The 144,179-nt window shown below is 29.3% G+C and overlaps 6 protein-coding genes and 2 pseudogenes across 7 annotated transcripts; 2 read left to right on the top strand and 6 right to left on the bottom strand.

The window, feature by feature from the left end:
• Nucleotides 1-35,497: 35,497 nt before the first annotated feature.
• On the bottom strand, nt 35,498-41,465 carry LOC114418576 (probable sulfate transporter 3.5). The gene is made up of 12 exons (XM_028383999.1): nt 40,695-41,465; nt 39,852-40,059; nt 39,160-39,331; nt 38,409-38,474; nt 37,942-38,055; nt 37,721-37,837; nt 37,508-37,634; nt 36,590-36,876; nt 36,306-36,493; nt 36,137-36,210; nt 35,927-36,003; nt 35,498-35,818 (listed from the first exon to the last, which is right to left on the bottom strand). The coding sequence occupies exons 1-12, from the start codon at nt 41,050-41,052 to the stop codon at nt 35,648-35,650; spliced, it is 1,959 nt and encodes a 652-aa protein (XP_028239800.1). The 5' UTR covers nt 41,053-41,465; the 3' UTR covers nt 35,498-35,647.
• Nucleotides 41,466-64,837: 23,372 nt separating this feature from the next.
• On the top strand, nt 64,838-66,176 carry LOC114417775. The gene is made up of 3 exons (XM_028382840.1): nt 64,838-65,251; nt 65,344-65,480; nt 65,639-66,176. Exons 1-3 carry the CDS (start codon nt 65,092-65,094, stop codon nt 65,642-65,644), a joined length of 303 nt encoding a protein of 100 aa, XP_028238641.1. The 5' UTR covers nt 64,838-65,091; the 3' UTR covers nt 65,645-66,176.
• A 6,336-nt stretch (nt 66,177-72,512) lies between these two features.
• On the bottom strand, nt 72,513-73,440 carry LOC114418998 (glycine-rich cell wall structural protein-like). The gene has a single exon (XM_028384572.1). The coding sequence runs from the start codon at nt 73,310-73,312 to the stop codon at nt 72,854-72,856; it is 459 nt and encodes a 152-aa protein (XP_028240373.1). The 5' UTR covers nt 73,313-73,440; the 3' UTR covers nt 72,513-72,853.
• A 6,038-nt stretch (nt 73,441-79,478) lies between these two features.
• LOC114418575 (trihelix transcription factor ASIL2-like) lies at nt 79,479-83,149 on the top strand. The gene is made up of 2 exons (XM_028383998.1): nt 79,479-80,715; nt 82,832-83,149. The coding sequence occupies exon 1, from the start codon at nt 79,628-79,630 to the stop codon at nt 80,708-80,710; it is 1,083 nt and encodes a 360-aa protein (XP_028239799.1). The 5' UTR covers nt 79,479-79,627; the 3' UTR covers nt 80,711-80,715; nt 82,832-83,149.
• Nucleotides 83,150-86,777: 3,628 nt separating this feature from the next.
• Nucleotides 86,778-96,082, bottom strand: LOC114419746 (annotated as a pseudogene).
• A 5,156-nt stretch (nt 96,083-101,238) lies between these two features.
• Nucleotides 101,239-109,745, bottom strand: LOC114418574 (DNA mismatch repair protein MSH7-like). Its single transcript, XM_028383997.1, has 17 exons — nt 109,407-109,745; nt 107,928-108,468; nt 107,711-107,806; nt 107,566-107,621; nt 107,316-107,382; nt 106,785-106,880; nt 106,571-106,702; nt 106,427-106,460; nt 106,075-106,122; nt 105,087-105,283; nt 104,855-104,981; nt 104,479-104,756; nt 103,798-103,992; nt 102,894-103,298; nt 102,479-102,575; nt 102,132-102,259; nt 101,239-101,885 (listed from the first exon to the last, which is right to left on the bottom strand). Exons 1-17 carry the CDS (start codon nt 109,670-109,672, stop codon nt 101,409-101,411), a joined length of 3,240 nt encoding a protein of 1,079 aa, XP_028239798.1. The 5' UTR covers nt 109,673-109,745; the 3' UTR covers nt 101,239-101,408.
• Nucleotides 109,746-117,609: 7,864 nt separating this feature from the next.
• LOC114419740 lies at nt 117,610-122,034 on the bottom strand (annotated as a pseudogene).
• Nucleotides 121,934-128,648, bottom strand: LOC114418573 (aldehyde dehydrogenase family 2 member C4-like). 2 transcript variants are annotated; one of them, XM_028383995.1, is made up of 9 exons: nt 128,377-128,646; nt 126,971-127,113; nt 123,862-124,245; nt 123,667-123,756; nt 123,123-123,296; nt 122,896-123,033; nt 122,628-122,765; nt 122,462-122,523; nt 121,934-122,346 (listed from the first exon to the last, which is right to left on the bottom strand). In XM_028383995.1, the coding sequence occupies exons 1-9, from the start codon at nt 128,477-128,479 to the stop codon at nt 122,073-122,075; spliced, it is 1,506 nt and encodes a 501-aa protein (XP_028239796.1). In that variant the 5' UTR covers nt 128,480-128,646; the 3' UTR covers nt 121,934-122,072. The 2 variants fall into 2 exon arrangements, with proteins under 2 accessions (XP_028239796.1, XP_028239797.1); XM_028383996.1 differs by lacking the exon at nt 126,971-127,113 and having other exon boundaries at nt 128,377-128,648.
• Nucleotides 128,649-144,179: the final 15,531 nt, after the last annotated feature.

The following is a 144,179-nucleotide window of genomic DNA, read 5'->3' as shown; positions in this document are numbered from 1 at the left end:
GCTCAAAGCCCACCAGATTCTCTATCTCTTCCTCCTTACTCGTTTTCTTTTTTCCTTTTAGTTATTTCATATTTTCCGAATTTATTTTATTTACCCTATTATTTTCTGATTAAAGGAAGACTATTTTGTATTTACACTATTTCTTTTCTTGCTCCTTAAACTTAGTTGGCACTCACTCCTTCAAGCTTTCAATAAAGTGGTTTACGCGGAGAGATGGATATCAGCATCAGAGAAGAGAATACACATTTCCCACCAAACATACACTTAATTAAGTTTTTTTTTAAGGAAAAAGCTTAAAGTGTAAAAACATTACTAGCGATACATACTTTATGGATATTCTTTTTTGTAATTTATGAAATTCATTAAAAAAAATAATTTAAATATATCAGTTGCACTTTATATTTAATGAATATTTTATACTTTTTAATTGAATTACTCAAAAAATAATAAATTAATACATAATTTAAGACTACTATTTTTAATTATTAACAATAAAATAAGTCAAAAAATGATTAAAATAAAAATATTACATAATTCGAGACTGTTATAGTCTCGGTCAATTTTCTACCCAACATATAATTTAATATTATCAACTAATTATTTGTAACATAAAAATTAGCTAGAAATCATGAACATGTGGGTTTAATATTATCATTATTTTTCAATTTGATAGATTAAAATTGGAGAACAATTTATTATGTTCTAGAAGTTAAGAAAAAAAGTATTGGTGCGAGTAAAAACTGATATGATAAAGATATTGTTTTGAAAACTAATGTGGTTTTCCTAATGATTGTTTCCGTTATTATATGGAGTAGTTGTATCCATCAAGTTATGACGCGCCTCAGTATTTGACAGAAGGTTTCTGTTGAAAAATAAAATTAGAAGCCATTAGCAGCATGATCATGGAATTTTGGAAGCAGCACAAATTTAAGAAAATTAATTTAATCTTCGAATTTCTGCTGATTGATAACCTGGGAAGTGCTTGTCTGTGTCGGTGACCCTTGTCAAATCAAAGACCTCTGCCAGTAAATTTTATTTGTAATAATTAAAATTTTTAATAATATGGTATTTTGTTCGTAATTTCGTATAAAGTCAATTCTTTGGCAATATTATTTATATAAACTTTACTTAATGATAGAAATATATATAATACGTATTAGAAAATGTATAAAATTATGTCACGCACTCACACCTCTTGGACTTTTTTCCATATCACACATTCCCGTGATGCCGATAACTTATGGACGGTTTTTTGCCTTTCTAATTTATGGCCTTTTCTTGTTAACAGAATCCACCGATTTTTATTTTTTTTTTTATTAAATTTTCTTTCAGGATAATAGTTAATCTTTCATCATATGATTAATTAATTAATTTTTGTATATATGTTATTAATATCTAATAAGATTTTAACCTCTGTAAAAAAAAGATAAGATTTTAACCATTTTATTTATTTATTTATGTAATGTGAAATAAATCATTTTTATTAAATATTTACATAAAATTATTGTATTCTAACTATAAAAGCAAAGATAAATTGTAATTTTTTTCTATAAATAGATTCAGAATTAATTATAGAAGCAAAAATTGAATTGACTTGTTGAAAGAGTAGAGATTCGTTGGACTGATTCAAGATAAGTAACTTTAGAATAGTTTGAGTAAATCGCTAAGCAATAAAGATATTATGAACGGGTTGAGTTTAGAGCTCAGTCTTTGTTAATGTAGCCAATTAATTAAATTTTCATTAGAGAAAATTATCATATTTAAACAAGATTGTTTTTTTAAAAAAAATGATAAAGCCATTTGCATAAAAAAATAATTATAATGTCGTTGATCACTTGAAAAATATTATTAGAAACTAACAGCCATAAATCATTAGACAATCACATAAAATAATCGAACAGAAAGTTCGATCGCCATTCCCAGTCAATAACTATATTATTAAATCATTCTGGCATTATAATTTTTTCTTTTTAATCTCATAATACTTTCGACTATTAACTAATAGAATTTGTAAGTTTAGACATTTATAAATCAAACTAAAAGGGACCCATTCTGAATGTGTATCTTGTTATCATACTCTCTGCCAAAATTGACTGTTTTTATTCCATAAAGCTTGAAGCTTTCTCTTTAACTTTTTATGTAATTTATTTTAATTCTTTTTGAAATTTAGGTATAGAATATAATATTAGAAAATATGTTATATAATATTACATAACCGTTCATATACAAATTGTCATATGTATAATAAATTTGCTAAAATTTAAAATAATTATAATTCTTTTTTAACTATAGATATCAAAGATAAATATTATACATCTAATCCAATCAATTGAGTTAGACTTACTTAATACATTCATACTTATAATAATTCTGAATTAATTAATAGTATAATTTTTTTTTTCCCTTGTATAATTTATTTTCAATCCATTCATTTTGAATACTTGGATACTTATTTCTTTTTTCCATAAATATTGGACGGACTAAGTTGTACGTAAGTATTTTTCAACTTTAATTATATTTGTTTTAAATGTATATTGTAAAATTAAAAATTAATAAATATTTTACCCGTAAGAGTATTATGAGCTTATAACAATATTGCATACTAGTATTTATTTTGTTTTATAAGAATACTGAACCTATAAATAACTTTCATTACACAATGACTTACTAACAACTTGACCACATAAAAGATTTTAACTGCTTACACCAGACTCCAGAGAGATACAAATGGTCAATATATTTTTTTGTTTTTGACAGAACCGGGTTCATCAATATTTTTTTTTATTCATTCAAAATTATCAATTTGTGACTGTGAGCATGTGATCAGTTATGAAACATAATTTGTAGGGGCAATATTCATACATGATTTATGGTTTCATTTTTTTTATTTACTGCAATTTATGATTTCCTAACATTAACAATGCTATTTAGTTGTAAAGATTATTTTAAGGAGGTAATCGAAAAGACGAAAATATTGTAACTGTACGTTTTATATGATATATATATATATATATATATATATATATATATATATATATATATATATATATATACCCTTTTTTAAATAAAAAAATATTATTCATTCACTTTGTCCAATTATCCTCTTTTGTAGACTATTCACTATTATTGGCTCATTTTTTACCCAAAACAAAAGAAGTAATTGAGTAAAGAGAAAATAACTATTTCAAGGGCCAAAGAATCGAAATGTTTAATGACACAAAAAACTTTTTCATATCTTTAACTAAAGCAGTTTCATATCTATCAAATTTTTCCTTAAGAATCCTTACAAAAAAAAATCCTTAAAAATGAAAACAAAAAATATTCCTCACTGTCTTATCCTTCTACGTTATGTCTTATTTTATTGCAACAAAATACGAAAGTAATACAATGCAATGTATCTTTCATTCTCTTATAAAGAATACATCGTTTTAATACAAATAATCATCACATATTTGAAGTGTTTGTAACACGAAAACGCGTTTTGATCATAAAAAGTTAGCAACAACGGGTGGAAATTACTTAATCGAAACGGCAATGTTTAATTGTAATAAATTTTGGACATATTTCTGATATATCCAAATTCATTACATCTATCTCAACGGTACCACCTAATTGACCTGTTTTTTTGGTATAATCTTTGTCTCCATGCATTTCCAACTATAATTGTATTTACCAAGTTTTTTTTAAGGCAAAAATGAAATTTATTAAGAGTGCACCAAATGTGACCCAGCAACAAAAAGAATTACAAAACTAAAGAGCACAAAACAGCAAGCTAAATGCTCCTAAGACACTCCAAAGGAGACATACACCAATTGGCAAAAGAAATATCACTTGGAACATGGACCTTTGTAACAAAACAAATTGTGTTTACGAGTTGGATTGGTGTTTTTTTCTTAAAAAAAAAGAGTTGATTGGTTGAAATTTAAGATAAAATTAAATTTAAATTGATTAAATTTATTTTAATTAGTTTACTTTAGATTATTTTTTATAAAAAAAGACAATTTAAACCGATTTAATTAAAATCAATTTGATATGGTTTAAATCATCAGGTTATAATAACAAAAAACATATAGATTCTCATGATAAAAAATATAATAAAAAAGATATAATTTCTTAAAAGTTGGCGATAAAATACAGTAAATTAATTTGTTGAAATAAAATTAATCAAAAATTAAAAATAAAAATGCAATTAATTTTTTTTCTTATTTTCATTCACTTTATTTCTTATATATTTATTTTCTTCCTATATATCAAGCACAATCTAAGGGTACAATACATATTAATTTATTCTCTTTATCATGAACGAACCAAGATTGCATGCATCGTCGCCCAGCCATGCATTAACACACACGCTGAGATCACCATTTTTGCACTCTTCCTCTCTCTCATGCGCATCAGTACTAGCTAGAAATTTCATCTTTTCACCTTGCCATCATTAGCACATATGCAACATCGATCACTATACTGTAGGTTGTCCCCTTTTCCCTGTTGTTCATTTAACTTTCTTTAATTTTTCCTGTTGCAGTAGTTTCACATGAAGAATTAATCGGTTGAAACTGTTGATTCATCAGTTTTCACTAGTTTAGCACCGGTTTTACTAGTTTTAGTCTAGTTCCTTAGATAGACAGATTGTGAAAACTATGATGCAAATTTTATCTATATAGATAACTGAAAGAATTATACGACAGGAATAAGAGAAACAACACTTAGACTTTATTTGTTTTTATTATTAGAAAATTACTTTGTTGCACTTTTGAATAAAACTAACATATTTTCAAATGGAAATACGTGATTTATATTAATTTATGCATGCATTTCAATCATCTTGAATAATTAAAAGTCGATTTGTTCAAAAATAATTGTAGTTAACTTTAAGTTGGAAGAACTCTTTAGTAATGGATGAGGTGACACAAGAACATTTTTAGTTTTCCCGTCTTCATTTGTACATTTTTAATTTCATATTTTTCTTTTATTTCTTCATTTTTTCTCATCACATAATTTATTATGCCATTGTTTTGAAAATTGAACCTCACAGGCTGGTTCGATTGAAAACCGATCATGTGTTCAATCCAACGCTTGCTAAAAACTTGCTAAAAAATCGTTAAACCGGTCGAAAACCAGTAAATCCGATGATTTATCCGGTTTTGCTTAAAACTTTTTTTAAAAAGAATCTTTCAAAATGATATTGTTTTGATTTTTTTATAAAAAAAATTATTATAACTTATAATACTTTTAAGTGAAGTTTACTTTTTATTATTATCAATTTATGTATATTATATTATTTTTTATTCAATATTACTGGGATATTATATTAAAATATTAAAATATATATATTTTATTAAAATTGGTTTGATTTTCATTCGAGTCTGATTGAACCATTAATCTTTAAATTAGTGTCTTTACTAGTCCGATAATCAATCTAATTTTAATAATATTATATTATACCGATCCTATATATAAAAAATAAAATGTAACATTTTTGTATCCTTATTATAACATACATATCATAATTATATTGTTAAAATTTTTTTATCTTTAATTAATTATAAGGTGTTTAGTAATTACATTCATTTTTTCATGAAGGTAAGTATATTTATTGAACTGTCAACATAAGAATTACATACTCATTAGCTGAAAATTATATTTTGAAAAGTAACTTCCTCTTTAGTCATTAATTCATTGAGTTGTGTTGTAATAAAATTAAAAATTATGATAAATTAAGTAATCTAACTACTAATAAAATTTAAATTTATCAAAGTTAACTAATCTGTAGTATTTATTATTTATTATTCCTTTTACCTCCTATTTCTCTCTCTATATATAGTTTGTTGCATCTCTTAAAATATAATATGCTCTCAGAGTTTTAAAAAGAACATTCTATTAGTTTATTTTAATAAAATAATTATTTAAATTGTTTTTGAATTATTTAAAAAATATTTTCCTTTTTGAAACATTATTATCATTATAAGATAGAATCTACTTCTATATTTGGTAGTGTGAAAATAAAATGAAGATAAAAACATCCCAACCGGGTCCATATATCTATGAAATAGGCCACCATATCTATGTCAAATGTCCAAAGTACAAAAGCTTAGTGGTAACCGCAGTTAGACTCTCCTATCAAAATATTGTTATTAAGTGGGTATTTATTTAGTTTTCAGATGTGTACATCATTTCCAATTTCAAATCAAAGATGCACAGAATAGTCATTTCTTTCTTCTTTTGCATTTATGTGTTTGAAGAAGAAGAAGGCTTCAGAGTTCTAATTCTAAGTTTAGCTTGCAACCACTGACATTTCCATGTTACGCGTCCGTATTAGCATTGATGCGGCTGAGGGAGTGGGTCCCGCAAAACACAAGAGCTGATGGAGAAAGCCACATCCTAATTGGGCCCTACGTGTCACGTCTTGCCCGCCTGGATCGTCGGCGCTCGTCGCATCTTTCCCTTTCCTCAAAATTTCACCATTTTATCCATTTTCAAATATTCAATAGCTGTTGATGCCATTTTTCATATTAAGGGTTAATCATTGTAATTCCTTTAACTATGCATTGTTCTTATAGTTTTTTTTTTTCATATACCTTTCTTCTCTTTTATCTATTCAAATTATTGTACGTTTAATATCTATAAATAACAATGGATGAATGGTAAAAAAATAGCAACTAGGCATATTTTTATTAATAAATAAATATTATTTATTAACAATATTCAAAATTTATATAAAAAAATCATGTATAATAAATTTATTGATTTTTATAATAATTATTTTTAAAATTAGTAATGATTAATTATTTCTAGTTAACGAGCTGTGTAAAAACTTTTCTACTAAGAATATATTAATTAAACTCGTAAAAAAATCATGTCATGCGTAAAATATATAATTTCAGCAAAATATCAGTTTTTATTCTTAAATTCAATTTTATTTGAATTGTTTCACTTGTATTTTGTAAAATCAATTAAATAAATCTGTCTAATCACAGATATCAAAAAGTAGGCATGACAACAAGACCTGAACCCGTGGAATCCACCCTGAATTTGTCCCGATTTTGATGAAAAAATTTGAGTTGATCAGGATTCGGGTTAAGCTTATCTCGAACCTGCTCCGCTAATAATTAATTTATAAAAATATCATTACATGTATATACAACACATTAAAACATGAAACTATTAGATTGAATTTTATGCTAGGGTTAGATTAAATTTTATGTTGTCATGCACGATATAAAAATATGTTATGGTTACTATTTATAATTATATTTTTCATTTTATGAATAATTATATTTTTTTTATAAAATTTGATAAACATGTTAGGACCAAGACAGGGAGAACCCAAGACACAGGATAAAGATAAATATATACTCTCGTTGGATTTGGAAAGCGGGGACAGGGTGAGGTAAGTAAAACCTAATCTCAACCCGTCCCTTTGTGATACCAACCAAAAAGAACCCTTAAATTGAGTTTGATGTTAAGTCATTCCAATTAACGACAATATTTTAAGTTGCGTATTAAATTTAATTATAATTTTTAAAGTAATATACAAATTGTAATTGCTTGATGGAAAAATATACACTAGACAACTACGAGTGATTTGAGTTCACTTGGGGAATCATAAACTGGACTAGTGCAGGTGCAATTTGGGAATGAACTCATTAGTGTTGGGTTTTTATTTTTTAATTGTTACACTCATGTAAAATTTTCTAATTGCCCATACATATATATTATATATACCGATATACGTATGAAACGATTTAAGCGGTAAAACAATTATTTACGTTCTACAACTTCTAACAAGCTAAATGTATATTTGTTTATAGCCACAAATTGTTCCAATACATGTCTTTCCTGATATTATCAATTAAAAAAATGGCATATGAATGCATTAAACAATATAAACCAAGGTGGAGATCATGCACGTCAGAGCCTTTCGACGTTCGTCCCAAGGGGAAAATGAAGAGTGGTACGTGCACTTTGCACCAGCGTTGTTTCGACCTGTACGGACATGTATTGTAGGCATGGGCTACATCTTTTTGTGTTTGGATTTTGTATATTGAGTGCGAGGCAAAGGATGATCGCTTGTTACTCTGTCCTAAGCAGTGCAATTCTCCTTTTCCCAAACCTCTATCTCCTTGCTCGTACTTTGATTTGTCCATGCCATCTATCCATGGTTGCATTTACCATTGAAAGTGTGTTTGGATTTTCGTTTGAAATCCTCCAAACGAAAATTTGTACATTCCAAAGCAATAAAAGTAAAAGTAACTCCCTTGTTATGTAGGTTATGTTCAACCTAATTTTTTCTTGAACACATCTTTAGTAGTTTTTGTGAAAAGAATAAGTTTGGAAGAGAAAGAACATTGTGCTTATGAATTCTCATTATTCAACTCTCACAAAAATACAAAGGAACTATATATATATATAAAGCTAACTGGTTAAGCTAACAAACTACTAAACCAGTATACAAAGTAACAGACAAAAAAAAAATAGAAAATTAATAAACTACTAAGCCAGTTGTACAAAAATAAAAAACTAACAGAAAACAGAAAATAGTTATGCTAGCTAATAGCTTGCTGTAAAAACAGAACTCAACACCCCCCCTCAAGCTGGAATGTGAATGTCAAGCATTTCTAGCTTGGAATGAATATGATTGAGGGACTAACATGTAAAGACTTGGTGAGTATGTCTACCAATTGCTCATGAGTTGAGATGGGAAGAAGGTGAATCATACCGGATTGAACTTTATCTCTCACCACATGACAATCCATTTCTATATGTTTTGTGCGTTCATGGAATACAGGGTTTGCTGCTATGTGCAAGGCAGCTTGATTATCACAATATAGAACAATTGGTTTAGGATGCTTAATATGAAGATCCTTTAATAAGAATTGTAACCATTATGCTTCACAAGATGCTTGAGCTAGAGCCCTATATTCAGCTTCCGAGGATGATCTGGGCACAATGGATTGTTTCTTACTCTTCCAAGATATTAAGGAGGTACCTAAGAAGAAGCATAAACTTGTTATGGATCTTCGGGTGTCAAGACAAGCTCTCCAATCCGAGTCACTGAAGCCAGTTAAAGAAGTGGAAGATGAAGAGTAGAAAAACAAGCCTTTTCCAGCATTTCCTTTGAGATATTTGAGAGTATGTTGTGCAGCTTGCATATGGATATCTGTTGGAGATTGTAAATATTGGCTCAATCTTCCAACAACATAGCAAATATCAAGCCTTGTGTGAGTAAGATACAATAATCGCCCCACAAGTCTTCTGTAAACAGTTGGATCAGAGAGAGGGACACTAGAGGATTTGTGAAGTTTCAGTGTGGGATCCATAGGTGTGGAACAGGGTTTGGCAGCAAGCAGACCAGTGTCTTGTAAGAGATCAAGGCAATATTTTCTTTGATACAAGGCAATACCTGAGTTGGATCGGGCTACTTCAAAACCAAGGATGTACTTGAGCATTCCAAGGTCTTTAATGCTGAATTTTGCATCCAAGGAGTGCTTCAATTGTTGGATTTCAACAAGATCAGAGCCAGTAAGCACCAAATAATCAACATAAACAAGGATAACAGTGAGGCCAGTGGGAGACCTTTTAGTGAAAAGAGAATAATCTGCCTTGGATTGTTGGAATCCTGAATCAAGTAAGGTAGAAGTCAGCTTGACATTCCATTGTCTGCTAGCTTGCTTTAAGCCATACAAAGATCTCTACAACTTGCAAACTAGAGCTGGATTGTCAACTGTCAAGCCTGGTGGAACCTTCATATATACCTCCTCATTCAAATCACCATGCAAAAAGGTAATGTTGACATCAAGTTGATGGAGATGCCAACCCTGAGAAGCAGCTAGTGATAACACAAGTCTTATTGTGGTCATTTTCACAACAGGACTAAAGGTTTCAATGTAGTCCAGACCAACAGTTTGTGTAAAACCCTTGGCTACTAATCTAGCCTTGTGCTTGTCAATGGATCCATCAGCTTTGAACTTGATTTTGAAACCCATTTGCAGCCAATTAGCTTTTTATTGGGAGGTAAAGGAGTAAGCTGCCAAGTGTTAGCCTTAATAAGAGAAGATAATTCAGATTGGATAGCCTGTTTCCAACTTTCATGACATATAACTTCCTTAAAACTAGTAGGTTCAGATTGTGAAGATACATTAAGTGTGAAATGTTTGTGATGGTGTGAAAGTCTGTGGTAAGAAAAGTGTTGATGAATGGTGTGCAATTGAACAAAACCTCATGTGGAGATTTCTGATTTAGAAATTTAGTTGGCAATTTATTTATTATACGAACACCCTGTAAGATAGCTTGTGTCCAAAAAAATTTAGGCAAATTGGCATGAAAAAGTAATGCTCTAGCCACAACAAGAAAGTGTTGGTGTTTTCTCTCTACAACCCCATTTTGTTGTGGTGTCTCCACACAAGAAGTTTGATGGAGAATACCTTGGGAATCATAGAAATTTTGCAAGGTAAATTCATGGCCATTGTCTTATCTAATGCCTTTAACTTTGATAGAAAATTGAGTTTCAACCATAAATATAAATTGTTTAATATGGTTTGAAACTTCTGATTTTAATTTCAGAAAAATAATCCATGTGTATCTGCTTTTGTCATCAACAATGGTAAGAAAATATTTATGACCAAGCAATGAAGGGTGAGCATAAGGACCCCATATATCCATGTGCAACAAATCAAAACATTGTGAGGAAATAGTGATGTTGTCAGGAAAAGGAAGCCTTTTTTGTTTTCCAGAATGATAAGTGTCATAAGGGTTACAAGAGTTTGTACAATCAATGGAAGAATACAATTTATTCATTTTGACAAGTTTATCTTGAGAGAGATGTCCTAACCTATTATGCCAAACATTGCATTTATTAGAAGGAATGGTATTGATGTTACAATTATAGGAGAACTGAGTTGTTGGTGAAGATAGGATGTATAAGTCAGCTCTCAATTCAGCTGCTCCAATCGTCCTCAAGGAAGGGTTGTCGTGTATGGAACAACCAGTATGGTGAAAGTTTAGACAACAATGAAGGTTGACAATTAGTTTTGAAACTGAAATCAAATTAAATGTGAAAGAGGGAATATACAAAAACATCAGTAATGTATCCAAGTTGGTTTGAATTTGAGATCCATTTGGTAGTTTAACAAGTATAGGTCTGATTGGTTTGAGACATTGAAAATTAGTTTTGGAAAAACACACATGATTAGTAGCTCCACTATCAAGAACCCAAGATTTATATTGGAACTATAAGCATGAAGAGTAGCACAGATTATACCTGAATTGCCATTCTTTTGAAAACTAACTAACTGATTAGTGGTGTGGGAGGGAGAGGCTTGAGAGGTTTACTGCAACAAGGAAAGAAGAGCCTTATGTTGCTCTGGTGTGAAAGCTACAGATGAAGCATCTGCAGATACCTCTTTTTATCCTAGAGATTGTAGATCATCTTGAATTTCTTGATCATCTATAGAATACTGGTTGATAGCACCTCCTCTATGTAAGTGAGGAGGATAACCATGTTTCTTGTAGCAAGTGTCTACCATATGACCTGATTTGTTACAATAATTGCACATTTTTGTGCTTTTGCCTTTACCTCTTCCACCAGATGTATGGCCTCCACAACCTCTGCCTCTGCCATAAGTACCATTGTTGGTATCCAATTGAGAGAAAACTCTAGAATCATCAAATTGAAAAACCAATTGCCTTTCTTGTTGAATAAGGATAGAAAAAACTTTGTCTAAATCAGGGAGGGGGTCCATCATCATTATATTGGACCTACTGTAGAGTATTATTCATTGAGGCCCCTTAAGAATCTAATCATGTAATCACCTTCTATGTAACTCTTAACAATAGGAATGAGTTCATAGGAACAAACAACAGCACAAGTGCGTGAAGGAATAAGGTGAAAGTTGTCCAATTCTTGGATTAAACCTTTCAATTTTGTAAAGTAAGTAGTAATATTAGCATCACCTTGTTTAAGTAGATAAATTTCTTCTTGTAAGTCATTGATTCGAAATACATCTTCTTGATAATAATGTTTCTTGAGAGTATTCTAGATATTCAATGCATTCTCCATCCACATGATGGTTTGCAAGATTTATGGATCAATAGAATGATGAAGCCATGAAACCACCAAGGTATTACAATGATCCTATAGAGTGAAATTAGGATCATTAAGAGTGGGACGAGGCAAAGAACCATCCACAAATTTGACCTTTTTCTTGGTTTTCAAAGCAAGGAGCATAGCACGCGACAATGAGTGGTAATTTTCACCATTGAGAACCTGAGCAACAGTCACCACACCGGGATTCTCATTTGGAGGAGTATAATAGGGATTCAACAAGTTTGTAAGAGCTGCATTATTGACAATAGCATTGTTCTCAATTGGGTCAGCATTTTGAGTCATGATTAACCGTGGAAGAAGCTTGAAGAATTGCAATTCAAGATCAAGAAAGTGCAACAACAACAATGGTTGCAAGAAGGATCACTCAAAGATCACATTGAAAGGGAAGATTTCAACTGATATCATGTGAAAAGAACAAGTTTGGAACAGAAAGAACATTGTGCTCATGAATTCTCATTATTCAACTCTAACAAAAACACAAAGAGATTAGATCTATAAAACTAACTATCTAAGCTAACAAACTACTAAACCAATTGTACAAGTAACAGAAAAAAAAAAACTAACAAACCACTGAGCTATCGGTACAGAAATAGAAAACAGAAAATGGCTATGCTAGCTAATAGTTTGTTGTAAAAACATAACTCAACAGTTTTGGTCTTGCGTTGACACATCTTATTACCCCTCTATTGCACACCGTAGCACTAATTTCCTGTTCAATTTGTCGAAGTCTTGCTAACAACAAAGCATTTTGCCTTGCAAAGTTATAATTGAATTTAGCCCTAGGTGCGAAAACAGAAATAGAGAGAAGAAACTGAGCATAAGGACACTTGATCAATAAAGAGAAATATTTTGAGAAAAAGGAGCAAAACATATGAAACTCAATGGGGGAACGGAAAGTATTTTTTATGATTTGATTGATTGAAGTTTGAGGGAAACTTAATTTGAAAAATGTTGTAACACATTTTAAAAAAAAATGCTTAAATATAAATTTTTTATTCGTGATATGTGTACAAACATGTTTTCCATCTAATATTTATTATATTTTTTAACTTTTCAATTAATATTTATTTTAAAAAATCAAGTTTATGATACATATTATATCCTATTATTCGTGCACAAAACTATTCGTACTGAATAGAGCTATTGTTCTTTTAAATACATTCTTTTTTAAATTTTTAAAAAAATTATAAAAATTATGAATTTCACATCTTATTTAATGTTTTTTTTATGATTTTGTAGTTTCCAATAAAATTAAATCTACAGTAAGTATTAGAAAAAATGTGTTAAGGTTTTGCTAATAGTCCTATCTTAATTTTGGGCTTCTATATATATACCAATATGATGATTCGTACAAATTAGCAACCCGTCTTGGATTCACTCATTTTGTACTGGTCATCCGCATCCATCTCATATATAGAACACTTATAATGTAAAATAACATTAAAAAAATTAATATAAAAATAATTTAATAATAAATATTAAAACAATTAGAAATATCAAAAAATTGTGTTATACCTTTTTATAATGTAAACAAGCGAAGTATAGAATATAAATGATATTATAGTTAATTTCATATATTTGTCTTACCAATGTGTACACATCAAATTAACACAACACAAAAAAACTGTATTTTGCATTGACATCAAACAATAAATAGAATAAAAGACTTGTAGTACGACTCACCTATCACATAATAAATGCACACAGAATTTTTCCAAGAAATTCAACCATATCATACAAAATACATATTTAGATCATTTTGTAAGAAAAGATACTACTAGATAATCTAAAGGAAAAAAAAAAAAAAAAGCTTCCAGAGCTCGTTGATGTTGCACTTAAATACATTATTGTTGCACGAACCAGATTCTTCACAATTAGGGTTGGTTTCTTTGAAGTTTGATAGCTCTATCGGTGCATACACTAAAAAAATGTAATGATAGTTCATCTTTAGAAAATTCTAATTATGATTTCTTATAGAGGGAGTTACTTGATTAGGCCAGACAACAAACAAGTGTATAATATACCAAAATAATAAACATTTTGTCAATAAAAGTTTGTCTATTTAATAAGGATCATATTCATTTTCACAAAATATAAATTTGAATCTCATTGCTCTTTGAGCCTTAAATCATATCCTGATCTTAATGAATCTTAAAGACCTAAATCACTTAAACTTTTGTGAATAAAAAAATAAATATTTTATTTAAAACCTAACACAATACATCTATACAATTTACAGAAAGTTGAATTGACATGCATCTCCGTGTAAAAAAAATATTATCAATCAATCATTTCTTTTTTATAATTTAAAATTAATTTCTAATATAACTCTTAAAATAGTTATTATATAAGTTAATAAAATTAATATATATATATATCATTTTATGTATATATACATGGTCAAAGTATATATTATTTATTTTTCTAAATATAGTTTTTGGTTGTTCGTAGGTATCTTCTTGAAGGCACTCTTATTTAAAATACAAATAAAGACATTAAACACAAAACAATTAAATCCAATTTTGTCGCTAATTAACTTATAGTTATATTTTTAAAAGTTTAATTTTAATGCTTTGTTATTTTATATAATATAAATATATATTTAAAATTTAAAATAATTTAATTATACAAATGAAATATAAAATATAAAATAATTGGACAATCAATAACGATGGCTAAATTATTATTTTTCATCAATAAAAATTTCAATTCAATGGGAAATTTTGAGATAAAAGTATTTAATAAAAAATTATTAAATAATATAATATAATTTGATCTTTTTCCATGTATAACTTCTCGATATTATTGAATAGGAGATTGGTCTAAATTTATACTTTTGTAGTTTTGAATGTAGGACTATTGTTATTTAACCGAAAAGTTTTGAATTGAAATCCTATCGTAAAGAGAACATAGGCAATAATCAAGGCTATTTCGTTAAGTCGTTCACTTTCTCAAATTAACTATGGCTAAATTATTTTCATCATATATACAGTCAGCCATGAAATAAATAGATTAATAACACATTGTATTAGCGGCAAGCAACTACCCCAATATTGTATACATAATTAATGTTTAATTGCTCATCACCAAACGATGTACTAAGTAAGAAAAATCATATTGGTTGAGAGATCTCAATTATCAATTATTATGCTTCGATTAGTTAGAAATTTTATTGTTATTTTATATATTAGGAGTATAGCCAGTATAGGCCAATGAACCAACTTTATATATATATATATATAATGTTTTTTTTTTAAGATTTGATATATTTTTTTCAAAAAAAATCCAATGTTAACTTCTTAACCCATATATACATTTTGTGTAGTATAAGATAGGAAAATCAATAATTTGTGATAAGGTATAACATTTCCCCCTTCATAACATGTGTTAAATTGTGTGGGTATGATTACTTTATTTAAATCTTTAAGAATGAAAATCAGTTAAATACTTTTACAAGTAAAAGAAAAACCATTTAAACTTTAGCTAGTTTTGTTAGTACTTAAGTTTAAAACCGAATTTAGACAATGATTAGTGTTTAGAATTATTGAATAAAACTTTTTTTTTATTAAATTTTACATAAAAATTTGCATTTAAAAAACATTAAAAAATGAATATGATTTAATAATAACAGAAAAATTAATTGGAGGGTACTAGTGGACTTAGTCTTTAGGAGCATTTGGCTAAAGATTCAAATAACCTAACTGAACTTCTATGGTTAATTTTGAATTAAAACATTCATCTAACAATAAATAATATTTTCATATAAATAGTAGTACATATTTAGTCAATATAACTTATGATTAAAATAATTTGTAAAATTAAGTTAGAAATGATTAATATGAAATAATTGATAAAAGAAAACTAATGAGATGGTATGGTGGAAAGAAAGCACTAGAGTAAGACAAAATTGCCAGCCGGCAGTGCCAGCTGCAAGACATTGTGTTTTGAGTCAACACGTGTCATGTTGTGGAAAATCCACGTAGGGACCCACGTGAGGCCAGAAATCTTATTCCATCTTCACTACGAAACATTCAATACCTGCCATCTTTATTTTCACGCAATCATTTCTTTAGTGTGTTTATATTTTTATTTTTATTTTTATCCTTAAGATTTCTAAAAGCAAGTTCCACCAAAATTTCAAATTGTATTTTTTCAATAAAATTATAAAACATTGGAACGTAAATTTTTAATGAAGTAATTGACGTGCAAACTTGAAGCTAATAAAGGGAATTTTTGCGTTAAAGTGAAAAAAGACGTGATTTTAAATGCAATCTATCAGATACAAACATATACGGTAACTACTTACATTCATTTTATTTTTATATCAAATCACATCTATTTTTTTTTAATTTTTATGAAAGATAATTTCATTCGAATATAATGGTAATAAAATATTTATTCCAAATATTTTTCTATGGAAATTTATTTCAAATATTCAACGTAATTATATATTTACAATTTGAACTCAAATTCATTAATGAAGTTGAAACCATCTCGTACAAACTGATTTAGTCGTTTAGTTATTGATGTTCTTGTTATTTAATCCATTGTTATTCGACACATTATTTTAAATTATAGAAAAAATTCTATAAGTATGCGCTTAATTATTTGCAAATTATGAATTTGCTGCGAATTGCAACCAATAACACTCAATAATGAAATGTCGAACCAAAGTTAAATAAAGTGAATATGATTAAATTTAAAGTTTTAAATTTATTCTTCAACCTTGAGTTAAAATATGTGTACGGGACCAAAATCACTTAAATAACATTAAAGTGGTATAATTTAATTAGTTAAAAAAAGTTATTATAAATTTTTTAGTTAGTATTTATATTTAATTTTTACGGATAAAAAAATTATAATAGATAAAAAATTACTTTAATAGCCCAATAAAAATTTAGTACCTTTTTCGGTGGGAAAGAATTGAACATGAAAGAAAGATGAAGAAGCTGTCCACGATTGATTAGCTGAGAATCACGGACACGATCATTTATGTAGGTTGTGTTGAACAAATTCATTAGAACTATATCACTATTTTATATTAAATTATAAAATAAATTATTGTACCTTATGTATCTGAACTGAACGGCAAATATATCCGAAGTTGACAATTTCGACTTAGGCTTTGGTGAACACTGAACATCGCGAAAAATAGTTGGGTACCTTAAAAAAAGCTCTTATGTTTATGATATATCGTAATGAAGGTCATTATTCCAAATGTTAATTTTGATCAATACTTATTGTTCTGATCATATCTCAGTTTAAAAAGTGGATAAGAGTTTGGGGCTCGAGTAGTTGGTGTGTTTGGAAACGCAGAAATAACCGCATTTTTCAAGGAGGAGCTTTGGATAGAGAAGCTTTGAATTTAATGCAGGACATGCATTATTTTCACGTAGGTTTTGGATAAAAGCAAAATTGAATACCTTTACTTGCTCTTTAATTTGTACAGTGGTATACAAATCCGGGTCTCTGTTTGATTGATAAATATCTAACATGGGATATTGTGGAGGTGAATTCGAAACTCTGTTGTTGAAGGCTTATTGCTTGTTACTTGCAGTTGTTGCAATAGCTTGCATTCGGTAGTGGTGGGATGTTGGAAAGGATTTGGAATATTATATTATATATATATTAAGAGCTGATGGATTTTACAGTAATAGTGCTTTAATTAAATAACATACAACATACAGTATTTCTAATGGTTTTGTTAGGCCTCATTGATGCAATAGGTAAGATGATAGTATTAGTGTTGCAGAACCAAGTCAGTTCATCATGTACCGGTTTAGTTGCCTAAGGGTTGGATGTTCCTTGTATTCTTATCATCTTTCTTAATGATTTTTTTTTATTTGCTGAAAAAAAAAAATCTTATCCGAGATCTTTGTGCTCAGCATGACTTGATATGCTTGTTGGTTATGCTCAATTCATTAATTCATTGATGATAGAATTCAGATTTTTTATGTAATTACTTTTTTTTTGTTTTGGTAGTTATGACCGATGTAAACTCTATGGCATTTTATTGCGGCTTTTAGTGGTTTTGGGGTTTTTTTTCCATCATTTCACCTTAAAAAAAACATAACTTGACCAATGAAAAGAGAATCACCAATTCACCTATAAATAACTAACTTTTTCACCTAAATTTGAGTATATAACTATAAAGCAACTACAAGGTTATAAGTATGGTACTTATCAAAATTTAGGGCTGGGACACGTCAGGATAGACGTGATCAAGGTAAGTTTTTGAACTTTACACGTTGGCTTTAAGAGTAGTCTTTGATAAGAGGACAAGAGGAGAGACCTGTAAAACAAAGGATTATGACGTTCAAGTAAATATATGAGTTAAGAGATAAAACATATATATGCGTAAATGTAAATTTGAGTAAGAGATTGAGAGAGATGTATACATGCGTGTTTGCTCGTGTGCTGGTGGGTGTGAGATGTGTTGAGAGTTAGATGGAACTTGGTATTTATAAGAGAGAAGTCGAGCCGTAGATCCTTGTTTATAAGGGCCATTATAGCCTATGCAGATATTTCTCAACTTATAGATAAGAACCGATAGCTTACAAATAAGGTTAGAGATAAAACGTAGCCTACAGATATAAACTAGTAAATAATTATACCTTATAGATAACATGTAGTTTGTAAATAATTGAATATATGTCAAGAGATAAAGAGATTCAAATATATTCAAATAATAAGAGATTAAAGATAACTTGTCTGTTAGAGAACTCGACTGCTAAGGATCAAATGTTATGTTTCATAGTTGACGTATTGACACATGTCTTGAAGTGTCATATAAAACACCATGTCATTGTCTGAATTCGAAAGATTTACATTAAATCTTTGACAAAAGTAAATATTTGATTCTTCAACCCACCACTAATAATTTTGAGCTAAGTTAGTACTTGAACCGGGGTAAATTTTATAAGGTTTTGGATAAATTAACAACAATATCAAATGGCTATTATATATTTTTGTGACTAAAAAAACATTTCTCTCAATTGAGTAAGTAGAGTAGTCATTTTAGGTTCTTTTAAAAAAAATCAATTTAAGTCGGATTTTTTTCTTTTCTTTTCTTTCATAATGCAAAGTTGCTAAATAAAAAAAAGTTGCAAAGTAATTATTTATTGTCGCTGAATTTGATTAATCTATATATATATATATATATAATATTTTTACGTATTTACTTAGAAACCTTATAAAGGGAGGGAATTTTTTTTCTTCCTTTATAATTATTTAAATATCTAATTTTTAATAAATAATAATTTTTAAAAAAATTACTATTTTTACACATAAAATTGAAACTAATTTTTATATTAAATAATGATAATTTTATCGTTATAAAAAAACATACAACTAGTTTTACATAATTTTATAGTAATTAAAATTATATATATATATATATATATATATATATATATATATATATATATATATATATATATATATATATATATATATACACTTGAAAGGGAGCTGGAGCCGGTGCTCACCCCGCCTAGATACATACCTGGGAAAGGGTTAATTGTAGGTCCTAACCTTCTCTTTTATTTTATATAACTATTCTTATTAATATAATTTTTATATAGCAATTATAATGTTTTATGCGTATACTATTTTTTTTTATTTTAATGTTTTAGCAGCAACCGCCTTTGCTTAATAGGAAAGCAAACACTTGTACAATTCAAGTGTTCATGTTTCGCAATAAAAACAAATATTCATAAAATAATGACAACAAATTAATACCCGACTGATAAATTAGTTATTAGCATAAATTATTTGTAACTTGACTCCAAACAATTCTTGCAATTAAATTCAAACATGTGAAGGTTGTTTAGGTGCGACTATTATCTTATCACCAAACTTTTAAGACACCACCATTTTTTTTTATCAATATTCCGCGTGGTTTATGGAATCATAAAACTTATAGATCTTTATGTTGTCGCTTTTTATTAATACTTTTTGCTTTCCTCCTTTATGAGAGTGGTGGAAATAAATGTTTAATATACTTGAAAGTTGAAAGACATGAAATGGGAATCCAACTAATCAAAGGATTAAAAAAACAATTTATTAGATAATATTTATTTATTTTAACAACTTTATATGGGAAATATATAACAACAGGAAAGTAATGGATATTTGGATTGAAATATTTTAACAAGTTTGAATTTTAGATATATAATTACGATATATAATCAGAAAAAAAATATTATTTTCCATAATAAATCTAACTCGAATTATGTTTCTTGCATAGAGGATACCTTGATTTGTATAAATTATAAAATAATCGTCTACAATACTAAAATCAAACATTCTTCGTAAACCTTTGATGGCTTGATCGCAAATTATCATATGCTGATGATAAGTAAAGTTTGAAAATGAATAAATAAAGGGTATTCAACTGAATTGAGTGTTAAGAAAAAGAAAAGAAAAAAAAAAAAGTGGCGGTGACGCAAATTACGGAGAATTTTAAGAAGTCAAGTTGACTCCTCCTACTTTTATTATTCTTTATCTCTTTCTCCGCAACCCCTTAATATTTACTACTTCGTTTACATTTATGGGTCATATTCTGTATTTAAAGAGGAGAAAATTGATTTCATAGACAACTAATTCAAACTCTTTGTGCTCTCCACTCTTTAGGGTTTTCTTTGATACCCCTTTAATATATATATATATATATATATATATATATATATATATATATATATATATATATATATATATATATGTATCCCTCAATTTCACTATTTTAACCTTTTATTAATTATTCTTTTCTTTTTCTGATATCAAATGATACCTTACTTGCCTCCCTTCCACGTACTAGGTCTTTTCAGCCTTTACTTTAAGTTGAACTTTCGAACAAAACATGTGCGTATACATGCTTATATAGCATACAGCATTTAATTTTACCCTTGACCTTTTGTTTGTATATTCTTTTCAATACAATTATTTTATGTCGAGAAAGTCAAGATTTCGCATGTCAGATGGAATTATAGTTCTTCAAAATTTTAAATGGACCAAAAAAAAGGACAACTATCATAGCAAAAATATTCAATATTTTCTATTTGTTGCACTTAACGACTTACTCACGACACATATGCTACCCGATTTGTTTAGGATCTAGCCCCCCTGTTTTATAAAAAGAAAACTCTCAATTAATCCTTTAAATTTATATGTGTAATTATTTTTAAAAATTTATCAAAAAACCTCTCAAATAATTAAATTGTCACTTTTTTAATCCTCTAAAACATTTAATAACAAATTAATTTAGGAAATATTTAATTTATCACTAGTTTTTTAAAATTTTAAAACGTCTTCCTATTATTATTATTATATAAGGGAGGATCAAATTATACCGTATAATTTTGATAATTATTATATAATTTTATAATTTTCATTTAAATAATCTTTTTTTAAAATTGACTGTTGGATTGAAAGTTACTTTTATATAAATTATATATGCAAAATTACTTATTAATTCAAAATTATTTATTATCTCGTTCATATAAATTAAAATCGACGTAATATAAAGATTTCGAAATATACTAAAATATAAATCATTTGATTACTTTTTTATTATTTAATTTTAAAAAAAATTGATACAAATGATCTTCACAATATATAGATATAATTCAATGTTTGAATCAATAAAAATGATATAATAATTATCAAAATTACACTTTTATATATATATATATATATATATATATATATATATATATATATTACAAATTTAAGATATCTCTTAATTAAAATGACAAATTTCTAGTAATATTTTCTAACACATATTTTAATACATATATACAAACTTGAAGATTAAACGGTTGATAGACAAAGTTATTCGTCAACTATTTCATACTAATTATATATCTTTATAAAAGTATAAAGTGGTGAAGAAAATTCCTTTGAGTGCTGATTTGATGAGAGATTAAATCTTAAAAAAAAAACATCTCAGCTTTTATCATATTGATTTTTGTTGAGGACTAGTGAAAGATTAATGTTTTTTATTTGTAAGAATTGAAGATAGATATTTGCAATTTGTAATAATATATGTATTTTACTTAATCAACTAAACTAGACTCTATTGATAAAGATTACATATTTGATTGTTAAGATTAAGAATTCAATAAGATTGAAAAAAAATGAGACCGCTTGATTGTTTACTAGGGTTGAGATGGGAGAGGGTTGAAAGGAGATAATAGAAGGTGAGGGGTGAGAGATGAGGAAAGTGATTACACAGTGACATTGTATGCTTATTTACGTCACTTGGCATGATAATTATGACATTACTTTATGTTAATCATGTCTACTACTTATGGGTCTTTAATGACATGGAATAGAAAGTTACATATTTTAATAAAATAGTGTTAACCAATTGGTTTCAGTAACTCAAACTAGTGGTGAATTGAGTTATTTAAAATCATGTTGTGTTCGATCTGTAATTAAATAATTATTGATTTCATTTTTCAAATTATTTTAAAATAAAATAAAAATATTTTTTTATATTCTCCTTGATTCTTTTTTAATTGTTGGATATTTTAAGAAATTTTATTCTTACTTATATCTCTTTTGCAAAATTTAAAATTACATTAATTACTCATTCATCATTTATACTCTTGCTTATTTTCTTATTTTTCATTAATTTATAAATGCATTTATTGTGAAATAAAAAGAGAAAGAGATGAAATAAAAAATTTGACAACTATTTTATTAAAATCAAGAAAAATTACTGTATTTCTTGATTTCTACAAAATAACAAAAACAAATAAAAAGGAACGGTGGTAGTATATGTTTAGGATAACACCTTTATTATAACACCAGACCCAACTATTTTTTTTTTATAAAGTTAAAGATGAGAAAAAAGTTAACAAAATTTATACGAACATCAGATTAAATACCTAGATACCAATATAAAACAATTTTAGAAGAGTTTAAAATTCAGTTGTTTTACAATAAAAAGGAAAATCCTCAATCCAATATATACAAATTGGACTAGCTATAATGAACGAGAACATGTTCAAGCGTTATTTTTTTTAATGAGAGTATTTTTAGAAAATTTTCTTTAATGAGTGTTTTTTTTTAGATTTTTCTTAAACTTTTGCGTCTTTCTCAATTTATCTTTTTCATATATATTTCCAAATTATATTTCAACGTTTTTAAAAAAAATACCAAATAATAAAAGTTAACTGTGTTTTAATATATAATTTGTTTATTGTAAACTTAAAATATAATTTATATATTCAAAGTATTTGCTTATAATATAATTTATATACTTAAGAATATTTATTTATTATAAATTATAATTATAATAAATAAATAGTTCTTTTTTTTTTGTGAAGAAAGTATTTTGTAGTTTGACAATATTAGATATCATAAGTTTGTTTAAAAAAATTCCCCGATTGTCGATGTAGAACAATACTTGATATTTTATAGTGTAGGAATAAAAAAATGTACAGAACAATATTTTGATATTTGATTTCACGGGTCAAAGTTAAACATATCGATCTATGAAAAGATAATTAAGTTAATATTTGTTGAAGGTCGTTATTTGCTTTATTCCAAAAAGATAAGGTTATTATTTTCTTTAAAATCTTCTTTAAAGATAACTAAGTAGTATACTAGTACGTGTGTATAATACTTTGCAGAGTTGATATATTGGTTATGTTAGATACACAGAAAAGTTGAGGATTCGGATTGGATTAGTTAAGTAACGACATCTTCTTAACCAATTAATTAGAAACTAATAAATAATAAAAAACAAGTTAAGTTTGTAATGAAGTAGTTTTTGGTGACGATTTCATTCGTAGTCTTGATATTGATAGCTTGAATGGCCTCATACGCAAACAGGTTTTCACAGGACCGGCTATAATCTGAACCTACAAAACAAAAGTAAGGGTTTTTAGGTCCCACATGTTCTTTTAGGTATACAATTTCACTGTTTTACTATGATATGATATAATTTGATTATATTTAAATTATTTTTTCTTTAATAAAACACCTACATACTCTCTTTTTTTTCTAATTAACCTAGAAACTTAATTTTATCAGAACTAAAATTTAAGTCTACGTCTAAGAAGTCTAGTAAATATTTTGCTCACGCGCCAAAACATAACTATGAATTAGCAAGGCAATCGGTAACCATATTACAAATGTGAGGATAAAAACCAAAATAAAACAAAGATAAGGATCTTGATCTATGTTTTTTTTTTTCCTTACACATATTACAGGACCGACTCTCACTTGAGGATAAAATAAGCAATGTCATTTGTTGATGAAAAAAAAAAAATCAACAATTGATATTTGACAAATTATGAATATATTAAAATATCAATTATTACTTTTTTTTTATCAATGATTTAAATTGTATCTAGTATTTTTTGCTCTCCTCATAGACTTTGTCTTCTTGCTTCTGTTTGTTTTGTCTGGTTTATATCTATACGACTTTGTACTGAATATATAGAAGAAAAGACAATAAGGAGGCTATGTAAGATAGTTCAGTTTGTTTCTCTTACACAATTATGATAAAGACGGGGGACAAACTAAATATATTACTTTTGTGATATGGAAGGAACTAAACATGTTATATATATATATATATATATATATATATATATATATATATATATATATATATATATATATATATTAAAAATAACTTTGTTTTTCAAGTAAGAAAGTATTTATCATTAACTAATTAATTAAATTAAGTTGTCTAATTATCCTATTTGTCCGCTTACAAAATTTCCCCCTTACTGACATCTTTATTCTTAGTACAATAATTGCTTAGCTTGGAACTTATTATCCTAAGCATGTTTACGGCCGTGTTATGAAATATTCAATAGCCTAAGAAGTGTCCAATGGTTTATCCTCATTAGTGATAATATAGGGTTATTAAAAAAAAAAACTCTCATAAAAAAGTACACATTAATTTACTCGCGCTCCCTACCTCTTGATTTTGATTCATACTAACTCGAATGTGGGATATTTTTTGCAAATATACTTTCTCTGATTTGAAAAATAGAAGAAGATCACTATTGAAGGTCCTACTCATATTCCATAGAAGATCCAACTCATTCTCTTGAAATTACAAAATAAGTGATTGTTCTTCTCCTTTTAAGGCCGATTGAAGTGTTAGATCGATGAAGAAACTAAATATTGATATTTTAATTCTTAGTGTTACATTTTGAGTTATCATAACTAATTCACCATAATAATACATGTGATATCTTAACTATTTTTTTAAAAAGAAAATCATATCATTTCATTTATAATAAAAAAATACAAGACGAGACACAATAAAAAAAAGACGTAATTGTTACCTTACAATCTTGATCCCTAACTAATTTATGAACAATATGATTAATTTGACTTCAAACAAAATTCACCACAAACTTTGAATAACTAAGACATGCTCTACATTTAGATAAGTTGAAGATCAGAATTAACCTTAGTGAAACTGAATAAACCAAACCAACTACAATTGTCTTGCAATCAAGCTCAAAAATTACATTTTGGACATCAGGATCAGCCAACCAAGTTAATGCTCGGAAAACTTCACCCATTTTATATTATTGAAAAAAAACTTTTCATATATTTCAAATTTGTTGATCAGTTTGAAACTATTATAAATTCCAAGTGTTTAAAGGGAATTTTCAATGTTCGGTAGTTAGTAGTGTTTGAAAGATTATTATTGCCATTCATTGAATTGAGAGTGTGTTGAGGCCTATTATTTGGCGCACCACCAGTAATAGAAAAATGAAACAATCACAATAATTATTTGTAATCAGCACTTGTCAATCTCAACCATCTAACCACTTCCTACAATCAAGTACGAAAAAACAAATCTTTTTAATTGAGTCAGTGATTTGCCGCCACTTTTTGTCTCTAATTATCAATGCTTACCTTTGGATTGGCTATCGAAGTCTTGAAGATGAATATGTGGCAGTGTGGCTCAAGGCCGGAATCAATCAACTATCAGAAAATTTCCCATATTTTGGTTTAAACTTGTTACCTCATGTAACATTTGATTGAGTTATGTACGATGTATTTGTCTAAAGATGAATATAAGAATTTCTAAAAAAATAAGTTAAATATGATAAAAATTCGATAAATTTGATTATGCAATTGAAAAGAACTTATTTCGATTGAGATTATTCATTTTTATAATTTCATTCATCCACGTGGAATTAAAAAATGGTGAAGAGTAAATCATTTTTTTAACAAATCAAAGTACCAGTTGATATGGTTGAAAAAATATGTGAAGATAGTTGTTAGTATCAAATCAATGTAATTAGCATCGTTTTTATACACATGTTGAAATCATGTAATTCGACTATTAGTATTAGATGTATATAAATAAAACGGTTGAATGTTAATTTCGAGGGTTGAAATACAATCACTCAATTCCTTAAAACATCAACACGCCTACCATCGAAATTAACAATGTTTAACAAATAATTATATATGTATTCAATTCCTAACTTTTTATGAATTTATGTCTATTTATTTTACCGCACATTTCTAAATCTTAACTTTTTTTAATTTTCATTTCTTCTAAAAACTTTACTTTTCTAATCCTTATTTCTTATTATTGTCAAAACCATTTACAAACTAATTATTAGATCGAAAATACTTTTATCAAAATTTCCTTATTATTAATCCCATGAACTATTATACTATTGCAACAAAAATGGATATATTTATATATCAATATTATACTAGTGATTTGTATTAAATATTAAATAATTCTCTATTAAGTTAAAAATTATAAAATTATTTATTTAACAAAAAAGAATTCATAATCGAAAATAGATTTTATGTCTCATTTTTAAATATTTATTTGTTAATAGAATCATTTAATGAAAATTCTTTATTATTTTAAAAATACTTTTCTTTCAAAAAATAAATACAATTTTCACCATGAAAGAAATTACAGATATCTTTTAAGAGAACAACTTTGCTCAAAAATCTTATAGAACAATAATAAAATGTAAAGTCTTATTTTAAACATTTAATAAAACGATATGTTTAAGACTCAAATTCAAAACAATTAATTAATTAACTAAAACAACCTCATACGAATTAGTTCACATAATCAGGTAATAAAATTCTCATGTTTTAACCATTATTATTTTCATTTTAATCGTTTATTAAGGGCCACGCAATAAAAGGCAAGAGACGAACAACAAATCAGAAGACAATAAAAGGAAATAAATATTGTGGCGGTCCCTAAATTCGCAGTGTTCGTGTGGGTGCCATGTGCTTGGCTCTCATCTTATCATAAGGAACATGGTACCTTGTTTTTGTGGCATTGGACTCACTCTTTTTTCTCACCATCAACACAACATTTACTAAATATCTACTTGCCTATGAAAATTGGACGCTGATTTGACATTCCACTCTAACCTTGAGCATCGGTGTCAAATCCTTACACACCCAATAACCGTTGGTACAACTTCCATTTTAAACTGTAAAGTTAAACTCTTCCTTTTTCCTAGGTATACAAAACTTGAACCTGCTTTCCATGCATAGGCATTTGTCACATACAAACCTTTGGACCACACTAGATAAAATTAACTAACACCCTGATCAAACATTTGAGGATTATAAAATCATTATAAGCTTAGAATTAGTTGGAAGTTAAATTAATATATGAGAGAATAAGAAAGTAGGCAATCTTGCAAAAATCCTAGGGAAGTTATATATTGAGAAGAACATGAGAACCACCAACTCATTTTTTTTATAATCCGTTCTTATCTCATTTGAATAATAGATAGAGAGTAAGAGGAGATATGGAAAGGAATAGAAACAAACGGCTAAGAACTCAAAACTAGTATGCTTTTCTTAACTTAACCCTAAGAACTTGTCGGCACGTTAGAACAAAAACAAACAACTTTGTATTGTTCAAACTAACCGTGACAAATTAGATTCGTTCGCAGACGCGTATTCAAGGAAACCCCACACCACCCAACATAAGAAATACGCAACATTTTCAAATGCCAGCTCAGTTCGAATGCCTGATATATAGAATGGGTCAGCTAAGATACTACACACACACATACAAAAGATGCTTATAATATTTATATATTTAAAACTTAATGAGTTTAGGAGAGCACAATTATCGCTAATTTTTCTGATCCTCAAGTCTCCGACCACTTTTTTATTTGCCTAAGTAATGCTTATCAAAAGGTAACCTAATGATTGGCCATGATTGGGACATTCTTTAATATGAGTGCGGGACTTTGGAGTAAGAATGACAAAAGGTATTTAGCTAATCACAATAGAGTGAAAGAGACCAACAAAATCAAGAAAGGCGTATGAAGATAAAATAAACAAGGAGAGAAACTAAAATTGGTGTTAATTGAACTATAATTATTCTACTTAATTAATACTCTTATATTATAGAGATTGATTACAACTACTAAAAACAAATGCCATTTGAAGCACCTGGTCCCTTTGATTACCTTCTTCTGGCCCACTGACAACCTGCTACGAGTTGTAGAGCATTTACTAGTCTAAACCAAATGTTTGTATAGGATCGATGTCCACAAGAGATTCCTTTTAATTGTTCCTTTTTTTTTTTTACTTCTTTTTCTCGTTCATTTATTTTCTCTACTTGGTTTGTATAAGCGTCACAAGAACAAGTATCCGTTCAATTGTAAGGGTCACTTGGGAATACGAACATGGAAATAACAAAGATCACCCAGATTATAATTTGTGTTTGGGTCCTTTTCCAAGAGTGTGGGAAAGTGGGTTACCAGACTTTTAACTCAAGTGACCTCTTATCCAAAACTAGCTATCTTGGCACTTTGAATTTACGGTATTCTTATTAATTTATGTCTTTTAACTTGTTTTCAACATACCAATGTAACACTTATTTTCCAACACTCCTCCTCATGCCCTTAAGGACAGTGCCAAATGTCATTTGTGATCAATTGAGTTTGGAAGTTGTGATTCGTGATCTGCCCATTTACAATAACAGTTTGGACCTTGTTTTAATTTTAAACTTGTTCTTACTCTTCAAGTTTGGACCTCAATGACAAGTTTAACCTTTTGTCCGGTGTGTGCCTATTTTCTTGAGTCCTAGAGGTCTCCAGCTTGTTTTCATTTTTTAGCCTTTTTTTTTATTCGGCTTAACTTTTTCTTTTGGGCCTTTGAAGATTTTCGGCCAATCTCCATTCCTTAAATATGTTTTTGGACTGGGTCTATAACTCCCTTGGACCAACTTTGAGTTTTTGTTTTTGGTAATGGGGACAGAGTTTGAGTTTGATAGTGGGTATCAATTTTTATTTTGACAGGAATAGTTGATATCAAATTAGACTTTAGACTTAAATAACTTTTTAATTGTTGTAATACAGGTTTGCTTTCATTTTGATTTTCTTTTATCTTCTGATCCTTGTTAAATATTTTTATTTGATTTTAGTCCGCATTACTACTATTTCAATTCCTATAAAATTGAAAACTTTTTACCATATAAATATCTTTTATATTAAAAGATTTTCATTTTGGTTCCCCTTATATAAAAAGATTTTCATTTTGGTTTCACTGATGTACAAAGATTTCCATTTTAGTCCTTATTATGTAAGAAACATTAAACTTGTTTTCCAATTTTATTAGTCATACCATCACTTAATAGAAATAATGGATCAACTACTAAAATTAAAAATAAAAACCAAAATGGACAAACTTTTAGAGGATAATAATGAAAATCCTATATTATAAAGACTAAAAAAAATATTAAAGTCTTAAATTTATATGTGGACCTTTATCCAAGTTAGGAGAATGGGTTAGTACTTAGTAGACTTTTTACCTTGAGTGACCTGTTTGTTTAAAAATGCTTTAATGATACTCTTTTATTTTTTACCTTGAGTGACCTGTTTGTCACTCACTCATATAATACTACCCTTTTACTTTTTTTATATAAAAAAAAAAGTTTAGTTAAGTTATATCGTTTAATAGTATCAAAACAGACCTCAAGACTTAAAAAGAGTGATTACATTTATAACTCATTAATGAGATTCTCACATCGGCAGTGTAAATTAAATCCACCTCTTTCTAAAATATGAATTCATTCCTTAGCAAATTAATTAACTTTAGTTGATTAATACCCTTTTACTTATTTCTAACCTACCAATACGATTCGCTAACAAAAGATAGATCCATCTATAGTATCCATAAAAATAGACAACGATGGGGTTGTAAAACTAGGAGACATATGCCAAGAAAAAAGATGAGATAGCAACGTATCCCCATGTACTGGAGTTTTCATGAGATAACAATATGACAGTATCCCACAGTGGGCTTTTACATCAGACAACTGTATTCCACACAGCCACATCAGATAACAATATCCCACTCTGCTTCCGTGGTTATATTCGTGCGTGACGCCACACTTGTAGCATCATAATGTCTTATGCACGGGATTTTCATTTAAATCCAAAAGTCTACCTAGCTAGCAATTGAATATTTAAATGGAACGCAATGCAGTAAGCCAGTAATTCAGAATTCCGTTTTGAGTGTTTTAAACTTAGTATAGAGAATAAATTCAGTTTCTCGACATGTTTTTGTTATATATCCTCAAAAGTACGTTGGCACAATATTAGCAAAAGCCAATAGGCAAAGGTTCTTGACTACTTGGTAGATTCCTTAATAGTTTGGGGTAAAAATCAGGAATAATAAGTCTAGGGACAAGGATTATTACATTTGGCAAAATGGCTGAAAAAGAAAAAATTAAACATTTAAAACTTTCAAGTAATAACACATGGTAAAATCATAAAATGTCACAATATTGCTTCCACTAATGGCCATAAGAAGACCAAATGTTGATAATAATATTAACGACATAAAGGACTAGCACAAATCACTAACCTGTACAAACAGCTCTTCGAATATAAAACTTTTAGGATGATGTTCCTTAGTCATCAGCATCCTGCTTTTCTTCATGTTCAATGTCATGTGATCACAACATCATTAGGCATTAGCTATGTTAGTGTCCTCTTCTATGCCGTTGTCTTGGTTCTCATACTCCCTAGTCCCTACTCTCATCTACTGAAAAAAAGCATACTAGACACTATTAGAATTCTAAACGGGAGACACATTTATCCAAATTAACATTAAGAAATCCTAATGATGAAGCTTACTTCTTTGGTTGGCTTCCTAAAGCACCACTGACATTGAAAATACATCAATGTTTTACCATTACAACATTAGGGGTCCAAGAACCATTAGAAAGGAACTTTTTTTCTGTGGCTGTCTTTCAGATATATACCTCAAGAATTTCTTGCACTCTTGGTATAACTTACAGCAACTATTTTACAAATTGGCTGTGGTCAGGATCAAGGCAGAGGCAGAAAATAATCATTTAAGAAACTAGCCAATTTTGAGAAGCAATTGGTTAATGCAAGTGGTAACTTCGAAGCACCAAAATTTTCTTCACTTAGATGACAACTATCCACAAAACTACAGATTTTTGTTGCTCCAGGCTCTGCAGTCAAATGGGGAAAAAGCGGAAAGAGGAACAACTTTAATATAACCATCAATATTCAGTAACAATTCCCAAATTCTGAGAAGAATCATGTGTATCATACAGGGAAGTCATATGAAATATACAGCACTACTTGTATTGATTTTCTAGAAAGATAATAAATAAATGCATGCGTAGCATTGCATCAGGAGGTAACTATGCTTTTCTTGATCTTAAGCACAAAAAACAAGTTTTGATTTTCCCTTCTCTTGGCATCTCCGATAGGAAGATGGAGCAGTAACCAACAATTTAAGAGCATTCCTTGGAGTAGACTTTCTCTGCCATTGGAAACTACAAAAGTTGATGAAGAATCAGAGGTAGAATTTGCACATTATTATAACACTTTCGTTTCACAAAATTTTAAACAAGCAACTTATTTGATGTGTAATAGATTTTGGCATCTAAAATTTTCAACATATTGGGCATTAAGTCTTATCAATTTCAGTAACAGAGCACAGTATCATTGCAATAAGAGTTAATTTCAAACATTGGTTATCTCAACAAAAGCGAAACTCCAAATTAATTAATTAAGTTAAATTGAGTTAAAAGTAGAAAACCAAGTAGTTACAGGATTCCAATATCTTTGTAATTAATGATTAATGATAAGCTACATTTTAACTATCCTTTTGTAGAACCTGTTATTATATTTGAATAGTTTATCAATAAAGCTAGTTTTCCTAGCTAGTTGTTTACTTCCAGTTTGTGTGACTTTGAGCACGCACAGCAATTTCCTGAGAGCAGAGAAAGATTATTTGACCAGTGCAAACAGGACACAATAACAAAATTAAGCAGCTTATTCTTACAAAGGGATGGGATTTCTACTTCTATGCTAAAATTTGTGACAGTCTCTTTTCTAACATAGGAGCAAACATCATTTACTTATGCAATGTCTAGTCTTTCCAACGTTTATAAGATCAATCAGGATCTTTGGCCATTTCCAGTACATCTTTCAACATTCCCTCGGATTCCAAAAACTGAGCCTCACTAGCGAGTGTAACAAAAAATGGCAATTTTTCTAGGTTACAAGAATATGCAAGTTCAATTTGACAATATAAAGTAACATGCCATTTTGAAATTTAAATGTTAAAAGAAAATATTTACATGCAGTGTTTCAGAAATAAAGGATTTACAAACAGTTAAAGACAGAAAAATCATTAATTTTTTTTTGGAATAATCTATTCATTTGATTTCCCTCGCACCCTCTTTTTAAATGCTTAATTTAAACCGTCAAAATACCCGAGTAAGATTAGAATGTGTTCAGAAGTCAGGACAAGATTAAGCCTAGGAACCCATAACCTGGCAAAAAAGTATTGTATTGTTTTAATTAGTCATAATGCCCACTCCCTATATTCCAGGTTCTAGCTAGCTTGTGAATTGTGACACTTATAATTTATTATTTTACATTTGAAGTTCGTGATACTTATAAATTCTTAGCAAATGAGGCATATTTAAAGAACGTTGATTCAAATTAAAAATATTTTAGGTATATCAAAACATTTTTAAATATATCATAGCACAAGAATGACAAAACCATACTCAAACATATATAGTATGGAAATGCAGAAATTCACAAAACCTAAGGGATGAGACTAATCTGCCCAACTTACATTTCTAAAGCTCGTTAGGTATGATCTAGTTTATTTCTAAGAAAGTATTTATTTTAATTTTTTTGAAGAACTAAAAATAAATGTACGTTGCCAACCTGTAACATGGGCTGATGTAATGCGTCCAGCAAGCGAGAGAGTTAGTTTTCTAACTAGGGAGGCCTTGCCTGAATGCTTAATTTGTGAGCCAAAAAATTGTATGTTGATTTGGATTATTTTTTTACAATTAAATGGGACAATTTTTGTTGTTTTCTTTATTTTATTTTTATAATTTTTTTTTGAAAATGCGTGTATATATGCAAAGATAAATAAGTGAAAAAAAATAAATAATTAAATATGATCTCATGTACTGTGCTAAATGCTAATTATTTGGACTCCAAGTAGTAACTTGTTATATATATATATATAAATCTCTAAAAAATTTGGCAAACTCATAGGTAAGCAAGATTGCAAACGTTTGAACCTATCTTAGAAACCTTATTGTGGCTAACAAAACAAAAAGAAATTTTGAACTTGACCTAAACTAACTTTATATAAATGAACTTAACGAAAAATCTGTCCAAGATATTCTAATTTCATTGAGTTGATATAAGTTTCAGCCACAACAAGAATCAAACTATGAAGAGGTGGGAAATTTAGGACCCATAAGGCACGACACTTCCATGTGTTTAGTTGGCAGTCGGCACTATTATTTAATATCATACGTATTATTATTTACAATTATTTTTATTATTTATATTTAATTTAATTTGTTATATATATATACATCTCAAAAATACATTCTAAAACTAATTAAAGAGATAATATTTAATTTAGTTGTCCTAAATTTATGTTAAAGAACATTATATTCTCTGTTGATATATATGACTGTATGAGTGAGAAACTTCTGTTATCAATTTTCGGTGAGTGTTGCTCTTTCTTTCTACTCATTCTTCTCTTGGCTATTCGTTAATTGGCTTGCTCAACTTGCAAATTATTAGGACTATTCGCATGTCTTTACCTAAAACCTTGATTTTGAATTATAAGCTTTTTGTTCGCCGGCGATATTATCTTTCAATTATGAATTTTACTTCGAGAAATTACTGCATAATAATTATATTCTCTTTTACAAAGATCATAAGTTTATCGAGATAACTGTTACTTGATGAAAATAATAATTTTAAAAAAAGTTAATATCCACTAATATAAAATAAGATCATCTTTTTGACACAAAAATGTTATCTCTAACCTTTAGACATCACAAATATAGAGAAAAACGGGAAAAATAATTAAGAAAATCTCTTTTTAATGTGTATTGAAAAGAAATTTTACTGTAAAAAAAGATACATATTATTTTATTATTTGTGAAAATTATAAATTTTAAAATCCTATTGTTTTCTATAATTGTTAATCTAAGAAATTCTTAAAATTTACAGTTAGTTACTATAATTATATATAATGAAGTTTTTTTCAATATTTAACTTAACTGCATAAAACTATTGATTAAAACAATCTTACGTCAATTAATAGTGTCCTGTGATAGCTAGTAGCTAATACGGGGTAAGCTACTGCATGGCTTAACACAAGATCACATCCCTTGCACGTTTTTTATCTGATGAAGAGCCAACACCACCATTGGCGCTTGTCAAAATCTGATTAAAAAACCCTTTCTCTTGCAGCTATGCCGTTACTTTCAAAGATGGAGTATCATGATTCTGGAATTAATAAACTGATCAGACATATACAGACCTATGTACAGTAGTGTAAATGGTTTTTACTTAGATATATTTAGATTCCCTTTTGCTATTTGTTATGGAATAAGATGAAATAGCCTTTGAGAAGAAGAAAAAATGCAAATTCATCATAAAGACCACAATAATTGGATGTAAAATCCAATATTGTTTTTTTAAAAGAAATTTTCTTCTCTGGACTTTAGGGAACCATTTAAATTATTTTGGAAGCTGAAAACAAATATATTTTAGAAAACCATGTGATCTCTCGGTTACAAGTGGTTGGTTCTAAATTACTGTTGACCAACATATTTATTATGAACAATATCAATGTTTTTAAAGTTTTTACTGTATCACATTGTAATAGTTGTAATGTTATTTCTTTAAAAAAATTAAGTTGTAATGTTATTGGAACCTCAATTGTAATTTAAAACTGTATTACTATCATATATATAAAAATCGATCTATTTTATTTTTGTTATTGATGATATCAGTGTTGGCTTAGTTAAATTAATCAGCAACCTTTTAGTTATGCTATGAGTTGCTAGTTTTTGCTGTATGCTTCAAAAAATGGGAAAAGTCATTAATTTATTAGCGAATATTTTCTCAATTCCACAAATATATAGTTGTATAATAATACTATTCTATAATACAACATTGATTTGGGCAACCGAAAGGCTAATTAATTAACTACTTAGGCATGAATTTCTTCTTAAACCACCTCTTGAGCATTATTTGCAGCCTTTGATGAACGAAGTGTATATTGACTTGCCATCACTGCATCATCCAATATTAGATAAAACGACTCCTTCCCAATTTTCTCAACAAACTTGGATATTATAAGCTTCTCCATCACCTCCAGCCTTGGGTTTACGAACAAAACCTGCACAATAAGGGGTAATAAAAAAACAACATAAATCACTTAAACAGATTCATTTACATAAATCAATTTTGGAGGATCTACACTAACGACTTGAAATCCATGTGATACCTTAACTCCATTCTTTCCCAATATTTTAATTAACTCGTCCAATCCTTTAATAGCAGTTGTGTCAATGGCTGTCACTCCTGTAAAATAAAATCAAGGAAAACTTTATACACGACTACATTTAATAACCTATATTTTTTTTTTCATATAAACTTCATGATCCAAGAGAATTCTCAACATTGTTAACAAATTTTCTATCTTAATTTTAATTACCTGACAAATCAAGTATGATGTGCTCAACTACATCTCCAGTAGAGCTTTCCTCACTTCGAATATACCTCATAATCCTAATGCAAAATTTCAGAAAAATTTACAATGTTCAATTGCTTTGGGATGCATCTTGTTTGTTGTGGACTAACAAGTGTGAATATCCATAATTTACCTTTCTTTGACGTATATAGAATTTGCAAAGTAAACGGGAGAACCAAGTTGTACAACAAGAACTCCTGGGTATGTTGATACATTATATTGCTCCGTGTCTCTATATAAACCAATTTCAGGTAACTTTCCAAGCTTGCATGGCGCAGGTCTAGCCACATATAAAAGTGCTCTAAGAACGCCGAGACCAACCTTGATATTGCAAAAAGAATATTATAATCAATAAAAACTAATAAATTAACATTTATCAATAAATACAAAAAGAAGAAGAAAGAATTGAATACTCACAGACAGCATGAGACCAACGTCCATGCTTATAAAGATGACTCCAAGGAAGGCAGCCATGCAAATAACAAAGTCAAACTTGTCAACTTTGTAGAGATGGATGACTTCTTCGTAATGAATGAGCCCAAGCATGGCAGAAATAATAATAGCTGAGAGAGCAACAAGAGGGGTGAAGCCAAATAGTGGCGCCAAAAATTGTAGTGTGAGTGCCATTACTATTGCCTGTACCACGTTTGCCATAGCAGTCTTACACCCTGCATTGTAATTCACTGCGGTCTTGGAAAATGGTCCTACAAAACACAATTAGGGACCAAACATATCTTAGCATAGGTAACCCGAAAATATTCATTCAATATAACATACTTCTCTGTATTACTTATAAGATATTTTTCAAAAATTTATTTGTTCTATTTTATAAGTTTTTTTTTAAAATTTTTAGATATATTTTTTTTTATATTTTACTTGATTATTCTTTCTCTAAATATTAAAAAACAATTAAGTGGATAAAAAAATAAGAAAAAAATAATTTAAAAATAATAATACAATTAATTGATAAATTTAACATAATTAATTAAATTAATTATTTTTTAAGGAACATAAATTAGTTAAAAGATTCTTATAATTAGAAACCAAGAAAGTCCTACTATATATTAAAAGAGTATAATACTATTAAAGAAAGAGTCATATTAATAAGTGTGTTCAAGGTATTGATTAAAAATTGAAAGAGAAACTATATAAGTTATAAGAAAATGAAAAAATTATAAACAACATATTTTTTTGCCTTTCAATAATAACATTTTTACCTTAAATTTCATAACCAGTATGTTTTGATACACTAGTTAGTATTTGTGTTAAATAATAAAAAATTATTAGTAGTATTTTTCCTATTATTAATGGGATGGTTGTTCGTGCATAACATACCACTAGTCAAGTAACATGAAGTAAATGAACCGAACAAGTTCATAAGGCCGAAAGCGATCATTTCTTTGTTCCCATCATGGGGTGTATTGTCAGCAACAGCAAAGCTTCTTCCTATTGCTATTCCTTCCTAATAAAATAAGTTAATGAATAAATAAAAATTTAAAAAATATTATTGAATATGAAGATATTGGTTGAAACTAATTAGTTGCTTACCGCTAATGACAACACGCCTGTGACAAGACCAGCTTGCACAACTGCTCGTAAATATTTACCATTAAAGTTCAAATAGTGAATGGACAAGGGATTTAGTCCTTTATCTAGATGGCCCACCTATATAATTAATCAACTTCTTATATAAGAACAAAACGGAATTATGGTATATTATAAGATACTTAGAAAGTGAAAAAAAAAATTATTATATATATCTAACTCACAATTTGAATTCCATGATGTTGGCCCTTGACGACGTAGGTGAAAACGGCAGCAACTACTACAGTCACCATTGGAGCTATAGCCGGTACCCAAAAGAGTTTTGGATTCTTATTCCTCTGAAAGATTGTATCAAAAGGTGAAATCCATTACAATAATTAACTTTGATACACGTATTAATTAAAAATTTACCAACAGTATACATGGTGAAATTCTAAGTATATCTTTTGTGAAATATTGCTACATTCTCTTTGTTTAATGTGACTTTACTATTACTCTATTAGTATTCTTGCTATAATTATATTCATAGACTGTTGATATCGAAATTAATCCTTAAGGTCCAACAAGGTTGAGTGGCGCATTAAAATTCTTCTCACTCCACCTTTTCTTGTTCTTTATCAAAATCAATATAAATATATGGAAAAGCAAAAGTTGAAATGAGAATGACTATATCTTCCAATAGAGTACTCACCAGGTGCCTGGTAAATTGCAAGAAAGCAACAAAGATCACGCCAAGAATGGTAGGTTCCCACCTAATCTGTTAAATAAATAAAAAAGAGAAGCTCACCCACGTTATTTCCAAAATATATATAGAAATAACAATTTTCTTTTTCTAAAAAATCAATTATCATAAGATCTATTTTGATGAAACTAATGAAACAAGTGAAGATAAGAAAAAAAATTAAAAGGGAAAAATAGAATGAAAAATTAATCAAGTCTTTATACAAGAACAATGCATGTTAATGTATTCTATACCAATTGTTGTGTCCTAGGATCACTAGGCTTGATTAAATAAATAAGACACAATAAGTTTATTAAAAGGTTTTTGATTTTATTTTCTTTTTAAAATAATCAGTGCCCTTAGTAATTCAATTAATTACTTATGCATTATAATTAAATTAAAAGCGCCAGTCGTGAAGATAATATATATATATATATATATATATATATATATATATATATATATATATAATTATTAAAAAACAACTACTCCTATTAGAAATAATGGGCACATATGTGCGTGTGGGTAACTGAGATTGTGAAACTTGATCGATGCTTCTATTCAAAAGGCTACAATTGAATTGAGATAATTATCATTTTTTAGGGAAAACTATCCTTATATGTAATAATTTAATTTCGTATGACAACCTTTTACTATTTTCATCAATGAGGCCAAAAAAAAAAAAAAAAAAGGCACTAATTTTGATTTGTTCTATACCAACCTCTTGTCTATTGTTGACTATGCTCTTCACCACTGCCACCAAGTTCGTTTTGGTTGAAAAATGTTTCATGCCAAATACACCCTTTAGTTGTTGGAGGATGAGAATTACTGCTGTCCCTCCCATGAAGCCATTAATGGTAGAATGGGAAAAGAAGTCCACCAATATTCCCAGCCTGCAAAAAGTTTTCTCATTCTCATCACCCACCACACAAAAATAGAATGAAACTTATTCAGTTGCATTCATACTAGTAGTAGAGGTTTGAGTAATTTGTATAAAATTCTAGTTTCAGAATAAACTATTACTTGATCTCAAATCACATGTATGCTATGACCAAATTAGATGGTCTTTGATCATATGTTTATAGTCTTGATCAATCGTTACTTATGACACAACCAGGAATTTTAATTTACAGAAAAAATTGATAACATTCAATTACTTGTTAACCTACTAAAGTCGCCCTAATTATTAATGAAGAAATTTGAGTAACGTGGATGAGTTATTAGTCGTTGGACCCTAATAAATAATTTCTCTAGTTTCAGGCAACATGGTTATTGGATAGCCAGCTACGTACTTTTTCTTTGTTAGTTTTATTTTGCTTTCTTGGTGCCAAACACATCCCTAACCGATGGAATCAATTTTCATGGCCTGGCCCACATGAGAAGGTGGTTTAAGGTAAATGAATTTGTTCTTACCTAAAAAAACCCAAACAAGCCTGGAAAACACCGGTGATAAAGGTGGTAGTGAAAATCAAATGAAGATACAACGTTGGATCTTCTACTGGATCTACCACGGTTTGTATGGTTTGAGCAATAAGCAACGATGCTGCTGCTATCGTCCCCACTGCCATGTGCCTTGAACTCCCAAAAACAGCATAGATCAAAGGTGGGACAAAGCTGGAATCTGATATTGCAACCATCACAAAAAGTACTCATAACCTTAAAAATCGAATTACTATATAGCCACTTTTATATCACAAGAACTGTCAAAGGAAGTACATAAACTGTCTACGCACCCAGATAATGGATTGAATCAATCATAGACAAAAGAGATGATAAATGTTTTTGATCTTTTTGCAAGCCTTAGAGGCTTATTAACTTTTCTTTTGTTGATAAAATTCGCACCCATTCAATCCATGCACATGTGTGCACAAATTTACGAAGGATGAAGAAAATCAATTATTCTTAATTTTTTTATTATTTATTTCCACGTTTATTCTCTTTCGGAGGCAATTATGATCGGGTACCAAACAGAATTACCTTCGAAGATGGAGGATACAAAGCGAAGAAAATCAATGGTTTAAGGAGAAAGTGCGGAAATTAATATTGCGTTATGTTCGGACACACATTATAAATGTATAGTTAAACACACTCATTAAATGAAAAAAATGATGCCAAACACGTACCCAAGCACGCTAATTAAGTGCAAACAATCATGCAAAACGTGTAACCTGGTTAGAAATTTAATGAATAAAGGAAAGAAAAAGGAGAAAAAGACGATTGGAGTAATTAATTTGGATTTGAGATAATGATTCTTACAAAGGCCAATGAGGGGAGGAAGGTCAGCAAGTTTGGCATAGCTAATGCCTTGAGGGATGGCAAGGCTTGAGATGGTTAGTCCAGCGATCAAGTCAGAGCAAAAGAGGCGAAAATTGTAAGTGGGGAGCCACTCAAAGATTGGGATGAAGTATTGCACCCCTTTCATCACCCTCCCCATTGGCTTCTCCTCGTTCTTGAACTGCCTGAAGGGATCATCCGGAAACAATGTTTCCTTCAATGCCTCCTTCAATTTTGTCCCAAATCCTCTCTGGATCGAGAAATTCACCCGATGACGATGATCATCGTCGTCATCATCATTGTGATGATTATGAACCTCGGTGTTACTAATGGAACCCATTATTGTATGTGGTGACAATAATAATAACAATAAGTAGATATGTATGTGAACACACTACCAAAGAGAAGTTTAAGAAGAGCATATGAGAAAATAAATACCTAGTTATAAGATGGTACTTGTGTGTTTGTATTGGACGCGTGGTTGTAATGAGAGTATATATAGGCTTGAGTAGTGGCAACTATTTCGGGTTGACAGAACAGTGGATTTTAAGTCTAGAAATTGGAAGACCTTCAACGCATCTTCGGTGCTTTTGGGCATTTTTTATAAATAAAAAATAAAAAATAAAAAAATTTGCTATTTGAGATGATTTTGGATCAAAGTTTGACGCTGTCTGTTGCAAATAAGCATAACTGAACATTAATTTGCAGAGTACATAGTTCAGCAATGTGCTGTCTGTTACTGCATCCTTGCCATGAATACTTGACCTCCAACGTTTCTTATAAATCCTTTCCTTGCTTGTAATGTCTGTTAAGAAATTTTATCCACACACCAGAAATAGTACAATTTACATCAATATAATTTATGGTAAGTGAGCTGCATATATTACGTGCAATATCACGCCATTTATTTTAATTAAAAACCAAATATTCAAAAATATTAATCATCATCATATATTAAATTATAATTTTAATCTCTTTATAATTCTAAATAGGTGAATATATCTGATGTCTCTATCTTTAAATTAAGATATTTTTTTATTTTTCATAATAAATAATTTAGATCCTTCCATCCTTTGTTAGTGATGTGATACATATAGATGTTCTTGACATAATATTTATGTAACAAAGAGTTATATAAAATGAAAAATAAAAAATATTTTGATAAATATTAAACTCATCACATTTTATTTTATGTAAAGATAAGATGATAAATTATTATGAAATTTTTTTATTTAAATAATTTTATAAATACTATTTTGTATGTATTATTAGTTAAGAATTATTAATTTTTTTTTATTATAAAATTTATAAATTAAAAAATATAAATATTTTTAATTTTATTTTTTTATCATTTTATATATTATTATTTTGAATATTTTATATATTTTTATTTTTATTTTACCAATTTTATATTATATTTTATAAATTAATTATAATATACAAATCATTTATACTTTAATTATATAAATAAATATAATTAAACCGATTAATATTTCACTATACAAATTCTATAAATTTATTTTAATATGTAAATTATTTTTATTATAATTATATAAATTAAAAAATATTTAATTTTTAGGAAACTTAGATGCTAATATTTTTTCTTTAACTATAAAATATTATTTATTAAATAATTTTTGAATATCAATTATATAAATCAAGAAAACTACATAAATTAATATATAAATTATTTTTTATAACTTATAAAAAAGATGAAAATTTATTTTTATATATAAATAATAAAAATTTCTATTTTTTCTATAAAAATATGTTTTTAATTTTTTAGATTACTCAAATAATGTTTTAGTTTTATTTAACTTTTATAAATTACATAAAATAATTTTTAAAAATAATCTACATATTAGCCTATGTAATTTTTTAAAATTTATAATAAAACAAGAATAAAATTTTATAATATATTAAACACATGTAAAATTAAATATTAAACATATTTAAATATTAAATATTTTATTTCAGTGATTTATTTAAATATAATAAATATATTTTATTTAAATATTTAAATAACTCTTGACTAATCATACATATAAAATAGTGTTTATAAAATTAATTAAACATAATAAAAGTTTTAGTGATTTATTATTTTGTCTTTAAATAAAGATTCGTGAAGTCAATTCCTATTGGGACTTTTTTTTACTTTATTTAATTACTTGTCATATAAACACCATGTTAATAACCTACATAAATATTATATCTAGCAAAAGAAAAGAATTAAATTTCTTAATTTAGAAATAAGGGAGCCATAATTATAGATTATTAACAATTTTTTAAATTAAATTCATTTACAATAATGAAGTATATGCAGAAAGAATTTATAAAATAAATTAAAGTATAATTCACTTTATTTCAATTCTACACAAATATGTTCATTTAACATAAGAAATCTGAAAATTCACATAATTCTTGTGACATTTCTTTTCTGTCACAAGCATACATATTTTTTAATTTATTACACACTTAAATTATTAACATAACCATATATAAATTAATTAAGATCTATTTTTCAATATCATGGAACTTTTTTCTGAAAAATGAAATAAAGAATTCTTTTTTTGAGCACAAGAAATATTTCAGTGGAAATTAAAACACAAAATAATTGAAATAGAGGTTATTATAATTTTTGGATCCTTTTGTGTATAATTCTGCATAATCTCGAATGTTATTAATTTTGGTAAGCAAAACAAATGATACAATGAATGCAAAAAATTTTAGATTCATATTGTAAGTGAACCTATTTAATATATGAGTTAGATGTTTATTATTTTGATTGAAAGTGAATCTATTAATATAAATAAGAAAAAGATAATAATTAATTTGAAATAGAGGTTATTATAATTTTTGGATCATTTTGTGTATAATTCTGCATAATCTCAAATGTTATTAATTTTGGTAAGCAAAACAAATGATATAATGAATGTAAAAATTTCTAGATTCATATTGTAAGTGAACCTATTTAATAAATGAGTTAGATGTTTATTATTTTGATTGAAAGTGAATCTATTAATCTAAATAAGAAAAAGATAATAATTAATTTGAAATAGAGGTTATTATAATTTTTGGATCCTTTTGTGTATAATTCTGCATAATCTCGAATGTTATTAATTTTGGTAAGCAAAACAAATGATACAATGAATGTAAAAATTTCTAGATTCATATTGTAAGTGAACCTATTTAATAAATGAGTTAGATGTTTATTATTTTGATTGAAAGTGAATCTATTAATCTAAATAAGAAAAAGATAATAATTAATTTGAAAGAATCATTTATAATAAATAAGGTAAAATTAAGTGATTAATTATTCTTATTGTGTGCAATGTTACACACATTAGAAAACCTATATTTTATTACTAATACTAAACTTTATATTACCTTAAATATGAATGATAAAATAAATATCATTTATAATATTTATGAAGAAACTATGAAAATAAATTATTAAAATTAAGATGTATCATGTTTACTAATATAGTGTATCAAAACTTAAAATTTAAATATTAAATTTAAATTAATATTGATTAGGATTATGAAAATATTAAAATTAATTTTTAAAAAAGAAAAAATGTCTTCAAATTAGTTTAGTGTATCAATATTTAAAAATTTAAACAAAAATTTAAATTAAAGTTATGAAATAAGATTTGTCAGGAATAAAAATTTATAAAAAAATATAAATATTTCAAAAATAAACAAAATATAAATTGAAAGTGCAACAATTAAGAAACCAAATAACATAATGTTAGTCTTAATGATACTTATTAAGATACTTTAAGTAGAGTTTTGGGTTCAAAATTTTGTGAGTGGAGAAGTTACTCTAACATATTTATTTAAACACTCTTTTAGATTGGATAAAATTTATTAAAAAATTACAAAAAATTATTGATACAAGATCGATGTACAAAATTATATCATATTCAATAAACTAATCAATTTATCTGTGTAATGTACAAGTTGTTTTTTTTTTTCAATTATTGCCATTTTAATTAAATTTAAAAATCATTCCTAAATATAAAAACAATACGACATACTTAGGATATTAATTAAGAAATTAAAAGGAGAAATATTTTTCTAGAAATATGTAAAATTATATTATTTATGATTTTTTTACACTCTTTTTTATCTCTATAATAAATAGTTTTTTTAGTTTCTTAAGAAATGTCATAAGTATACTGATAAGAGATTGTTGCTTATGCTCTATGTCTTCCCCTCACCTTTTTGGAATGTTAATGCCTTCATATAAATTCTTTTGTGAAAATCGAGAATTGAGTATCAATAAAAAAAAGTGGGAAAAGTTATCTTTAGAACTTTTTTCTTTAATAATAAGATAAGAGATATTGGTTATTAATACTATGGAATTGAAATAAAATAAATAAATAAATATTCTTTATTTGCATGGATACTTGAAAAGTTACATGATTTATGTCAAAATTTAGGCAATATTTCCATGTAAATAAAGAAAGAAAATTTATATGCAAAACTTCTTCACTTTAATAATAAGATATAAAAGAGTACATTTAAAAGAGAGTTAGAGTGCATTCCAAAGTGTGTCATTTTTAATTCATGAGAGAGTGTATTTAAAAGAGGGTGCTAGAGAATGATAACATTTATCCCATGAAAAAAAAATATGGTTGAAAGAGAGGTAAGACTTCACTAAAAGTGATTAGATATGTTATTGGATGAATACACCTTTTGTTTCACTATAAAAAAAATTCTCCTGACATGATTGTCAATTTAATTTTTTAATGTGACATTAATCATTTTTCTTCACTTGTATTCCTAATAATATTAATGGTGAACAATAAAATCTATGAATATATTAATGATGATACAAGATTAATTTTGTAAAACTATTACTCTCTTTCATTTATTTTATTCTTTTTCCTTTATTTGTATAAAATACTCTAAGATGAAAATTATTTTAGGACAAAGAGAGTATTAGTTATTAATAGAATTAGTAAATATTTAAAACCTATCACATAGTAATTAATTGATAAAATTATAGAAGAAACTATATTACCATAATGAAGATGATGCTAATCCACAAAAATACTTTCATTATTTAAAAATAAGAATTTAAGAATGAAATTTTAAGAAATGATGATTCAATTAATGTACAAAATTAGTTAAATGTCTGTTCAATTTTAGTACTAAATTATATTGTGCAATTTTGATCACCATTCAATAAACCAACAACATGACAGTGCCACATAAGCATATGTGTTATAAGCCACACCATGTTAGGATTATGTTATTATTAAAGTGTCATGAATGACAATAATTTCTATTAAAAATTTGATGATAGTTTTTCGGCGAACCAACATTAATTAACTTAAAAAATAAAGGAACCAAATGTGTAATAGAAAATTTTGGAAAATCAAAATTTTACAATTACTAAAATACAAGAATCAAAAGTGAATGTAATCCCTCCTTCTTCTTATTATTAGTCAATTATATAGTTAAATTTTTAAGTTAATTATATAGTTAAATTTAAATATTTGAAATTCAAAATTTTCTTTACAAGTTTAGTTAATTTTAACATATAAAAAAAATCTTTGATGTACAAATAATATTTTCTAGTTTTTTTTAAAGGATCATTTTTCTAGCTAAATTGATAAGTAAATATTTTACTAATTTTAGAATAATCAAAGAGTAAAAATACACATCTATATAACTATGTATTATTTCGAAGAATTTTATTATTTATGGGAGATGAATTTGCCCCACTCTAATGCGTCGCTTGAATTGTCTTGAGATCGAATTTGGCTTTTAATTAATTACTAATTTAGCTACTAGTCTTTTTAATGTGGCGAATGGCGCAGTTTTTTTTTATTAAAATATTCTACTCTATATATTTATTATTTTTAAGCTATTTCATTATGTTGTGTTTCTTCGTCGATACGTACACGTATATTGATTTATGGTATCTCTGGATTGATTGTGAAAGATAATAATGTAATAATTATATAGTCAACTTTTAAGCTTGATGTAATGTTTAAATATAATCTAACAAATGAGCTATTATTAGCATTTTTGTTGGCAAATATGAAAGGCATGGGGAACTTTAATTCCCTATGTCATTTCCTGTAAAATAAAAAATAAAAAATTCCCTATGCCATTTAAAAGATTTTAAAATAACCTTATATTACAGTTTAAATTACATATTATAAATATAAAATATGATTTATACATTCAAAATATTTATTTATTATGCTTTTTAATTACAATATAATTTATATATTTGAAAATATTTATTTATTATGAAATTTACTAAAATAAAAATATATTTATCAAATGCAATGACTTTTCTATAATTTTCTTTAATTTATTTTAATAACTTTACAGTTAAACTAATAAACACTTTTTGTTAATTTGATAAAAATTTATTTAAATATTTAATTAACTTATTTAGACCCATCACAGTTTAAATCTTTCATTAGAGGAGATATATAAATTTAGTTTCTAACAATTTATTAAATAGAATTGTCTTTCAAGTAAAATTCGTTTGAGAAAAAAATATCATATTTATTAGTCTTTCATTTTCAACTTGAGTATTTGATGTGGGTAGATATTCATAAATAGATACAATTAATTAGTCATATTAATTATAAGCATAAATTAACTTAGTGTTATAAAAAGACTAAATTTTTGTTATGCACACATGTAGGGATAGAAATGGACAAAATCAGGTAGAATCTATTTAAGTTTGACATAACTCACTTTATATTTCTATATTCCAAGCCAAAATTGATATTCGTCACAAGTCTATATTTTAGGTATTTGGGCCGGACTTTTATACAACCTTAACCTGATTTCCTAACTAACTTAAAAGTCTATTTCGTATTAAAAAATGTAAAAATTTATTGTACAATAATAAAATTATTATGTATTAAAATATTAGAGTGTGAAATAATGGCTTATTTGTTATTTCTATGTTATCTAAAATTGAATGGTTTGTATTTCTATTACTTTTTTTTCCTTAACAAAGTCAAGGATTTTCATTAAAAAAATTAAGATAATTTTAAATTATAAGATGTAAAAAAAATTTACCTACAAATATTACATGTGTCTGAATACCAAATTCTTTTAATCCCATCAAAAGAAAAGAACTCTTATTCATGTTAACTATTTATACTTATAGAAATTAACATATTTCAAATATTAAAATGATTCAAATTATTATGTCACTACAATAATTTGTAATTTAATTAAAATAATTATAATATTGTATATCATATTAATAATTATTTTTATTAAAAATATTATTCCTAAATATGTCAGCCTATCAGATTGAATAATATTTTTTAAGATATATTTAACTTAGAAAGGTTTTTCAAAAAACTTTGAGTATGTCCATTTTATTAAATGAGTTAAGTCAATTTATGCCTTAAATGGGTTGGATCATAAACTTTTGACAGAAGATCTAACTTTTCACCCTTGCTCACAATGGCAAATTCACGGTGGTGGGTGTGGGGACAATTGTTCCACAAGAATTTTCTTTTACATGGATATAGATAATAATATTTATTTTATACCCCATAAAAAGTTAATTTTTCCCTCAAAATATTTTTTCTTTAATGAATGTAAAAAATATAAGAGAGAATAAATTTGTATTAATTCTATCAGTTTACCTTTCTAAATTTTTATAGCATTGGGAATGAAAAAACTATATAATATTTTTAAAATATGAAAATGTGTGAAAAAATTATAATTTATGAGAATATAGGTATTTTAAATTTTTTTTGCCTACATAATAATGTGTATTTTATTTTTTTTCTTTGAAAATATTATTAATTTTTTTATTCCTACTAAAAAACTTTCTGAATCCGCTCATATATTTGATTGTTACCATTAGAACTTATAATTGATCTAACACTTAAAAATTAGTGAAAATGGGTCCAAATTAAATATTTTTTTATTTGACTTACAGAATCAAAAGTTATTGAACTAAAAAACTTGGACAGAAAGTATAACCAATCAACTTTCCTTTCACTATCATCTTTTAGTGGAAATTTCTGCCGTGACATGTGTGAGGTTATTCAGTATAAGTATCAGCTATTTGAAAAACAAAAGAATTCAGTTAAATGGTCTATTGATAAATTAGTTAAATTGCGTTATATAAGTATTTTCTACATCTATGGTAACAATTAATATAGAGAATCTAATTTTTGTAGTCAACAACTGTTGAGATAAAAAATTAGTTTTTTTGTTAGGTGATAATAATTATGACGATGATTATGATGACAACGGTTGTAATAATGATAATTATTGTGACGACGATTATAATATAAATTCTTTAAAATATTTGATATTTTTTATTTGTTAGATCTGATAAAGATTTACTAAATTAAAAATCAAATATTTTAAAATTTATGTTAACATCGTTACCACAATTAACACTATCACGATGACTTATGATAACTATGATGATAATTTTAATGTAAATTAAATTTTTAAAATATTTAATTTTTTATTTGATAAATCTTATGAAGATTTTATGATTAAATAAAATTTAAAATATTTTAATTTATTTTTTATTTTAATCTAATAATTAATATTAGTCATTATTATTCTCACCTAAAGATTATGATTCTCTTAAGATATATCTATCCTATATATATATATATGAATTTGGTTACACAATTGTTTATTACTATTGAGTACACTATTATTATTATTTTCCTTTTCATCTTATTTTGTTCCATCTACCTATGGTATCCGCCCTAAAATAGAAAATATTGTGTGGTCCTAACCCAATTCCTTTTTTAATAGTATGAGACTGTTTTGGACGAAACTTTTACGAGTCGTTGTCAACTTGCATGATACAGTTTCTTTTTAATAATTTTATAAATTTAAAACAACTGTGTCATGTTATTCGTGACACTTTCATACTGTCTGATTTCGTGCATAGTTCTCTTCTGGATCCTTGATCTCTTCTTGTACAAGTTCTAGATACCCCCAGTAATCAATATATTTCTTATTTGCTGAAAATAAAATAAAAAAGATTGTCTAATTTCGTACGATATAATGATATATATTCATTTTTCAATCTAAAAATTTATTAGTGTGGCGGCTTAGGATGTAAAAAGTTAAAAGTAAATATTCATTGATAATGTAAAGAGATGTATTTAAGAAGAAAAAAAAGTAAAGTATATATAATAAATTTATTAATTTATATATGATAATATTTTAAAATTTAAATTAAAAATGATAAATATTAATTAATATTTTAAGGATTGGTTAAAAAATTAAAAGAATTTTTTTATTAAAATATGTGAAATTATGTTATTTATGTTTTTTTTATGATTTTTATAATAATTTTTTTAAAAAAAATTAATGTTTTAAAGATACTTTCTTAATAAGATTCACTTTTTTTTTTGTAAATTTTAAAAATAATTTAGTCTCGATATTGACAAACACTAAATTTTTGCATGCACACCATAAAGAAGCAAACATGGCTTTTGTCCATAAAGTTGAACGAATGAGAATTTAAGGTGATCTAGATATATGTGATGATCATCGCATCAAGGAAAGTAGAAATGTAATGCCTTCCCCAGACATATATATTAATCATTTTACAGCTTTAGTTGGGCCGGTAAACATAAAGAGGTGGGACTCTTCTAAGGATGGTGCTACAATGTTGTTCCTTAAGGAATGAGAATGACATGAGAATAACGGTGAAAATGAAAATTATATCTATTTTTTTAAAGAAAAATATTTTAATTTAGTAGAGGAATTTTCATTAAATAATTTTATTGATATTTAAAAATAAGACCTAAAATTTATTTTTAATTATGAGTATTTTTAGTCAAACAAATAAGTTTATAATTTTTAATTTAATAGAGAATTATTTTAATACTTAATACAAATCACAATTAAAATTTCAATAAATATGTCTATTTGAATTATAATAAGATTTTAATTTATAAAATAATAAAATAACTTTTGATAAAAATATTTTCAATTTAATAATTAGTTTGTAAGTAATTTTGATAATAATAAAAAATAGGGATTAAAAAAGTAAAAGATTTAAAAATGAGTAATAAAATATACAAACATGAATTTATAAAATTTAGAGAATTAAATACACACGAATGATCGATGAGAACCTTTGTCAATTTCAATGGTTGAAGAATTAAGTGATTGTGTATAACGCCAATAATTTTATTTATAGATTTATAACGCTAACAGATGAATTACATGATTTCGAAACGTATAAAAAATATTTTTACATACAATGATATAATATTGGTAACTGTTTTGGCATAACTTATTCACCACTGCACTAAATAATACTTCAATTTGTTGAAAAAATAATCTACTCTTGAACACTTTTTAATTTCACATGCATGAAGGAAATCATCAAAATGAACAATTTTAATCAAAATAATTTCTTTCGATTCGATTGCATAATCAAGTTTTTCAATTTTTTTTGTTATTATGCTTATTTTTCAAGAAAATACATCAAAGAGAGGTAATAATATATGATTTGAGTGAACTTAATTTTAAAGAAGATAGTGTGAAAACGAACTGATCTAAAGACAAAATATATATTCAATTGATAGACCAATTGGATTGTTGCTAAAGAGAGGAACATAGCTTAATTGGGAAGATGGGGTGCAGAGGAAGAGTTTAAAATACCAAATAAGCCTCCCTGAGTTGCGAATATTGAAGGAAGATTTGATGGAAGTGTCAACATATCTAACTCAAATACGCGGACAAAGTGCATGTGTCATGTGTGCAACACATTCACCCACCAAAATGCAACACGCGCGAGTGACTGTGGCTCATCTTCAATAATATATTTGCTTTCCACGTCTCTTCCAAAGAGTCAATCATTGCTTCCATCGCCTTCCTATTAATTAAACCATGATCAAACCCTAATATGATAGGGAAACAAAGATAGAGAAAATTAATAGTAAGTGTTATAAATTAGACAATGTTTGATGTATAAGAATACCCACATATAATCACTTCATGGGAAATAAAATCATAGGTGGACACTCCAATGATCTTATTTGATACTTAGTAAAAAGAAAGAGTATAAATATGATAGATAATATTTAGTATATATGATACGAAAGGAGAGATATAAAAAGTAATAATAAGTATCAATAATGTGTATGTAAATCAAGAATATATTTAATTCAATGATTTTTTTGGCTATACTTAAAGGTTAATCTTATGATTTTTTTGGCTAGCTATAAGTATATTTTACTTTTAGAAAGAAACATTGTTGCGTTGAAAATCATAAACTAGTGAGATTGATTAATCATAGCCGGGTGTAAATGAGTCCATATAGATGTAGATATGTAGGTGAGATGAATTTGCCCCACTCTACATTGATAAGAAAACGGAATTCCGTAAAATTTCTATAATTAAGTAAAAATAATTCAATCATTAAAAATAATTAAACAAATGTGAAATAAAAAAAATTATGCATGCTTCTTTAGTGCAATTATAAGAAATTAATAAAAGAAGTTGTAAAATTGATCTGATGATTAAAAAAATAAAAAAAAATCATAAATTTGAATCTCTTCTAATAAAAGTTAACAAATTAATAAGTACTGATAAAAAAAATAAAAATAAGCAATCAGTAAAAGTATTAAATATTCATTTCTATTCTCTTTCTATTTTTCACTTACTAAATCAACCATGATAATGGTATTGCAGTTTGCTACTTTATCTTTCTAATTAAATTACTGGTTACTCTGGCACACTAAACTATCTCAAATGTGGTCAACCCATGCGTATGCACTATTTAAACTGGTACAGTGTGTGGTTCCTTAAATGTATTTCAGTTTAGTACCTTTCAAAAGTTGCTAGCTAATCTGCTGCACTATTTTGTTGGATAAGCTTGTTTATAAGAAAATAAATAAAAACATAAAATGATTTTTTTTTAAATTGAAATTAGTTTACGATGTACTATAAATTAAAATAAGTTGTTTTTGGAGAAGCTAACAAAAAGGTGTATAGGTGTATGTGATTTAGCTTCTTCAAAATTTTTATTTAAACTTATACATACATACATAAGTTAATTTTAATTTATAAGATAAATTTATTTTATTTTTATTTTTATAAATATTAATAGAAAAAATTATCCAAACTGAATTTATGACACTAGCTTTACTATCTAAAATGTGATGACCCACTCGAAGTGGTTATGATGGGAGGCGATCTATTTTTTTGGTTTTATTTTTTATTTACAAAATATATTTTTTTAGAAATAAGTTTTTGTTGTATATGACTAAACTACAAAAATATATTTATGCTGGATGTAGAGGCTAGGAAATATACAATAGAATCAAGTTTTCTTTTTTGTATGGAGACTAAATACACAATGAAAATTAATTTTCGCTGGTTTTTATTGTGTATTTAATTAATTTACATAACAAAAATGTATTATATATTGCATGACCTTCCTATGTCAATTAACTATACAATAAAACTAATTTTGGTTGCGAATTTGATCTTCATTCAAAAAGGAAAATTATTTTTATTGTATATTTTATATATATAGGGACGACTCAAGGACTTCAAAGGCTTAAAGCAAATTTAAGAATGAGGTCTTTTATTTACTCATAAAATAGTTTATTAAAATTATCATTATTTTATTTAAGATTAATTTTTCAGACTTTTTGTGATGCAAAATTATCGATTAAATTATCGTAATTAATTTCATTTAACATTTCTTTTTCATTAGACAATAAAGAGAAAAAAATTTAGATTTTTTTAGCTATTAATTATTAAATCTTTTTTTTAAAACAAAATTATGATATTGGTAAAGAGTTATTACTCATTAATTGTTACTTACGATACCAATAAAAAAATTAACATATACTTATAATATTTTAATTAAAATTCATTTTCAAATATAATTTTACAATAATTTTTTTGAGGTATATTAGTACTAAAAAAAAATTTGAGACCTAAAACTCTTGCTTGAACTACTTGGACCTTAAGCCGGTCCTGCATATATATATATATATATATATATCCACACATATATAATAAAAATATTTTTTTTTATATTTAGTTTATTCTTTTATTCCTATCTATTGGTTATTTTTATTATAATTTAATAACTTTTTCATGAGTTAAATAACTTGTGAATAAAATATTGATTAATTTAATTAATTTTGATGTTTAAGTTTTAGTGGCTTTAAATAACTTCAATAGTTGAATAACTTGATATAGTCTAGTTTGAAATAAATAGGTTTTAAAGGATTTCTTTCTTTTTATTTTTTTATATTATAAGCATGATTAAAACTCTTTTCATAGAATATTGATTTGTCTCGAAAGAGGTGATGGTTATATTTTAGCGAACAGGCATGTCAATCAAGTGCTTTGTATCAGGAAAATTCCGTAGTCTGACTGGTTGTCTTTTGGGTTAGAATACTCCAAAATCCAAATAGTCTTTCTAATAAATTTTATTTTGCTTATAAAAAAGTATAGGTATTTAAAGTCCCATAAAATACAATGATAAATACTAAATTGATAATCATATACAAGTATAGCCCGGGAATAGTTTTTTTATTATGAAAAAACATAATTATGAATACGGGTAATTACAATATCTTACTCAAATGTACAAAAATGTCATCCATGACACCTAGGTCGAGAATATTTTACTAGACATTACCGTGACAGACAGTACATGTTTATGTTTGAAGAAGTAAGTTTGGAGAAAAAGATGTGATTGAGAGCAACAACCCCTTTGTCTACAAACTTTGAATGTAGAAGAATATATTTAGTGACCATATATATACTACTCCAAGAAAATAATACCTTCATACATTACACTATCAAATACACATAAAGCAAAGTTAGTTTAATTTTCTATTGTTTTTTATTTTTTAGATTTATGCTATTTGTGCAAACAAAGATTTTAAAAACAATTTATTATATATTATATATACTTCTCTTATAATATAATAACTAAAATAAAAGAGAACCATATAACATATAGAATAGTTATTACAAAATCAATTTCATTGAAAATTAATTTTGATTTTCGTAAAAACAATTCCTTGTTTATCATTCTTTTGACTGTTTTTATTTTAATGAGGAAATGAAATTGATGATTTTGATAACGCCTCATTTAATTTCCTTGTAGTTCTTTCATTTGGGGCTTAGGCCCGCTGAATAAAATAAAAAAATTGATGTTTTTGGTAAAACTATCATTTGTCAATTTCGAATTATTATTCAAAAAAAAATAACATCTGTTACGATATTTGAATTAAAAGTCGTAGTTAATGTTATGATTTTTATTTATTTTTTAATTAAAGTCATAAAATATTTCACGATTTCAATTAATTTTTTTTAATTTAAGACTTTAAAGTCGTAGGATCAAATATTTTTTTATGACTTTAAAGTCATTAAAGTTTTTTTAAATTGTTTTTTATAAAATTCATAAATTCATTTATCAATTCTATTTTTTGTATTTTTTATATAAAATTGTAAATAATTATTTAATTTAATAAAAAATTTATTTTTAATTTTTTTAGTTTTATTTAATATTTTGTATATATTTTTTATATGGTTTTATTAATATTTTCTATATTTTTTATTTTTTATATTATTTTATTTAATATTTAATATTTTTATATGGTTTTATTTAATATTTTCCTAATTTTTGGTATATTATTTTATTTAATATATTTTATATATTCTTTTATTTAATATATTTTCTATATTTAATATTTTTTCACAACTAGAAAATATAGATTTAACATCGCTAGCTTAACATCAGTTTTCGATAAAATCGATGTTAACATAAACATAGTGGCATAATTATAAATTATGTGTGTTTGTTAACATCGGAAGGTTTTTAAAAAATCGATGTTAACGAGTTGACGTTAACATCATTTTTTTAAAAAAACCGATATTAACATGACATCATTAACATCAGTTTCTTAAAAAAATTCATATTAAGAAATGATAAGTTAGCATCGATTTCTTTCAGAAAATCGATGTTAACGTTAACATCACTTGGATAACATCAGTTTTTTTATGGAAAACCAATGTTGAACCTACATTTTAAAAAATAAGAATGCGAGTCCTATTTTTCTCACGCTCTCTTCTTCTCTGTTCGAGTTCCGTGTTGGCCTTTACACTTCACGACTCTGTCTCTCTCACACCAAATATCGCAACCATCACACCTTGCACTACATCACCGTGACACTTCGTGACTTGTTCTGCCACCGTGACACATCGCGCTCTGTTAGGTAGGTTTTATTCTTTTACTTGTTGGTCGTAAATGTTTGTGTTTGGCTAACCTCGCATTTGTTTATGAGTTAATGTTGTTAAATGGAAGTGTCATGGCGGAGTGGCGTGTCATGGCCTCGATTATGGTAGCGATGTAGGCCGCAATGGCATGTTCTTGGCCCTCCACCATCTACCATTGATAATAACATTGGTATGACGAGTTCATTGCAATGTTTCTATGCTGGCCACTACCTGGTTCTATTGTAGTTAACCAGGTTAATGTGCTAGAGTTGTTGTAGTAGCAATGTTTTTGTGCTGCCCACTGCCTAGTTCTGCTTTTGATAATAAACTATGTTATATGATGATAAATTTGGCAAATCTTCAACTGCTATGCTTTAATATAATAGAGATTATCTATGTTAATCTATCTATGTTTATGCCATTTGACACTGGTTTTTGTATTGTTGAATTTGATAAGGTCATAACCAACTCTAACATTTAGGTCTTTTGGGGCCTACATTTATGTTATTGCATCTCAAGTCTGAAAGTAAATGATGTGGTGAACTAAACATAAACTTTAATTATGTATTTTCTAAAATTTGTTTTTGTTTTGAAACTTTGCAGGTCAACTTGTACTCCTTATTGGATTGGGCTATCTTTTCCAAGTCTTCCAGATCTATCTCAAACTTAGGTACAATGTCCAACTCTTGCATTGGCAGGTTGAATTTCATGTCATTGAATCAACTTCCCTTAATTTCATACAACTTGATATTGTCCTAACTATACTATCCAATTAAATAAATAAAAAATGAAGCATAACTAACCTTAGCATTTGTTCCAATTTGTAGTGGCATAACTTTTTTGGCCTGACCTTGAAATGTTGAAATTCATCGCTTCTGAGTGTCAAAGTTTGTACCTCTGCCACAGGCCATTCAAGTAAGTTGCTACCAATTTTCTTATCAAGTGTCATTGTTCTTGGAATACCTTGTACAATTAATGTTATTGTTAGCTTATATAGCTTATTGTTAGCTAATCTCTTCGGGTTGGGTTCTTTTTTACGTGTTGGGAAGGACAACAAAAGTAACAAATGATTTATGAATGTCATGGATTAATTGGATTGGTGATTTGTTTATATATATGTTTTTTTTCAAATAGAAGTTGTTTAAGTTGTGTTCCGTGAGTTGGTTGCTCCCACTCCAACCTAGCTTCACATTAGTTTGTTGCTACAAATCTTGGTAAGTTAGTCAATTGACTTTTTTATTACTTGTTGACTTTGATTAATGAGTATTGATTTATATTCAAGTTATTTCTTGTGATTAATATAGTTTTCATACATTGCTTAATTAATGTTGTTTTTTTTACAGGCACATGACTACATCACCCAGCTTACCTCCTCCCCCTGAGTCAGCATGATGTGCCATTATTTTCTCCTATTTCTTAAACTTTTTTGCACCATTTTAATTACTGATTAGTCTTAATTGTCAAATTAATTAGACAGTTTTATTATTTGGGCTCATTCAACTAATTTGATGTTTTTAATCTAATTTCAAGAATTAATGAAGCATTGAGCTTAATCCGAATTTTGTTCATGGACTTAAAGAGGGAAAATAAAGCAACGTTTACCTTAGTTAATTTCTAATTAGGAGATTGTAATTTTATTTTATGTTGTTCAGTGTTTATTTCATTTTGGGCCAGAATAATGTAATAGGGCCCAATGACTATGAGTGACCCTTATAAATAGCAGCCTTGGGATTCGTGTAAAGGGGATTCCATTATTCAGAACATAGGGTTTTAGGGTTTTACTTTTTTAGCTTTGGATTACTGTTCACGTTAAGGCATTTTTGCATTTTTCTACTTTCAATTGCAATTTCGTTTTTTTTTTTCTGTTCTTTCTTCTTCTTTCATTTACGTTTTATGCTTTTAGTTTCATTTACGTTTTCTGCTTTTGTTGAAGTTATGGAAGGCTAAATTTCTGATGTTATTTCCTTCTGAGGACGAAGTTAAACTCTCTTCGAGGTTCTGTTTATAATGTAGCTTCCTGGCAGTTTTCCCTTCACCAATTAACCCGCATTCGTTACTGTTAATCTATGCACGCTTCGTGTTCGATTAATTGTCTCTGTGCTTAACTTACGTTCGTGCTTAATGAACAAGGGGTTAATTGATATATGTGTTGTTTTATCACATATTGATAACCCTAAATTGATTTTCGCTTAGTAAATTAAAATAGGGTTGGATTAAGTGGTCAACTGTTAGGGACGAATTCTTCATAACCTAAGACAAGAGAATGACTTCTGAATTAGAGGAAACAACACGTTTTTAATACTATTAATTTCGTATTCTAGTTCGCTTGTTTTTTAATTCACAAAACAAACAACCCCCCCATTGTTACTGTTATTACGAAGCATATTATGAACATTTGGTTAGTCATTGCTTGTTGGGAAACGACCTAGGATCACTTCCTAGTTACTGCATTCTAATGTTTATTTGATTCGAGTACGACCTCAATCACAGCAGCACCTTATTCACCGTCTTCGTCGAAGAATACTAGAAAAGAAACACGACTCAGATCGTTGGCTACTATTTAGGTATTTCAATTAAATGTTGAATGTTGTTGTAATATGTTGTACTAAAAATCTTAATTTGTAATTTACTAACTACAAAATGTATTTATTCTATCACAAGCTGAATTTGATATCCCTGAATCATCTGATTTGATAACAAAGAAAAAAAAATACTTCAGACCGTAGGAGAGCAGTGGAAGCAGTTTAAATTAGATTTGACCTCCAAATGGGCCCTGGCATACGGCTAGGAGGGCGAGGATGACAAAGTCTGCGAAATGTACGAATAAGCAAAGAGATGCGGACCCAATTTTGTCAAAGTCGTAGAGATCCTTCATTGGAGGTTAGTTGATTTTCAATGTTTTTAAATCTTTATATTTATGTATTATTATCAACTAGACCAGCTACTGTTATGTGTTATTGTCACAGGATGTTCAAAAAAAGGCGTAGATCATTTAGAAACAAAACATTGCCCCTCACGTGTTGTCTCGTGGGGGATATGATTTTCTAGGAAAAAAAAAGTAGATGAAGGAAAAGCAAAAGAAACAATTGGAGGAAGTAGCCTAATCCGGGAGCACTGACATAGTCGTTGATCCTCCATCTCCTATCAGGCGATACATGAAGTGGAAGATGGCCTGCACAAAGAAAATTGGTCAAATGACGTTTGAGGCTACAAAGGAAATTGCAAACAGGATTGTAAGTTACTTTCATTTGTCGCCCATGGACGTCAAGATGTACTGACTACTGCCATTGGACAACCAGAGCACTCTGGTCGTGTCCGTGTTGTTGGAGTCGGTGTGACGATCAAACACTACTTTGGACCGGCTTCAAGGGACTCCCACACCTCTTCCTCCATGGTTGTTGAAGACCTAGAGTAGCTGACACAAAAGATCAAAGACTAGCTGGAGGAGTCGATCACACAAAAAGTGACTCAACAATTAATGATATTTTCCAGCTAGAAGCAGTCCCAGATGTAGTCACAAATGCAATCACAGGGACTCGCACTCCCTCTTGAGGTTGAGGTTGGTCTTTTTGCTACTCCTATCAGCACAAAGGAAAGTTGCGTCGATCATTTGGGGCAGGACCCAGAAACAGGAGACTTAAACAAATGTGGCTTGTATGTTGATGACAGTCCTCCCCAACTAGTTACTGTTAGAAGAGTTTATGAGGGGTCAACAACTGTCCACAACATTCCTTTGGGCAATGATCAACTCAAGGTTGGTGTTGAGGAAGTCTGAGATGTTGATGCTCACATTCTTGTACCCACTCAAGAGGTTCAGTTAGTGGGGCAGACATTTAATACCTTTCTTGCTTGGCTGACACATCTTGTTAAACCTTTTTCAGAATAAGTATTTCATTTTGTTTTTCTAATAATTATTAATAAATGATTTGTTTCAAATCAAGTTTTAACTGTCATTCGCTTAATTTTTATTAACTGTGTAGGATAAGCAAATAGCTGAGGGACTGATGACACCTATAGATATGCCAGATCTTGACGTCGATTTGATGTACCTAATGACATTGATCATTCTGCAACTTTTCCTGAGGCCGTTGCAGATGTCGTGGGATGCTAGCGTGTTTGGGGTGTATAATGATAACTTCCCATTGTACATAAAACATGAAGATCTTTCTAAAATAGCTTACAGTGGTCAATGTTTGAGCATCTCTGTTATACAATTGTGAATTCTGTAAGTCACTTTACATTATTGTAAATTACCTATCTGATTGTTTTATATTCATGCATAATGTACTATATTTTTAACAACAATAGGCATATGACTGAGACAACCATGAGAGCGGAGAATGTTGATGTGTATGGATTCCTTGAGCCACAGTATATACAAAGATCTAGACAATCACAATTTGAATCAGAAGATTATATTAAGAAATGGATGTACAATTCACAAAGAGACGTGTACCTAGAAGCCTACTTGAATGGATAAGTTAAACTAAACAAATCAATTTAAATCATGTATGTTTTATAATAACTTAATGTTCTCAAATGCAGTACACATTGGCAAATGGTTGTCATTTTGCCTAAGGACAATGTTGTCATCTTGTTTTGTTCCATGCACAATAGCCCCGACAACTACTTGAAAAGAATTATTAACAAATCAGTTATATTTTGTAGTACATATACTTTATGATTACAATTTGACTTCAATATTTTTATTGTATAATACACATGCACATTTCTCTTAATCAGTGCTTTGAAAGGATTCAACACAGTGAAGGAAATAAATCCACGACTACTACTAGATGGATTGTAGTTAAAATAAGTTATTTAAATAATGTTTCATGTCTTAAAAATTAAATTTTAGTATGCTTTAGTTAACTTTGAATATCTAAATATCTTATTCAATTTAGTGTAATAAGCAAAGAGGAAATAATGGGTGTGAGTACTACGTAATGCATTGGATGTCAACAATACTCCTAGGAGGTTTCAAGGATAATTGGGAAATGATAATTATTTACTTCACAACTAATTTAATTTCTTATAATTGCTATTATTTAGACTCATTTATTAACTTATGTGTTTGATTATATCATGTAATATTTTACTGATCAAAGACCATGGGAACCACAGGTAATGAAAACAATTCGCATTTAGTAGGCAAGATATTGTTTAAGTGATTTTAGGATTGTAGAGTAGTTATTGTGTTAATTTATAGTAGGTTACAAATGATTTTATGTATTGACTTTCATTTTTCTTATAATTCATTGTAAATATTTAATTATATATAGTGGACAAAATTTAAACCGATTGATTAAAACTATCTGGTTAATTGGGATACAAAAAATAATATTGGTTTTCTAAACAATTGATGTTGTTTTTGAATGACAACATCGGTTTTTCAAAAGCAACATCGATTTTTTCTGAAAATTAATGTCATTCAAAAACAACATTGGTTGTTTGAAAAATTGATGTTGTTGTTGATTTACAACATCGATTTTTTTATAAAAACCGATGTGCACTTCTTAATATTTTATTTTTTTGTTGTTTTTTAATGATACGACATTGATTCTATACAAAACTAATGTCATGTAATTTACTTAACATCAGTTTAAACCGATGAACCGATGTTAACGTTAAAATTTTTAACATCAGTAGTTTCACCATCGGTTAATAACTAATGTTGAAAGTCTTTAATAACCGATGTTAAAAGTTTATTTTCTAGTAGTGTTTATTTTTTTACTAACATTAAAGATAATTATTTATTTTTTAAATTAAAAAAAAAACAAAAGACATAAATTTAAATGAAAAATATTAAAACATTTTGTTACTAATATTAATTTATTACGTGTTCACCATATTTATTGCTCGGAATCACAATTTTTTAAGATCCTAAATTTTAAAAAAATAACTAAAATCTTAAAATCTTAAAATATTTTATGACTTTAGTTAAAGAAAAAAAATTAACATCGGATGTGACTTTTAGTTTAGAAATATAACAAATGTTACTATCTAGTCTCTTTTGAGTAATCATTTAAAAATAACCCTCGAATGGTAATTAAAAAAAAAAAACCCAAATGATAGTTTCCCGATGCTTTTGATAACGCCAAAAAGAGGGATATATTGTTATTGTCATCAAAGAGAAACCATGAGCATGGAGAATCTTAATTATGGAAAGCCTCCCACAAAGAAACAAATTGAGATTTGAGTATGTCTTCAAACTACCAAATAAGCCTCCCTCAGTTGGCCAAGATTCAAAGAAGATATAGGGGTATGTTCAACACACCAAAAGTGAAAACTATACATTATTCAAATTGGAAACGCAAGTGAGTATTAATTTGGTGGGTATCTTCAATAATATATTAATTTTTCACATCCTTTCCTCAGCCTCAATCATTCATCGTGTTCCAATCAAACAAATGGACCAACAGAAGTGTAAATTGGAGATATTAAATGTATTACATATGATTAAAGTTGGCTCCAGCATTAAGTGACATGTAAGCCGAATTACTGACATGACATTCAAAGAATAAATGGTTTTCTTAATATATAATTAACAATTATGAAGTGGATGAATAAATAATTTGTTTAGCTTAACCTAAAACACATTAGCTAAATATTATTAATGCATGATTAAATAGTTTCTAAGAGTGTGAGGAATTTTGAGTAAAAAATCTATAAATGAAGAAAGTGTAAAAAATTCTATACTATAATTTAATTATAAGTAGTATGATAATTTTAATGATTTTTACAATAACCATATTAAAAGTAATATTAATAGTCACTTTTGATTAGTTAACCATATAAAAAAATTTGCTGACAACGCACATAATCTTTAAACTCAAGAATTTACATAAAACTTTTTATGCCTGAAAGCACATAATCTTTTGATGCCAAATGTTTTGTTATCGGATGCTATGGGATTAGTTCCCAACACCGTTGCAGCTCCTGTTTGTTTGTTTTATTTTTTTTCCCTAATAAAAAAATACTGGAATCGATCAATTTTACAATAACTATTTTAAAAACCAAGCCTACATTAATTTATAATTAATTAAGAGTAGAAAATATTTATACTAATTAATAATAGATGAGAATTACACCCACAAAATTATTTTTGAGATATTATGATATCAGTAAAAAATATTTATTGATGTTTTTTATTAAATTTTCCAGCAAATTAACCTAACTAATCATTTTAAATGAGTTTTTTTTCATTTTAATCATTTTTTATCTATAAAACTTAAATTTTATATTTTATTTAAGAAATTTAAATCTAATAGCACTCGAACCAACTATACTGATCAACCCGTGTTAGTATATACCTATAGTTACTGAATATTTACGTAATGCTAAATCACTATAACTTATAACTTTGATATGTTATTTTCCCAATAACTTATATTTTATTTATGTGAGTTGTGTTATAGTTTTTCAAATGTCAAGAATTCATTAATAAAGAGATGTATAAAGAATTGGGAAAAATCCTTCCAAGCTAAATGCATATTCATTAATATGCAAGGTAAATAATTAATATTCATTAGTATGTTTTTTTATTGATTAACTAAAAACAAATGACAGAATATAAATATTTTTTTATGCAGGGAAAAAAGATGTCGCTGAAATACAATCATTATTTGGCTTCCTAACTAAGGGAGATCTGAGGATGATAAAATAATAAACATGTATAATTACTATTGAACTCATTTTTTATTCCCGGAAGGAGGGGATGAAAATTTTTATTACCATGTGATAACAATTCATCTTGTGAGTAAAAACTTAGATATATCCTCCCATTATCCACTACCTTACTACTCTCTAATTCACGTTACCCACCAATTTCATCATCTGCATGTTACACACGTACTTAATTACTATGTAAAAATAGCTAGTGTGCAAACATATATTCATGCAAACAAATTCTTTTTTTTTTAATTCACCAATTAAACTTTTGGTAAGGAATTTTTCATTTTTCCTTTCTAAAATCAAACAATTTAGTTTTACAATTTTGTTATATGAAATTTTCTACTTTTAATTCTCAATCAGTGCCACCCTTATATCGTACATGAAATGGTATTTGTTTTTTTTTTAATGGTGATTCTCAACGAAAAACTAATAATATATTTAACACAATAAGAATATCTTAGTAATAATTATAATATATATTCCTTATAAAAAAATAATATGAATCAAACACATGTTAAATTATTCTAAAAATAAACCATTAAAAAAAGCATCCTCTTTATTTTTATGATCTTTAATTACACAACTCCTAAACTTTATGTATAATTTTGCCGCACCCCTGCATTGCGCGTAAATTTGAAGTTGGAAATGTCCAAATGTCGCCCATTAATGGAATTGTGTGGAGAAGATAGAAAACATACTTTTCCGTAAGAAAATTTCTTATTTGTCAATATCAATACAAAATAAAACACGTAAGTAACAGACATTTTCCCCTTAAAATCGTAGAAAATGAGCACGGAGAATAAAATAAGCAATTAACGGTGCACATATCCATGGCCAAGTAGATTGCACGATCCAATATATGGAATGATGACATAGAAAGTAAGATTTCGCTCCCATTAACTAGAAACACAGACTGCATTCTGATCCATAAACATGAATTAAGTCTCCTAGCTTACACCGATGCAACTAATTGGAAGAAAAAAGTGTTTTTTTAATAATATATAGAAAAGACAATTTATAAGATAGTGAATCTGCGTTTGCATATGTGTATATTATTGTATCTTCATCAATTTATGATAGAGTGTTTTTTTCCGAAAGAATTTGTTGAAAACTTCAAATTGATAGTTAGCTTTATATGTGATATACCTCTATTTATTATCGAGAAAGCTCTCGTGCGCCCATGCAAAACCGGCCTTTAATTTGGTGGGCAGGCACACACTCACACACAGCCTTTTGTGACTTTGACTCTTTGCGGTACCTAAAGGTCAAAATTAAATACAAGTTTGCCTCATATTGTAGACGAAGACTAGGGTGCGAAGGTGAAACTCCTTTCGCACTCAAAGTAAGTTTTTAAAAAATGTTATAATCAACTGCGTCCATCCGATTTAAAAATAAAAAAATGAAACGGTTTGGATTTTTTCAGGGCAATCGATTGTAACAGGAGATTTCGGTCCTCTCTTATTTCTAGATGCAGCGGCGACTTCTTGTTCCATTTTTGTACATCGGCGTGACTAACGGCGACATATGTTGCAATGAAGCCCAGAAAGCCCGACTTGGAGGAGCTCCCGGGGCAAATCCGCAACTAACGTTAACCCTTTCCTCCTACCACGTGAATAACCTCGAGAAGGGTATGCGTTAATCGATTGTAGTTCTCGTTTTTAAGGTTGAATCTCTCCTTAGGCTTATGTTTTGGTTTTTACATTAGTTTTAGTTTGTTCAGACTTGGTTCGCGACGCAAATGGCAAGCGGCTCAGGGTTAAGGCACCTGTGAGGATTTATCTAATCTGCAATCCTTCTAGACGTTTGGTGACTCATGTAATCTACACATCACTACCAAGAAGTCCCTTTGTGGTGAAGGTATTTCCACTCTTTTGTCACTTTTTATTATTACGGTTGTAGTTTGGTTCAATTGTCCATTTTATTGTTTGCTTGTTATATTGCTCTTTTGATTGATGTTCGTTTTGCAATTTGGTTTGCCTCAGTGTTCTTCTATGTTGCTATGTTATGTGTTGTAGTTTTGAACATGCATGCCCTTTGTATAAGGAGTAGTTTTGCAATATATCTCTTACTTTGCAAGTTCTGGATTGTGGTAAATGGGAGATTTGGATGAAGACTTTTGAAGGAAAAAGGAAGATTAAGTTAGTTATATCATGTTTATAAATATCAATATGGGATGATCGGGAGGTTTCATTGGTAAACTATTTCTTTGGAGGCTCGACACTCTAAGTGTGTGTCCGTTGAAGAGTTAAAGAATAAGATTGCAACTTATAGGTAGTGGGTTCGTTAAGGAAAACCACAGGAGCCGTAGTGCAAGCGAGTCTTCACAGGGCAATCGTGTATGGACCCGAACCTGGGTGATCTATCATTCTAAAAAAAGTTCGAATTGTGAGATAAAAAGGTGTTTTTGTTTCAAGTTTCATTCTTTTAGTAGCAATGCGGGGAAAATCATTTGAGTTTTATGTATAATTTTCTTAATTAATGTTTATTGAATGATATTTGGTACTTAAGTCTGAATGTTCTTAAACAAATTGTGATGTAAATAAGTGTCCCATGCACGTGGATTGTTGGATTGGCTCCTCTATGATTTGTTATCATGTGATTGATTGTATGTTACTTGTGAGCATGATCATTCTTGTAGCCTGAAACATCGTAAGACTATTGTTGTGGCTAAAAGCTTGAAAAAGATTGTGCTTTCTTGTCTTACCCAAGTGTTCTTAATTGTGTATATGTGTGTTGTTCATACGTTTTGTATGGAAAAGCAATAGTTGTGTTACTTAGGTTGTTGATTTTATTTTTTAAGTATTTTGTTCAATGAATGATATTAAGTCTTTGTGTTGATGAAAGTGTTTGTTTTTCAATACCAACACATGGGACAAATTTCAACTTAGTGTGCACAAGAGAGTGATTGACCTCTATAGTTAAGTTTTACCATTTCGTCATCATCATCATTTTCATACACTTCAGTAACATCATTGTCACCATCACCATTGACGAAGCTACAAAATTTGTCACTACTTTCCATCTCTAACATTATATCATCCAACTCCTACACCCATCAAAATGAATTTCGTTGTCAAATTATTACTTCTTTATCTCATATATTATTTACTATATATCTCTTCAAGTTATGTATATTTTTTTAGCAAATATCAATTAATCACTTGTATTGATTCTACAAGGGTAGTGATCACATAACTATGACCAATTGAATTAGATTGAAATTGTCAAACATGTCAACCTTGTGATAAAATGGAGAAAGGATTGCATCCTACTTACCATAATCAGTCAGGCCATGTTCACAAATAAATTTTAAGACATGATGGTTCAACTACACTTGACAATGAAGTTACACTGACATTGACTGTACTAGGAACCTGGAACACACAAGCACAATATGCAAACATGCTAATCTATAAATGAAATATGTAAATTTTTTTATAAAGGCATTAAAATTTCTACAACTACAATAAATTGAAAAGTGATTTAGCTTCTTGCGGATGCATTTGCTATACATAGTCACTTTTTTTTGGGGGGGAGGGGGGGATGGTAAAAATTAACTAAATTTTGACATTTGAAGGGATTATGTATACCCAAACCATAAGTTTCAAGATTATATTGATTTCCTATAATTATTAATCTAGAAAACCTTTAAGAATTACATATTGTAGTTGGACAAATAAGTTATTTCTGGATAAAGATGTCCAAGTGTAATTCCCTTCTAAAAAATAACTATGGGATAAAAATAGAAAACAAAAACACAAAATCACTATCACATAACAAACAAACACTCTTTGTTATGAGCAAATAGTATTCGTATTTTTGAGGTTTTTTTTTCAAATTTAAAAACATTATACTTGCGCTCATTTATATGTTATTATACCGACACCCATTATAAAAAAATATTGTTCAAATATTAAATAAGGAAGAGTGTTAGGTGTAAGTTGAAAAAATCTGAAGAATTTTAATGTAAGTTGCTTAAAATTAATTTTGTATAATATTATTCGTCATAAAATTAATATATGAAAATGGAATCCAATTTATTTTTTGAATATTCAATCAAATCTTAAAAAAGAAAGAGATATATATATGTACTAGATAGCTAGTAATTTGTTCTCTTGTCAAATGCAAAACAAAAACATATATTATAATGACGTTAACTTCTAGAGTCTAAACACAATATACAAAATATCTCTGTCTTATGTTATTGCATTCCATTAATTCCATTCTGTTTGAGTGCAAACGTCAGCTAATGACATTGGTTAGGGTCGAGTGAGTGTTTGTGTCATGTTTAAAATTTGAAGGATAAGCAGTGCTCCACTCAAAATATTTCGCTGGTCTCACAAAATTATATTATTTTTTGCTCCCACATAAAAGCTACGTACTCACTCGCGCGTCCAAGGCAGCAAAACATTTCTCTAAAAACCATCAATTAAGACTTGAGAGTGCATATGTAGTCTAATTAATCCTCAATCTGAAAGCAGATCATGATACGCCAATACTTCAAACACTAATAAAAAAAAAACAAGTATCATAGTTTGCATTGAAAAAAAAAACATTGGGGTTAATTGCTCTTTTGACAAAAAATTCTAGGGGGGCCTTTATTTGTTTTCTACTTTGGATGGGAACGACACCTTATTCAGCAGTGATTTTCAACTAAGTTCTTCAAAACACACGTATGACCACCAACACCAAAAAATCATCAAAATAAGGGGGAAAAGTGAACGATTACCCACCTTTATAATTATAAACATTTTGACTTGTGTACGTATTTAAGATATATAAAATAAAACAAAACAGAAAGTTGGAAACATTTTGGCAAGTAATGACATTTTGCTTTCAACAATGGCTTTTCCAACTTATATAATTTGTTTAGAAGCCAAACAGCATGGCCACATGGAAAATATATACAAGCAAAAATGTAGTAATGATTAATAAGGAACACGAAAAAAAGAATTAATTAAATATGGATTAATTAAGAGCAGAAATTAAAAGTTTATATATATGATTAATTAGGGGTGTATTTCTTTTTAGGGGCATATTGTTTTTTTTAAAATATTATAAAAATGATAGTTAATATGCAGTTACAAAATATGAGAACAACATTTAAGTTCACCAGAGTTATAATTCCATTCACCAGATCGACTACCAGAGTTACAATAAAAATATATATTCATTCTTGATTTCACATAAATCATAATTTTGATTCATGAGTTAATTTCAAAAAATAAATATAAGAAATTAAATAATCTTTCGAGTGACAATATAAAATAATTTGATACTATCAACTAATAAAAAATTATTATTTATATAACTCTTATAATAGTTTATAAAAATTAATAAACTTATCCTATATAATAATTAAGGATTGGATAATAATAAAATTATTTTCAATGGCCACTATTGACCGTGTTACAGTTTAATGCACCCCGGCCAGCTCCGTTTACTTATGCAAACAAACAATAATGCATTTACTTTATTCTATTACATCTTCTTATAATCAAGTGATGAGACTATTCATTTTTTATCGATACATCCATCGAACTTACTTTATTGACTTCAATATGAAACAAGTTTATTTCAATATTTCATTCACCACTTAAAACTCAAGTTTGTACTCAATGAGCGAGGTTGTGGATTTATCAATTTTTTTTTTAAAAGAGCTTCTCATTTTTAAAGTAGATATTTCTTTTTAAGAATTAGATATTTCGAAAAGGCTAGCTATTGTGAGTTGTGACTCATGTAATTGTGGTTTCTTGAATTATTTGTTGGGTAGTTAGGGCTTTTGTCAAAGGTAAGTTTTGAAATTGGATAGGTCTCGGTCTTTACACAACTTCTCGTTAATTAGATCCAAATTACTTCTTTTATAATACTGTTTTGGGGATCTTTCTGAAGTTTTGGAAATGTATAACACCTCTTAAGTATTTGTTAGTGACTGTTGTTGGATAAATTACCAACTTAACAGGATGTGTAAAAAATCTGAACTGAATCAAACTGTTTTTAAAATCAAAATGAACATAATCAGAAAACCAACCGTTTTTAGAAAAATTGAACCATAGATGAGTGTAAAAAGGAAATTTAGACCGAACCAAAAGAAATCTGATTCTTTTTTAGGGAAAAAAACCCGAACTTATTGCATACGTACTAATAATTTTATGAAAATGGTTTGATTTGAACTGAATCATAAATTCTGTTCGGTATTTTGAGGAAATTGAAACATACATATAGGTGTGAAAAAGAAAACCAAACTAAATCAAACCGTATCGCAAAAATTAAAATCTGATATGTTTTGAGAAAAAGCCGAAGTAAACCCCGTTTTTATAAAATGGTTTGGCTTAGTTTAGTTTTTTAAAAAATTCTATCTATTCACAGCCCTACAAATGAGAGACATATATTATTCAGGAGGAAATATTATCCTTAACATGCTTGAAACTAATATTGCTTTTTGTAACCTGGCGAGTGAGGATTTCAAATCATATGTTATATAATGTTTTTGTTTCTCAAAATGTTTAGAGTGTGTTTTATGCTTGGATAGCTGGATTGTCCTAGATGTTGTTCTCCCTTCCATCGGTTCAGCACATTATTATTATTATATACAACAAAGAGGGTTGATGAGCTAAAAAAAGGTTGAAAAGATATTAATGGATGTCTCTTTGGCATAGGGATGATAAAATGGACTGGTCCGGTCTGTTTTGGCCCTCCCCGTTATTGGTCCCCCAAAAAAGGATGAAACTGGTGCGCTCAGACTTAACGAGCTCTATAATGCCTGAAGTTGGACTCATGGACTGACCCGTTTTTATAAAAATAAAAACTTAAAAAATAATTGACAATATAAAATATTTAAAATAATAAATTAGTCTTAAAATTTTAAATCACACAAAGTATTTAAACCACACAAAATACTAATAGTCTTCAATAATAAGTCTACCAAGTAGTTAAATCACAATACAAAGTCATAAACTCTAAAATTAATCGTAAAATCTTAAACAATACAAAGTAATTAAACATAAATCAAACTAAAAGATCCTTCCTATCTTTTTATTTTTTTAGTAAACTCATATATTAATATAATTATTATACATTAATATTGCGGGCTAGTGGACTAACTCATCCCATCCCACCTCTGACTAGGTAGACTGGCATGTTAGGCGGAAAGAGTCACGACAGGTTGGTGGGCCACGATCTCCACTTCACTCTGCCAAATTGATAGCAAACTAATGGATCAACCCGCTTGAAGCGACTCGTTTTGGCATGTTGTGGTAACATAATTTTTTAGAACCATTCTTTTGACATTTTACGATTGATGTATCCAATCAAATTCCTTTTCTTAGTCTGGTTCAGAGTTATGTTTGGATGAAGAATTTCCAAATGACATAGAATTTTAAATGCCGAGTAATTTAATTAAAAGCAATTAAACTTCGATCAATTGTAAATCAACTTGTTTGGATTATAAAATTTTACAAATAATTGAATTTCAGAACAAATGTTTCTCGTGATTTTCTTCTCTCTCCTAGCATGTTTTGTCTCTTTACCACACATTTCAACCATCAATCCCAACATTGCAACACAAATTTTACCACAAAAATCGAATCTTGAAAACTTCAAAATAAATTTCAAGTTATCTTATGGTAAGAAATCAGATTCATTCACACTCACTTCTAGTCACCGATGAAGGTGTTGGCATGGTCAAGATCCTTGCGGAAATTGATGACATTGACGACAATGACGACGCAACAAAGGTTCTTCATGATGTTGATGACTATGCAATGAATGAGACGTTCATTGAGTGGAAGACACAACACGGGAACTCAAGCTTGAATGACTCAACCTTGTCAACCATCGTGCAGACTTGCTTTTTCCCGTCGCCATCTCCGTCGCACCAATCAGTTATTAAGTCACTGAAAAAATGAAAGAATATAGTGACAAAAGATGTGGTTGAGGACGGCAAGATGAAAAATGAGGAATTTTTTAAAAATTGCCTATTTTGGGAGAATTATAAATTTTTGATGTTAACAAAGGATAAATTTGTTGGAGAATTCTTCAAATTCTCCTATTGAATAATTCAAGTGTGTCTTCAGACGGGTGCAATAACGCCTCTGATAGTTCTGCAGATTAAATTTATTTTGAGATAAAATTTGAATATTTGTAGTGACTGAATGACTGACTGTTATGTTGTCCAGTGCAAACTGCAAAGTGCTCTGTTATTCTATATATTACATTCTATTTGCTTTTAGTATTTTAATTACTATTTTTATAAGGGTGAAACAGTATTATAGGTGCTTCTTTTTTTATGTTTAGGGGGCTGCAGCTATTACGTTCTGTTTTTTGGGATACAAAAGCTGCTTTAGCCTTGTTTGTACTCGATATTCCACGCCTTCTGCTCAGCATAGGTGATAGCAAAGGTTTCAATAAAATTATTCAATTATAATAATATAAAAAAAAAGTGAAAAGATATTATTTCATGTTTAAACTAATATATTCATGCAGCCCATAAAAAAACCCATGTGATCCAAGCGGTGATCATGCACATGTAGCTGTAATTTAGTTAGCATTTAATTAGTTGTAGTTGGTATGTTAGAATTTGTGTTGCACCTCTTGTACCTAACCATCGTGTTATATCTGATCCGTCATGTATATATATTTAAAGTAGTAACACTTGTGCATTTTAATTAAAGTCAGAGTAATATATATTGTACTTCATTCTCAAACCGCATCTCTTTTCTGTCGGATATATATCTCTTATTTGTGAAAAAACTAGATGACGTGAAGTAAATTAACTAGATACACACAAACTACAGAATTTGGATCATCTCACGCAGGTTTGTAGTGGTATGATATATGTTTCAAAAACTATAGCCGCAACTCAAGCATTCTAAAGATACAAACAAAGAGTCAAAGATATAAATGCATATTCTCATATATTTAGTAACTATAATTCATGAATCCAATTACAACCCGTAAAATATGGCATATATATAACACAATGATGTAGAACGACACGGGTATACCCGTATTTCTGGGATATATCTTTTACATTAAATGAACGCAAAATGAAGCATGCATCTAGTACATACTTGAACTTATTTAAATTTGTGGGGTACAAAACGACATTAGAAAGAAAACAAATTAACAATAGCAAACCATAACTGTGAAAATGAAACACTAATCTTAGTAATTATCATCACAAATCTGGAATTATTGAACGTACGTACGTAATTAACTCAATTGATTTTTCAAGGCTTGTTGGCTTCAACATGCTTGAAACCACCAATGACACCACCAATACCACCAATAGCACCTACACCACCTCCAACCCCTCCAAATCCAATTCCTTTGTAAATGCCTCCTCCAATTCCAATTCCTTTGTAAATGCCTCCCCCAATTCCACCACCTAGACCACTACCACCTCCAAGTCCTCCCACTCCACCACTTCCAGCTCCTCCTCCATATCCACCACCTAAACCACTATCACCTCCAGCTCCTCCTCCATAGCCACCTCCTAAACCACCACCACCTCCACCCACATCTCCAATTCCTCCAACACCACCAATGGACCCTCCATCTAAGCAATTTTCTGGCTTCTTGACCTCTTCCTTTGATTTTTCCTCCAAGTTTCTTGCATCAACATATTGGGATATTCCCAGCACCAAACATACTCCCAAAACAACCACCGAAATGAATTTCCTCTTCATCACTATCTTATAATCTTTAACAACAGTGTGTATGTGCTAGTAATTGTATGCACACACCTCACTAGGACTACTCCCTCTGATCTTTTGCACCTTGTATGCATGCATTTATATAGTTCTCGCTTGCATGCGAATAAATGATAATCTTTATTTCACAATGCAAAAGACGAAAAGTATTTAATGTGCAGTTGGAGGGTTAGGAGAGAGTTGTTTATTGCAACCTCACAAGTTACCTTCTCTCTCAGTAATAGTCCAGCTCTACCACATGCCAGTAACGTGACGTTTCCATTCGCATTCATGATTGGCCATTGCATGCCCACACTTATATTTTGTCTCGATCGAGAAATTATATTTGTAACTTATTCTACACTCTATCACATTTTTTTGTTAATTAAAATTACGTAATGATATTTAAATTTTAGGGAAATTATTATTGGAGATTTCATAAGTGTCTACACCTTGAGAAATAGGAAGTAGAGGTAACAGAATAAGTTGTCTAACTTGACAGGTCAAGGTGTGAAAAGTAGATCAAACAAAGACCAAGCTAAATTCTTTATGGACTACATATTTATTGGCTCGATGGACTAAGCCAAATTAGCACACTTTTTTTTTGTCTCAACTTATATAATTTTTTTAAAAAGTAACATTTGGAAAATTACTAACCTAATTTGTCCAATATTATTTTTGTGCTTACACTTCATGTGGCCGACCTGATCTATCTAGCTCAATCGTGTGAGTCAAATTGGTCTGATTCTATCAGGCCTAATTTGTTAGGGCTTAGCATTGGACAAAACAATATTTTTTTCAGATCTAACAAGAAGAGAGAGATAAATGATTGCCATGATTAGTTATATATGTAAATGTGAGAAGAAAGATAAAGAAAAGAGATATTAAGGGTGTATTTGTAATTTGAGGACATATCTAAATATCACCACCTTATATAACTAAGATTTATCCAATAGAGGTGAGATTTATGTCATGATTTCAAAATTTTTCATGTGACTATTTAAGACTATTGGAAATAATCTAAGTTTCACATCGGAAAAAAGTAATCTAACATTAGAATAAATAAGTGAGGGACAACTTTCACCCTCAGACTGAATAGTGTGAGAAGTCTAACTCAACTCCAAAAGCAAGTTCAAGGAATGAGGATTGTTCCTCACTTATATATTCTAATGTGAGATTACTTTTAATCGATATAAAACTTAGATTATTTCCAACAAAAACAATAAAAAAAAAATAGTTATGTTTGAGTCAAATATCACTTTGGGATGTGTGAGTAACAAAAAATTTTATGTGAGTATTTAAGACAATTATTTAAAATTTAAATTCAATCTTTTTAGTTAAGTTGGAGTACTCGTATAAGTGATAATTTCAAATAAATTTTAAGAAATAATAAAGAATTCACTTAAAAACGAAACATGAAAGAAGGAACAAAGTCCTTGGTCGTTATGCAGTCATAAATTCCATAGTAAGGTACCTCTACCAAGTGCATAGGCCTTGTCTGACAAGCGGTCCATCACTTGATTTGCATGAGCTGATACACCAGAATTCAGAAAGAGTGAGCATATTGGCATAATAATATTGGGTAATACTATTATAGTATATTGGAATTATTTTGTCGGGGTGGTGGCACACTGGCACCCATTTATCATTTATTTTCGGGGTGATGGGGTAATGAATATGGTCCATGTGGATTAATTCTTAGATATTTGGCTAGTCAAAAACAAGAGTATGTGCAATTTAATCGCTTTTATGGCAGTCTTAATTTAACTATATATATTCATAGGAGGAAACTTAATTAATTGAGTTAGATGCAGGCTTCTCGCAACCAATTTAAAACAAGCTATAAATGTAATAACAGGACCAGTCTGTATCATCTGTTAGTGGCTACAGTGTCGCGTGTCTATCTGTTAGTGCGAAACTTCAAATTGAAGATAAAACAGAAAAGGAAACAAAATCTGGATACAAATAATTTATATTCATTCACGTACACACTGTTACCTACTGTGTCCGTTTACTGTTAGAAATTATATTAAAACCTCATTGTCACCGTGTTGTTACAAAAAAATATACACACTTTGTTCATTTTTGGTAGAATACACACACGGCTCTTCTGCCTTGAGAATAAATATCAATCTATTTTATATTCGAATTCCACAAGTTTGAAATTTATTCGATAAGAAAAAAAAATCAAATCATAAAATTATGAGCTTCTATACACTTACAAATCAGTTACCCAATTATTTTGACCACGTAAGTTTTTTATTCTTATGGTATGTGGCAGTTTATGTTTACTTTATTCTATATATGTTTCTAGGTTTGGTCATGTTCTCTCTTTTATAGTGGGTAGGTGGTGTTTGGTTTGCATGCAGTTCAAGTTACCTTACTATTTTAGCCAAAGGTAAACTAAAGAATTTCAAAAGTGAAAAAATTATCTTAAAACATATGATTAAATACTCTTAAGTTTGGTTGTGTTTGTAGGTAGAGAGAGAAGGATTTATTTCTTCCTTTCGTTTTAAAACTAAGAAATAGTGTAGTTGGCAGAGAGTGAACATATATAGAGGAATCTCATTTCGCAATGGTTTTGATAAATTTTGTTTATTCAGGTAATTAAGTTAAATGACCTGAAGTGTACCTAGCACATGCATTTGGCTCAACACACTTCTTAACTCTTTCGAGAGAAAAATATATTTTAGTTTTGAATGAAAAAATACTATGCTTTGATTCGTTCACCATGTTTTAAAAAAGGTTGAAAATGGTACTTAATTTGGCCTTTTACGTACGTAACCTTCTTTTTTTAAGAAAAAATTAAAAATGCTTTAATGCGAAGAATTTTATGTGGTCCTCTCACTCTGCCACTCTTGTTAACAAACATATGCAATGGCATAAACCAATGATAATTACTGTTGACATGATCGTCAAATGGCATTGTAGGGTAGGGAAAATTAAGGAGGAAAACATATAGTTTGTTCTCTTATTCTTAAGGAAAATGATATAGGTGGACGCGTGAAGTCTTGTTGACACTTATGCTCACAGAAATATGTTGGATAAAATAGTAAAAATAGATAAGAAATAAAATAGAAACAAAATGTGTTTGACTGAAGAGATGAAAAAATAGATAGAAAGATAAGCAAAAAAAAATATTCTGGTAATCTAAAAAAATTTAAAGTTGTTTCTACTCTAAATCTTCTAAACCAAACAAACAATATATTCTATCTACTACTCCCCTCCTTTCAATTTTTTTTGTCCGCCAAACAAAGCATTTAAAAAGATTAACAAAGAGAAGGAAAAGAAATAAGCAATTAAGTATAATAAATAATACGATGTGTTTGGATAAAAATAATAATAAATGTTAAAGTTGGAAAAATAATTCAAATTTCAACGTAAATAAAGTGAGTGAAAATTTAGAAGGAGTTATTTTTAGGGATTTTTTTTATCTTTCAAATCGTTAGAACGTGTTTCAAGATTTTAACGTAAAAAAATAATGTTAACATTATTTATATTTAAAGATTTTATCAATTTGTTTTAATTTATTTTAGGATTCTTTTTTAAAATTTAGATGATAATAGTATTACAATTTATCTTTATATATAGAATTTAGAAATAAAAAAGCAGAACGTGTTTCATCTAAAATTTCTTGAAGGCGTGGGTAATTAATAATTTTACCAACAATTTGAAAGCGACGACGATCGAGGTGTTCACTACAAAATTCTTAAACATCCTCTACACTGCAACCCAATTACCATTAATTATTCCACAAAGTAGCCACAATTCATCACAACTATCACCCACAGTGCAAATAAGTTTCGCACCATCACAAACTCCAAACACTACAGACGCAAGAGGCAACGCGTCTCCATTGTGCTATATGTCACATATCATTTCAAATCATAATGGAGAGTGAAGACCAAGAGGAAACGAGGAAGAAGACCAAAAAGTTTTCCCCCTCACCTCCTTTTCAAACTCTAACAATGGAGAGGAAGAAGAAATGACATTATATATGTTGATTAGTTAGACGGTTATTAGTGCTGCATTTTCATGTTTGATGGGCTGACTGAATTGCAGCAAAATTGATATTGATGGACACTTTCTTACTTAAAGGATTAAGTGGCAAAAATTTTTATATATATATATATATATATATATGTATGTGTGTGTGTGAATTTAATAGTGTACTCTTACATAATTCCCAACTCTCATTTCAATTTAGCCCATTAAAAGGTTATTGCTATCTCCACTATCCACCTCCCTTCCCTTTTTATCTAAAGTACGTTTTCCTTTCCCTTTTTTAAAATCAAATTAGCTTCCTATTAAATTCATATTTTATAATTTATAAGAGTAACTTTTTAATATTATTTAAGTTTTAATGTATTTTATTTAGTTTAAATTTTAATAAATATATATTAACACATATGTTAATAAATATTTAAATATATTTTATATATACATTTGTGATTTGATGAATTTAAATTTTTTAAATCATAATATATAATATTTCATAAACATATAAAGTAAATTAATATTATTTTAATTTTTTTTATTGGACAACTAATTAAAATTGCACACATGTATGTTTGATAATAGTAAAATATACATGTGTGAATTTATTTAAACTTTACGTGTTCAAATTAAATAAAACACTATAAACAACTCTTTATTAGTTGTATTCATATAAAATTTACTTAATGATAATAACTATATTTTAAAATATACTTCTAATCAGATATTTTTTACATTTTTACTTTCATCAATAAAAAATATATATTATCAATTTACACAGTTCTTTAATCTATTATATAAAATTTTAAAAATAGAGTAAATATAAAATCTAAATATTTCAATTTATATGATTCTTATAATTGATTTAATTAAGATTCTATAATTGATTTAAAATTTTATTGAAAATAAAATAAATATAAAATTTACATTAATTGAATTATGTTGAGGGAATGAATATGGAGTGTCATGTGACATTATCCCCATAGAATAAATTATTATTATTATTATTATTATTATTATTATTATTATATATAAGAATATTTAGATTATCTTTCAATTTCAAAACCTTCTCTCACTTGCATACTCTCTTTCATAGTAACAACATATCCCCCTCTTTTCTTTTACTTCCTTCATCTTCATTTGATCTCTTGCTCAAGTCTCTCTTTATTCCTCTCTTGCTTGACCTCTTGCTTGACCTCTTGCTTTAGCATTAGGAATTTTATCCTCTAATCTAATATAGTATGTTTATGCTCTCAACTACTTTTCTTTCTTGCTTTATTTTTGTTCTCACACAACACTATTAATGTCTCTCATTTTATATATGCAACAATGTATATCTAAATTGTTGTGGCGAAGCGCCTCTTAGAGTTGCCTAAATTGAAGGATCGTTACTAATTATATGTTTTTTTTCACTTCAATTGCTTCTTTATTGTATAATTTTTCCTTTGTATAGGGTTTTTAATTAATGGTCCTAGACTCCTAGTGTTCTGCTTGAATTTTTCCATATATATTTTTAAACATTTTGTAAAGAATTTTATGAATCTCAGAATAGTACTTACAAAAATACTTTTCAGAATACAATTTAATGTTTAACATTTGGGAAAGTACTTTCTTGGATTTTAAAACAAGTTATTATTCTAGAAAGTACATTTTGGAATAATGGTTATGTAACAATGTTATGGCTATAAGGGGTATAGTTGATAAACAAGTATTAAGCTTAAATATTTTTCCGTCCCCTACAATTTAGTATTTTTTTATTTTCATCCTTATAATTTTTTTTTTCATTTTAGTCCTTGTAAATTGTGTTTTTTTTCGTTCTTAAAAAGTTTTATATATCACTTTAAATAGTAAAAAAAATATTATAAACAATAAAAAAAGTATTATCTAAAAAATTTTGAGGACAAAAAATAAAATAAACATATTTTGTAAGAACTGGAATAGATTATTTTTTGCAAAGAGAAAACTGAAAAAAAATGCTAAATTGCAGGAATTTAAACCTAAAAATTAAGAAGAAGAAAAAAATGGTATTGTGCTTATTAGCAAGAAAAGCGAAGTAGATATAGCAAAAGCCCCATTAAAATTGTGATTCACTTCATACCCAAAGCCCACTGACTCCACGCACGGACTTCACCTTCAGCCCAAATATAAAAGAAGGAAAGAGAAGAAGACGCATCTGAAAATCCAAAAATTCCCCAAACTTCACACCGTACAAAAACCCTAACCCAATTTCACCATTCCCCAAATTCAATTCCCTCAAATCCCTTCCCTAATAATCGCCATTTTGCTTAGTGCAATCTCTCTGCGATCCCAATAGCCATGGACGACATGGAAGACGACGCAAGGTACCCTCCCAAGTCCTTCTCTCTCAACCGCCAGAACCCCTCCCACCGCCACAAACACCCCATACGCGCCGCCCCCTACCACCGCCCAATGCCCACGCGCTACCAGGAACCCGACGACGATGATGATGACGACAACGAACCCGACGATTTCGACGACGGCGAAGCCGAAAACGGTTACGACGACGATAACAACGTCGCGTATCCTCGGATCCCGAAGAAGCGCAAGGTAGTCGCGGCCGCCGCAGCAGCAGCAGCAGGAGGCTCCTACGAGTTCGCGCCACGCGTCAAATTCTCGTACGGCTCCCGCGGTTCGGGTTCGGGTTCGGGTTCGGGTTCGGGCGAGGAGTGGAACGAGTCCGAGACTTTCGTGCTGTTAGAGGTTTGGGGCGACAAGTTCCTCCAGCTCGGGAGGAACAGTTTGAGATCCGAGGAATGGCACGAGGTTGCAGAAAAAGTTTCCGAGGAATTGAAAACAGAGAGAACGGTGACGCAGTGTAGAAGCGTGTTTGACAAGCTAAAAAGAAGGTACAAGAAGGAGAAAGCTAGAATGGACGAAATGGGCCTTGGTTCCTGCAAATGGACCTTCTTCAAGAAGATGGACATGTTGATGGCTTCCTCCGCAAGACAAGAGTATGGGCTTGCTTGTGGCGTGGATTCTGGGGAGTATGTGTTTATGAACACTAGGGTTTACTTGAACAGTTCCAATGGGTTTGATGAGATGAGGGACAGTCCAGGGGAGTCTGAGAGTGATGATGATGACGATGAAGAGGAGGATGTTGGTGGTGGGGGTGGGGATGAGGATGAGGATGAGGACGACGAGATGTCGTGCCGCGTGTTGGCGGATTCGATTCAGAAGTTTGGGAAGATATATGAAAAGATTGAGAATAGTAAGAGGCAGCAGATGATGGAGCTGGAGAAGATGAGGCTGGATTTTAACAGGGAGCTGGAGCTGCAGAAGAAGCAAATTCTCGAGAGGGCGCAGGCCGAGATTGCCAAAATTCAGGATGTGGATGAGGAGGATACTGACACTTCCGGTGGCGAGAATCTCAGTGAATGATCTAGGTAGGTCAGTCATTCAAGTTGCAATTGGAAGAACTTATTTAATGATATAAGCAAGTTATGTAAGTATTTGGGAATTGGGAGAAATTATGAAAATAACTTTTGATATGTCCAGATTTTGACTTATGATATGTTCAGAAGTTGTTTTAACTTTTAGGCTTATTTCAATAAATTCTCCGGAATAGTTTAGCCTCGTTTTTGTCAATTATAGAAACAACTTGTAGGCAAACACTTATATGATAAGTAATTAACTAAGGGTGATTTCAATGAATGATGTAGGTAGGTTGTTTACTACTTAAGGGTGCATTTGGAAGAACTTAATTTTAGTTTATCAGGACTTATCTTATATGATATAAGCATTTATGTAAGTTTTTGAGTGAGCTAATGAAAATAGCTTATGATCTCTCTGCAAGTTGTTTCCAGCTTATATCATATAGGTTATAACTTGTATGAAAATAGTTCAACCTGTGTTACTTCAATAATATAAATATCTTACGCATAAACCCTTGCATGATAAGTACTTATTTAATAAGTACTTACTTAAGCTGTTTACCTGAATGCACCCGTACCCCAACTATTTTGTTCTGACATATTGTATTGTGCCATTCATGTGTCACTGTGATTTGGATGCAGATACTTTGGTTTCCTTTTTATTGTTGAATGTTAAGACCAGATTTGTTTGGTATGAAATGAAACTATTAGAGAACATTTTGAATTTTCCTTTAAGTTCATGAATGTGCTCCTGTTGTTCAAAAAAGAAAGCCAGATAGTTCTATGGATTAAGGTGTCACACTTTTAGGAATACGATTATGGTCAAACTAATTTCCTAAGGTGCTCAATAAATGCTTACTTCTAACAAAAACACTGAATATTATTTAGGGTTTGGTTCCAGATCCGAATATTCTCTGATTAAGGGTTGAATATATGCAACACTTATTAATTGATTTGGATTTTGGGAGGAAATCTTTAACATGATTTTATTTTTTTATTTTTGTTAAGGTTGTGTGTAGTCCTCTCTATTTTGTCAATGATTTCCTTATCAATGGAGTAAATGCTCACTCTTTTAGCTATTTGAAATTTTGAATAGTTCATGCACGATGCACATCATATAAGAATCATTAACTTGATTTGGTTAGACTTTTCATATTACATGAGTCATCAGACTGCAGTCAAATGAAAATGGAGCCACACTTAAATTTTATATGATAACACAAACATTATATAAACCTAGTAATTGACTTACATGCTGTGAAGTGCTGAAAGTCATGTGGTCATGCCTTACAAATCATACCAGAGACTGATACACCGTGCCATAAAATTTAGAAAAACTGGTGTGTGTGTGTGTGTGCGCGCCAAAGAGGGACTAAACTCTTGAGTTTGCCCTTGAAATTTTTTACAACAGGCACATCAGCCCTCTGTAAAATGCTTACATTAGTCCCTAGAAAATCACAAATGTTGGCCATATTGATCCTTTTCAAGGACTAGAATGTCCTGTGCATAGGGACTAATATGGCCAACATTTGTAATTTTTAGAGACTAATGTATTGTTAGGGATAATTTTGTGGCTTCGTTAGAAAAAAGTTATGAAACAATCTTTTCAATGTGAATACTGACTTAAGGAATGGGCAAGGGTAGAGCCCAACTTGACTTCGATAGGGACTGACAATATTATATTAGAAGTTCTCAAACTAAAGGATAACATGAAGAGAGTCAGGAATTGACAATTTAACATAGCATTGTTTTGATTAGTAGCAAAAGGAGGTGTGGCTGATACCATCTGTTTAATCATATAAGGTGTCAGAATGCTGAGATGACTCAAAATTCAGTCTTTGGGATGCCAAACAACTTGTTAACAAGTTAGATAATGTATTGATTGGTATTTGTGAAATGTTCTTCTGAAAGATGGGATGCATGAAGAAATGGTATTCAAAGTGCATTTTTATTCTTATACCACATGCCTTACTTCGATTGTTTGGTTTTATAAGATTAGAGAAAATCTGGTTATCGCGCAGTTTGCAATGCACTGATTCATTAAGCGTAAGAGGTGTGCTTTCATAATGTCTGTTGCACTTAAAATTTTAAATGGTGCACACTTGATTATTAATTTTAAATGGTGCAGGGCATCTGATTCTCTTGTAATATTTTGAAAATGAGGAGATATGATCTTGGATAGGGTGGTGATATCTGGATAGAGTGCACCATTTTTGGAGGAAAGAGCTGCACCCTGTAAGATTTTCAAATTTCAACCCTTGTGTACCCTGATAATGGGGAAGCTCATTCGAAAGAGTAATATTATTGTATGGGTAACTTGCAATAAATTTGGTGCACTTTTAAATGATTTGCAGCACATTTATGTAACTCATTTCATCCAAATATGTGCCTTTGGATGGAAATTATTAATCAAATGTTAATAGTATGCTAAACTTAAACGCACACACTGCATTGTGTCTCGGTGTCACCATTTGGAATTTTTTATTATTATGGCTCTTAAGCTCGAGTAACTCTTGCGTAGTGTGTGTATTGGACAACTGATTAAAAACTAAAAATTAACATTAAAACCAATTAGTGTTTGAAGAATGGAAAACTCTTGGAGATAGAGGTCTTGAGTGGCTCACCAAACTCTTTAATGAAATTATGAGGTCAAAACGCATGCCAGAGGAATGGAGGAGAAGCACGTTAGTGCCAATCTATAAGAACAAAGGGGATATACAAAATTGTGCAAATTATAGGGGAATCAAGCTCATGAGTCATACCATGAAATTATGGGAAAGAATGATCGAACGGAGATTAAGAAAGGAGACTCAAGTTACTGAGAATCAATTTGGTTTCATGTCGGGAAGGTCGACCATGGAAGCGATCTATTTATTACGGCGGGTGATGGAGCAATATCGCATGGACCAACAAGACTTGCACTTGATTTTTATTGACTTGGAGAAAGCGTATGATAGAGTGCCTAGAGAGATTTTGTGGAAAGCTCTAGAGAAGAAAGGGGTTAGGGTTGCATATATTCAAGCTATCCAAGATATGTATGATAGGTTATCGACTAGTGTTAGGACACAGGGTGGAGAGTCAGACGATTTTCCCATCACAATTGGTTTGCATCAAGGGTCAATCCTTAGCCCCTACCTTTTTACCTTAATTCTGGATGTCCTCACGGAACAAATCCAAGAGATAGCGCCGAGATGCATGCTTTTTGCAGATGACATAGTCCTCCTTAGAGAGTCGAGGAAGGAGTTGAATGAGAGGTTGGAAACTTGGAGACGAGCTCTAGAAACACATGGTTTTCGCCTAAGCAGAAGCAAATCGGAGTATATGGAATGTAAGTTCAACAAAAGAAGGAGGGTTTCTAACTCAGAGGTGAAAATAGGAGACCATATTATCCCTCAAGTCACATGGTTTAAATATCTTGGGTCTGTAATACAGGATGATGGAGAAATTGAAGGGGATGTGAATCATCGCATTCAAGCAGGATGGATGAAATGGAGAAAAGCATCGGGGGTGTTATGTGATGCAAAGGTACCGATCAAGCTAAAGGGAAAGTTTTATCGGATTGCGGTAAGACCGGCGATTTTGTACGGAACAGAATGTTGGGCGATCAAGAGCCAACATGAGAATAAAGTAGGTGTAGCAGAGATGAGGATGTTGCGGTGGATGTGTGGTAAGACTCGACAGGATAAAATTAGAAACGAAGCTATTAGAGAGAGGGTTGGAGTAGCGCCTATTGTAGAGAAGATGGTGGAAAATAGACTTAGGTGGTTTGGGCATGTAGAGAGAAGACCGGTAGACTCTGTAGTGAGGAGAGTAGACCAGATGGAGAGAAGACAAACAATTCGAGGCAGAGGAAGACCCAAAAAGACTATAAGAGAGGTTATCAAAAAGGATCTCGAACTTAATGATTTGGATAGAAGTATGGTACTTGATAGAACATTATGGCAGAAGTTGATCCATGTAGCCGACCCCACCTAGTGGGATAAGGCGTTGTTGTTGTTGTTGTAGTGTTTGAAGAAGTGTATTAGAGAGTATCTTGCTAGACTTTTAGCAATGGTTTTGTTGGCTTTTTTTGTTATAACATACAAAAACAAGGTCGCAGTTCAAAATTTGACACAAAATAATACTCTTTTCAACCCGCCATTCTGGAAACTGTATGAAAAAGGAAATGGATCCTCTAGGAGAAAAGTTTGGGAAGGGAAAAGTTTTTCATGTTGGATGCTCGGGATTCATAATTCTTGGAAATTGTGAATCCTAAGAATTATGTTATTATTTTTCTTATGAATGAGTAAAAAAATTATTTGATATTTAAATAAATTTTTTAGAAATCAGAATTATAAGAGTATTTTTACCAATATTTTAATTATTTGTCATAATAAATGAGTAATATGATATTTTTATTATGTAAAGAATAATTAAACTTGGAGAAATAAAAATTTTACTTTTTTTCATGTAAAAGTTTGTGGAAAACTAATTAAAAACATTTCTAGAAAATATGATTTTCTGAAAATGTTATTTTGTTAAAATGAATACCAAAAATAAAAAAAACTAAGATTTTCAACTTAGGATTTATGGGAAATTAAACGGTAATTGGAAGCAGATGGTCTATTTTTGCGAATAGATCTTCCCTGAAAAAATAGAAAGTTGACATGGCCAACTGTTTTGATTTCATTGTTTATTTTTTAGAAACAGAATGATATTATATTTGATAAAATTTATTGAAAGATGAAGTTTTCATCCAGTGACTATTACCGTAGATGATCCATTTCCTTAAAAGATTTCATAGCTTTACATTTACATGTCTATTGATAAAATAGAAAGATGTAGTATATAAAACCATTAAAAAATGTTTATTTCTGATTTTTCAATTATATATATATATATATATATATATATGATTTTTTTCCTTTAAAAAAATAATGATTTTTAGGACTGATAGTATATTTTATTATTGATTCAACTTCAGTCTAATCACAATTAAGCTAATGAATCGTGAAGGGTTTTATTTGTTTAATAGCAATTTTTAAAAACATTGTGTTGTGAGATAACATCATTTTACTTCAATTTTTCATTCGATGGAGTAAACAATAGATCCATTAGATTTGAACGCCAAAATTCATTGAAATGATAAGAGTTAATCTTTTTCGGTCTTGCTAAATATATTGACGTCATTATAATCATCTTGCTGTTTACGGAACGCGAAACCAAAGGACAAAATTGTATGATTCCTATCATTGAAGAATTAAATTGATATTAATTTTGTATGCTAGGAGGACTAAATTAATGATATTATTGATGATCGAGGGATTAAAACTTTGTCGAGATTTTTGGAGGAACAAAATGACATTTTTTTTATAATTAAAAAGAATTTGATGTCAAAATTCCTCAAATAACCAAAGTGATTGCAGAAACTTAAAAGGGGGTTGACTCAAGCAAATATGCATGGCCATTGTTGAATGTAATAGATTTGTGCAGAGATGCTTTATTGACTGGAATACAAACCTATCTGAAGAAATTGCTTTGACTTTGCCCGTAAACTGAGGAATCAACAAACAAAAACTGGTTCGGATGCCAGCAATAGTGTGATATAAAGTATAGTATAATATGAGATTGAAACCAAATCTTGAAAAAATAATGCAGACACGGTTTACATTTCTCAGGATAGTAAGCAGTGGAATGTTGCAATGAAATCAGAATATCCTCAAGGATGTGAAAAATGCAAAGACCTTAGTTTTGCTAGTATCAGTGTGATACAAAGAACAGTATAATATGAGATTGAAACCAAGTCTTGAGCAAATAATGCATTCATGGTTTATGCTAAGTCAGGATATTAAGTAATGGGAGGTAGTAATGAAATTAGAATTTCCTCAAGGATGTAGAAAAATACAAAGTTTTGCTATCTTTTTTGTATGCTTGTGAGACAAGAAAATGCCTGCTTCATGTTAAAGAACTGTCCACTAAGATCAAGGGAATAAAATACTACTATTGTTTTACATCAGCTGAAAAGAAGTTGAAAAACAAAGGAAGTGTGCTACAAAAACCAATGAATGGTGTAAAAAAATGGGGTAAAATTTGGTCTATAAGGGAAATAACTCATCCTTGAGATGAGGGCATATATCCACTGTATCTAAGTATATGTAATCTCCCACATATCTTGGTTCCAAAATTCCCTCTTCCTTCATTTGTGTTATGATCTTTCTCAACAAATCAGGGATTATTTCACCCAAAGTTGATGGACCATACTGTCCCAAATCAGCCTTCATGCATGTGTCCTTCCTTCTCAATATGCCTGACCAGAATGTCCTAAATCCCGAACTCTCGGTTATTTGTCTCAATGACTGCAAGTACATATCTGACAACAGCTCCATTGCAAGCTTAAGGGTTTCTTCCGTACTCCTTGATTCCCTCTCAGCATTTTCCCTCCTTGAGTACTCCAACATCTTCTCATGAAGCTCATCAACCATGGCAAAAATCACAAAGTTGAAATAGTTGATGCGGTTTGATGACATGTAATGCAGTTCCTCAGCTAGATTGAAACTTATGACACCCTCTACCCCTCACATATATATTAATAAAGGAATAAAAATTCAAATATTAATTAAAAGTATTTTTAAAACATTTTTAAATACAAGCTTTTCAAATGGATAAAAGGTTCACATTCACTTTCTTCTACATCATATTCAAACTTGTCCAAATAAATAATAAAGTCATCTCGACTCAAAGAAAATCATATAAGCCTCATACAATTAATATAGAACCTATATCCTAATGTCACATCCTATCAGAGCGTGGTGTTCCCGTGTCCTCTAGCATGAGGTTCTTCATAGTCATCCACCTATTCATCTGCTCCCCCGAACACAAGTTCAAGATCATCACAGGATCCAAACACAACAACACACAGGGAGTGAGTTATCACATTCCTAGCTAATAGAGAAACAAGACAATTAAATATACATATTATATAAATGAGATACCACTTGCTTAAACATAGCTCACGTAACTTCACCACTTCATCATTCAAAATTCACTTTTCAATTATCAATCACATTACACAAGAATCCCACACTTCGATCAAGATATAATAACACATCAATTAGCAAGCATATGCAATAGTTATGCTAAGACTCAATCCTATATACAATGTGGTACCATGTCAGTGAAAAACCACCCTGGGGCGCTTAGGAGTACATAACAAGACACACCACACAATGGGTTTGTCAGGTCACTCTCACTAAGTAAGATCATAGGGAGACCAGTCAGGGTCATGATGTTTTGCGAGAATGCTCCAACCATATGAGATCAGCATAGGCTTAAAGGAGCACTCAAACCCGGTGACCCCCAAGGCCTACACTCCGAAAAGTCCGTCAGGGCCTCTCCCTCCTGATTCAGGTCCAACCCCTAAAATAATTTTTGCATGCAGACACTGCTCATGAATTATACAATACTCACGACCTTACACTCGTGTTTTAAACACGTTCAACACAGTCGCACTATGATTTAACACTGGCTCCTAAATAGGAAACCTACATTTTCTCTTTAACACTGCGCATCAACGCTTTTCTCAAGATAACACTGGTCGGGTTATTGTACAATTCATAGCTTACAACACAAGTAATTTCACATCAAGTGTTAACTACACACTTATCCACAACTAGAACTCATTTACAATTTCACTTCTCATAGTGTGACAATTCACCATCACATGTTTACACGTATCTCACAAATTAACACATGTTCAACTTTACACTTATACTCAATCTCAATAACAATATTATAATCTCAAAGCAACATATTCTTCTACAATTCATCACATACTCACAATTTGAATCATCATTTCATATCCTCAATATAACAATTTATATAAAACACTATCACAACATTAGGACTAAAACCCCTTAACTAATATTACACAATTATATCAAAATCATAGGTCGAAATATACAAATATCAAGAACACAATTTATCAAGCAATTTTCATTAGGACATCAATATTTTATTTATAATCATAAAGGAAAAATTGCAATTTAATAAACATCTCAAAATAAAACCCCAATTTAATCCTCTAAGGATCCCTACACATGTTCTCACTAATCCCCAACTGTGAATAACTCATCCCTTACCTCTGAGCGGACTCACGTGTCTTCAGCCAGGGATAGCAACATTTCTAGCGGTTCCCTGAAATTCTTTCAGTTATTCCTCCGACTGCTCCGATAGAATTCCCAAACGTCAGATAGACGGAAAATAGATTGAAACCTCCACTTATACTGTCTTCATGCGATTCCTTTTTCTTCCTACACGAATATTATCTCGCAAATCCCAACGGTGGAAGCGTGCGGAATTGAATTTCGAACAACATATCCAAATTTCATAATAATCCAACGGTTAACGAAACCGGGATCGTAGTTTTACCAAGACAGCTCTGGGTTTCTGCGGGAAAGAAAAAAGCTACAATGCGAAGGGTGTTTCTCTCAGTTCAGACATAATATCGAAATTCCCAACGGTGAGAATTCTCGGAATTGTGTTGCGAACATGATACTCAAATTTCATGACGATCCAACGGTGAACGGGTTCGAGATCGTCGTTTTTCTGAGACTGGTTTGGTGGACTGCGGGAAAAAGAAAGAGTTTTGAGAGGAGAAGGGGAAAAACGAAAATGAGGCCAAAAGGAGACAGCTGACTTAACATAACTATTTATACCTAGGGTACTCAGCCTATTATTTGCTCTATATTTATTTATTTATTTATTTATTTATTTTACTAAAAAGCTTTTTAAATTTATTTACGAAAAATTGGAATGTTACAAAACTCTTGTAAAGAGAAGAAACTGCATGGTTTCTTATCTCCTCCTGTCTTGATAAGCTTGTCCTTCTGAATGCTTCTCCAAGTTTCACAAATAGGTTCATGTTGTAGTTTGCAGAAGCACTACCTCTTGAATTGTCCTTAAAGGAAGAATTGCTTGTGTAGCTTGCAATACTAACATTGCTTCCCGGATCCGAGTATTGATTTCTGTGCCAGTGAATCAACAATTTTACTGAATCAGCCAATAGGTCAAGTATCTTCTTTTTGTCCACTGAACTGTTCCTGGCTAAGAAACAACCAAAGGCACAAACTACGCAATATGCATAGTTTGTGCCCGATATGCAAGAGCCATCAGAAAATAATGCTATCAAAGCCTCAAATTCCCATATGATAGGTCTCAAGATGCCTCCATGAAACTAATAATAGATTTAGCACTGACTTTCATCCTAATTGAGTCTGCACATTTGCAGGGTATTCAATGTGTATTTTGCTAATTAATTGTGATATGACATCGTGACAAGTGTCAAAGATTTCTTTATCAAGCTTCCACATTAAGGTTATGGACTTGAAAATAAGTTCCTCGGCTAGTTTGTCATCTCTTGGTGCAGAAAAAAGCTTGAGACAGACCCTGAGAAGGCCTAAAATAGCTTTTTCTGCAAATGGGATTGGGGAGAACATTGGAAACTGAGCAACTGAAAGTAGATACTCATGGAAGTTTGGCCAGAATATGTGGAATTTGTGAACATTGGCTAATGATATTGCAGTGATCAATTCCAAAAGAACTCGACCGTTTCCTCTTCCTACACTGGTTTACTGAACTTTTGGCCTTTTCCAGCAGCTGCAAATATCAAAGATCTCCCAAGGCTTTGTAAGCATTCTTTGGGGATGTTTGAATAGTTGCTGAAGATGCTACCAATTTTGCACATTTTGATCATTTAGTGTTCTGTTCAAATTCACTGCCAAGGGTCAAATCATCTTCCATACTTTCTGACGAAAGATGTGAAAACCAAGAGATCATGCTAGCAACTCTCTGACTGCCAAATTTATGATCATCAGTTGGAGACATGACACCTGATTCAGGTGTTGTTGCGACATCCACCGACTTAAAATCAACGACCGACTGAGGTAGTAGTTTAATCTTTTTGAGTTTTAACAAGCAATCGACAATGTTCTTCCAACCTCCTTGAATTGAGTCTCTGAAGTAGTTTGCTATGGTGAAAACAGCAACTGTTGCCATCCTGGGCTTCAAATCATGACTAAAGGTGAACATGGTCTCTTCTATAGAAGCATAAGGATTTAGTAGTGTTGTGAATTTGCAAAATGATGTTATGAACTCATCAAGGGTATCTTCTAGTCCATACTGGCAAATCCTTGCAACTGATAATAACCCTTCAATGCACTCATGGAGCATCTCCTCTTCATCAGCATGCTCAAAGAATGATGATAGAGCAGCCACCACTGGACCGGCAATGCAGGCAAACATATCTCTACATATTCTACGATTGAAGTCACATTGTGGAAAGGTTGTTCCACTTTGGATCGGTTTATGAGCTGAATCCACCTACTTGGATTCATGTCTAGTGACCCAGTGGTTTGCTCTAGAGAAAATGCACAAGTGGAAATGGATTGGAAAAGCTCAGAAAGGTACTCTCTAGGCAAATCCTTTCCTGCATTGATTGCTCTATTGTTCCTGATGAATTCCTCCTCTGTCATCTTCTTAAATTGGGGGTTGTGTTGATCAGTTAAGCATGATGAGGGGGTAGCACAAGATGAGAACAGTGTCCTTGTTTGCAAACATGTCTGAGGATTGATGATCATAAAACCTCTCCATGAAGGCTTCGAGCACACATTGAATATTTTGTGACTCTCCTGGCAGCCAGAAACTTTCTAGATAAAATCTAAAGCCTGGTCAAGATTCATGCCTTGAAGTGGAATTGTGCTCCCAAAACTTGCAATTCTAAACAGCACATATCCAAAGAATGCTTCTAGTTGGAATCGAATAAACCTACAAGACCAAAATCAAAGATAAATATTGGGAAATACCCAAGTCCCACATCGGCTGCCTCAATCCTTGGAGTGCGGCTTATATATCTGTTGGGCAACTTCACTTAATGCCAATTGGTTTTAAGATGAAATCTAACATGGTATAAATACCCAAGTCCCACATCGGCTGCCTCAATCCTTGGAGTGCGGCTTATATATCTGTTGGGCAACTTCACTTAATGCCAATTGGTTTTAAGATGAAATCTAACATGGTATCAGAGCAGGTTCTGACCTTGGGACCTCGTCTTCACTTCCGCTGCGACGAGTACCCACCATTTGTGGTTCACGCACCAAGCCCAATAAGTGCTGGGCGTGAAGGGGGTGTATTGGGAAATACCCAAGTCCCACATCGGCTGCCTCAATCCTTGGAGTGCGGCTTATATATCTGTTGGGCAACTTCACTTAATGCCAATTGGTTTTAAGATGAAATCTAACAATAAATATAACAAAAAAAAATGAAACTCTTCAATCTCTCTCCTTCAAGCAATAAGAATGTATTAATTAGTGTAAAGATTTGTTATGCTGTCATTGAATCATAAAGTATCATATATATGATAAAATTATTGACTCTTGTTGTAATTACTTTAGAATTCATACTCAGGTTAACTTTTAATTGATTGAGACTAAAAAAATTTTGCATTGCTGATGTATTAAAATTATTGACATGATTTTTTCTTATCCTCTAAACCAAGTGCAATAGGTTAAGTGGAAAATTTATTACATGGTTCGGATCATCATGATCCCAACTAATATCTAAATGACACGACATCAACTTTATTAGATCTTTCGTAAATTGAAAATTTAGATCATAGGTCACCTAAAGATTGGTTAGGATCATAAACACATGATAGTCACATACTATGTAATAATTTCTTGAGTGACTCTCTTTAATACTTTAAATGGTTTTTGCATTTTCAGTAGTAGTATAAATGTTCTTTTTTAGTAAAAACTTTGTATTTTTGTTTTCTTAACCAATGCAACTAAGGGATAAGATGGGCATATGGATCATAAATAAAACCAAATTCTCTTGAAGCTTCTGTTAGTTCTTTCCTTGAAACATCTCTAACCTTCGGAGAAAGTGATAGGCATTCAACACGATGCTGCAAATCATGGACAAGACAAAGGAGCTTGACCATGTCCAATATATAGTAAATCAAATGGTGAAACAAGTCATCTTGGATCATCCTCAAGAGCTTTGGGCGCTTCCCTATCTCATCCCCACTCAGTTCAGTGGCTGAGTTGATCAAAACCAAGGCAAAAATCTGAACATCTTCATCAGCAGTGTGAGAAGTAGACCCATCTGCCTCAACTATGGACAAAACATTCAACAAAGAGCACAAAAAAAATGAAAGATGTCAATGGCGCAACGAACACCGTAGCCAGATTCCAAACCACCACCCTCATCACCATCCTCCATGCCTGATTCTGAATCCCCTTCTCTATCCTTAGGCTCAATCTCTGTTAACCTGGCAAACACAACTTGGATAAGCTCGTGCATGGTGTACCTCGCACTCCTCTGCAGCAAATCCCCTCTTGTCGCCGATTGTTGAACAACCTGAAAGTAGAATCCATTTTAAATCCTCCCTTGTTAGCAAGTAGCACGATAATGTCATGTTAAAAAAGAAAGATACAGAAACAGCATTAACAGCCTACAATGATAAATGTTTTTTTTTATCTGTGTTTGATACTGCAACAACAAAGGTTTTAAAGCATCGTATGTGACCGCGATTAGTTACAACATCCAGATTTTTGGTGTTTCCATGACTACAATTGCAAATGCAACCACAACATTATTTCAAAACCTTTTTGGTGACCAAAGTCTTAAATTGTGGTCATGGTGGTATTCATTGCATTCCTTCGTATTGTAGGAAATTGCGAATGAATAAATACAATCAGTCACAATTGTAGTCACATTATAGTTGTAGACTTATAGCAACTCCAAAAATCTTGTCGTTATGTTCAAAATCACAGTTGCAGCCTATTTTTAAAAAACTGGATAGCAACTGAAAGCTTTTTTCTGTTAAGTGATGAGGGGTACATGGATCAAACAATACTATATATATAATGATGTATCATAAATCATATTTATAAATAAACTGAATATAATTTTCATACAAAGTAACTGTAAAAATCTTATAGTATTGTAAATCAATCAAAAAAATCATTCAACTAACAATTAGACAGTATAGTATACCCTCCATTTGATTATATACGTGACTTCTACACATGGACCAAAACTATCTAATTACTTATGTTTCTACCATTTACTTGGAGAGTAATGATATACAAATTATTCTTTATTTTAAACATCTAACTAATATCTTTTTTTTCTTTTTTTTATTCTATCATAAATTTTATTATATTTATATTTTTTCTCTCTTTCTAAATGTTAAATAATATATTAAGTATATATCAAATATTTTTCTTACCCCAATATTAAGTTTTCTCCAAAAATTAATGGAGTGATAACACACAAACACTTACACTTTTTAAACACAGATACCGGTAAAAGCACCAGTTTGGGGTCTTTTTTCAAACTATTTATCAAAAAAGGGCTGTTTTCAAACTATTTATCGAAGAGGTTTGTTTTTTTTTTTGCATTGCCCCAAAGACAGGGGCGTAATTCAACGGGGAGATGACATGTGACATTGAGTTGTGTTGAGCCAAAAGCTTTGCGCAATGGGTTGCTATAGTTGCATTGGCGTAACCACTTTTGGACAGACTATGTCAGCATTTTCGGTAGCGTGTGTTGCTACAGCTGTAATGGCGCAACCAATCTTGATTTTATTTTTTCTAGATCTTCACACTCGGTTTTATTTAATGGACGTTGCTATATAGTATTTTTGTTCTTAGACGATAAAATGTTCTTATTAGGGTGTGAGCCCCGTTTGTTAAAAAAAATATTTAAGTGTTATAAATATTATAATGTGTCCCTCAAATATCAATCACTGTTATACTGTAAAATTGTTCACGCGGCGGTGTGTGGGATCAAAAAGAGAATCACCACCTAACCCGCGTAACTTCTCTTGTACTTTGGAAATTGAAATCTCTATTTTTCTTCTATATGTCCCACACGTATCTTTTGTAGAATAAAATCTAGATTGAAAATTACTAATTGATTAAACTAATGGATATTCATTCTGCATTAACAATATGAGTGTTGCTATTTAGCACGAATAGCACGAAAATAGCATTCAATGGTCGGAATTTTTTTAAAAACAAATATTGATTGAATAATTAAGAAAATAGTGACAAAAAAAAATTTGATCCAGTCAAAGAATTATTATCGGAGAATTTTTTAATTATCTAATGTAATTAATTAATTAATTATATATATATATATATAATTCGAACTTAATATCACTATTTAATTTGAAATAATCTATATGGTGAAACTTTTTATTCTTTATAATATTGGTCAAGTCACTTAAATTCTAACTTTCACAAAATTTTCATATTTTTGTTTAATTATAAAACTATCATTTTAATTCTTAATTTTGTAAAATGACAATTAATAATATTTTTAAAAGAAATCAAGCAATAAACTATTTTACAAAATCAATACTAATTAGCTGATACTTATAAAAAATTAGTAAAGATGTATTGTTAGTGTAAAAAAAACTAATTTCAATTAATAAAAAATATTAAAAATATAAATTTTAAAATAGCTAATTTTAAAGTAAATAAATGTATTATATATAATGGTTTGCACGTAGTTAGATGATATTAGTGTACATATTATTCATTTCACTTAAAATCAAGAGAATTTTAACAAGTAATTAATGTGTTGAAATTACAATATAATTATCTGATAGTATCTCAGTTTTATCTTTGATGTAAGTAATTTTTTACCACATCTTGCTTATTTTTAGGTTGAATTCTAAATTATGAGATGTCTTAATTTCCTTTGATGAAATTCACTGTGAAGATCCGGGAAAAATAAAATCAAGAGTGGTTGCACCATTGTAGTTGTACAACACATGCGACCGAAAGCAATTAACACTACACACGTTGACAAAAAGTGATTGCGTCCCTGCAGGTGTAGTAACTCATTGCGTAAAGCTTTTGGCACAATATAGCTCAATGTCATAGGTCAATTCCCCATCAAATTACGTCCCTTACCTTTGACGCAATGCAAATAAAAACATATTCCTTAGATAAATAATTTAAAAACAACCCTTTTGCTAGATAGGTTGAAAAAGAACCCCTAACTCATGTTTTTGCCCACCGATACCTATAATGTCTCTATTTCTCTCATCACGTCACGTCATAATACGTATAAAACCTATGTGTTTTTTTTGTCTCTTATCTTTCTCTCATAATGGCACATTCGGTGTTCATGAATAGTTTTCCAAATTAACCTGACAAAATCTAACACAGTAAAAGTAGTATTTTAATTAACCCACTTGAAAGCACGTGTCGACGAGGGTGCAAACAGATTGATCCGCTAGCAAAGCCGAAGCCCTGTGGTGCATTATCCCCGTCAAGACTTGCAATATCTTCATCATCACGGCATCCTCCGAAGCCGGAGGACTTGTCATCAAACACTTCAAACTTGAGAATCTTGAGAACGGAAGAGAGGGCAGATGGTGCGCCACTCTTGCTGAAGGTTGAAAATGAGAGAGCGAAGGGATCGTAAGGAACTGATGAGGGAAGAGTCGTGTAGCTATCTTCGGAGGAAGGGATGTTGTAGAGAGGAGTGAATTTTGGACGACGAATCACTGCTAGAACTGCCCCAACTTCGGTGTTAAGCATGCACGAGAGTCCCAGTTGTGTCTTCTTTTGGATTTTGTTGTGTCCTTCTTGTTTTCACCGTCGTGCATGAAATCTTCTACGTTCTCCATTGCATGCAAATTAACGTTCTTTTTAAAAATAGGTTAACTAACCTTGCATGTTAAGGACGTACTCTACTTTTTACTTTTTACTCTGTTTGTGCATGTTGATATTGAAATTTACGTGTTTTTGTTTTTCTTTTTCAGAGGTTGTACCTAGGTTGCAGTGAGAGTGGAGAAGACCGAGTACAAAGGAAAGAGAGAGAATTTCGTATGTGTGTGAGGACATAGAATCATGGGAAAAGGGATTGCCGGATTGTTTGGGAAAGAAGTGGTAGATTTAATTTGTTTTTCTATGGTTGCTAATTAATATTTGAGGAGGAGATGTAGCATTTTGTTTTGGAGCAATGTTACGTAACTTACGTTTATTTATAGTTTATCGAAAAGTTTGCAATGGATTTTTATTTCTATGCTACCCGTACAAATAGTTTAAACTGGTACATAGAAGAATCTCTTTTTTTTGGTATTTACATTTAAATATAAGAAATTTTAGAGTATCGTTAATCTTAAGTGCTTAATGGCTAGTTCTGTTAAAAAAAGTGTTTAATGACTAATTGAAATCTCCTTTTCATTTTTTATTTGGCCTGAGTGGGAAGTAATAGGTTTTAATAAACATTCAGTGTTATGTAAAGGTTAAATTTTTTATCAGTATGTAAACAAATGTTAATTTTTATTTTTGACAGAAAACAAAGTTTAATTAATTACTATAAGAGTGAAAACACTTTATTTGTATGTAAAATTCATATATTATTTATTCAAATAATTACATAATCATTTACATTGTCTATATAACGCCTTGTTTGGTAGCGACGATGAATTTAACTTTGCGCAAATGGAAGCATCCGTTTTTCATTTCTGCAATGTCTTCTTTTTTTTCTGCAAAATCTCACTCCTTTAATATAAGTTGCTTCTGTTAGTCTCATTTTTCAAGCATTTTTTTGTCTCCAGTGGTGTACGGGAAAAAGAAGAGATACGTAAAAAAAAATTAGAAATATACTGATTGCTTATTTATATGACTCATACGGATCATCAATCTGTATTGCCATACAGATCAATAATCCGTATTACTCATATGGATTGTCAATCCGTAGGTTTTAATTTTTTTTAATTGTAAATAAAATTTTCTGAATTTTATATTTAATTTGTTTTGTAGTGTAATTTTTTTGTAATAGTTTTAGTAATTTTAGAAATATTGATATGGTGATATTATTTTATAGTATCATTAAAAAAAATAAAACAATGTATTTAGTAATTAGATTGGTAAAAAAATGATAATATATATAAAGTTTTTAAAATTGCTAAAACTAACATTAGATTGCTTAAAAATTAATTTAGTAATTAATTGAAAATAATTTAGTAATTAGATTGGTAAAAGTAATATTAGATTGCTAAAACAATTTTGTGTATACATTTAACTGAATTATGTATTTTAATATTTATTACAGTGATTAATAATTAAATAAATTTGGTATTTTATTGAATGATGTTTTTATTAGAATTTATATGATATTTTATTGAATGATGTATTTATTAGAATTTATATGATATTTATTGAATGATATTTTAATGAAGATATGTAGTAAAAATCTAGTATGTGGTTATATGATGTACAATACATTTTGATTTTATTTTTGTATAGAGCTATATTTGTGTCGATAATAAATGAGGTGATTGTATAATTTTTTAAAGTTGTACTTTTTTATCATTGAATTTGTTAAATATTTTATTAAGATGGACGAAGAACAGTGAATGTGTGATAGTATCATGTCTGAAAAAGTTGATATGAATGTTGAAAATAAGAGATGTTGGCGTGAAAGTAGAACACATTGATTGCTCTGATGCCTTTAATACTTCTCAGGTATTTGTCTAATTTGTTGCTGGTACAGTAATTATATTACGTAAATGTTTATTGATCTCAGACTTTTTTTGAATTGTGTTATAGTTGTTTTTTAGTCGTGATGAAAATTTTACATTGGGCTCGATCGGTGACTCGTGACATTGGATTTGTTGTCGTGATAATGAAGTCAGACACCAATATTGTTAGAGGAAGGGTCTCATTTTTGTTAATAGCCTGCGAAAGGAGTGGTGAGTATAGGCCTAAGAAGAATGATTTGGTAAGAACATGAACTGACAATAGAAAATGTGGATGCCCGTTTAAGTTGCGTGCGAAACTAGTTTTGAGGGGAGAAGGATGGATGGTGAAGTTAATTTGTGGGGTTCACAATCATAAAATGACAAAGTCATTGGTTGGACATCCATATGCGGGTAGACTGACTAAAGATGAGAAGATTGTTGTTGTTGATATGACAAAATTCATGGTAAAGTCAAGAAATATTCTCTTGACGTTGAAGGAGCACAATGTCAATAGTTACACAACAATCAAACAAATTTACAATGTCAGACATGCTTACCGTTCTTCCATAAGAGGGAGTAACACCGAAATGTAACAGCTCATGATGCTGCTTGATCGAGATCAATATATTCAGTGGCATAGGATGAAGGATGATAATGTTATACGTGACTTGTTCTGGAGTCATCCTGATGCAGTAAAATTAACCAATTCTTGTAATTTGGTTTTCTTGATTGAAAGTACCTACAAAACACAAATAGGTACAAACTGTCGTTGCTTGATATTGTTGATATTACACCAATAAGAATGACATTCTCTGTTGCTTTTGCTTGCTTGGAAGGAGAACGTCTTAATAATGTTTTTTGGGTTCTACAGCGATTTCAAGGTCTTTTCATGAGAGTTGATGCATTCCTCGGGGTTATTGTCACCGATAGAGATTTGTCTTTGATGAATACAGTGAAAACTGTATTCCCAAATGCTACCAACTTACTGTGCCGGTTTCACATTGAAGGCAGAGTGCAAAACCCTGGTTGCTCAAAAGAATGCATGAGATTATGTCATGGAGGGAGTTTGGTTAATTGTCCATGTAAAAGTTCTTTTGATGAGAGCTTCTTCAACAGGTGGTTGTTGTTGTTCTTCATTTAAATTCTATGCGACCATAGGAGGATCCTCGACAACATGCGCCTGTTGTCGCTGCCTACGGGCATCAGTATCATCGTCACTCGCCTCTTTCCTTCCCAACTTTCCAATTGCTTGGCGGCCTAAAGCGTGTCCGAGACCTCTAGTTGTTTTTTAAACTAACAATTTTAAAATCTTTTACATTTTTGTTTAAATCATTTTTTTTAAAACAAATAATTTAATTATTTACAATATTTCTTTCAATATTTTTTAAAACTAACAATCTTAGTATCTTTTAAATTTCGATTTTAATATTTTGTATAACTACCAAATTTAATTTTAATCATTTTTTAAAATTAAAAATCTTAATATATTTTAAATTTTGGTTTCAATATTTTTTTAACTACCAAATTTAATATATTTAAAAAAAATCAATCATATTTTAAATTTTAAATTTTGGTTTCATCAATTTTTAAAATTTAAAATCAATTTTATTTTAAATTTTCTTTTCAATCAATTTTTTAAAACTAACAATTTTAAAATATTTTAAATTTTTGTGACAATATTTTTTATAACTAACAAATTTAATATATTTTAAAATTTTATTTCAATCATTTTTTATAACTAACAAATTTATTATACAATTAAAATATTTGTTTCAATATTTTGTATAACAAATTTAAATAATTTAAATTTTTTGTTTTAACAAATTTAAATTATTTTAAATACTTTTTATGATTTCAATATTTTTATAAGTAACAAATTTAATATCTTTTAAATATTTGTTTCAATTTTTTTAAAAGTTAAACAAATATAATATTACAATATTTTAAATTAATTTTTTGGCGAAACTAATCTTAGTTTTGGAAATCTAATCTAATCTTAGTAATCTAATCTAATCTTAGTAATAACTAAAATATTTTTTTTTGTTTTTATACAAAAATCAATACTTAACAAACAAATCAAGAAAAATATTTTTGACCAAATAAGCCCATACATAATACAAATCAATACATTATCAAATTACACAAATTATTACAAAACATAATTACACTACAAAACAATTTCAAAAATAATTCACAATTTTTTTCAATTAAATAAAAAAAATCATACAAATCAATAATCCATATAGGTTTTTTTTCCAGAAAAATAAGGTTTTTTCCACCATTGATTCAATACATTCTTTCAAGCAAAACAATAAATCAAGCAAAGTGCGTGACAACATGTATAAACACGAAGGATAACTTACAAGAAGAAGCAGTAGCAAAGAAGAAGATGAACCGGGAAGAAGAAGAACCAAAGGAAGCAGCAACATGTGTGAGAAAGCGTGAGAAGAAGCACCAATGTGTGCAAAGCGGAGGAACGAGAAGAAACAAAGAAGCAGAGAAGAAGAAAGAAGAAGCAGAGGACGAAGAAGAAGAAAGAAGAAGCGGCACACGAGAGAGGCAGTGACTGATACCAACGAGTCATTGTTCCTATTTATATTAAACAGGTGAAGGACATGTTAGCCCTTTCACCTAGGTTGCTGGATGTCCCAGCAAAAATAACAAAAATACTAGGTGCCCAAAGCAACACCCTTACAAGGGAGATAAATTTGCATCGTCTTCACACTTTGGCTGGAGGGGGGATTTGAGATAGTAAGTCAATGTTACCATTATTATGTTTTGTTTCTTGTGACCCACTAGGCATTCTACTCATGTACCACGGAAAGCTCCAACAATCACACTTGTGTGCTGAGTAAATGCAATTATATAATCGATAATGTTGGAATAGTAATCAGTTATATTAACTCATGGATGATATCTGGCTCTTATAATTTGATTAAATGCAATTATATAATCGATAATGTTGAAATAGTAATCAATTATATTAACTCATGGATGTGATATCTGGCTCATTTAATTTGAAAGGTATAATAGTATTTTTTATAAATCTATAAAATTCTCTCCTCCCAAACAAAAGAGGAGCCATCGATTTCTCAAAATGAAAATAAATGTACTTGAGAATAATTACATGCAGTTCCTATTCAAGTCAGATTGCTGGCACTACCTATCGCCACCTACATCTTTACTTGCCTGATATAAATGAAGTTTTAAGTTCATACCACAGAGAGATTAATGTATCTAAAGCATCTTCATCCAAAGAGTTACAATCCTCTATGCGTGAGATAGATACCAAGGTCTTCAACCATTCTTCATGAAGGGTTGAGAACTCTGATCTCTGTTCGCTTGACCTAAAACTTTGTCCAATTGATTTTTTCATCTTCTGGCTTGACTTAGAAGCAATGTTTACCGTTTTTTCTGGGATTCCAGCCATGAGGGCCACCTGCAAGCCGTAGCTCTCTGGACATGGTCCGGAGGCAAGCCGATATAGGAAAACTAGTTCCTGATCACGCATGGAGTGGGTATCCGATTTTGAATTGAAAGCACAAGCCATGTGTTGCATTATAACACGTGGATGAGAAGCAAACTCTTTCGTGAGTGGATGGTAGTGGGTGGCAAATAGCATGCGACAGTTAACTTTTTCAATCAGATGCCGGAATACCTAAACATTATCAAAATCACAAATTACTAAAGGTCATAATAATCTAAAAGATTTTACCCAGGCTTAGAGCAAAGTAAAAAAAAAAAAGACAGTTTTTATTTCTTTACCCTGTTCAATGGGCACTCTAGTGTTTAACTTTCGAGCATATCCACCCAGTAAAGTATAGAAATGCAGTACTTAAAAACAGAACCAAAAACTTCATTTAACATAAAAGATTGAAAATACTAGTGAAGAGTAGAGTCTCACTGCATAAGCAATGGCATAGCCATCAAAAGTGCTTGTTCCCCGACCCAATTCATCAAGGATAACAAGAGAATCTTGAGTAGCATTCTGAAGCACCGATGCCGTTTCAGTACACTCAATAAAGAAGGTACCTAAAAAATACAAAGTTTGTTGGCATTGGCAATCCATAAAGTCAGGTAAACCGTCTCTATACACATGCACATTTTGAGACCAATTTTCTACATTTTCCAAGTTCTGAAAAACCTTATTAATGCCAACAGAAATATCAATGTGTTTAGGTAGGAAAAACCTCTGATGGGCAAGCATGTCACAAAACCATAAAGCTCATTTGTTTTTGTTAGAGTACTTACTCTCGCCTGTCATGATTCTATCTTTGGCTCCAAGTCGTGTGAAGATGATATCCACAGCTGAGAGAACACAACTTTCACATGGCACATAACAGCCTAGCTGCAAAGACATTGGAAACATTATAAAAGAGGAATCAGAACAATCTGACAGAGTAAACCATATAAAATGTCAAATGCACTTCCCTTGAGGTTTTATAGTATCATGCATCAGCACCCTTGATCTGTCTAAATAAAATGACCATCCTTTTTCCAAATTGAGCAATATTTTTTTGCCACCAGGAGGAGCAAAATGTTCTACAGTTTTTCTTTGTATATATATTTAAACAGGCAGTGAGATCAAAGTAGTTTAATTTATAAGTAACTACTCAACAATGATGTCTGGCTTAATCAAACAAGTAAAGGGGTGAAGAGGGAAAACCTGGGCCATAATAACAGCCAGACAGGTGGAACGCAGAAGTGTTGACTTTCCACCCATGTTTGGTCCAGTAAGCAGCAAAGTTCGAGGATACAACCCATCTTCATTCTCACCAAGGATCACATCATTGGGGACAGGCAAACATCCACTGTCTCCAAGGGCAAATGGATGCCATAGTCCCTTCATCTTGAGCACTGTTCTGCCATTGTCTTTACTTGTACCTTTTGATGCCACTATAACTGGCCTAGACATAGTTCCGCAAGAAAAGGTAGAAGTAACAGCAAAAGATCTTAATACATCAATGCAATTGATGGCATGAACAACTTCAAACCACTGAGCAGCTTTCTCCAAAAATAATTCAGCAAGTATTTTGAGTGTTTCAGCATCAGAATCTGCAACATTGTGATTCTAGCACCAACTATACAGTTAGACGTACATACACTCAAAGATAACACAGCACTGCATATGTTTCCAAACATGACCATATAATTGATGAAAATGAAAATAAACATTTTCCATACATCAAACTGCTAAAAATGCCAATTATCTACAGTAAAAAATTCAGTAAGAATCAACTGTGCTGCAAACTTTTTATCTTAACAAAAACAAACTAGAAATGGATTTAATAATTATGATGATTTTGAAAATTTTAATTAGAAAGATCTCAGGTATAATATATTAAACTGGCTAAAAGGGTTATTACACAAGGTGCCAAAATGAATCAAATGATTCAAACCTAATAAACTAGTCTGAGTAGCCTGAAATAGGGGCTGACTGAGTCAGGAAAAATAAAGATTTAGTAATTTTTATTTGGCCCAGCCTGGCACGAATTAGACTATGACCCAAATCAGGCCAGGCAAACCCAAATGCCTAAGCCCCAAATTCAAGTGCCAAGTAAGAAAAATACCTGGTAATTTGGGAAGTCACTGTCTACTGCTGCTTCAAACTGAGCAAGAAATTGATCAAGCCCGTTACTACCAGTCAGAATTGGAAGTTTAAAAACTTTGGTCAAAGACGATATTAGAGGCTGCTCTTTCTGTAGAAGAAGCAACAAACTCAAAGCAGTCCGAAGGCCTCTCACAAGTGATCCAAACACTTTCACCTGTATTACATTAAAAATTATGTGCACATAACAACAGAAAAGTAGTACAACAACAATCATAATATAACCTTCAGTACGGATTTTATACATATCATAAATTAGTCTAAAAATCCCAAACATGTATATATAGGTTATCCCGCATGGACAACTAAGTTTTGAACAAACAATATGATCAGATTTTTCCCCATAAACTTTTCCAATGCCAATTTCACTGTTTATGTAATAGCCACATGTTTTTTCTTCTAACCAATGCAGTCTCCAATCTCCATTCTCCAAGGCATGAAATAGATGACGAAGTAATATAGACATGAGAAACACTAGTATCATGATATTAAAATAAGATGTTGCGGCCAAGTCTTCTTTTTTTCACATTAAAATGAGTAGATAGCTCCAAAATGAGTGAAGAAAAATTGTTCAGAAGTCATACTAAGAAAGAATAAGCATATCCTTTACAAAATTGACATGAAAAACAGTAGCAGAACTCACCCTCTGCTTCAATATTTTCTTTCCCAATAGGGGCAATAAGAGAGGGCCTGATAATTGAAGGCTGGACTTAATTCGGCCAAGCAAATGTTCCAAGTCTGGAAGCCTGCGAAGATGTTGAGCAATATGTGGCACAATCTCTGGGTTAGCCATTAGATCATCCACTACATCAAGCCTTTTGTTAATTATTTCAGGATCTATTAATGGACAGCAGATCCAGTTCCTAAGAAGCCGCTTTCCAGATGAAGTTACACACTTATCAAGACAATTGTACAATGAACCTGAAACTCAAGCAGAATAGATGTCATGATTTCACACAGAATTTTCTAATGAAAACATATTGGAATGTTAAGAGTGCTCAAATAGGACAAGTACTAGCCTGATTTGCCACCATCCTCATTATTGAAAAAGAGTTCTAGATTTATCATTGTTGGACCATCCATTTTGAGGCAACCCTTGTAAACTTGGTATGGATATAAATCCCCATTCTGTAGGACATCATCCAGCTGTATGAAAAGTGGAACAGATTAATTATCTTAAACAACATGCATGCAGATACATTTAGTGCTAACCCTCTCTAGAAGGGCATCATTGTAAGTACAAAAGTGTACCATCAATCTATCCAGATGACCAATCAGCCTGCCTAGGGCAGACAAGGTGATTTCACGATGAATCACATTGCTCAGTACATGATCCAGCAAATGAGACGAGCCTTTGAAGTATCCCTTTGAGTGAATTAAATCCCTAATTTCATTGTTCACCAAGTCAGTGATGGACTGAACTGGAGTGAACTGTAGTGTCCTCGAACCTGCAACGAGAACAGAAATCAATAATGAGATTCAAGGATGCTTTTCAAAAAATTTAAAATGAATAAATTCAACTTAACACAGTAAACAAAATATTTTAAAGACTTAATGCTATAAAAAGTTAATGTTATGCCGAAATATCTAACTGCAACAAAGTGCAAAAATAACTCCAATTCCTAACAAAGTGCAAAAATATTTTGAAAACTCAAATTATTCACATTGTACAAATAAAACTGTTTGCAGTGTCACAAAGGTAATATCCATACCAGCTTAATTTCAAAAGGGAATAGGTAGCCTAATTCTATGGAATCATTTTGTTCTGTATATATTTGCAGATATTATAGGGATACAGTACAAGGATCAACTGTGTTGGTCATTTGTAAAGTACACCTTATAGTGTAAATATTAAAACATCGCTTTCTTCACCAAGGAATTACTTAGGTCACAATAATTGACCACCACTAGATGTTTGCTATTAACTTTTTTTTTTGGATAGGCAAATGTTAGTTGTTAGTATTGTTAGTTTTTGTTAGCGGGGGGATTCAAACCCGCGACCTCTCCCCCCTTCCATTCTCCCTTCACCACTAGACCTACCTTATATCTCTGTTTGCTATTAATTTATGATACAAAACTGTGAAAAAATGATTATTTTCCAGCTAGTGTTGTAATTCACATACAGCTTCCACGGCAAAGCATAATAAATACAGCAGCAGAAACACCCATTTAAAATTCTAGAATGCTTTCAATATCATGCTAGTGTACCCCTAAACCACAATGAAGGATCACATCTCACCATTCAACGAGAATTTTCTAAGTGCCTTCTGAGCTTCTTTGGACAAACCTGTAAAACATCATATTTTTTAACATGAAGATATAACCTTTAGAATTGAAGTGCATTCAAATCAAGAGGAATACTACCAACACTCCTTAATACATTCTTTCCAACACATTTGTTTTATTATTGGGTGAATTTTATGTGAGACCCAAAAAATAAAAAGTGGGCACACTGGCTCAAGTTATTCAAAGAAATTAACATAAAATTCACCCATTAATAGCATGTAAGAAAAAATAAATGTATCAAATACTGTGTAGCCAGCATTTCAATTCAAGTTAAAGGCCAAGCAATAAGACTTCTCAGTGTTCACCTCTACTATCATATATAACTTCCTTGGGTGACACCTAAAATCCAATTCCCAGAATCAAATTAGCTAACAGTTTGACAAATCAGAATGACCATTCACATTAACTAAATCAAAAATCAGGAATAGGGAGGGGTATTGTGAGCATACTTGCACCAATAAAGCCCCCAAAGCAGAACAGGAAGCATCGTCGTCTATGGAGCCAACCCAAAATCTAAGCCGAGCACAATCAACAAAAGCAAATCCATACACAACTGCACCATTATCCAAGACATTGTTTTCCTGTAGAAAACATATAACTCACCATCATACCTAACTACAATGGCATATAAAAAATGAATAACTAAGTAACAGTGAGAAGTACCTCTTTTATTGCAAGAAGGTGAACAGCATCAGGACCAATATTACCATCCACATTGGTTGATGGAGTGAGTACCTGAACTAATTTTCTCCGAACAACCTGCAATCCAGTGGTGACGCAATACCATGCACAAAAGCAGTCAATTCAAAAGCATAAAAGATACAAGATACGATATTATACAAAGACTTCTGATGTCTTGTAATAATTTAATCAACAAAAACAGGAACATTTTCAAGTGACAACTGTGTGTCCTGTCAAATATACAGTCCCAATATCAATTAGAAACTTCATAAAAGTTCCCTACATCATATTGGATAAAATAAAATTAACACACAAGAGTAAATATTATCTGATGAAATAGAGACCTGAACTAATCTCTTGTGTAGTTACAGTAAGCTACAGAATCTGTGTGTGGGTATAAAAAATAATGATTGTTGAAGCATAACTCATCAAGCACAGCCAAATGTTGAAAACATCTTGATGAACCTTCTGAAGCTAGGTAGCCAACACAACTCCAAGAATGAGAAAACTTACAGAGTTAGCTCCTCTAGACTTTGCTTCTCCAGATGTCTCTAATTGCTCCACTCGTCCAACCTTATACCTTCACAATGAAAGTAGTGTACTAAGTCTACAACAATTAAATTTATTATTGAGATTTAACACATACAGTCCAATCTATCTAGAATTAGCTACAATGATCTATATGGTGTACAAAATCATCATTTGGCATATGATAAATATAGTTTCACTACCAACTATCAAATCAAATCCATGCCATCCTTACCCACGTGCAACCAGCTTTAGAACAGCATCATCAATCCCACTTTCAGATATACCAACCTGAACCAACAAGTAAAAACCACTCACTGAAGAGATAAACTAACAGGAAAACAGGCCAAGAACCAACAAAAACAAAAATTTGAAATCACCTGCCGACATTTTCCAACACCACTTAACGTTATTTTCCAATCAAGCTCCTTATGGCCAATGTCGGCATCCATTTCATAAAGCTCATAAAATTTTCCCTGCATTGACCATTAATTGTGGCATACTATTATTAACCAAAGGTTATGCATAATAAAACAAATAAACCACAGGAAACAGAGGAATTAAAACACCAATATTCAAAGAGCTTGATTAACTAACCACTTTAAAAAAAAGCAAAACATCCATATATTTACATTTGACACTCCAATACTGTTTCTGTGATGCTGACATTTTCCCCAAAACTTCTGGAGGAATATAAAGCGTTGTCCTGTCATACAAAGGATTATCCGGCCTTCTTCCATTAGCATCCCTGATTCGAGAAGGATCGAGCCATTCAAACTTGCTAGCCACTTCTGCTTCCTTCTTAGTCATGTCCAATTCCAATGAACCGTCAAGAAATCTAACTCGTTTGCCAGAATTCAGCAACGAACCAAACTTGGATCCATCCTCTCGACTTCGCTTCACATGAGAAGCAAGAGGCAGCATCCCTGGGGTTTCTGGTCCAGTGACATTATCATCAGTTTCAACCACCACAATGTTCTCTTGATTAGCCTTTTCCTTGAAATTCACAGCATTATCTTTCACTTTCACCAAAGGTTGAAAAGCTGCTTCTGCCTTGTTCACCACTTTACAATCAGTATCAGCACATATTCCCACTGGTAAAGAAGATTTAGGCAAACTACCATTCAATGAGTGGCTCCTGCAAAAAAATAAAAAAAGCACCTGAGATACTCATAGACATGTTTTAAAAAACAGTCCACACCTGTAATTTCTCTTGGAATTCAATGGGGCCTGAGCCCAAAAAAGGAACTACAACGAAATTAATTGAGGGGCAGTGACCCTAATAACATCAGAGCAAAGCAACAAAGTCAGATAAGCCGGTGGCTGCTCATACATCAAGACATCAACTTCCATATTGCAGGCCAATTTAGCTAAAGCATCCACACAGGCATTCCCCTCTTGGTAAATATGGGAAACACAAACTCTCCACCCATCATTCAGTAATCTACGAATTTAAAGCATCACTCTCCAACCCATTGTACTACCCTCTGAGCACCCAGTGATGCTCTTAAGTCTTAACAACTATTTCAGAATCCACATAATAGAAGCCTTTTGATTGAGCCATCTGAAGACCTTAATAAATTCCCCATAACTCAGCTATGAAGGAAGAAGCTCTGCCCACTTTCGTCTGCAACATTAAGATTTTTGGAGCCACTGCAACCACAATTGCGGCGGCATTGTCCACAAATTTCTATAACATCAAGGATCACAACGAAACTGCAACGGCAACCACAATTTAAATCCTTCGTAGCATCCAATAAAAACAACTTTCCACTACAAAACAAAAACTGCTTCCATTTCAATATCGATGGCATCTTTAGTTCAATACTCTCTAACATGCATAGAAAATCCTGCTTCTATTCGACCTATTATCACTGAATAGATCAACCACATTTCCATAGCATCATTTCCTAATAAACTCACCAGTGCTTCACCTTTGACGCAAAACGAATATCAAAGCAATAGGCAAAAAAAGTATTGGAATGTTCCAAAGTACAAACGAAACAAATTCCGTTTTCTCGCACTTTCATAAAACCCTAAGGTAACTAGTCGGAGAAGGAAAATAGCGAAGCGTACCTCTGAGTAACTCTTTCGTTGTCGTCGACCTTGACAAATTTGTGCATGATGCTTTCAAACAGGGAGGGACCAGATTCTTTCTCGTTTGGCGCGAAATTTGCCGGTAAAACGCGCCGCGGCACCTTTTCCGGTGGCGTGTCGGTTCCTCTGACGTCATCGGCCGGTGGCCGTTGGTTGACAGCGGCAGTGACGTTGCCGTTGGGCTGCTGAACCGGCGGAGTGGTGGGTGGCCGGTCGCCGGAAATTCGGTGAAAATATCTAAGCATAGTGTTGAAATTTTTGGCGCCAAAAAATATTTGAGCGCTTAACCCTTGAGTTGAGCAGTTCGTTCGCAGTAGAATTAGCTGGAGAGACTTTTATAGGCAAATTTACCTCATAGGACCTTTTTGTAACTATTTACTAAATAGGTTTCTTTTGAAAATATTTATGAAGGAGTTCCTTTTTACAAAGGCAGTCTTGCCAATGGGAGGGGCAAGACAGGCTCATCACACCAATTCATTAATAATAATTAATGAATTTTAAAATGAGAATTATTAAAATTCTTAACTTAATTAGTGAATTTCATTTTACATTTTTACTCATAATAATTCTCATTTTAATTTTAAAAATATGTTTAATAGTTAAATAATCTTAGTTGTAATTATAAATCACTTCTATTAATATTTTTTTATAAAAAACAAGAGAAATAACAAGAGAAACTGATTTTTTTATTATATAAAAATATTTAATATACCTTCTTATTATCAAACTGTATAAAATAAAAATATTTTATTTGCCACATTAAATATCGCCATAAGTACTGGCGGCTCATATGCTTTTCTTTAATTATATAAACATAATGCTTTATATAAAGAATGAAGACTATAAGACTAAGGGAAATAATCTTTTGCAAAGCATATGTGCTTCGTGACCCAGTTTCGAAAGATGAGAAAAAAAATATAAATAACATGTACTTCTTTTATTAAAAAAATAAAAAAAATGCAAAATTAAGCCAGTTGTTTTGCTATACAGACCGATAATATTTTCTTCCTTCTCCATGTATTGCCACAAGCACTGGCGGCACCATCACATCAGCCTGTCTCGCCCCTCCCATTGGCGAGACTGTCTCCACCTCACCCTGTCTCGCCCCTTCCATTGGCGAGACTGGTGTCTCGTCATTGGTGATGGCGGCACCCTTTGTAAAAAGGAATCCCCTCCGTAAATACTTTCAAAATGGACCATGTTTGGTAAATAGTTACTAAAAGGGTCCCTCTGATGTAAATTTACCGACTTTTATACTATTCAGCGAATTTCGCTTCCAGTGCTTTACCTTTCTTACTTTAACTTGTTGGTAACTCGTGCAATGGTTGTGTGCATTCTTGAAAACAAAACTTGTGTAAAAATATTTGATTTAAAAGTGAATAATAAATTATATGAGGAAAAAATAATCATTTATAGCATAATGAAATAATATAAAAAATACATTAAAAAATGTTGAGATCAATTTAGAACTAACTTAGAAGATCCTAATTAGTCTAATTACTCCTAATTTATGTTTAATAAAATTCTCAAGCCTTTTAGTTAATATGAAGGTGGTAACTCATGAAGATTATATCAAAAACTTTTTAATTGTAAGAACAAAAGTAGTCACTAAATGCATGATTATATTGATGGATGCTAGTAACTATTACACTCATAAATCCCCCGCACGAATTTTGTTTAATGAAAATAATTGGGAACAAAAGCTAAAAAGAAAGTTAAAATAGCCTCAAAGTGATATTTCAAATGTTATTTTGAAATTGAAATTACTTATTGAGATGTATGCTATGAAGATCATGAATGATTGTTCCAAACTTGATTATTTCCTTCAAAATCAAATGTTGTGTTTGCAATATGTCAATAACAACTTTAATCCCTAGGTAATAAAAAAGGACTTAAGTCTTAAGATAATGTTGTAGGTAATATGTGGTTGTATATTGTATCCAAATTATAAAACATTATGGCCCTTGATTTTTAGTTGTATGGCATATATAAATTTGAGAAACAATTGTTGCTGGCATATTGAAGCTAACTTTGAATCTCTACAATAGGATAAAATATTAACTACTAATTTAAAATAGCAACAAAATTAACCTAAATTTTCACTTTTGTATGTATATATGTGGGATAGATAGTCACTGATATTATGGACGGAAAATACTTTCAAATCAGATAGACAAATAATTTGGAACTCTTATATCTTCCTCTAAAGAAACACTAACTGGTCGAGCATGTTAATCATCTTCATAGGGATAACTATTGAGAACAACTACTAAAAAATGTTGATTTGTCTAATACAGTAAAGGATTGATATATATGCATTTTACCTTACTATTTCAAAGCTCTAAATCTTAATAACAAAGTTGTATGAATCAAGATAATTATGATCTTCAACCTTGTAGGGATTTGATTCTTCTAATAGAAGATTGTAACAAATTAGTCTCATTCGCAATCAGACATGTTAAAATAAGTGGTACTATGAGTATGGAATAAATTGTGTCAGGAGGAAAATATCTACCTTGTGTACACTTTAAGGTCCCCAATGAAAATTTATAACTGCTTTCTCAAAGGAAACAACTTCGCAGCAATACCATGGTTACAAAAATTAAAAGATACTCATTTTTGTCCCTTCTAAAAGAATGAATCATGTAATACTTGTACCACTGACCAATCAAAATGAATATTTTTGTCAAAGTCGAAATGGATTTAGAGTTATTTGTCATACCTAGTTGAAGATTATTTATATAATAAATAAAGAATTTCAAAACATGGTTTGTTATTTATGTAAAAAATTCAACATGTATCAATAAATATTAACCAATAAAATCATTTTGTATGAAAATACTATAAGTATAGTAAAAATATTATTTTGTAATAAATATCATACCTAACAATACATACATTTAAATAAAATATTATACAATAAGTACATGATAGGTACTTAAATTCTCATCCCCATTCTAGTGAATGATACTTGTAGTTCCTAGCATAAAAATTAAAATTAATTTTAATTTATTATGTTATTGTGCATGCAATATTTTGTAATAATAAGATATTTGATAAATTAAATTTAATATATTTATTATATAATTATGTAAAAATATATATATATATATATATATATCTATATATATATATAATAATTAATAAAATTTTAATATATAAAGTTATTAACATAGAGATAAAATAGAAGTTTGTAATAAATATATTAACTAATTAGATTCAAATTAATTTTTAGTATAAATTTTTCAACCACGTGATATAAATATTATTCAACAAAATGTTCATTTATGTCATTATTTTATAAAGTTTCTAAGTAAATTTTCCTTATAGGATTTTCAATTAAAAATAAATATTGTTTGAGTCTTTGATATGAATTTTTGTTAAATATTCAAAGAGTTTTATTATTCATAATAGTTTATTCAGATTGATGTCAAGAAAAATAATATTTATGGTATCTATCTTAAAAAATAAAGTTAATTTAATTTGTGACATTACTTAGTAAGTATTTTAAAATTATTTTGTAATAATAAATCATTATGTAATAAATATATTAAATAACTAGATTTAAATTTATTTTTAGTACAAAAATTTAAATCTTAAAATATCAATACTAATCAACAAAATATTCATTAATTAAAATATTTAAATTTATTTTATATGATATGTAACTATGTTAAATACTCATAAAAGGAGGTTTTCCCATAATGGTTCATCCATGATTGCGCAGAGTATAATTATTGTCCGTAAATGATAATTATGATCTCTATCATAAAAAAATTAAAACTAATTTAGTTTATGATATAGTGAGTGAGCAATTTAAAAAAAATTAATAAAAATAATTTTAATAAATTAATTTTAATACATTAATTATATATTTATATAAAAATATTTTCTAAGTAAAAATAATTTTATAGGATTACAAAGTTAAAAAAAATATTGTTGCATTTTTTTATGTAATTATATTAAATATTTAGAGAAAAAACTGTGTCGTTTATATCATAGACAAATTTACCTATCGTCAATCATATTTTTTGTCTTTATTATAACTAAAAATATTTTGATTTATAATATTATTGATAAAGTAATTTAAATTAATTAATTTTGATTGTCCAATAACAAAGAATCAAACTATTATTTTACAATAAATATATTAACTAAATGTTCTTATTTTGGTAAACATAAATTATTTAATATTAAAAATGTTAAAGAATAAAATAAAATGTAGAATAGATAAAATACAAAAAGAAATAATACAGCATAAAAAGAAAAAAAAAGAAAAAACATTTAAAAAGATGAGTAGGATAAATAATAAAATGGTTATTTATTATATATAGTAAATAAATAATAATAGGAAAAAAAGGTGAAAGAAACTCAAAAGGTAAGAGAAAGAGTTGCAACGCCTGTACATCGTAGGTCACTATTGTCATGTCCTAAAAACATTAATAAAGTTATTATAGTCAATTAATAGTGCATTCGCACCTATTGTGTTCATTCCTATATTTTTCTAAAATGAAAAATAATTATGATACATTGGACTTGTCACATGTTTCAACAAACCAAAGTTGAGTTATTCTTATGCTGAAAGTTCAGGTTTTTTTACATCCATTTATATCTCTAATCTTATCTGAAATGTTATGGTGGAGATTTGTGTTTAAAGGTGCAGCGAACATAGGGTGGAGAATGGAAAGAAATTAAATGCACTGCATACTTGTTCAGTAACACATACGCATGACAAAAGTTTGAAAGCCTGACCCTTTTCATAATATATGACTGAGATAGACACCAACCTCTGAACCTGTTGAGTAGGCAAATAAAAAAAGTCAAGCAGAAATTAATGTGTAGCATTTAGAAATTATGTTATTGTATGGGAGAAATATCAAGGGCGTTTGCTGACTGAGGGTACGTCCCGTGGAACAAAGTGCAGGTGGTGATGTCAGGAAAGGAACTCAACAGAGGCCATGTCTTGAAGTCTCATGTAAATACACTCATATCTATTGAAATTGTAATTTTATCAATGACCAACCCAGGTATCAACAATATAGAATGCAACAACAAAACATATGAGATAGAATCAAACAATTAATAAAATTTTGTATATGAATTTATTAAACATTCAGTCAAAAATTGTATCATTTAATATTAATATTGCAGATGAATAAAAAGGAAAAGGAAAGAGAAAAAAGCATTTTTTTTAAAAAAAATTTGTAAAAAAATAATAGAAGGAAAAACAAAAAAAAAACGTAAAATAATAAAACTTTGTATATAAATTTATTAAACATTAAATCAAAATTGTTTCATTTAATATTAATATTTCAGATAAATAAAAAGGAAAATGAAAGAAAAAAACATTTTTAAAAATATTGTAAAAAATAATAAAAGGAAAAAGAAAAAAGAAAGAAAGAAAGTCAAATAAAAAAAAGAAAAAAAAAAAGGAAAGAAAGAGTGAGTGATAGAGATGAAAGAAAGAGGAAAAAAGGGGGGAAAGAGAGAAATTGTGAAAGAAGGAAAGAAGAAAAAAAAAGTGACAATGTCAAAAAAATTAAAAGGGGTAATTTTGTAATTTTCTGGGTACATTGCTTTATTATATAAAAAAATAAGAAAAAAGAAAGTTACATGTGTCAAAAAATTAAAAGGGAGAATTTTATAATTTGCTTGCTACATTGTTTTATTATATAAATAATAGATAAATAAGTAGTAGATTGCTTAATTTTGCTCGGATTTTTGCGGAAATGGTTTGTTACATTTTACAAGCCAAATTTGATATTATAAATTAAAATAAATAATCTAGAGAATTAAATTTTAAATATTTATTATTTCAATTTTCTGTTGACCTATTTATGATTTAAGTCTTTTCGTGTTTATGCACTCAAGGTTAGAGGATAATATATTGTTCTAGTCTTCCATCGACCTACTTATGGTTTGAGCCTCTTCATGCTCATACATTCGAGGTTGGAGAACTGTATAAAAAATTATTGAAATCTATAAATAAATATGAAAATGTAAATTTAATATAAAAATAAAAAAATAGAGCAACTTCCCAATTATGTGAAATTCACATCGAAAAAGGAAATAGATGTTTTTCCTTAGAAATTGGAATAACCTTTTTCATAAAATCTCGATGTATCATTTTGATCATTTGTCAACTTATCTATGATTCAAGCTTCTTCATGTTCATGCATCATTTCGGTTGTCTGTCGATCCATCTAGGGGTGGGTATATGGACTCGAATCCGCGGACTAGTCCGTTAAGCTTGCGGACTGTGTGGATAATGAACTTAAATTTTTTGAACCCGCATAGTAGTCTCGAATTTTAGGACCGGCCTATTTAGTCTGTAGACTTCGCGAGCTTAATATGCAAATTCCATAGACTTATCCATATCCGCTTTAGTTGAAGGTAAGGTGAGTGAAGCTCTGTGTTTTGCTTTGCCAAAAACAGAACATCCAGCAATCACTCGCATTCACATACACAAAAAATCTAAATCTTTTCTTCTCCTTCGAGAAAACACAGTCGCCGCCCCTCCTCCTCCTCATCCACTAGCCTCGACTGCAAGTCCAGTGACCCTGTCTGCCAACCTTACTCCCCCGTGAGCCACACCCCCTCGTGCCACTCTTCCACGACCACATCAATGTCACCTTGAGTCCTTGACCTCAAAGGCTCGCATGACCGCACTACCCTGCATCTTTTTCTCTTTTCATTCACTCTCTTCACCACCCTTTGTCTCTATTTTTAAATTAAAAAAATTAATTCTAAAAGTAGAATATTTAGTTTTTGTATTTATGTGGTGTTTGGACTTTGACATTTATTGGATAAGTTGTAACCTTCCTGATATTTTACATTATATTCAAGAGTGTTTGAACTTTATGTTGAAGATTACTTGTATTCTCATTTTTAATATATTTTTTTAGTTAATAAAAAAATCTTATACTTTAGCCTAAAAAATAAAAGAAAAAATAACTCTAATTTTACATTTTTTTTTAGAAAAAATTCAAAAAACAATTTAAGCTCGAGGACCGATCTGTTTCTCCATGAACTTTGCGGGCCTGACACTGACTTAAAAAGTCCATTTAGTTCACGAATTGGATTTATTCAAAAGTATAAAACCCAAGCTTCGTGGTCAGACGGGTCCTTATACCCACCCCTAGATCCATCTATGCATTTGAGCTAATCTTTTCCTTGATCGGGGTCCGATCGACAAATATGCCTATCGTTATAACACTCAGGTAATACCCCTTTTTCTAAGGTTGTAATGATCATTAAAGAAGCATCGTTACACCACAACCATAATAACAAATTAATGAGGATACGGTTACCAAATCAGAGGGAGAGAATATGTTAAGAAGAATCCCTCAACCCAGGCTAAGAAGACATATTATATTTGAATTCAATTCAATGTTTTTAGATTAGATCTTATAAACCATACCTACCTGAGACTCAGTTACATAAATAAAATAAAAAATATTTTAATCATTTTAATTTATTTTTATATGCATATTTAATTTTTAAAGTTAAATTTTAAAGAAATTATTAATAGTTAAAAATATATTAAAACTAAAAGTTATTAATATAAATACATGTTCAATAAAAAGATATAAGATTAATTTGATGATAAAAAAAACTATTCAAAGTTCAGTTAAAAAAAAAAAAAACTCAAAAATTGGTGTATGAATACATGTGCAGATGAGGGTTGTTTAGTTAGAATGTTTAACATTATAATTTCTCTTTTAATTTAAAAAAATAAATAGATCTTATTAGAAAAAATACAACTTCCAAATTGAGTCAGATAAATAAAACAGGAGGAAGTGAAGTAATTCCAAGCAAGCAAGCAAGCATGTATTAACATTATAGAAAATTGTTGGCTCAATGTAGTAGCCCTTGTTACCCACTCTTTCGGCCCTTGTCAAAAGGGTGGCCCCTTCTCTTTTTCATGCTCGATATAGGAAAGAATTTTTTTAAATTGTTTTTTGTCAACCTACAACAGGAAATTGTAATGTAAGTCACTAGAGGAGGATCCTAATTAGTAATTACATTTCTCATTTGAGTAATTTTTCTGCTTTTGCAAGCAACTAAGGCAGTAGTTGAAATAAAGTTGTTGGAGAATAAGTAAAAAAAAAAAAAAGCAGCACAAACTTCTCCCTGAAAACCAAACCAAACAACAATAAATAGTTGTTACTAAGATGTGTTGCTATGTAAAAAGGAATATGATTCTCAAAAGAAACTTCACCTTGTTATATACTACAGCCACGAGAGCAAGCTCAACCGCTTTATCTAGATCTGCATCATAAAAAATTATGAAGGGTGACTTGCCTCCTAGTTCAAGTGAAACTGGTTTCAAATTACTATTAGCTGCAGCACGCATTACTTCACGCCCTACTTCTGTTGAACCTATAAAACTGACCTACACATACATTCACAAATCACAATCAAGCCAATTCTATTAGTCTTATACTTTATTTATTTAAATCATGGCACTTCCCAAATGCTTGACATATATATTACCTTATCAATGTCCATGTGTGAGCATATTGCAGCACCTGCAGTTGCGCCAAATCCGGGCACTACATTGAGCACTCCATCTGGAATTCCAGCCTTCAAAGCATAAAAGCAAGGAAAACCAATCAGCTTAGCCTCTAGCAATTAACTTGTAAATGCCAATTATATGTTTTATAAGGAAATGAACCATTTGTTTGTTGTATCAAAAATGATAGTAGTACATTTTCTATCATTTTTTAAATACATTCTTTATTACTAACTAAAATATGTTAAAAATCAGAAAATTGTGTTGGTGATGTTTTTTGTTTAATAAGCTCTCAACTATGATTTTATAATTTTCAATCAAGTTTAGAGAAAAATGTGTGCACACAATTATATATCTAATTATAAATCATCTGTATGAACTTATAAAAAAAACTATTGAGTAGGATAAGATTGTTGACTTTTAAAACAACATTAAAAATTATACTAGTAATAATTTTTGACTGGTTGTCAATGTAAAAAAAATTATAAATGCATAAAAATTACTTTTAAATTTTAACAAACAATTAAGAAGACATTGGAAGGAGTATGTTAGGAAGTGTTTTGTTAAGACTCCTACGCTTGTTGAATACATACCAGTTTAGCTAGATGAGCATAAAACAAAGCTGAGAGAGGTGTTTGTTCAGCAGGCTTGAGGACCATTGTGCAACCAGCAGCCAAGGAAGGGCTAACCTTGCAGATAAACATGATGCTAGGGAAATTCCAAGGAATGATATGTCCCACAACACCAACTGGTTCAAGTAAAGTATATATGCATGGAACTCCCGTGCCGGCTTTAATACCTCTCCATGAATTTTATCAGCAGCACCTGCATAGTAATGTATAGTATTTGCTGTTGCAGGAACTTCGATAGCCTTAAGCAGATGGTACAACTTTCCAGCATCAATGGCATCCAATGCTGCAATTTCTTCTACGTGTTGATCAATTAGGTCTGCCCATTTCATCATTATTCTTGCTCTTTCCTTATTGACCAATCATGTCAAGTTTAATTTATATGTTACATAAGAGCTCATGGAAATTGACAAGTAATAGTAGAAGAGGGAATAAGTGGAAAAAGTAATATAGATCTCCCCTTTTTTTTTTTAATGAAAAAAAAAATTAAAAATAATTTACAATGTTAATGCATCATCATTAAATTAAAAAAAAACTGAGAAAGTCTTCAACCGTAAATAAATTTAATTTGTATAAAAAGTATTAGGCAAATATTAATTAATGCTCTTAGGACATTAGTTGTTTTATTTTTAATTTATTTAATAAATTATATTAATTAGTGGAACATTTAATAAAAAAATAGGTTTTAAATGCACATTTATTATTAGGTATTAACTATTAAAGAAATGATAATAGATTTTAATTATGCTATTAATGAATAGTTGAATTCATGCATCGACTAATTTGTTATTATACATTTATTTGTTATATTTATGAATTTTAAATTTTAAAAATAAAGTAAAAAAATTAAAGGTATTGATTTATAATTATCGCTAATATATATATACCAAAAAATTAGTATATGAAAATGTTTAATTCAATTGATTTTGATTGAATAATATTGGGGAGTTATTATAAATCTTATGATGCCTGAATTTGATTCCTACTAATAAAAAATATTTAATACATTTACTTCATATATTTAGTACTAAATAATAATAGTACATTTATCATTGAGTGTCTATATCAATTAGTTTGAAAATTTTTCAGCTTAACCAGATATTTAAGATATATACTTTATACTTATTGTTTATAAAAAAATTAGTGCATTTTTTTTACATATATTTAATAATATATATATATACTTTATGCTTATTATTTAATTTATAAAACAGTATAACTGATATTATGATATATACTATTAATATACTTCTAAAGAAATATAAATTAGTATATAAAAACTAGTATTTGTCGTATTATACTAATTTATAAATTTATTATTATATAAGATATTAAATATAAATAGCACCAATATGAAATTTTGAGGATTAATATCCACAATTATCAAACCCGAGAGACTAAAATTGTATATGCACAATAAAGGATCGCCACAACTAGGATCACCACGCTACGACAAAAATTGATTTTAAAAAAAAAAACCAAAAGAATCAGCACTAATGTTTTAAAAAATTATAGAAAAACCCTTTTAATTTTTTTTTTATCTATAATGAAATGTGTAATATTAATATAACTTTGAAAGTATTTAGTTTACTCTTTACAAGACAACAAAATTATTTTTTAAAATGAAAATAAGGATTTTTTATTACCATTACATTTTTTATCTTTTTAATTTGAACAAGGATGTTTATGCTCTTATGTATCTTCCGATGCAATGAAAAATTAAAGTTAGGCAATTCTTCTAGAAGGGAAAAAAGTTTGAGTGTTGTTGCTTAATTAATAGTTTTGAATATTTAATAATTCAAATCACTACTACTAATAATCTTTATTAAATATTACTGTAAATATATTTTTTTTGGAAATATTTAATATCCGATAAGCATGTAGGAAGGAGATCCAAAAGGTTATCACTAACAACCATATTTTAGAAAAAAATGTAGTGTTTCATAAATTTTTCACAATAACTAATAGGAAGGAGATCCAAATGGTTATCATATACAACCATATATCTAGTTTTTAGAACATATTTATCCCTTTTTTATTTTTATAATCTAAACCATTTTTTGGAAATGAATGTTTGAGCAATCGTGACAATTTCAATATAATATAAATATACATGAATACGCCAAAGTATTATTTTTTTATTTAGACCATAGGTATTATTTATTGAATGTAATTTTATTCAAGTAAAATAAGATATATGTAAGTAGTAAAATTCTCTCTCTAAATATTTAAAACAGGTGAAGTAGTATATAGATCAATTATTAAAAACAAATAAAGATAGAACTAGAAAGGGAAATAATATGGATTAATTTAATTAGTGTTAATTAATTTGAGATTTTTTTAATTTCTATTGTTATTTTTACTACTAGAATATTAAGCAAATTATTATCAGAAGCTCGTATTAAACAATAAAACAAGCTAATACTAACTGGGCCAAGCCCATTATTTGTATGACTGCTCCACAAGATCCAATTTGAAATCAAATGAAGAGAGTAAACATATCTAACAAAACTATGAAATAGAACCAATAATGTAAAAAACAAATAAAGATACATGAACGTGACAGTACCTAAATCATGACAAATAATTGAGCATTAGAACAAAAGGGATTAAAATAAACCTAGTGAGACTCAAAAGAATAACAAAAAACATAGCACCAAACACAAAACACAAGGAAATGCAACAGTAAATACGACAGAGCAACTGGTTTAAGAAAAGAACTAAAAAAAGAGAGTAAAAGACTGAGAAGGAAAAAAAAACACACATAGCTGGAACGAGATCGCACGTGCTCATCTAGCTAAAAGATTTGGATTGAACCTACCAGAATTTTAGATTTTATTTCATATCTATTATATATAATTTTTTATTGGCTGAAAATATAAAAAATTCGTTAATAATAAATGTGTTGAATTTTACAATAGTGACTTTAAAATTCATATCTATTACATATAATTTTATTGGCTGAAAATATATATATATATATATATATATATATATATATATATATATATATATATATATATATATATATATATAAAATTTATACTAACAATACATCAAAATTGAACTCTAAAAAAAACAAACCTATTACAATATGTAACATAACTTTTCCAATTTTACTAATTACTTAAATATATTTTAGTCCTTATAATTTAACATTTTTTTCTTTTAGTCCTTTCAAAATTAAATTTTTATTTTTAGTTCCTATAAATTATATTTATTTTATTTGATATCTTTATGATATTTTAGATAAGGTTTTTCTATTATTCAAATTGTTATCTAAAGGATTTTAAGGACTAAAAATAAAACAAACATAATTTACAAGACCTAAAAATAAAATAAAAAATAATTTTATAAAAATGAAAAATAAAAAAATATTAAATTACAATGACTAAAAATGTATTTAAACACTTATTAATTTGATGAAGTATACGTTTAAGGAAGCTCTTCTATAGTTCACCATTGTTTATATCCACACAACACAAAAAAAAATAAAAAAAATCAAAGCCAGGGAGAATTGTAAATGGGAGTTACAACAGATTTAACTTGAAGATACTTGTGTAGGGCTTCCATTCCAAAATCTCTTCCAAATCCACTCATCTTGTACCCCCCATAAGGAATGTCATCCCCAAAGGCAAAATAACAGTTGATCCAAACAATGCCTGCACGAATGGACCTTGACACAGTGTTGGCTGTGTCCAAACTCTTTGTCACAATGCCTGATGCTAGGCCATACCTTGTATTGTTGGCAATCTTAATTGCATCTTCAATAGTCCTGTTGTTCATTTATACAATACTCTTGAATTCAATATTCATGAACAAACTCAACGTTTTCTAGCATCAAATTAAGCTAATAGTTAGAATAAATAAATTGATTTGTAATAACTTACTTAAACTTCATCAAAGCCATCACAGGGCCAAATATTTCATCTTGTACTATAAGCATGTCCTCCTAAACAAGATATTGTGAATAAAATGCAAAAGGCAATGCGATGGTTAGTTATAAAATTATTCTGATGGAACCTTATTTCATACTTTTGTGGAGTTAAAATTCACCTTAACATTAGAGAAAATTGTAGGCTCAATGTAGTAACCCTTGTTGCCCACTCTTTTGCCCCCTGTCAAAAGGGTTGCACCTTCTTTCTTTCCATGCTCGATATAGGAAAGAATCTTTTCAAATTGCTTCTTGTCAACCTACAACAAGAAAACAATTAGCCAATAGAGAAAAATGATTTTCATATTTTACTACTCTCATTTTGTGTTTCAATAGTTAGAGGGTTACTAGAAAACAAATGTAGACATAATTGTGCTACCAAGTTCATACCTGAGGCCCTTGCTGAACTTTAGGATCAAAAGGATCACCAACCACCCAAGCATTTGCTTTTTCCACCAATTTCTTCTCAAATTCATCATAGATTCCTTCCTGAACCAACACACGGGAGCCTGCAACACAAATTTCTCCCTGAAATCAACAAGAAAATTAAATGTTAGAAGATGCACAATTAGACTACTTTGTCAAAAGGAATTAGATTTCATGAAATGAAATTTCACCTTATTAAATAGGATGCCCATGAGAGCAAGTCCAGCAGCTTTATCTACATCAGCATCATCAAAAACTATGACGGGTGACTTGCCTCCTAGCTCAAGTGAAACTGGTTTCAAATTACTATTAGCTGCAGCACGCATTACTTCACGCCCCACTTCTGTTGAACCCGTAAAGCTTACCTACATATGCACAAATCACAAATTCACAATCAGCCAATTACATTGGTCTTACTATATTTAAATTTTGGTCATCTGTTATGACTAAAACACAAAGAAGAGTCAAATCCAAATGACTAGTCTATTAGGTGGTCACTTATCAGTATTCAGTACATTGCACCTTAATTTAGCCTGTAAATAAGTAGGCCTTTTCCTCCCTACTCTCAACAAAAGCACCAATTATTTTGACTTAAGCACAAAAGAAGAGTTGAACCCAAAAGACTAATCTATTACATGAGAGAATCTCATAACTTAAGTACCACATTAAGCTTTTTATTCCACTCAATCAATGTAGGACTCAAACATACTTCCAAATGCGTGACATTTAAGTTACCTTATCAATGTCCATGTGTGAGCTTATTGCAGCACCTGCAGTTTGGCCAAATCCGGGTACTACATTAAGCACTCCATCTGGAATTCCAGCCTTCAAAACATAAAAGCAAGGAAAATCAATCACCTTTTAGTGGTTAACTTGTCGATGTCAATTTATGTTTGATAAGAAAATGAACCATTTCTTGAAGACACATACCAGCTTAGCAAGATGAGCATAAAACAAGGCCGAGAGAGGTGTTTGTTCAGCAGGCTTGAGGACCATTGTGCAACCAGCAGCCAAGGAAGGACTCACCTTGGCAACAAACATGGTGCTGGGGAAATTCCACGGAATAATGTGTCCTACAACACCAATTGGTTCTAACAAAGTATATGCATGGAACTCCCTAGACGCTTTTAAGACCTCCCCATGAATTTTATCCGCAGCACCGGCATAGTAACGAATAGTATTTGCTGCAGCAGGAATGTCAACAGCCTTGCACCAATGGTACAACTTCCCTGCATCAATGGCATCCAATGCTGCTATTTCCTCGATGTTCTGATCAATTAAGTCTGCCCATTTCATCATGATTTTTGCTCTTTCCTGGTTTTCAAACCATGCCAAAGTTCAACACTATGTTGCAAAAGAGGATGAACATTAACAATTCATAACAACCCCAACTCTTCTCTTTAAACTCACAACATCCATTTGGTTGCTAATGACAATTTGTTATGAATACGAGAATTCATTACTAAAATGTAATATCAACATTATCACGAAGTAAGTAACCATGTCTAGAGCTTGGTTGATTATTAACTACAGGATCTAAAATGCAATTGTCTGTCTAAGTCATGAACATTAGTTAGTTTTATAGTCAATTCAAAAGATAGAAGAAACATGTGAATATACTTTATGATACCTTGAAAGGATTTTCAGCTTATTTCAATAAATTTTTAAAAGAATTTTATAAAAATAGTTGGCAATTGGTTTAAAAATAATTTAACTCAAATTTCTTTTTTTTTTTTTACAAACAATATATAGATAAACGCTTATATAGTAAACACTTATCAAGACAGTATACAATCGTGTCTAGGTTGTCTTGCTACTTTTAACAAATCATGGTATCATATCACCGCCATCAACCCACGGACTGGGTGAGAATGATCAACATTGCAACTTGCAAAAATATCATATGTTGTATTAGGTTTTAATTTAACATGTATTAGACTATTTGTTCACCTATTTTAAGTCAAACTCAAAACACACGATACGGTCACAATTTGAAGTCAAACTCAAACTCAAATCACGCAATACGTTCGAGACCCTTGTGTACCGAGTACAAGGTTCTTCCACATTTTCCAATTTTGATTTCATTCAAAAAAGCCAAAATGTTCAAATCATATCTCTTTTCTAAATATACATATTTTTAGGATTTTTTTTAAAAAAAAAATAGAGAGGATCCCATTGAGAAAAGGAAGGAGCAAGGAATGGAAAAGGAGCCAAGTGCTGTGCAAGGTTTAAACCCACATGCTTAAGTTGTATGCTCTTCTTCTCTACTTAGTAAACTGTTTTATTAGAAATGAAATTTGTGAACTAAAATATAAAATTATAAATAAAAATAATATAAAAACTCAACGATAAAGATAACAAATAAATAAAATGTAAAAAGTTAAAAAGATGAAAACCAAAACTCAAAATAAATAAAAACCAAAGTTATTAATTATAATATGATGTAATGAGTTTAGTAAAATAATTTTACATTGTTAACTAATAAAAAATTATCATAAATGTAACTTTTATGATAATTATTATACATTGATAATTTTATAATAATTTTGTAATTAAATTATATAAAAAATACGTAGTCTATTTTAACTTTTTGTTTATGATAATAATTTTGTAATTAAATAGTATAAAAAATACGTAGTCTATTTTAGTTTTTTGTTTATGTTCACTTGATTGGTCCGATGCATTATGAGTACATACAGACAGACAAAGCTTATACTATATTCAGAAAAATCCATTTCCAACTTCCAAAATATAAAATACTACTGACTTACTATACGGTCTGAACCAATACTTTGTATTTCTATTATAATTGAGGGCTCTTCAATTTATTTTGAGATGAATTTTAATGTATTGTTATTTTTTATACCATTAACTAATCAGAAAACATTTAACATTTTAAATAAGATTTTTAAATTTGTTATAGTGAAATTTTAATTTTAATAATATGATCATCTAAAATTTATTGACAGCGTAAAAAATTTATATATTACAACGTATTTTAGTATATGCTTCTGCGTCTTACTGTTTTCATTACAAAATATATGAATTTAATTAAAATAAATGTTCATCGTACATATGCTTCTACGTCTTTTTGTTAACGTAAAAAACTAAAAATCAGGGTAAACATATGTAATCGACTTGTTACCAAAAACGAACTAGCTTTTATTCTATGGCCACCGTTACTCTAGAAATCAAATATTTCTTCCATCTCAAAATAATTGTTAAATTTTTAATGAAAATCTCTTAAAATAAATTTAATGTTAATTTTTAATATAACATTAATTATTTTTTATTAATATTTTTAATGAGTATCACTTTAACTTTTTAATATAATATTAATAATAAAATTAATTTTATAAAATTATTATTTTTTAATATATTTTTACGTAAACAAATTAGGACAATAATTATTTTAAAAAAGAGTAATTGTATATTTGATTTATGGATGAAAAAATACTCTTAAAGACAAAAATAATTTATGGGGGTGGTACTATCAAATGCGTATTTATGGGGTGGGCCATACGCGGGACGGGCCGACCCGTTTACCCACCCTACACACACTCATACGTGTGGGAATGACCCGTGAAGCATGCTACACAAGCCACAAGTGGGAAGAAAATGTCAAAACGAAAAAGGCATCATTAATGAATACGATAAGATTGATGAGAGAAAATAAATCAAATTAATATATGCCCGCACAACAAGATGAAGTTGACCGGCATCTTTAAGAATTCAGTTCGGAAATTTGATTCTGAAAATAAGTCAAAGATAATTAAAATTTTACGAATTAAATAATTAATGCTTTGACATTTTATATTCAATTTTATAAAAATGACTAAGTTAATCTTTTGATTTAGATCTTAAGATAAGAATACGAGAGAGTATACTAGTATTTTAACGGATTTTTAAATAAAATTTTCTTACGTACTTTTATTCCTTACCAAAAATGCAGTAAAAAATTAATGAGACCCGCAAATTATTTGTCATACTAATAACTCATAACAGTTATAGAGAAACAAATGGAGAAATGATAACGTACAGCACCGGGCATACGGGGCCATGGACCATAGTCGAAAGCGTCACGTGCCGCTTTGACAGCAACATCAATGTCTTCTTTTGCTCCTTCTGCGATTCTTGTAATCACTTCTCCTGTCCTGGGATCTATTGTTTCAAACTCCTTCCCTTTTTTTTTTTCCAATTTTATAAAACAAAAATTAAATATATAAAGAAGGTAAGCAAAAAAAAAAAAAACTCAGGAAGGTTTTCACAATTTATTTAAAGAAAAAAAATTTAAAAAAATTCACCACTTGAATATTTGGTTGATAGGTTGATATATTATTAGCCACTCCTTTGATAGTTGTGATGGTGCATTTTCTACCTTTGGGAGCTTTTCAAGATATTATAATAACAGTTACATTTAACTTTCCCAACTTTTAATACGAGAATATAAATAAACTGACAAACTAAAGTTGACTTAACTGTAAAATATATCGAATATTTATAATTAGTATGAAAGCTTAAATTCGTATCTCAATATTTCACTATGGCTGGTCTAATGTATACAAGATTAACCTTGACTAATGTATACCAAAAATACATTATACTATATTAGTACTGTTATCATACATTAAAAAATTATTATTACATTTTTAACATAGTCCGCACCTATAAATATTTTTTAAAACTCATAATAAGTACAGTATAAAATTATTACATTCGTAATCATAGATAAAATTTCATGCCTCGAGATAAGCGTACTCGTTATTGTTGTATTGTCAAATTTAAAATAGAAATTATTTATTGGCCTTTCATTTTTAATAAATTCCCTTTTTCATGAATATGTTCCTTGGTTGAGCAAAGGCTGGATCAAATGGGGCAAGTCTTATCTATTCATTGCTTCACACAAACCATTGAATAAAAATAACCTATACAACGAGTTTGCACCCCCTATCTTTGGAATTGTCGTTAGTATTTTCGTATGGTGTACTATATTATTCCTTTTTCACATAAAAGATATTGGGTCCAAAAACCAAAAAAAATAAAAAAATCAGAACAGGAAAGGATGAATAGGATTAGCAGACAAAGGATTTTATCATTATCCATCCAAATTTTCTTCCGTTTCACTTGATGACAAAATTTAAATCCATTTTTTTAAGTGTTATATATTAGTGTTATTTTCTAATCAAAATTTAAGTTTTTTTCTAATTTTAACTAGTGTAAAACACAAGATGGGAGACCCGAGTGATTAACTACGTTTTTCCGAGAGAAATTAGTTATAGACAAAGTCCATAGGTTTTTTACACCAACAACATGCATAAAAAAATACAGTGTAGGAATAACTTTTTCCACATAAAATAAAAAAGTGAGACAATAAAAGAATATATATATATAGGGAAATTAAGGAGAGAAGAGAGGCGCATAACTAACTAGTTAATAAATCAGAACCTGAAAGGGAATCAACAAATTCTCCATTGATGAAGAGCTTGGTGAACTTGATGGAGGGCATCTTGAAGAAGGAAGCGTCGTGGCCGTTGGAGAGAGCAGCCATGGTTGTGTGCCTGCAAACAAATTAAAAGCTGCAGAGAGTAGAGGCAACGTGTTGAGTTGTTGAGGTTTTCAAAGAACTGAGAAGAGGGACCTCTTTTATATACACACACTTTTACTTTGAGACAAGAACAATGGGTGCACAGAGAAACATGTCATATACAACTCACGAGCCTGCCAGAATTATAATAGAATTGTTTGTTTATTATGTCAATTATATTCTTTTTTATCATGACGAAATCTTTATGGAGGATTCTGAATATATTTAAAGTGAATATTTTTTTTTTAATTATAATTTATTTCATAATTAAAATATAAACTCTAAATCATTTAAGGAACACACGGTTTTTCAACTTTTTATCTCTCTACTTATGTTTACATTATTTTAATGAAAATGTATAAATATATTTCTTTTTAGTACCGTGTGACACATGTTTCCCAACCATCAAATTAATTTATGATGAGCATTGTTTTTCAAAGTCTTCAAAGTAACAAACTTTGAATACTTTTTTCTCATTACATCTTTTTTTTAAGACTTAATTGTAAATTTAATTTTCTTATTTATCTTAGCTCCCGATTTTAGTTTTTTTTTTAAATTTAATTCATCAGTTGAGTTTTTATTTAATCCTGTTATTTTAGTCCTCATTTTTGAAATTAAATGTTAATAATTAATTATTTATGTTGACCGTCACGTGTCGTGCTTTATTGAACGTTAATAAGATATAAAAAATCAAAACACATGTGAAGATTAATATCCAATCAAAACACAATACGTGATAATCAACGTAAATAATTAATGGTTAATGTCTAATAAAAATATTACGTGACAATTAATATAAACAATTAATGGTCAACTTCCAAATTCGGGATCAAAGACTAAAATTATCATATTATAAAAAAAAGGACTCAACTTAAATTACAAAAAAGATCAAATTTATCAGCTGGGATAAATAAGGAAACCAAATTTATAATTAAGTCTTAAAAAAAATATATAATTACACTTGATACCTAACTATTATTGTAATTGTGAATTTTGATTTCTTGAGTTTTTATTATTTGAATTGGATATTTTTTTAAGTCATAACTAATTATTCTCTAATTTTAGTTTTTTAATGTGATTAAATGACAGTATAAAATAATTTTATATTATTAATATATAGTATATTTTGTCAATTATAATTTTGATTTTCTTATTTAATTTAATTTATAATTTTGATGTTCTTATAAAAAAATATTCGGTCCCTTTATTTTTTCAAAATTACAGATTTTGGCTCAAACATCAATTTTAGATCATTGATCATTAATAAGAAAAACATTGACCGTTAAATTGCTTATGTAACAATATATATATAATATTGAAGTTTTTAATCGTTAATTTGATTAATATACTATTTAATTTAATAAGAATTCAATTAAAAACATTAATTATTAAAAAAAAAACCCTCTTTAAATCATCTCAAAATTTAATTAATTTAATAATTCAAAATACAATGAGCAAAGGATCGATGAAGTGGCAGTGGGATGATGGTAGTTGCCGTGATACTGATACTGGTGACCACAACAATGCTAGAGGTAAGAATAGTGATTTTTTTTTTCTAAATGCATTGATTAATTTTACATAGTTTTTTTTCTTTCAAAGTTGAATTAAAATGACCCTTATACATTCTTACTTTACACCGCTAATTTCTATCAAATTTTTACTTAAATTTTGTGGTCTATTTTTTTCTTTAGAGTCTTTAATATGATATACTATTTCAAAACTAAGTCTCCTGAATAAAATAGAGAGAAGAGAGAACATACATAGAGGAGAAATAAAAAGAAAATTGTGAATTGTTTGATAGAGAAAAAGACTAATGCCATCAATAATAAATATATGATTTGATCGGTTGTTGGATTAAGATAACAGGAAAAGATATTGTTTTATTTTATTTTTTCTCTTCTAATAATAGATAATATTTTATTTTAAAGATGTTAATGGTCAAATTTGTGCTTGTTCAAGTTAACAAAGGGATAAGTTTTGCTTTAGAGACCTTTTATCTCCTCGTAGACCCTTTTTCATGGGTCTATGTTAAACTTCTATCAATATGAAAGATCAATTATTAGAATAAATTATAAACAAAAGAGTAATGAGTTTCAATAATATTAACTTTAATGATAATCCTAATAATATTTTGATAATAGTTTTAATTATAAATTTTGATAATAATAAAAACCTTCTTTCATGGACTAATAGTTAGTTTGATAACAAAAAGACTAATCACTTCAATAATAGATATGATTTAATATACTTGTTTTCGTTAACAAACATAATCTTATGTTATATTTAAGGAAAAATACAATTCTTTTTTTGGAGACCTTTTATTCTCCTAGTAGACCTTTGGTCGTGGATATATGTGTTAAACTTCTATCAATGTCAGATATCGATCATTATAACAAATTATAAACAAAAGAGTAACGATCAAATTTTAATAATATTGACTCTAATGATAATCCTAATAGTATTTTGATAATAGTTATAATAGAAATTTTGATAATAATAAGTATGGACTCAAATAACAAAAGTTTTGAAAAGAAATTAAGATTAGAAAAAGTAAAAAGAATTTTGAGAAAAATAAAAAATAGAATTGAAATGTTGATTGTAAATATTTTGTAACTTATCAATTCATAAATGTCTCATTGTTGACTTGAGAGGACATTAGGGTGTTACATGTTTTAACCTTTATTACAATATACAAGTTTTATATTTATAAAATACATATTAAAATCATCCATAACTTTTCAAATAACTTTGAGTGATCATTTTTACGATTAATAACTTTTGTCTTTTATTTTTATTCTTTATCACTTATATTTTTAATCTCCACTTTTATTTTCGTCTATTATCTTTCCATGTCTTGATACTTTCTAATTTTCCATTTTTTTTATCATTATACAATTAACTAAAAAATTATATTTTGATACTCAGTCAAAATAACTTATTAAAAGATTATTTCTTAATATTTTACCTAAAATCATTTTTCCATACTTGAAAAATGACGAAATTAAGAAAAGAATGTCTATTTTTTAATAGAAGATATAGTTCTCCTCTTCCCTTAATTAAATACACTCCGATCCTCTAAATTTAAGTTGTCGAATACAAAATAGGAGGATTTGCCGACTCGCATCCATTTGTGCAGTAGCAGCCACCACCATTTCCGATAGTGTACGTGAGTCACGTGACCACCTATTTGCAACCAGAAATGAAATTCAATTTTTTTTCTGGAATATACTCATTAGTCATTACATTTCTATATCAAGAAGAACTACAATATAAGATGGAATACACCGGAAAGTATGGTGACTAGGATGCAAATATATTGTCCTGAGCATCTCCGATGTAAGAAATTTATATGAATTTTTTAATCATTTTTTTTAATTCTCACAATATCATATCATTTATAAAAAATTTATATAAAATTTTATTCCAATACAAAAAATTCAAAATTAGAGTTTTTCATAAAAAAAACTATTCTTAGCAATAAAAAAAATACATTTATCATATTAGTATGCTTCAATATAGAATAACTCACAAAAAATCATTCCTTAACCTAAAAAATTATGAAAACACTTTCCATTGGAGATGCTTTAAAATCTGAGGAAACTAGTTAGTAGTTTGTATTCTAATAAAACTTAATCCAAAGTTTGGATAAAATCTAAGACTACGTGTCTACGCCTTCAGGTAAAAAAATCAACCCCAGCTCAGAAATGAAATTCAATTATTCCATGGCTATGATGCTCAATTTCCTTTCTTCCTACGGTGACCACTGAATCAATCTTCTTCTAATGTGGCACGACCTTTGACGAAAGTGATCCTCGTAGTCCTGGCCACAATTTTCAATTTCCTTTGTATTTCTGCTTTAATTTGGAATAGATAATGAAATTTGTTCATAAAAAAGTGTCAAATACTGATATATTAGTTATTAATAAAAGATAAAAAACAAATTTAACATTTAAATACATAAAAAAATACAATAAATTAATTCATCAAATAGTTTAATAATAAATTAGTCTCCAAATTTTATAACTTAATGTTCAATTAATCCTAAAAAATAAAATTTATCATCAAATTGATCATTCAATATGACAACTTAATAATAATATGATCTTACAAATTTAATGACACGACTACTTTTAAATTAATTTGACCATTTATTCTTTTAAAATTTTCATACTATTATGCTTTCTTTCACCAAAATTTCAATAATAAAAAATTGAAAAGAAAAAACAAATTTGCAACACAATCTATAAAACAGGCACTAGTTAATAATATATTATATATTACATACATTGTACAGTTAAATTTTAATATGTAAAATCATATATTTTTATATCTAATAAATAAAAAATTTATTATAAAATTTTAACTAAACAATGGAGTAAAACATAGAATTGAACTTTGATATAATAATAATAATAATAATAATAATAATATTATTATTATTATTATTATTATTATTATAAAAGTGACTATGCATTATTAATTAATTAGAAATTAATTTAAATGAGACTCTAAAAGTAATTATTATAAAATTTAATAATTTTATCACACATCACAATTTATAACTCAACAGCAGCGAAAACCATTTATTCTGTGATTGAATTCTAATTAAATTTTAAAAAGTATTGTTATGAGAACTTTATTCATTTATAAATTCATATAACTGTTAAATAGAATATAATAATATTAATACTTACAACACGATTAACAAAATATAACTGTTGATTATTTTACACTGAATAGTCAAGTCTGAAACATGAAAGAAATAAAAAGGAAAAAATAAGAATGATAAAAAAATGAATGGAACAAATACATTGTTTAAATAAATAGCAGTGTGAATCAATTTGCCATGGTTACTAACAGGTGTTGCTGCGAGATTGTTTCAGCTCAACTGTTTTGAGTTTGAATTTATGTAATTGTGTTAAAAAAAAATATTGTCATAATAATTTTATCCAATTCAAATATTATTAACTTTAATGAAAATATATAATGATTTCAGATTTCAAGAATTAAGTGTGTAGTTACATTAAATAAATTATTTAAATAGATAAATACAAGAGAGAAAAGAAATAAGTGAACCTTGTTAAATAAAATGGAAAAGAGAATGGAAAAAATTATAACTAATTTAAAATTTGATTGAGAAATAAATAAAATGTAACCCATAATTATTTTTATAAAAAATTAATTCAAATAAAAATAATTTAATTTTAATTTTAATATATTAATCATGTGTATTGAATATTATTATTTTTATTCTTATTTATCTCTATAATTGTTTTGTTATATTTATATATCACATCTTCTTTTTTTTATTCATTTACCCCCGAGTTCCACGCTTACCTTTTCTCAAAAAGAAACTTATCCGTGACGTAAGTAGGGGAAACTGGAATGAGTTTTCGCAATCAACGTCATCATTGTTTGATTCCACAAACAAAAAGCTAAATTGTGGTCAATCAAATAGTTACGTTTGTCCAATGTGAAATCAGACAAAGACGTTAAAAATTTGTGTTTGTATACAGTTTTTTTTTTCTTTCTCTTTTACTAAAAAGAGATTTCAATTTTTATTTGATTTCCAACTCATTTCCTTTTTATCAAACCAGCTTAATTTAGAATATAGTGATAACTTCAATCTTGAATTCATTCTCAAGCAGATAAATAAACTCCGTATCTTGATTAACAGTTTGTTTGGTATAGAAAAAAAAAAAATAAGGAGAAGAGGAAAGAAAATAGTGAAAATGAGAGAATAATGATTATTTGACTGTCCCAAAGTGCAGAGAAATATTAAAAAAGATTAGATGAAACCCGTCAAAAATTTCAGTTCAGCCACAAAAAAGTGAAGAAATGCAGCAAAATTGCAGCCACCCACTAACCCACATGTGGATTAGTTTTTTTTTTACCAAAATGGATTAATTCCTAATCATTTGTTACAACTTTTCAAAATAATTAGATGCCGAAAACTTTCGATTGTAATCAGAAGTTATTTAAAACACTTTATCATAAATGAATTATTAAAATAAAAAATGAAATCAATTTGTTTTATATAAAAGTGATTATTTGATGAAAAAGTTTAAACAACCTTCATAAATTAGTCAAAATTATAATTTTAATTAATTGTTTAGATATTTCAAAACAGTTAAATTCACTGAATTTATAGTTATTTTTGAACAAACTGTATTAAAATAATATTATAATTATAATTATAAAGTGATATTTATATGGTATTTAATATCATAATTTTAAGAGATATAAAATTGATTTGATGTGAGAAAAAAAAGAAAAGAAAAAAAATGTAGATTCGAATCTTCTAATAGTTAATATTTACTAATAAAAAAATAACTTACTCTATCACGGCTGAAGTAATAAAGAATAAAATATGTAATAACATGTTAATGTAAACTAATAATTAATAAAAAAATACTAATGAAACCATTGAACAGGACATGATTTGGTATTAGACTTTTGTTTCTACTGTTAAGATTTATCATATCCTTCAACGTGTTCCTCATAGGCATTCTTGACAAGGTCGTCAAGAATTTAAAAATTCCAAGTTACAAGGTGCATAACTCATTAAAAACAAAATGCAAAAGTTGGAACTTTCAATATTTTAAAGCTAACCCACTCTTTTTTTTTTTTTTATCAGAATACAAATATATATTAATAAAATAGAAGAGGAAGGGTATAAGAAATACTCCACCTCAAACAATAGAAGGCCAATCAAACTTGTAAGAACCTGGCAGAACAAATTTGAAGGAAAAGCTAACCCATTTGCCACACGTAGTTCATTTGCCTTTTACCACTTGTGATTTTTAAGGATAAGTGAGATGATTGTACATGAAAATTTGAACTTTATATTGGAAACGAAAATAAAAGAAAGAATTAATTGTAAATTTAGTTTCTTTATTTCTCTTAGTTTTTGAATTCGGTCTTTTTATAATTTAATTTATCAATTGAGTCTCTTATTTCAATTCACAACCTTAAAATTGGACTTTGATTGTTACTTGCAAGTGTTGACCGTCACGTGTCGCGTTCTAATTGAATGATATTTTGATGTGCCATTTGAATGGACTATTTTGTCATTTTAACATTGTCTTCCCTTTCCCCTCCTCCTCTGTCAACCTCGGCACTCTCCACCACCAAGCACATTGTCAATCGCATCGGCGACATCTTCAACAAGGAAAACTCACGAATAACAACCACTCTCCCTCGGGATCCCCCTCTCCGATCTCGACGCCAACCCCACTTTGGATCTTGTGACACCTTCTACCTCGCACACACATATAATAAACGAAATGTAAATGCGAAACTAATTAAAAGCTTTAAAATACATTTAAATAAAAGTTTTCCAAAAAAGCAAAGGGTTCACATTCACTTCTCAAGTATCAAAATAGAACTAGCCCAAATAAGAAAATCGAATTGTCTCGGCTCAAAACACGGTCAACCAAGTTTATGAAAAGGAATTCAACTAACAATAGAAATCATGAAACAACTATAATGTTCATGAAATTATAACATGTGAGATAAAAGTCATATGCCCCGATGTCACATCTATCAGAATATTTCCATGAGAAAAGCTAAACCTCTCCACCTCCAGCATGATCATCATCATAGGTTGGCTCACCTGAAAGAAAATGACAATCAACTCAAACACAAACACACCTCGGGAGTGAGTTATCACATTTCTAAATAAAAATACGAATAAACAAAGAATAAACAAAATACATTATACAAATATTTGTAACATAGCTCAACTTACTACAATCCACGTCACTTTACCATATTATCATTTAAATTTATTTCTTAATCATCAATCACATTATACATGAATCACATACTCGATTCAAGACGTAACAACACTCACCAATTTCATAATAAATCATTCACAGGTGTTATGCAACAATTATATTAAGACTCAAGCTTATATGCAATGTGATATCATGTTTGTGAAAAATAACACCAAGACGCTTAGAAGTACATAACAAAACACGCCACTCAATGGGTATGTCAAGTCACTTTCACTAAGTAAAATCATAAGGTCAGTCATGATCAGTTTGTTTTGCAAGAATGTTCTAACCATATGGGATCAACATAGACTTAAAAGAGCACTTAAACTGATCGCACATAAACACTTTTCTCACGATAAACACGAGTCGAGTTATTGTATTTTATAACTCATAACACAAGTAATATCACTTCAAGTATGAACCACTCACTTATTCACAACTATATCTCATGCCCATAATTTCAAATCCCACAAATTAACTAACTACAAAATATACTTAACAAATAGATAAACACGCATTATAATAATAATAATATATATCTGACTTAAGCTTTTAAATATATTTACATCTAACAAATATATATAACACGTCGCTATACAAATACATGTAATATTAAATATATATAAAAATCAAAACAACATGTAACCAACATATCATTAGATAAACATATTTAGATAATAAAAATAAATAATAAATACATTATATATATTAATATAAAATCACAAACACATTTATATCAATAAATAAATAATAAACTTATTAAATATATATATATATAATAACAACATATTAAGTATATATAATTATATATATTAATATAAAATAATAAACATATTCCATGATAAATCACGTATGGAGAACGAAACCAAAAACTTGTGAAATGAAAGTGTCAATATGTATATAGTGCGACATCGGAAATTTTACAAAAAGGAAAAAGAAATCAACAAGATTCAAAGGTCAATATATTAAGTATATATATAAAAATATCACTACCACACAATTTTCACGCTAATTATAAGGAATCTCAATTTTTAGGGCTCACACCTAACACAAGAACACATCCATTTCACAATAAATTCGCATCAGGAAACTAATTGGTCTGTCAAAACATAATCAATTTGTGATTAAAAACATAAGAACATAATTGAATTTCATAAAATAACCAAAAAAATTGATCCTCTAAGGATCTCTACACATGTTTATTCTAATTCCCAAACGTGAGTAACTCATCTTTTACCTCGATGTAGTCATTCAAGCTTTCTTTGTTAGTAATGGTGGTATTTTTGATACTCTCTAGAGTTCCTCCTCCGATTGATCTATTAGGGTTCTTGAGAGTTAGAGAAAAAGGAACATAAATATTTTTGTAAAACTGCTCCGGGATTTAAAGTTCCTTTATATAATGAAAAATATGATGACCTAATTCTTATTCTTTTATTTAAAAGAAAAACCAAAAGGCACTACTATTACAGATCTTGCCATCAATAGAGCCGACAAGGTCAACCCCTTCCACATGGCGGCCTCCATCTTGGCATTGTGGCCACCACCACCAACCCTCTTTACATTGTCGCTGAAATCTACAAGCAACTCGTCGCCTCCAAGGCTAGACTCGTTGTCACACTCTTCGCCCTCATCCATAAATTCAACCAACGCTAATAGTGCTTGAAGGTGATCACTATTGCAATCTGTTAGATAATTACATGAGTTTCTCCAAAGCCAAATAGGGAGCAAGGTCCCCAAACATGAGTTTTGAAATGAATTTTTTTTGGATCTATTAATTTTTTCCTAGATATGTTGTTCAATTTTATTTCTTTAACATGTTTTGTTGCTGAATTAATGGATTCCCTTGAGGATGTTTTCTTCATTCCTGATTAGATACATTGCAATTCTAACAATGCTATCGTGTGATGGGGAACAAGAAAATTTGGAAAAATTACCACTAATGGTTAAAATGGCGCACCAAAATATTATCCAATCAAAATGTGACACACGACGGTCAATGTTTACAAGTAACAATTAACGTCTAATTTCACGATTGAAAACTGGAATAACTGGATTGCAAAAAAATAAAAGACTTAATTGGTGAATTAAATTAGAGGGGACTAAATTCGAAAACTAAGACAAATAAGATGACTAAATTTACAATTAAGTCTAAAAGAAAAGAATTATTTTATGCGAATAAAAAAATCAATTCTTTTAAATAAAATAAAAAAATAATTGATCATTACTTATTTATTTTCTTTTCTTTTCTTTTATCTCATTCAAAGATATCATTAATTACATTTTTTTCTTCTTTATTTTCCAATACTTTGGAGTTTACAAACCAGTCTTCACGTGAATGAACCTCAAACAACTCCACTTCTTACGGAAGACGTACTAAAAAGGGATGATAAATTTGGATGAATTCAAATTAATCTAGTTATCATAAAAAAAAAATCTCAAATTAAAATAAAAGAGATTAAACTTTTAAAAAAGTTTGATTCATTTTATTTTTTTATTTCATTCTATTCTTTTTCAGATATAAGTATTTGTGGAAAAGTGTATCTAAATTAGGTTAGACTAACTATCTAAATCTGGAATAATCTTATTCCATCTTACATAAGTTTAATATTAATTTATCCTTTCTCTTTTTTTTTTTTTTCAAATTTAGGGAGACATTTGAATTTTAAAAAGTTGCTCCCAATAAAATTTAAAGCTGACTAAAAGACAAATATCACCCATCTAACTGGTATACGTATAATGAGAAAACACCGCAAAATTCGAAGTTCCAACAATCTTGTTGTCATATCTTGCATTTAATGCATTGCTTCATGCGGGTTTCCCATTATTTTAACATATTTCATTTGTTAATAAAATTAAGAGGATCTTGTACGAGTAATAATGCTGTTTAATCAAATCAAAATTTCAATTCAAAGACAAATTATTTCAAGCGAAAGAGTTAGTAGCTTATATTGCATCCTCTTTTCGTTTATACACGAAGATGGTGAGAGACTTTCTTTAATGTTCCACAAATATATATCAACAATATTTATAACTTTCTGGAAGCTTTAAAGGTCAAAGTAACATTAAATTATGAAATGGAGAGCAATTAGAAGTGACCTTTTTATTAAATTAAACTAGAACGCAAATCATGATGTAGCTTTCACCTAATTGTGAGGCTCTATATGGCTGCAAACAAAGAAGCAGTTAAAGCCGCCGACACAGTACGTGATTCACATTCATATTCTAAAGCAACACAAGTTAACGTGCGTCCAGACTAAACAAAGACAGAAAACTATAAACTTGATAAGAAAATGGGAGCAGAGTTACATACGCTAGCATAAACATATAGTATTCATACTCATAATAGATCTAGCTGTTCAAATTTTATTTTAGTACGTAATCTAACTCATAATAGTCTATTTAAAGGCTTTTCTAAACTATGGGGTTTTCCTTGTACCCAGTTATATATATATATTAATTCCTTTTTTCGGATAAAAAAAAATCTTACATTGCATGTTAATTGCCAACATCTCATATTCGTAAGAGACTCACCTCGTTAAGCTCTAAGTCAGAATTTTAAATTAAATGGTATCAAAGTTTATTTTGATTATGTTATTATTAGGTCAATGTCGTCACGTATAATCATTTCAAAACCAGTGTCCACACCTTTTAAAAGTTACTACTATTTGCTTTCTAAAATACTCTCGAAACTCCTTATGTTTATCACTTTCGAAAGAATGTTAACCATCAACAGCCATTGATGCTTATCTTTATTAAGCGCTTAATGAAACTGCTAGATAAGTTTATCAAAATTCTCCACGTTTTTTCAAAAAAAAAAACTTTAAGTTTCAATAAAATAATCACTCGTGGAATTTTTTGTTATTATTTTTGGATATATAGAAAGTAATTAAGTAATAACTTAAATATTGCAATGCAAGTAATGATTTTAGCAAAACTAATTATTCGATGTCCGTGTTCTCAAATAACTAATATTAATATCAAAGGGTCCAACTCAATTTGTTCAACAAGATAGATGATTATTGTAAATCTATTGGTACCGTATTTAATTCCTACAAATAAAAAAAACTAATACTAATAGATAGTACAAAAATGGATTATGGTATTATTGTCACTATAACATGGGGCACAGAGAAATCCATTCAATTTAGAAGCACACCATGTACGCTATGGCCTGTTTGCCGAGTTGAGAAAAAGTACGGTACAGTGGGCATGGGTACTCACTGGCCCAATAATAGCCCACAGTCTATAGACTCAAGTCAAGAGGAAAAGAATGGCTACCTCACTAAGCCATAGTGAGGGTAGGTTTAATTGAGTGAAAAATAATGAAATAAAGAAGAAATATTTGAATTAAAGTAGAATTAAAGAGATATGTGATTGATATTAAACAGTAAAAATTTCTTTTCAATTCCTCTCCCCTCCTTGTCTACCAAATCTACCCTCAATATCTCTTGCCAAATTCTCAAGGTTCGAGGGATTTTTCTTATCCTATAATAGTGTTTTTTTTCTTTCTTTTTTTTTAAGGAAAAAGATTAAACACCAACAAATGATTGTTTTAGTGGTAACAAACTCAGGTCCTTAAGCATGTAGTTAGAGGTTCAAATTCAAATCCTAATTTTCGTGTGTCAAGAAAATCTAGTTAAAAGGAAAAAAAAAAGAAAAAAAGTCTACCTTTATTTAAGTATCTCGATATCTCTCAAAAGAGACTATTCTTAGCGAACAGTAGATATTCCTTGCAATCATTAGCACGTCTTAAATAAAATAAAAAATTAGGCCAGACATATTTAGAGAAAAACTTTTGAAAAACTAATGAGTTGTTATTTTCTTCCTTTTTATAAAAAGGGAGAAAGATATGTTTTCAAACAAAACTAACCAAAACAACTTCTAAAAATATATTACATACCCTAATATCTCTCTCATCTTGAACTAATAGATGAGAAAAAAAAATCAAGCTTTTAGTTTACAGAAATTTTAAGCTAAAATTGACAAGCAAATTCTACTTATTTTTAAAACTTATTTTAAATTTAACTTTAAAATAACTTTTAAATTGAAAAAAAAATGGGTTGTATAAGTATTATAAATAAATATTTATCAAAGTAAATAAAAATAGTAGACATTTGCCGGTGTTGTAACATGGACCAGGAAGGGATGACGAAATAAAATTAGATATATTGTTTCCAAAAAAAAAAACTTGAGGAGTCGTCACCAACATTTATTTAAGAAAAACGTTGGATAAATAAAAAAAATAAGGAATGATCTAAGATTTGAGAAAAAAAAAGATTTGAGAATCGTTTACGCATGGGGAAGGTGTTAGTACCCCACAAGCCTGTCACAAAGATGGAACCTTTAATCGAGTGTGCTAAAAAACAAAGTGACTTTTTAATTCTTATCTTCCCTTGAGAACATGAATTGTATTTCTTATATTTTTGTTTATTTAGGAAAAAAAGAAAACATTTTTTGTGGTGGATTTTGTGAAGTCAAGCAAGCCGGAGACCTGACATGACATTCACAAGATTTACTCACACTTTATTGAAGCACTACCATGCAAGTCGGAGACCTGGGATGAAGTGTGTGGAACGTGAAAAAAAAAAGGAATTGGGTGATAATTTATTTTGAGAATTTTACCTTTTGTAGAAAAGACTTTAGTTTTGTGATAAACTTTGTAAACTCAAGTAAGCCAAAGACCCAACATGACGTTCACAAAATTTATTCACACGTTATTGAAACACCATCAACCAAGCCGGAGATTCAACATGGAGTGCACAGAACGTAAACGTGTCCTAAAGAATATTAATGTGGATTTACAAAATAAATAAATATTGACATAGTGCTGCGAAATCAAATAAATAAAACCGGGAACGACTGAAGGACTTGAGAGGTCTAAAGTAAATTTAAGAATGAAGCCTTTTATTTACTCATAAAATAATTTATTAAAATTATCATTATTTTATTTAAAATTAATTTTTCGGGCTTTTGTTAATGCAAAATTATTGATTAAATTGTCTTAGTTAATTTCATTTAATATTTCTTTTTCAATAGACAATACAATAATGAGACTATTACTGTATGTATAAGATTTTAGATTATTAAATTAACATTTTTTAATAGAAAAGACAAATATAATTTGATAAAGGAACATGTAAGTATGTAATAATTATCAACAAAAGAAAATTCGAGTAAATAAGAGTACACTAAGTTTTGTTTTTGGCTTTTACCTGATATTGACACACTCAAAAGGAAAAAATGTCAATTATTCCCTCTACCCTCCAAATAGAGACACATGCACATAAGATATGCGAATAAATAAATTGGTATTGAGGAGCTAGCTAATGTGTCAAAGTGAAACAATAATAAACTAAACTGAAGAAGCAGGTGAGAAGATAGAGAAGTATGAGAGACAATGAGAAAAGAAGATAGAATTAGAATTGAATAGGAAGAAAATATAAATAAAAGAAAAGCTTTCGGATTTCTTTAGCTATTAACTATTAAATCTTTTTTTAAACAAAACTATGATATTGGTGAAGAGTTGTTGCTAATTAATTGTTACTTATGGTACCAATAAAAAGATTAACAATTGCTTATAATATTTTAATTAAACTTTATTTTCAAATATAATTTTACAACAATTTTTTTGAGGTATATTAGTGCTAAAAAAAATTTTGGGGCTTTTTTTTGGAGGGCCTAAAGCCCTTACTTGGGCTGCTTGGGCCTTAAGCCAATCCTGAATAGAATGAGAATAAAAAGATATAGAATAAAAGTAGGGAGTACACTTGCTAATTAAGAATGCGAGATTAAAATATGAGGAAGTAAGATGAATAACAAAATATTTATAATATATTATTAATTCATTAAACTAACTAACAAGGCAATGATAAAAAGAAAATTACATTGCAAGATAAAATAAATAATAGATATAATAAAGAAATAAAATAAAGAGCTATCTACTAATATTTATAATATTTTTTTTATTGTTTGTCTTTTGTCTTTCTTTCTTTTTTTGTCAATGTCAAAGAGTTGACTTTGACTTAGTAAATACTGACAGAGTGCTGACATGACAGGCTAGGTCACCAACCTAAGTGGTAGGGGTGCAAATATAAAGGAGAGGGTGTAACCATCAATTTTTATTTTATTTTAGACTTCACAAAAACGGATTAAGCCCAAAATAGAAAGATGTTTGTAATTTCCTTAAATATCATAAAAGACATATGTAATTTTCTTAAATCTTAGAAAATATATGTTTATGTTTTTCAAAAGAACGAGAAATATGTGTAATTTTCTTAAATCTCAGAAGACATATGTAATTTACTCAAAATTTTATTACCATCAATCTCTTATTCTCTCTTAATTGTACTCTATTGTTCCTAGATTGCTCTTTGAATTTGACACATGTCATTATATTTTCAAGATTTACCCATTTGGGATTTAAATTTTTTAAATTGAGAAATAGAGAATAAATTGAATATGCAATAAAAAAATAAAATGAAAAATTTAAATTATTAAATGAAAAAATAATGAACTAATTGTGTACTTTGTTTATTTTATTAATATACACTTTATCATATTTAAAACTTTTAACTTTTAATTAACAATCATAATTTAATATTTGATCTTTTTTTATAGTGCTCCTTATTTTAGCAGCTTCAAATCCTTATGATTGTAAATTGTAATCAAATGATTGGATACATTTGATTAATATATTGAAGTTAAGATTAAATGATTTGGATAATACTCAAGTTGAATCTTTGGTGAAAATAATTTTTGACCATATTTTATTTATGTCCCGACCAAACTTTAGATTAGTTAGTCTTTTCCAAAAAAAAAAAAAAATTCCTGGAATTGTTACCTTTTAATCATATTAAGAACATGCGGTACGGACTAACTGTTAAGCC

Source organism: Glycine soja, chromosome 7 (genome assembly GCF_004193775.1).
Source record: "Glycine soja cultivar W05 chromosome 7, ASM419377v2, whole genome shotgun sequence".
In the NCBI taxonomy this organism is placed as follows: domain Eukaryota; kingdom Viridiplantae; phylum Streptophyta; class Magnoliopsida; order Fabales; family Fabaceae; genus Glycine; species Glycine soja.
This window is presented reverse-complemented; position numbering and strand designations above follow the sequence as displayed.

Bases quoted from the DNA above. Each gene is read 5' to 3' on its own strand.
- LOC114418576 (XM_028383999.1), bottom strand. From the start codon at position 41,052: ATGGGTTCCATTAGTAACACCGAGGTTCATAATCATCACAATGATGAT. The intron at 38,475-39,159 runs GTTGGTATAGAA...TTTATTTAACAG, and splicing joins TAGTCAACAATAGACAAGAG to ATTAGGTGGGAACCTACCAT. The intron at 36,877-37,507 runs GTATGTTATGCA...TGTGTTTTGTAG, and splicing joins TTCATGTTACTTGACTAGTG to GACCATTTTCCAAGACCGCA.
- LOC114417775 (XM_028382840.1), top strand. From the start codon at position 65,092: ATGCAGCGGCGACTTCTTGTTCCATTTTTGTACATCGGCGTGACTAAC. The intron at 65,252-65,343 runs GTATGCGTTAAT...TAGTTTGTTCAG, and splicing joins CGTGAATAACCTCGAGAAGG to ACTTGGTTCGCGACGCAAAT.
- LOC114418998 (XM_028384572.1), bottom strand. From the start codon at position 73,312: ATGAAGAGGAAATTCATTTCGGTGGTTGTTTTGGGAGTATGTTTGGTG.
- LOC114418575 (XM_028383998.1), top strand. From the start codon at position 79,628: ATGGACGACATGGAAGACGACGCAAGGTACCCTCCCAAGTCCTTCTCT.
- LOC114418574 (XM_028383997.1), bottom strand. From the start codon at position 109,672: ATGCTTAGATATTTTCACCGAATTTCCGGCGACCGGCCACCCACCACT. The intron at 106,123-106,426 runs GTGAACACTGAG...GATGTTTTACAG, and splicing joins AGTTATATATGATAGTAGAG to GTTTGTCCAAAGAAGCTCAG. The intron at 103,993-104,478 runs GTGAGTTCTGCT...AATGTAATACAG, and splicing joins AGAAAATATTGAAGCAGAGG to GTGAAAGTGTTTGGATCACT.
- LOC114418573 (XM_028383995.1), bottom strand. From the start codon at position 128,479: ATGGCTGCTCTCTCCAACGGCCACGACGCTTCCTTCTTCAAGATGCCC. The intron at 127,114-128,376 runs GTTCTGATTTAT...AAAAAAAAAAAG, and splicing joins ATTTGTTGATTCCCTTTCAG to GGAAGGAGTTTGAAACAATA. The intron at 122,524-122,627 runs GTGAATTTTAAC...TATCTTGTTTAG, and splicing joins CAATTTTCTCTAATGTTAAG to GAGGACATGCTTATAGTACA.